This window comes from Podarcis filfolensis (genome assembly GCF_964270895.1).
Source record: "Podarcis filfolensis genome assembly, chromosome: 8".
Classification (NCBI taxonomy): Eukaryota; Metazoa; Chordata; class Lepidosauria; order Squamata; family Lacertidae; genus Podarcis; species Podarcis filfolensis.
The window spans coordinates 3,903,494-4,047,672 of record NC_139611.1 but is presented as its reverse complement, the minus strand read 5'-3'; the positions used below and the strand labels follow the sequence as shown (position 1 = coordinate 4,047,672).

General features: G+C 45.7%; 1 protein-coding gene across 3 annotated transcripts; it reads right to left on the bottom strand.

Annotated features, from left to right (window-relative positions):
- Positions 1-23,911: 23,911 nt before the first annotated feature.
- LOC310769830 (tetraspanin-15-like) lies at positions 23,912-122,784 on the bottom strand. 3 transcript variants are annotated; one of them, XM_083629639.1, is made up of 8 exons: positions 122,592-122,782; positions 101,805-101,990; positions 81,537-81,611; positions 76,491-76,586; positions 65,724-65,837; positions 46,029-46,082; positions 44,861-44,977; positions 23,912-24,441 (listed from the first exon to the last, which is right to left on the bottom strand). In XM_083629639.1, the coding sequence occupies exons 1-8, from the start codon at positions 122,673-122,675 to the stop codon at positions 24,211-24,213; spliced, it is 957 nt and encodes a 318-aa protein (XP_083485765.1). In that variant the 5' UTR covers positions 122,676-122,782; the 3' UTR covers positions 23,912-24,210. The 3 variants fall into 3 exon arrangements, with proteins under 3 accessions (XP_083485765.1, XP_083485767.1, XP_083485766.1); XM_083629641.1 differs by lacking the exon at positions 65,724-65,837 and having other exon boundaries at positions 122,592-122,784; XM_083629640.1 differs by lacking the exon at positions 81,537-81,611 and having other exon boundaries at positions 122,592-122,783.
- Positions 122,785-144,179: the final 21,395 nt, after the last annotated feature.

Genomic DNA, 144,179 nt, shown 5'->3' with positions numbered 1-144,179 from the left:
GTAAAAAAAAGAGTAGTAATTTATGCAAAGGAGAGCCTATCACCGAAATTTATATTTAAAGATGATCAAGGAAGATTTGTGGCAATTGAAATTCAACTACAAGGAGAGAAATTTTTGATAGTAGGCGTCTATGCACCGAATGAGGGAAAATCAGAATTTTTTAAAAAGTTGCATGAGACCTTGTTGGACTATTTGGATTATAATATGATCATGATGGGGGATATGAATGGAGTGGTATCTACAAATATGGACAAGGCACAGAGACAGGTAGTTACCAAGGACGGCAGACTACCAAAAACCTTTTTTGAGATGACTGACAACTTGGACTTAGTTGATATTTGGAGAATAAAGAACCCCTTGGGTAGAGAGGGAACTTTCTTCTCTGAAGCCAAAATGACATTGTAATGGTTATATGGTGTTGCTCGTGCGTAAGTTGCCGCCACTCCTGGCTAGGTAGCCTGGTTAAACCTTTCCTGGCTGGACAGCCCTTCACTTCGTGGCTGTTCAGTCGCTAGCAGAATCCGTCAGTGGGCGTTTCTTTAACTTCTTCCAGCAAAGAAGTTCTTTGACGCCAAGTCTACACCTACTTTCCCTGCGCGGAAGTCTTCTGCGCAGGGTGGATGTGGGTAGCGGAGGACCTGTGCTCTCCCCGCTGGTCTCCAGCGAAGAGTCCTGGAGCCCTCTCTCCGATTCCCCCCTCCGCCCCCCTTTATCCCTGGTGTTACGCTGATTTCCTTCCCCAGCTGATGAGTCCCCTCTCTCCCTGCTTGGCCCTTCTCCGGCATCGCTTGGGAGACCTGCCTCCACTTCTGGCTCCGATGTCAGTTCCCTGACAGACATGGACAAGAATTGACCAAATTTGGACTTCCGGTCGGCGCCAGCGTCTAATGGCTGCCTCCCGCTGAGCTCCGCTCAGGGAGGCTGCTCCGCGAGTTCGGGTCTGACCGCTATGGCGAAGCGGGGACCCCTAAAATCTCAGGCGCGGAAGCCTGAGAGCACGGAGGCTCGGTGGGCACCTTAAGCGCCCCCCCTCACTGCAAAGGAGCCTTTTTAAAGGCTCTGGAGCGGCATCGGGGAGCGCGGTGCTGAGAGCCGCTACCCAGCCCATGGAGTGAAGCCGCGTCGCCATTGACGGAGAGCGCCGATTCCTTCCTGACATTTGGAACTTAATTGGATTATCCGTGAGTAAGACTGAACAACAACTTTAAAAGAAAATACCTGGAAATTAGCTGAAAACGGAGAAGGTAAAAAGTAAGGAAGTCTGCCTTCCCCGGACTGCATGTTAACTAAAGCAACGAAATAGGAAGCTGCAATTTGACAGGAAGCAGCTTTAAAATTGACGGACTCAGACATCGGACTTTAAATCCCCCCCTTAGCAGGCAGGGGCAGGGGGGGGAGACTTTTGATTTGCAATACCTGCATGAAAGAAGTATAGAAGGGGAATTTTCTGCCGTTTTGAACCCTTGGGGAGGACTGCCTGGAAAGTGAGCCACCGGGACTGAGAACTGTCATTAGAGACTTGTTACAAAGTTGGTGCTTTGCCCTTTTACAACAAGTAAAGACCTTACTTGCTACAAGTCTGGCACTTTGGAAAGTTACAATTTGACAACATTTGGGAAATACTGGACAATCGGTTGTTACTTTTGTTACCTTTGAAGGGAACCCTTGTTTCTTTGTATTTGGAACTTCGGACTGCTCCCTCTAGAGGGTTGTAGGGAAATAGTTATTATTTTCACTGTAAGGAACAGACTTGTGGAACTTTCCATCTGAAAGTAATTCCCGTGGGAACGACCTTGGGACATGAGTGGCTCAGCAGAAGAGATAACAACAAGAGCTAAGAGTAAAGCTGCTCAGAAAAAAAGGGGTTCTATCTCAACTTCAGCTGCAGCAGGCGTGGCTACAACTTTATCTATGGATCCAGTGGCACAGGCATTAGTCAAAATAAATGAAGCTCTGGAAACGCTCACAAAGCAGAGTACGGAAAACTCTAAACAGTTGAAAGAATTGTCAACAAAATTGGATTTAAATACAGAGTCAATAAACAAATTGGTTCAAGAAAATGAGACAACTAGAAAGATCGCTGAAGAGGCAAAAACTTCTGCAGAAGAGGCAAAAACTTCTGCAGAAACTACACAGGAAAAGTTAGTACCAGTCTGCAAAAAGCTGGAAGAGCATGATGTGGCCCTGTCTTTGCTGGAACTACAGAGGAAAAATAGGAATTTGAGATTGAGGCTGATCCCAGAAAGTGAAAAGGACAATTTGATAGACTTTCTTACAAAAGAGTTTCTGGAATTTTGGCAGGACAATTTGAAAGAAGAGGATTTTAAGATAATAACTGCTTTTAGACTGGGCAGGAGACAAAACAGAAAGAGCCCAAGAGACTGTCTGATAACTTTGAGATCTCAGGAGGAGAGAGATAAGATATTAAATTTACATTTTCAAAGAGCTCTTGAGATTGAAGATTCCCGTGTGCAGATATTCAAAGATATTCCTAAATACATTTTGGAAGTGAGGACCCATTACAAGGATTTGGTCACTCTATTGAGAAAGAACAACATACTATTCAGATGGGAGTTTCCACAAGGCCTGTCTTTCAACTACAAAGGAAAGAAAATTAAAATAAAAACAGTGCAAGATAAAGAACAATTCTTGGAAAGGAACGAGGAGGACCTTTTGAAGGAAATGGCGGAACCTACAGACCTAACAGAATTACCAGACATTTCAAACTTATCTTTTGGGCTTAAAACATCAATAGAAGAAGACTTGCTTGGAGCAGTTGGAGGAATTAAGTAAACAACAAGATGTCTCTGCAATTTCTAAGCTGGAATTGTAATGGACTTAACCTTCCTAGGAAAAGACGTGAGGTTTTTCATATCCTAAAAAAAGAACAATTGGACTTGATTTGTTTACAAGAAACCCACGTGACTAGAGTACACCGAAAATTACTTATTAATAAAAGATTAGGACAGGAATTTATTTCATCGGACAAGGTGAAGAAAAGAGGAGTGGTGATTTATGCAAAGGAAAAGTTGGCCCCCAAATTAATTTTTAAAGATGAACAAGGAAGGTATTTGGCAATCGAAATTCAAGTTCAAGGAGAAAAATTACTGATAATAGGAATTTATGCACCGAATGAAGGGAAGTCAGAATTTTTCAAGAAATTGCATGAGACATTAATGGACTATTTGGACTATAACGTAATTTTGATGGGAGACATGAATGGAGTGGTCTCTACAAATATGGACAAAGCACAAAGACAGGTGGTCTCCAAGGATGGGAGACTACCAAAGACTTTTTTTGAAATGACTGACAATATGAACCTGATTGACATTTGGAGAACAAGGAACCCTCTTGAGAGGGAGGGAACTTTTTTCTCTGAGGCAAAAATGACTTGGACCAGAATTGACCAGATATGGGTAACTAGTGGGATGGCATCAAAGATCAAGAAAGTGGAAATCTGCCCAAAGACTTGCTCCGACCATAATGCTGTAAAGATGGAGATGAACCCAACAACAGCTGGCTCCTTTAGATGGAGGATGAATGACTCCCTGTTTAGAGATGAAGAGGTGTATAAAAAGGCCCAGAAAGTGGTAAAGGACTACTTTGAGATAAACCTGAGAACAGAAGTGGAAAAAAGAGTAATTTGGGACGCAAGCAAAGCCGTTATACGAGGATTTTTAATACAACAGAATGCCATAAAAAGGAAGAGACAGAATGAGAAGAAAGATAAGATTTTGGAAAAGATAAAAGAAGGAGAAAAAAAATTGAGATCTAAACCAAAGTCACATGAAATTTTGAGAGAAATTAAGTTTTATCAGAGCCAATATATGGAATTGATGAATCAAGAGATAGAATGGAAAATAAAACAAATGAGACAAAAGACATTTGAATCGGCAGATAAATGTGGGAAACTTCTGGCATGGCAACTGAAGAAGAGAAAAAAAGCAAAATACGGTTACAAATCTAGAAGTTGAAGGAAGGAACATTTATAAACCAAATGAGATTAGAAACTGTTTTCAGAGTTATTTCAGGAGACTTTATGCACAAGGGCCGGTGAATGAAAAAGAAATAGAAGAATTTCTTAAAAAATATGGATTACAAAAAAATTCTGAACAAAGTAAAGTGATTTTGAACCAGAAGATAACTGATCAAGAAATTGAGGGAGCCATTCAAAGTATGCAACTGGGAAAATCTCCAGGACCTGATGGACTAACCTCCAGATATTACAAAGCTTTGAAAGAATGGCTTATACAACCGTTGAAGGAGGTCTGTAACGAAATCTTAGAGGGGAAGAAGGCACCTGAATCGTGGAAAGAAGCTGTCAGGGAATCAGGAGCAGGAGCACTGGGGAGAGAGGATTGGGAGAGCGAAGGGGAAGAATCCGAGGGCAGCGTAGGGGAGTATGACAGTGGCCCGAGAGATTCCATGAGCTTCTCCAGCGAATCAGAAGATTCCCAGAAGGGGGCGCCGATGGTCAGGGCAAGGGGGGTCCCAGGGGGGACGCACCAGAAACAAGGAGCCAGAGGGGAACCCCAAAGCAGCAGTGGAGGATCAGGACCAGTTTCCCCACCAGAGCGTAGTGGGGGGGAGGAGTCACATGTGTCAGGAGCAGTGTCTCCTCCAGAGAGGGAGTCAGGGCTGACCACGCCTCCAACGGAGGGGAGGTCAGTTGCAGCTAGCCCCCCCGATGGGGGAAGCAGTGACAGCAGCAGTGGAACGGTCAGGAGGAAAGTTGCTGGCTGGGCGCGCGCGCCAAGTTCAAATGTGCAGGCGCGCGGAACAGCAGGAGACCCGGATGGGGAACCAGCTCCTAAAGCCCGCCGGAGGGAGGGAGAAGGCTCAGGGGAATCAGCGGGAGAAGAGGCTAGAAAGGGCGGAACCCCGGCGGGCAGGCGGACCCAGAGGAGGAAGGAGCAGCGGAGAAGGTGGAGCAAGGCTAGACTCTTAAATTGGTGTCAAGGGGGAGGAGACTCAGACGGAGCATCAGTGGTCTGACACTTTAGACGTGGGGCTGCGCGCTGCGGCTCTGGAAGTGAAACTGAACTTCAATAAAGGCTTTTATACTTAACAACGAAGCAGCGTTGGTCCTTTGTGAGCTGGGACCTAGGGTAGCCCTGACAGTATGCTCCGTCACCATAAAAACCTCGCAGCGTGAGTTGGTGCAGCGAGGGGCAAGACTTGGTGTTTTGCGAGCTCACGAAGATAGGCAAAGATGACTACAGAGAGCCAGGTGAAAGAACTGCAAGAAGCAGTCACGACGCTTTACGCGGAAGTAGCAGCATCCAGGAAAAGAGAAGAAGAAGCAGTAGCGCTCTGCCGGGATCTGCAAGCCAGGTGGGACCGTTGGGGGAAAGAGGGGCTGCCAGGACCCAAACCGGAGGGAGTTGGCCTCGGGAAGAGGGGGGGCAGCCTGGTGGCGCACTTTGATGGGAACCTGCAGCAATACCCTAACTTCAGAGCTGACGTGGTTTACGCGCTCAATTTGCTTCGGAAAGACTTTAGAGATGAGGAAGAGAAGGTGGGCTTCATAATCACTCATTTGCATGGGGAAGCAAAAGCGTGGCTGCGGAATTTGTGGCGCGAAAAAGACCCTGCCCTCAAAGATTCCGATGCATTTATCAAAGCTATGGACGCTTGCTTTAAATCTACGGTAGATGTAGATATTGCTCGGAGGGAAATGCATGGACTACAGCAAGGGAAAGCGACGGTGAGGCAGTATCACTCGCGCTTTTTTGCCTTACTGAACGTGCTGGGCTGGGAGAAGGACTCCATTGCTGTCAGAGACCTGTTCTGGGAGGGGCTAAGTGGAGAGGTGAAAGATGAACTGGCAAGAGGAGAAAGACCCCAAAATACCCAAGAAGTTGCCCAAAGAGCGTTGGCAATTGGTGTGCGCCTGGAAGGACGTAAGGGAAGCACCCCAGCCAGGACAACCCCTTTCTTTCCCAGAGAGGCGGGGCGGGCGTTGTCCATGCCTCCTTTGGGAAGGGGAGAAGAGCCGATGGAGATTGGTGGTGCAAGGGCTCAGACTGCCAGCAGAGCCCAAACACCGGGAGCAGTCAAGGGGAAGGCTCCTAGAGGGACCAGGAAGTGTTACATCTGCGACAGTGCACAGCACATGGCCAAAGAGTGTCCCCAGAGGCTCCAGAAGCACACTGCAGCCTCAGCAACAGTAAAGGGAACAGGTGAGCAGCTGAAACAGCTGCAGGGGGAAGAAGAAGCCTGGTTGGAAACAGAGCCACTGGGGCCCAACCAGGCAAGTCAGTGAAGCAGTCCCCAGAGATTTTACAGCCCACAGACCCCCTCCCACCCAAACCAGTGGTGCAACTCACCGCATCGCTCCAGTTGCCCAATGGGCACACCATGCAAGTACCAATAACCATTGACTCTGGGAGCAACGCAGACTTTATTGGAGTGGACTTTATCAAGCAACATCGCATAGCACTCATGCCAGCCACGATGCCCCTAAACGTCGTCACGGTCGATGGCAGGAAGCTACTGGGAGGAGAGGTGGTACAGCAAACACCACCGATGGTGATGCAAATTGGAAACCACCGCGAAGTCATCAGCTTCAACGTCACCCACCTGTCGGACACGCCCATAGTGTTGGGTATGAGTTGGCTGGATAGGCACAGCCCGGCATTGGCATGGTACCAGCGGCAGTTGACCTTCTGTTCCTCCTACTGCGCAGAACACTGCATCCAGACCCGCCAGGAGGAGGAGGGGCAAGAGGATGAACCGCAGCTACACCTAGGCATGGTGCAAGCGGTACCCAACAAGTACAAGGAGTTTTTGGAGGTCTTCTGCGAGAGGGAAGCGGATAAGCTGCCTCCCCACAGGCCTTACGACTGCAAGATTGACCTCCTGCCGGGAGCGACGCTGCCGACTGGGAAACTGTATTCCATGTCTGAAGATGAACTGCAAGAACTCAGGGAGTTCATAGATCACAACTTGAAGCGGGGGTTCATCCAAGAATCTAAAGCAGTGGGGGGCAGTCCCGTGTTTTTCGTGAAGAAGAAGGACACGCCCCAACGGAGACTCATAGTTGATTTTAGGACCATAAATTCCAAAACAAAGCCCGCAGCATTCCCCATGCCCAAGATCGACGACCTGCTCGCGACGGTGAGGAAGGGACGGATCTTCACCAAGTTGGATCTACGAGGGGCGTACAACCTTATACGCATGCGGGAGGGCGATGAGTGGAAGACAGCCATGTTTACACCTTTAGGCACCTATGAATATCGCGTAATGCCTTTTGGTCTGCAAAATGGCTCCCATACCTTCCAAGCTTTCATGCATCACGTGTTAGCGGGACTCCTCTACAAGAAGTGCGTCTGCTTCCTGGACGATATCCTGATCTTCTCGGAATCGCAGGAGGCTCACGAGAGGGACGTCAAGGAGGTCCTGCAGAGGCTACGGGAGCACAGACTTTACGCCAAATTAGAGAAGTGCCAGTTCGACATGACGGAGGTGGATTTTCTGGGCTACAAGCTGTCCGACAAGGGACTCGCCATGGACAGCGCCAAGGTCCGCGCGGTGTTGGACTGGAAGAGCCCGCGCAATCGGAAGGAGGTCCAGAGGTTCGTCGGCTTCGCCAACTTTTATCGCAAGTTCATCAAAGGGTTCGCGAAGGAGACGGCGGCCATCACGGACACCCTCAGCTCCAAGAAGAAGAAGTTCACCTGGACGGACCAGGCGGAGCAGTCCTTTCGGAGACTCAAGCGTCTCTTCGCGTCCGAAGAACAGCTGCTACATGTAAACCCCAGCAGACCAATGAGGGTTGAGACGGACGCCTCAGACAGAGCAGTGGGGGCCGTCCTGTTGCAGCAAGATCCGCAAGGGGAATGGAGGCCGTGCGCATTCTACTCCAGGAAACTCAGCAAGGCGGAACAGAACTACACCATCTGGGACAGGGAGTTGCTGGCCATTCATGCAGCTTTCAGGGCGTGGCGGCACTTCCTCGTTGGAGCCAGACACACAGTGCAAGTCCGCACGGACCATAAGAACCTGGAGTACTGGCGCACGGCGCGGTTCCTGAACCAGAGACACATCCGCTGGGCGGAGTTCTTTGCGGATTTCGATTTCCGGATAGAATACATCCCGGGAGACAACAACGTCATGGCGGATGCACTATCCAGGAAGCCGCAGTATCTCGAGGAAGCGGCGCCGGTGGCGGCCAAGCACATTTTCGCACCGAAAGCGTGGGCGTGCGCTTCAGCTGCCGTGGACCTGGACGCGGTGCGTCGAGCGCTGCAGACGGATTCGTTCGCACAATCCAAGATGGAGGAGGTGCGAAGAGGCACAGCGAAGGACGACGAGTTCCAGATACGAGACGGACTGCTCATCCGCAAAGGGGCTCTCTACGTGCCCGGAGACGACCTCCGCGCGAAAGTCTTGCAGCAGCTACACGACGCGCCCAGCGCTGGGCACTTCGGCAAGGACAAAACGGCGGAATTAGTAACCAGAGACTTTTGGTGGCCCAAGGTGAGGGGAGAAGTCGCGGATTACGTCTCCAGGTGTGACACCTGCCAAAGGGCCAAGCCAGTACACAGGAAGCCAGCGGGTCTACTAGAACCCCTACAGACGCCGCTCGAACCGTGGGAGAGAGTGGCCCTGGACTTTGTCACAGATCTGCCCAGCTCGCGAGGCAAAACAGCGGTGCTCGTGGTCGTAGACATGTTCACCAAGATGGCACACTTTATTCCGTGCGCGAAGGTGGCCACAGCGGAACAGACCGCCAAGCTGTTCATAGACCACGTGTTCAAAGCTCACGGCTTGCCGCGGTCCATCCTGTCCGACCGGGGTCGCCAATTCGTCTCGAGCTTCTGGCAGAAGCTGCTGGGCATCCTGAACGTCAAGATCAACTTAGCGTCGGCACGACACCCGCAGACCAACGGACAAGCGGAGAGGGTCAACGCCATCATGCAGCAGTACCTGCGATGCTACGCCAATCAACAACCCTCGACCTGGGTGGACTACCTACCGCTGGCCGAGTTTGCCTACAACAACACGAAGCACGGGTCTACGGGAGTGACACCGTTCTTCGCCAATAATGGGCGGCATCCCAGAACTTTCCCAGGGTTAGAGACGAAGGGGGAGGGGGAGCCAAGGGGAGCAGAGCACTTAGCAGCAGAGTTACAGGAGGTCCACGAGCAACTCCGCAGGCAATTGGAACTGGCGAAACACGCCTACAAAATGCAGGCAGACAAGCACAGGAGGGTCGGGGAGGACATCCAGGTGGGGGACTGGGTCTGGTTAGCAGCCCAGGCAGTGCCGGCCAGGACGCTAGCTAAGAGGAAGCTCAAGCACAAGCAGCTGGGACCTTACCAGGTCGCGGCGCAAATCAATCCAGTGGCCTTCCGGTTGACACTCCCGGAGGGCTCCAGAATGCACCCAGTCTTTCATAGGTCAGTGCTCACACCCTACAGGGAACCCCACAGGTTTCAGGCGACAGGGAACGCGCCAGACACACTTAGTGAATCTCCGAAGAGGGAGGGGTCACGGAGGGCGACGCCACTCAACGAGGTCACGGAGATTTTGGACTCGAGGTGGGGGGAAGAGGGGGTGGAATACCTCCTCGCCAGGGAAGGTACCCCAGCCAGTGCCAACAGGTGGGTACCGTGCTATGCCGTGGAGGAGCACTATCTTAAAGACGAGTTCCATGCACTCTTCCCACACAGACCTATGCCGGCAGAGTATTTCGACGACTGGCTCTTCACGCCCACACTGTCAGCCAGTACGTTCCAGGGTTTTTCATCAGCTGAAGAGACGACGCCAGACACTAGCTCCTCGGAGGGGTCTCTCTCGGGGTTTGCCACAGACCGCTCCTATTGGTGGGACACTCAACCGGAGGTGGGGTGGCGCAGGGAGCTGCTGCGGGGACCTTTGCAAGCTGTCTCACCAGAGGTACCCGGGGGAGGGGAGGACATGGACGTGTTGGGGGAGGATCCTGGATTCGAGCACATCAGCAGAGAGATGGAAGCAGAGGAAATCGACGTCGACGAGCCCGTTGCGGTTGGGCCGGATCCAGTGGACCGGCTACACACCAGGGGGGAAGAATGGTATCCCGCACTCACACCCACTGGACTGGAGCACCCGGAACCCACACCCGAAGAGGGGGAGGGGGGAAGGGGGGGCTTCGAGGGGGGGATGGATGTCAGGGAATCAGGAGCAGGAGCACTGGGGAGAGAGGATTGGGAGAGCGAAGGGGAAGAATCCGAGGGCAGCGTAGGGGAGTATGACAGTGGCCCGAGAGATTCCATGAGCTTCTCCAGCGAATCAGAAGATTCCCAGAAGGGGGCGCCGATGGTCAGGGCAAGGGGGGTCCCAGGGGGGACGCACCAGAAACAAGGAGCCAGAGGGGAACCCCAAAGCAGCAGTGGAGGATCAGGACCAGTTTCCCCACCAGAGCGTAGTGGGGGGGAGGAGTCACATGTGTCAGGAGCAGTGTCTCCTCCAGAGAGGGAGTCAGGGCTGACCACGCCTCCAACGGAGGGGAGGTCAGTTGCAGCTAGCCCCCCCGATGGGGGAAGCAGTGACAGCAGCAGTGGAACGGTCAGGAGGAAAGTTGCTGGCTGGGCGCGCGCGCCAAGTTCAAATGTGCAGGCGCGCGGAACAGCAGGAGACCCGGATGGGGAACCAGCTCCTAAAGCCCGCCGGAGGGAGGGAGAAGGCTCAGGGGAATCAGCGGGAGAAGAGGCTAGAAAGGGCGGAACCCCGGCGGGCAGGCGGACCCAGAGGAGGAAGGAGCAGCGGAGAAGGTGGAGCAAGGCTAGACTCTTAAATTGGTGTCAAGGGGGAGGAGACTCAGACGGAGCATCAGTGGTCTGACACTTTAGACGTGGGGCTGCGCGCTGCGGCTCTGGAAGTGAAACTGAACTTCAATAAAGGCTTTTATACTTAACAACGAAGCAGCGTTGGTCCTTTGTGAGCTGGGACCTAGGGTAGCCCTGACAGAAGCGTATATTACATTTATACCAAAATCAGAGACTGAGAAGAACCAGATTAAGAACTACCGCCCTATATCACTACTCAATGTGGATTACAAAATTTTTGCAGACATTTTGGCAAAAAGACTGAAAAGAGTTTTGGTGGGGGAGATTCACAAAGACCAAGCGGGCTTTCTTCCAGGAAGACATCTGTCAGACAATGTGAGAAATATAATAGACATTATGGAGTTATTAGAAGTTAATATTAATACCAAGGCAGTATTAATATTTGTGGACGCGGAGAAAGCCTTTGACAATATTTCTTGGAGCTTTATGAAAAAGAATCTCCAAGGGATGGGGGTAGGCCAAGGTTTTGAGAATGGTATAGGTGCAATTTATTCTGAACAAAAAGCAAAATTGATTGTAAATAATGTGGTTACTGAAGAATTTGCTATTGAAAAAGGGACACGACAGGGGTGCCCAATATCCCCATTACTTTTTATATCTGTCCTGGAGGTTTTATTAAACATGATCAGAGGGGACCAGCTGGTTAAAGGGATTCAGGTCGGAGCTAAACAATATAAATTGAGAGCGTTTGCAGATGACCTAGTATAAACTTTACAAGAGCCAGACACTAGTACGAGAAGAGTTTTAGAGTTAATACAAGTGTTTGGTCAAGTAGCAGGTTTTAAGTTGAACAAACAAAAAACGAAAGTATTGGATAAAAATCTAACAGTTGCTGAAAGAGAGAAGTTCCAGAGTGAAACTGGTTTTATGGTAGCAAAGAAGGTGAAATACCTGGGGATTAATTTGACATCTAAGAATGTGAATCTATTCAAAGATAATTATGAGAAATGTTGGACAGAAGTGAAGAAAGATCTAGAAATATGGTCAAATTTGAGACTTTCCTTGTTAGGCCGAATTGCTGTTATTAAGATGAATGTTTTGCCGAGAATGTTGTTTTTGTTTCAAACATTGCAAATTGTGGATAAAATGGATTGTTTCAAGAGGTGGCAAAAAGACATATCTAGATTTGTCTGGCAGGGCAAAAAGCCCAGAATAAAATTTAAGATACTAACTGATGCAAAAGAAAGAGGGGGGTTTGCCCTGCCGGACTTAAAATTGTATTATGAATCAGCGGCTTTCTGCTGGCTGAAAAACTGGCTGCTTCTTGAAAACACAGACATTTTGGATTTGGAAGGGTTCAATAACAGATTTGGCTGGCATGCATATATATGGTATGACAAGGTTAAAATCCATCAAGGTTTCAAAAACCATATTGTTAGGAAAGCACTATATAATGTTTGGATTCGGTATAAAGACTTGTTGGAAAATAAAACCCCTAGGTGGTTGTCACCAATGGAAGCTAAGGAAGTGAAAAAACTTAATATGGAATCCAAATGGCCAAAATATTGGGAAATTATAGAACATGAGGAGGGAAGAGTGAAATTGCAGAGTTATGAGAAATTAAAGTCTAAAGTAAGAGACTGGCTTCATTACTACCAGATAAATGAAGTCTTTAAACAGGACAGGAAAATTGGCTTCCAGGTGGAGAGGTCAAAATTAGAAACAGAGCTTTTGGAACCCAATACTAAGAATCTGTCAAGAATGTATAACTTGCTGTTGAAATGGAATACACAGGATGAGACGGTCAAATCAGCTATGATTAAATGGGCACAAGACATTGGTCATAACATTATGTTTGCTGACTGGGAACAGTTATGGACCACCGGTATAAAGTTTACGGCATGTAATGCCTTAAGAGAGAACATTATGAAAATGATCTACAGGTGGTACATGACCCCAGACAAGCTTGCAAAAATCTACCATATGCCCAATAATAAATGTTGGAAATGTAAGGAAACGGAAGGTACTTTCTACCACCTTTGGTGGACGTGCCCAAGGATCAAGGTTTTCTGGGAAATGATTTACAATGAAATGAAAAAGGTGCTTAAATGCACTTTCGTGAAGAAACCAGAGGCCTTTCTCCTGGGCATGGTAGGCCAATTGGTGTCAAGGAAAGATAGGATGTTTTTTATGTATGCGACAACAGCAGCAAGAGTTCTTTTAGCAAAGTATTGGAAGACACAAGAGCTACCCACGCTGGAAGAATGGCAGACAAAGGTGATTGACTATATGGGACTGGCTGAGATGACTGGCAGAATCCGTGACCAAGGGAAAGAGACGGTGGAAGAAGATTGGAAGAAATTTAAAGTGTATCTTTTTTTTTTTTTTTTAAATAATATTTATTAAAATTTTTCAAAAATACAAAAAATATCACTTTACGGGACTCCCCCCTTCCCCCACCCCTACCATATTCCCCTTTCATATTGTTGGCCAAACAAGTTCCCCATTCAAATTGAAACTTAATTTGTTTTACAGTAAAAAAAAAGAAAAAAAAAAAAAACCCAGTGTTCTTTCCCCAAGACCCACCCCATGTCATTCCACAATTTCCATTTTTTAATAAAAGAAGCACCCCAGATAATAGAAACAGAAAAGGTAGAGAATAAAAAAAAATATAATGAATAATAGACCAATTCAGCAAAAAATAACCAAGTTGGTAAGCCTTTGGAGTTTTAGTTCTCCCCCCCCTGTCCCCGGTTTAATTTCCCCCTGACCATCAACCCCTGGTGTCTGCCTGGAATTCTTAAGACCATAAATCACAACTTTTCCCCAACTCCTTGCTGGCTTTTTCTTTTTTAAAATTAAAAATAAATTTTTTTGAAAATCAAAATTATTATTATTATCATTATTTTTCAAAACTTTAACTTCAGTCTTTAATAAAACTGTAATAGAACTCCCTCCATTGTTCTTTCCAGGTTGTAGTCTGATTTCCCTTTGTTCCGCTGCTAAAACGTTGTAGTTCGAAAGTTTGGTAAGTCTGCAGGGATGGTTGTTATTCAGGGGCAAAACCTTACGTTCAGTCCCTTCCTTTCTTCAATAGAAAAATCTATTGTCTCCTTTAAAAAAACAAAAAAGAAAACACCCTGAAGACGAGATGTTATTTCCGTTTTGCAGCTTTCCCAGAAGATAACCAGTCCTGTAAAGTTCCATTGGTGTTTTTCCACTTTCCCAATCCTTGTAATGTCCCGAAACTCCTCAAGGGGGATTGTTGTATCTTTGTTTCCTCTAATCCAAAAGTCAATTTGTTATCCATATTCGCCATTTTGTATCCAAATTTTAACAAGTTGTAGCAAATTGTATCAAATTTAACCAGCCAAGTTCTCATAATAAAATCCACTCCGCTTTTCGACTTTGACAGCTATTTTGACAGCTGTCAAGATCTCCGACTCCTTTCACCAGGCTCTCTCTTCAGTCACCCCGGTTCCCAGGGGGGGGGGTTGCGTTTCCCTTCTCCAGTTCCTCCTCCAGCACAGTTCTTGTAGTTCCCCATCGTGAAATTTTGGATTTTTATCAGCAATGCAAGCCTTTTTGGGTCTTGGTTTCCCCATCCTTGTTTTGGAAAGTTTACAATAGGGAGGGGACTGACTTCCTTTTTGGATCCCCCCCGCTCGTATCCAATTCGAAAAAAAAATTTTTTTTCCTCCTTTTGAACCCGATTTCCAAATTTACTCACGGGTTGTTGTTGAAAAGTCCGAATTTTCAATGGAAGAAGTCAGCGCTCTCCGCCGAATGGCATGCGGCTTCGCTCAGCAGGGGAAGCAGAGAACTCAAGGCACCACGCTTCTCCCCGGCACCCGATCCGTAGCCTTTAAAAAGGCTCCTTCACGAGTCGGGAGGGCGCTAACGGTGCAAGCCGAGTCTCCATGTCCACGGCCTCCGTGGCCGTGGTTTCTAAGGGTCCCCGCATCGCCGGTGCGGTAGAACCCAGCCCCTGCCGAGCAGACTCCCTCCGGAGCTCGGAGGGAGTCCGCCATTCGGCGATGGCGCCAACCCGGAAGTCCGAAATTTAAAGTGTATCTTAAGAACTGTTGTAAAATTAATGAGTGCTAAAATGTCATGGGTAAGGCAAAACAGAATTGCAGTGACAAATAATTGGGTAAGAGAAAAAGGATTAAATAATTGGGTAAGAGAAAAAGGATTAAAGAAAGTGAATTATAAGTAAGTAAAGTGACAAGTAATTGGATAAGAGGAAGAGATCAGAAATTGTATTATAAGTATTGAAATTAGGGGTTGCTGGGAAAATTTAAAACAGGGATGCAGAAAAGGGAGGTATGGGGAAGTCGTTGAAACAAGGTTTAAGAAAAAGAGGTTAAGAAATTATACGTGTTTATATGTTTGTTTGTCTATGTACTGTCTTGTATTGTTTTTTTTTAATATGTGTTGGAAAATCAATAAAAAATTTATATATATATATAAAAAAGAATTGACCAAATTTGGATAACTAGAGGACTGGCTCCAAAGACTAGTAAAGTAGAAATTTGTCCTAAAATCTGCTCCGACCATAATGCTGTGAAAATGGGGATGAAACTAACACCAATCGGCTCCTTCAGATGGAGGATGAATGACACCTTGTTTAGAGATGAAGAAGTGACCAAGAAGGCCCAAAAAACTTTGAGAGATTATTTTGAGATAAATATGAATACTAGTGTTGAAAAAAGAGTAATCTGGGACGCAAGCAAAGCGGTTATGAGAGGGTTTCTGATACAACAGAATGCAATAAAGAAGAGAACTCAAAATGAGAAAAAAGATAAAATTTTGGAGAAAATAAAAGAAGGTGAGAAGAAATTGAGAGCGAAACCAAAGTCGCAAGAGATTCTGAGAGAAATAAAGTTACATCAAGTACAATATATGAAAATGATGAATCAGGAAATAAAGTGGAAAATCAAACAGATGAGACAAAAAACATTTGAATCAGCTAATAAATGTGGGAAATTGCTAGCTTGGCAAATGAAAAAAAGACAAAAACTTAACACTATTACAAATTTGGAAGTGGAAGGAAAGAATATACAGAATCCAGTGGAGATTAGAAAATGTTTCCAGAGGTATTTTAAACAATTATATACACAAGGGCCACAGAAAGAAATTGATATAGATCAATTTTTGAAAATTAATGCTGAATTACAAAATAACTGAACAGGAGGTAGAAGGTGCCATCCAGAATATGCAATTGGGTAAATCTCCAGGACCGGACGGCTTAACTTCAGGGTATTATAGATCCTTGAAAGACAGGATAATACAACCATTAAAGGAAGTTTGTAATGGAATTTTGGAAGGGAAAAAAGCACCGGAGTCGTGGAAGGAAGCTTACATTACACTTATACTGAAAACTGAGTTTGAGAAGACACAACTTAAGAATTACCGCCCTATATCTCTGCTTAATGTGGATTACAAAATTTTTGCAGATATTTTGGCTAAAAGATTAAAAAAAGTACTAGTGGAAGAGATACATAAAGACCAAGCAGGCTTTCTCCCGGGCAGACATCTGTCTGACAATACGAGAAATATAATTAATATCTTAGAAAAACTACAAGTTAATATTAACACTAAAGCAGTTTTGATATTTGTAGACGCGGAAAAAGCCTTTGACAACATTTATTGGAGTTTTATGGAGAAGAACCTACAGGGGATGGGGGTTGGTCAAGGTTTCGGAAATGGTATAGGTGCAATATATTCAGAAGAAAAGGCCAAATTAATTGTTAATAATGTGGTGATGGAGGAGTTTATGATAGAGAAAGGGACACAACAAGGTTGCCCAATTTCCCCATTGCTTTTTATTTCGGTTCTGGAGGTTCTCCTAAATATGATTAGAAGGGACCAATTGGTTAAAGGTATACAAGTCGGAGCCAGACAGTACAAATTGAAAGCATTTGCAGATGACTTAGTATTGACATTACAGGAGCCTGAATCTAGTACTAAAAGAGTACTGGAACTGATTCAAGAATTTGGTCAGGTCGCAGGATTTAAGTTGAATAAGTTAAAAACTAAGGTTCTGGAGAAAAATCTAACAGCGATTGAGAAAGAGAGATTTCAGAAAGAGACAGGTTTAACATTGGTGAAGAAAGTAAAATACCTGGGAGTTAATATGACTGCTAAGAATGTGAATTTATTTAAAGATAATTATGAAAAATGCTGGACAGAAGTGAAAAAAGATTTAGAAATATGGTCAAACCTGAAGCTTTCTTTGCTAGGCCGTATTGCTGCTATAAAGATGAATGTATTGCCAAGAATGTTGTTTTTGTTTCAATCATTGCAAATTTTGGACAAAATGGACTGTTTCAAGAAGTGGCAGAAAGATATTTCCAGATTTGTCTGGCAGGGCAAGAAGCCCAGAATAAAATTTTAAATACTAACCGATGCAAAAGAAAGAGGCGGATTTGCCCTGCCAGACCTCAAAACTTATTATGAATCAGCTGCATTTTGCTGGCTGAAAGAATGGCTGCTTCTTGAAAACACTGACATTTTGGATCTAGAAGGTTTCAATAACGTATTTGGGTGGCATGCATATCTGTGGTATGATAAGGTCAAAGCACATAAAGCGTTTAAAAACCATATTGTCAGGAAAGCACTGTTTAATGTTTGGATAAGATATAAGGACCTATTGGAAAATAAAACCCCAAGGTGGTTGTCACCGATGGAAGCGAAGGCTCAGAAAAAACTTAACGGGAAACCTATCCAACGAGGTCCCAATAAATAGAGGTGTGCGCCAAGGCTGCATTTTGGCCCCACTCCTCTTCAACCTGTTTATTAGCGATATGAAGCTCTTTCTGAACGAGTCTCAAGCCAACATTCATGCCCCCCGCCTAGCTGATTTTCGCTGCCCTTTGCTCCTATATGCCGACAATGCAGCGATCCTTTCCTACTCTAGAGTTGGTTTATGCAGAGCTCTAAAGATTTTTGCGGCTTATTGCAAACTTAACCATCTGACAATTAATCATGGGAAATCTAAAGTCCTGGTCTTTACCAGGTCTCGGAAAACTTACAGCTGGAAGTTAGATGGAGTCCAATTAGAACAGGTTTTCAAATTTAAATACCTGGGAGTCTTTTTTCATTACAATCTAAGCTGGAAGCCACAGATACAGTATTTACTAAACAAAGGGAAAACAATACTTTATACTCTACTCCAATTTTTTGCAGCCGACGGAGCCTCTCACATCCCTTCTGCATTGAAGGTATACCACGCAAAAGTGGTTTCCACCCTCTGTTATGCTGCCCCGCTCTGGGCCCCAGGGTCCAATTTAACATCACTGGGGACATTGCAGAATCAGTTTCTCCGTCGCCTTCTGAAACTCCCCATGTGTGTGAGCAACGCAGCCATACGTCTGGAGTTAAGGATTGCATCATTGGAGACTGTCATCTGGAAGCGAGTCTTTGGCTATTGGCTGTCCAGCTGGCATAGGCTTCCCGACCATTATCTTTTTCAGTGCCTCTGGCGGGACGTCTTTGTCAATCCGTGGGTAGGAAAAATCCATGCCAAACTTCTGAGCATCGGAATTTCCCCAGCGGACTCCTTAAAGATGAACTTACGCTCAGCCAAAAGCCTTATTGAGCAAAGATTAGCGGACATTGAAAATCAACACAACCTCGCCAGGGGTGGGGGTGTCTGCTCCCCCAGGTATCACGGAATAACCCCACCACTTGGCCTTCCATCATACATGTCATCTCTTTCATCAGTACCACACCGACTTGCATTTATTCGTGCAAGGTTCAATGTCTTTCCATCGAACCTGCTGAACCACAGATTTTCCAAGGGTTTGGTGTCTCCGCTATGCGTGTGTGACGGGGAAACTGTTGAATCTCTTTCACATATAATGTTCAACTGTCCCCTACATAGCATAGCCAGGGCTAAATTCCTGGGTCCTGCTTTACTGCGCTTGGTTGGCAGGCCTGTTGAGTCTCACGCCGCACTGCTTTTGCAGGATACAGATCCTTCTGTAACTCTGCAGGTGGCGAGATTTCTGAATGCGGTTATCTCACACTCAAAAACCACCAAAAAACAACAACATCAAAACTAATCGGACTGTTATGATGAGAGTGCATGTCGGAGTTCGTCTTCAGTTTTCCTTTTCTGTGATCCGCCCCTTGGAGCTCTCCTGGCCCCAAGCTGTCACTTGGCTCTGCTCAATGACCCACCCTTGCATCGTGGTGTTCACCTTCTGTTGTCGGATATATCCGTTTTTATGTCTCTGTGTTTTTATGTTTGTACATATTTTATGGGCTAATAGCCGTAAATAAATAATAATAATAATAATAAAAAACTTAATATGGAGGCTAAATGGCTGAAATATTGGGAAATTTTGGAACAAGAGGGAGATAAATTAAAATTGCAGAGCTTTGAAAAACTAAAAAACAAAGTGCGAGATTGGCTTCATTATTATCAAATAATGGAGGCATACAATTTGGACAAGAAAATTGGTTTCCAGGTGGAAAAATCAAAATTGGAAACAGAACTGTTAGACCCCAAAACTAAGATTCTGTCAAGAATGTATAACTTGCTGTTGAAATAGAATACTCAGGATGAAACGGTGAAATCTGCTATGATTAAATGGGCTCAAGATGTTGGACATAACATTATGTTGGCTGACTGGGAACAGTTATGGACCACAGGTATGAAGTTCACGGCATGTAATGCCTTAAGAGAGAATATTATGAAAATGATATACAGGTGGTACATGACACCAGTCAAGCTAGCAAAAATCTATCATTTGCTCGATAATAAATGTTGGAAATGTAAAGAGACTGAAGGTACATTCTTTCACCTTTGGTGGACGTGCCCAAGGATTAAGGCTTTCTGGGAGATGATTTATAATGAAATGAAAAAGGTATTTAAATATACCTTCCTGAAGAAACCAGAGGCCTTTCTCCTGGGCATGGTTGGCCAATTGGTGCCAAAGAAGGATAGAACTTTTTTTATGTATGCAACAACAGCAGCAAGAATACTTATAGCGAAGTATTGGAAGACACAAGAGCTACCCACCTGGGAAGAATGGCAGATGAAAGTGATGGACTATATGGAACTGGCGGAAATGACTGGCAGAATCCGAGACCAGGGAGAAGAGTCGGTAGAAGAAGATTGGAAGAAATTTAAAGACTATCTTCAGAAACATTGTAAAATTAAGGAATGTTAAAAGGATGTTGGAATGAAGTAATGTGGTTTTCACAGTAATGCTATACAGGGTTAAGGAAGAATGGATTGTTAACAGGTCAGAATGTAAAGTTACAATATATTAAGATAAATTAATAAGATAAATACAAGAATGGAAAGGACTTGCTGAAACAATCAATCTAACTAGAATACAAAAAAGGGAGGTGTGAGGAGGTCAAGGAAATAAGTAAATGAAAGATAAGTTATGGAAAGATGGATTTCTTTTTAACTGTTTTTACTTTTTCTGTATTTTGTGTTTTTTGTTTTTCCTTATTTTTGTAACTTTTTTGAAACTTTAATAAATATTATTTTTTAAAAAAAGGAAGGTCAGTGGTTCGAATCCCCACGACGGGGTGAGCTCCCGTTGCTCTGTCCCAGCTTCTGCCAACCTAGCAGTTTGAATCCATACCAACACAAGTAGATAAATGGGTACCACTGTGGCAGGGAGGTGAACGGCATTTCTGTACCGTCTTGTTTTCTGTAACGGTGTTCTGTTGCGCCAGAAGCGGTTTATTCATGCTGGCCACATGAACTGGAAAGCGGTCTGTGGACAAACGCCAGTTCCCTCAGCCTGAAGTGAGATGAGCGCCACACCCCATAGTCACCTTTGACTGGACTTAACTGTCCAGGGGTCCTTTACCTTTTTTTACTACTACTATTATTAATAATACGTTGTTTTTTCTTTTTGTTTGTTTGTTTCCCACCCATCTGGCTGGGTTTCCCCACCCTCTCTGGGCAGCTTACAGCACATATAAAAGCATAGTAAAATGACAAACATTAAAAAATTCCTGATACAGGACTGCTTTCAGATGTCTGTTGTTGTTGTTGTTGTTTGAATTTATATACTGCCCTATACCCAGAGGTCTCAGGGTGATTCACAGAACAAAATCAAAATATAAAACAAGATATATAATCAAAATAAAAACAACCCAATAAGACCCCTCTTATATCCTTGGCATATGATGGTGGGTGCGTGCCACTGCCAAGAAGGCCCTCTGCCTGGTTCCCTGGAACCTCACATCTTTCAGTGAGGGAACCACCAGGAGGCCCTTGGAGCTGGACCTCAGTGTCTGGGCTGAATGATGGGGCTGGAAACACTCCTTCAGGTATACTGGGCCTCTGTTGTAGAGCATCTGTTGTACATGCACAGGATCCCATGTTTAGTTGCTGGCACCTGTAGGTTAAGGGGTGGCCTTACCCCTCTGAAACAATGGAGAGCTGTTGCCAGTCTTAATATAATAATAATTTATTATTTATAATCAACCCATCTGGCTGGGTTTTCCCAGTCACTCTGGGCTGCTCCCAACAGAATATTAAAAATGTGATAAAACATCAAACATTAAAAAATTCCCTAAACAGGGCTGCCTTCAGATGTCTTCTAAAAGTTAGACAGCTGTTTATTTCCTTGACATCTGATGGGTGGGCATTCCACAGGGAGGGCACCACTACCAAGAAGGCCCTCTGCCTGGTTCCCTGTAACCTCACTTCTCGCAGTGAGTGAACTGCCAGAAGGCCCTCAGTGCTGGACCTCAGTGTGTAGACTATGCTGAGCTAAATGGACCAATGGCCTGATTTAATATGACCAGTGAGTGCCACTGCAGAGGTAGGATGAATCCAGAATTCCCCAGTCTGTGTTCAACTACTTACTCACTTGACCAGCATATAGCATCTGTTTAAAAGGGCCTATTTGCTTTATTGGGCGCTGATCAAATAACACCAGAGTGTTTGTTTAGCAGTGCTATGTATGTTAGAACGTACCAGATGTTTTCTATAACTACAATAATTTGTTACTACAACTCACTGGGAAAGCCCAACGCAAAGCACTTAGATCTGGGCAGGGATCCAAGATCTGGATCCAAGTGCAATTTAAATTAGCATTCCTGGTCTATTTAGACCCAGGGTTGTACCAGCCACCACTGCCCAGCCACTCAGGGAGCTCCTGCTGCAACAAGTGAAGCTCCTTCTTTCTGTTCAGTCCCATAGCCTGGTGGTGCTGAGGACTTCTAAGAATGTCAGGAGAACCCTGCTAGATTAGACCAAAGGTCTAATCCTCCAGCCATTTCCGCAGATAATGGCCAACTAGACGCCTCAATGGGGAGCCCACAGGCAGGGTGTGAGTGCAACTCTTGTGATTTCCAGAAACTGGTATTCAGAGGCATACGGTTTCAAAATATGGCTGTAGAACATAGACCTATTTTCCAGGGTTAGTCCCAGATTTATAGAAGCCATCCCATTTCTGATTTGATCCCAGAATGTCCCACTTTTCCTTAGGACGTCCCTATTTTCATCAGAGAAATGTTGGAGGGTGTGGAGTTATGCAAACCCCGAACCAAGGAGATAAATAACTATACAACCAGGGCTTTTTTCAGCTGGAACTCACTGGAACTCAGTTCTGACATCACTCAGGTGGGCTCCATTGTCATTATAAGAGGATGAAGGAAGTGTTCATGGTGAGTTCCGGCACCTTTTTTTCTAGAAAAATAGCACTGAAGGTGGTCCTGTAAAGGGAGGTGTTTTGTTTTTTTAATGTTTAATGTTTTTATATATGTTGGAAGCCAGAATGGCTGGGGCAACATTTTATCAGATAAATATTGGAGGGTGCGCTGGTAGTCATTGCAGACCTAATCCTCTTGTAAAGCCATCAAAGTCTGTGACCATCACTACACCTTGTGGGAGCAAACTCCATCATTTAACTATGTGCTGTGTGAAGAAGTAGCTCCTTTATGTCTGTTCTGAAGGTCCAACCGTGAAGGCAAACTCTTCCATTGCCTCCCAAGACAGATGGATGCCAACCAATGTGAATGTTCCAATAGTCAGCATCATTAGATAGCTCCGAATTCTAGTAATATGAGAAAATGAGAAAACTGATTTCTACCCACTTCCCCCAGACCATGCATGTATTATGTGTCAAAGATGTTACAGTTAGAGCTCCACAGCAGCCCACATCAATGCTAAACACAGATACACATTTGCTAACAATATTGCTGGTGGATGGCGATATCCCTGGAAGGTGTACATCAGTGGTGGACTGGTTGTGGGTGAACAAATTTCAACTTAGTGCAGATGAGATGGAGCTGTTGGTGCAAGGGGTCTCCCCACTCCACCGGTAAGCTGGATTCATTCCTGCTCTGAATGAGGACACAATCTCCTGTAAGGATGAGGTTTATAGTTCTGTTAGGTCTCGCCTTATATTATTATCAGGATATCTCTCTCTCATAAAATTGTAGAGTTGGAAGAGACCCCAAGGATCATCATGTCCAACCCCTGCAATGCAGGAATCCCTGACAGATGGCCACCAAGCCTCTGCTTAGAAACCTCCAGTGAAGGAGAGGTCACCACCTTCTGAGGTAGCTCATTCCACTGTCAAACAGCTCCTACCCTTGGAAAGTTCTTTTAATTTAAACCCATTGGTTTGGGTCCTGCCTATATATATAATATTAGATACACACAAAGACCAGGTCAGATCTGTGCTTAATAGATAACTACTTTGCACCCATTTGGTGGTTTGGGAGTGTGCAGCGTGTGATTATTGCTGGGCTGAAACAGGGTCTTCGTTGCCAAGGCTGACACCCACTTTTTTGCAACACTTTGTTGTAGTGAAATTGCCAGAGTGCCACGAGGAAATGCCCTTGATGTTTTGGCAGGACAGTGACATCAATTTACATGAAGACATGCTTGTTCCTCAATGATGCCCACAAAGGCAGATCTGATGACTATACAGCTATGACACCATCATTATCCCTGGTTGACTGGGTTTATGTAGCCTTTAAAATGGTGTGAAGTCAGGGCTGCAGATAAATATAGGGGATTTCAGGGGACCAGATGCATCCGGGTGAGAAAAGAGGAGCATTTTGGAATTTTACACGGGATGCCAACATGTGCAACTTTCATGTTGTACCTGCTCCTACATTCTAGGATGCTTTCAGTGGAAGATATTGGATAAAGGCAAGACCATATTTTATTTCCAAAAAAGACATACAAAAAAAGTGTGGAATCATAAAATAATAAAAAATGCTATCTCAGGACACTCACCAAACCCAAATTAACCCACATTAACACCAACCAACCACACCCTTCTGAAGACTGTGTGGGATTTTAAAGACATAGCACCCTTTGTCATACCTACTTCTTGCTTTGCTAAATGAAACAAATCACAATGCTACCCTGCATCTACGGATGCACTAAGCCTTGACCAGACTCTCTCAGAAAGCCGGTCTTGCAGACAGTCCCAAAATACAATCAAACTTTACTCTGGAAGATGTCATCATTTACTGTGTCATCCTCTTTGTCAAGGACTGGTAAGTAGCCACCTTCACGGGGCAAACACCAGCACCAACCAGCACCAGTGAGGTCCAGAGAGGCAAAGTCGAAGTCAGTCATGTCCAGTGCCTTGAAATCCACAGTGTCCAGCCTGTAATGAATCTTGTTGAGCTTTTGCCAGTATAACCAGGCCATCACCAAACCTACTGCCTGCAAGAAAAGATGGAGACAAAATTACTTGTTAACATGTGTGCTTTAAAATGCAATTATGACAGGGTATGTATGTGTATAGCCAGGGTTTCCCTAACACAGCAGTGTGAGTATGCATAACCCAAGCAAAGCTGCTTTGATAGAAGAACCTGCAGGGAAAGTTCACAGCAAGTAAGAACCCTCCATGGTCCAGCACAGCAGCCAACGTGCAAAAGGCAATGGGCACTGCATCTGGGCACTCTTGGAAGCTAACCTTATTAGCAGCAGAGGCACCTTTAGTCGGTCCTTGCAAAAAAGCTAATGCAATTCTAAGGCTGCATCAGCAGAAGTCAAGTGTCCAGGTCAAGGGAAGTCATAAAGGTAAAAGTAAAGGACCCCTGACAGTTAAGTCCAGTCACAAACGACTGGGGTTGTGGAGCTCATCTTGCTTTACTGGCCGAGGGAGCCGACGTTTGTCCACAGACAGTTTTTCCAGGTCATGTGGCCAGCATGACTAAGCTGCTTCTGGTGAAACCAGAGCAGCGCACGGAAACAGCGTTTACCTTCCCACTGGAGTGGTACCTATTTTTCTACTTGCATTCTGATGTGCTTTCGAACTGCTAGGTTGGCAGGAGCACGGACCGAGCAACGGGAGCTCACCCCATCGCGGGGATTTGAACCGCCGACCTTCTGATCAGCAAGCCCTAGGCTCAGTGGTTTAGACCACAGTGCCACCTGTGTCCCTAGGGAAGTCATAGTCCCACTCTATTCTGCCTTGGTCAGACCACACCTGGAATACTGTGTCCAATTCTGGGCTCCACAATCTAAGAAGGATGTTGACAAGCTGGAACGTGTGCAGAGGAGGGCAACCAAGATGAGGAGGAACAGCTAAGGACTTTAAAAGTACAAACTTGAAGGCCTGGTACAAGGGAGTGTGGTGTGATGCCCTTACAGAAAAAACGACTCTCAAATTAAGAATGGCAAGAAGAACAAAGGAAGATACCTTTGTGGGAGAATTTGGATCTTCATTTCGTTCACCATTTCTCCAGAAAACCAGAGATCAGTTTTGTTTATACTAGCTTGTAGGTCCCTTAATACCATGTTTTATAGATGTGTAGTGTTATTAGTTGTGATGTATGTGTGGGAATGTAGGTTTTCATAATGTATTTTTTGGGGGGGTCTTTGGTTTATTTTATTTCAATAAGGATCCTGCGCAGTGGAAGCTCGTTTTCAAAAAGATTGCTCATATTGCTTAATCACTCTAAAACTTACAGAAGCCCGATATATAATATTAGATTGAAAAAGAACTCCCTTTATTGCCTCTGCCAAGAACAGCCCAGTTTATGACTCAGTCTGTTAACCGTCCCTCTGACGTGGTAGTGCACACATCCCAGCTCCCTGAGCAGTGAGAGGTCCAAAGGCTGCCCCATGAAGGCTGTGCAGCACAAGCCTGCTTATATTTACTCAGCAGTAAGTCCCAATGCATTTAATGTAAAACTAGGGGTTTGTGCAACTAGCACAAGCTGGAATGAGCCTGGTGGGTGGGATTCTGGCTCACACGTCAACTTTAAACCATGGGGTTATGAAGCTGGCTTGTTCAACTAAGTGCAGCTAGTAATAAATGACAATCTCTGGTTTGTATGAAGTAACAAGCCCGATTCCATGAAAGCAAAACTAACTTCTGTTGAACACTTTCCCCAAGGAATAGGGGCGTGGAAGCTCAAGACTTGCTTGGGTTTGTAACAGCTAACAGACGTAGCATTTAACCATGGTTTACTATTACAGTGGTACCTCGGGATGCGAACGGGATCCGTTCTGGAGCCCCGTTCGCATCCTGAAGCGAACGCAACCCGCATCCGCATGTTGCTGTTTCCGCGTGATGTCATTTTGACTGTCTGCGCATACGCGCACAGCGAAACCCGGAAGTAACGCGCTCCATTACTTCTGGGTCTCTGTAGAGCGCAACCTGAAAATACTTAACTTGAAGCACATTTATCCCCAGGTATGACTGTACATGCGAATGCAACTACTTGCTTCACTGGGATTTATTTCTATGACATCACATCAATGGACTGCTGACATCACTTTGGTGGACAGTTCTGCATGCACAGTGGATCCCTGCACTCAGCAGAATTCAACACCCTCGCTTCCCATCAGCTAATGAGCAGGGAGAGCACAAATTCTGCTTGCTTCAGATGTGCACACAGTCACTCCTGTGGGGAACTAGTGCATATGGTCTATTCCTGCAGAAAGCTGTTCAAATCTGCTTGGTTTGGCTGTGGGCATCTGGCTGGACTGATCCCACCCGCCCATCAGCTGATCGATGAGGAGTTCAATCCTGCTCGGTCACTAGCTCCCTTATGAGGCTTACCCCTCATGTTATGCATGTATAAAAAGGTAAAGGGACCCCTGACCATTAGGTCCAGTCGTGGCCAACTCTGGGGTTGCAGTGCTCATCTCGCTTTATTGGCCGAGGGAGCTGGCGTACAGCTTCCGGGTCATGTGGCCAGCAGGACTAAGCCACTTCTGGCGAACCAGAGCAGCACACGGAAACGCCATTTATCTTCCCGCCAGAGTGGTACCTATTTATCTACTTGCACTTTGACACTTTGACAGCAGTGCTTTCGAGCTGCTAGGTTGGCAGGAGCAGGGACTGAGCAACGGGAGCTCACCCCACTGCAGGGATTCGAACCGCCGACCTTCTGATCAGCAAGTCCTAGGCTCAGTGGTTTAACCCACCGCGTCACCCGTGTCCCCTATGTATGTATACTCTGATGTAAACCTCCTTCAGCAGGGCTTACTCACTGGTGTGCTTAGGATTGCAGTCTTTGGTGTAATGCTTGGGGTTGGACTATGGCCTGCTCAGCCACGAAGCTCACTTCACAGGGTGAGGATAAAATGGGGAGGAGAACCATGTGACCACCTTGAGGAAAAGGCGGTATATAATTGTAATATTTATTTTTTTAAAATGTAACAAAAGCTTTGCTTCAGTGTATAATATGCCAAACATAAAGAGCTGAGGCAGTGTTGGGTACCAGCACCTAACTTATGACAGTAAAGAAGGATTAGACAAATTCATGGAGGATATGTTATATATATTTGTGTGTAAACACATGAAAGCTCATACCTAGAAAGCTTATACTTAGTTGGTCTTTAAGGTGCTACTGGAAATGACACCAAACTGGGAGGGGTGGCTAACACCCCAGAGGACAGGATCACACTTCAAAACGACCTTGACAGATTAGAGAACTGGGCCAAAACAAACAAGATGAATTTTAACAGGGAGAAATGTAAAGTATTGCACTTGGGCAAAAAAAAGCAAAAAAAAAATGAGAGGCACAAATACAAGATGGGTGACACCTGGCTTGAGAGCACTACATGTGAAAAGGATCTAGGAGTCTTGGTTGACCACAAACTTGACATGAGCCAACAGTGTGACGCGGCAGCTAAAAAAGCCAATGCAATTCTGGGCTGCATCAATAGGAGTATAGCATCTAGATCAAGGGAAGTAATAGTGCCACTGTATTCTGCTCTGGTCAGACCTCACCTGGAGTACTGTGTCCAGCTCTGGGCACCACAGTTCAAGAAGGACACTGACAAACTGGAACGTGTCCAGAGGAGGGCAACCAAAATGGTCAAAGGCCTGGAAACGATGCCTTATGAGGAACGGCTAAGGGAGCTGGGCATGTTTAGCCTGGAGAAGAGGAGGTTAAGGGGTGATATGATAGCCATGTTCAAATACATAAAAGGATGTCACATAGAGGAGGGAGAAAGGTTGTTTTCTGCTGCTCCAGAGAAGCGGACACGGAGCAATGGATCCAAACTACAAGAAAGAAGATTCCACCTAAACATTAGGAAGAACTTCCTGACAGTAAGAGCTGTTCGACAGTGGAATTTGCTGCCAAGGAGTGTGGTGGAGTCTCCTTCTTTGGAGGTCTTTAAGCAGAGGCTTGACAACCATATGTCAGGAGTGCTCTGATGGTGTTTCCTGCTTGGCAGGGGGTTGGACTCAATGGCCCTTGTGGTCTCTTCCAACTCTATGATTCTATGATTCTATGAAATATAACACACACACACACACACACACACACACACACACAGTGGTACCTCGGGTTAAGTACTTAATTCGTTCCGGAGGTCCGTTCTTAACCTGAAACTGTTCTTAACCTGAAGCACCACTTTAGCTTATGAGGCCTCCTGCTGCTGCCGCGCCACCCGAGCACGATTTCTGTTCTCATCCTGAAGCAAAGTTCTTAACCCGAGGTAGTATTTCTGGGTTAGCAGAGTCTGTAACCTGAAGCGTATGTAACCTGAAGCGTATGTAACCTGAGGTACCACTGTAAATATATGGAAAGATTCTTCCAAAGACTGTTTTAAGACAAAAAGACTTGATTCTCTTAAGGGAGTTCTTTTTGGATCATCTTTTAATAATTTTTTAAAAAATCTTTCTTCTTGTTATTTAATATTACTATGACAGACCAACACGGCTACCTACTTGAATCATGGAGGATAAGTTTGCTAGCAACTACTAGCCATGATAGCTATGCTCCAGTTCTACTGCTGGAGGCATTACGTCTTCAAAGACAGCATCTGTTTCTAGGGATCACAAGTGGGGTAAGAACAGTTGTAGTCAGGTCTTGCCGGTGGGCTTCCCATGAGCATATGAGCACAGGATGCTGCGTGAAATGGACCTTTGCCCAGATCCGTCAGCCAGTCTCTTCTCGTGTTCCTGCGTTCCAAGCATAATAGGAGGACGCAGACTCCTGAAAACAGGTAGCTTCCTATTATGTGGGCTGCTATTCATAACGCAGATAACCGTCTGGAGAAGCACTGACAAAGCCTGAGATTCCAGCAACTGCCAGATCACCCTAAAAAGCTATAAACTGGGCCTTTGTTATTTCAGATCAAGAGAGAGCTCAATATGGTATATTGTGAGTAGGAAAATGTATTCATTAGTGACAAGCGCTACTTCTTCATTCGCAAAGTGGGCTTATTTATAACTTTCCACCTGATATCTCCCTTGATAACGGTCCCAATGCAGCAATTGCAAGCAATATACTATAACAGAGAATGTGTTCTGTTCTTCAAAAAATAATCAGGTAGAAGCTGTTAGCTAGGAAACAGATGCTGATGATAAATAATGATTGTAAGAGCATTAATCAGCACCATCCTGTGTGCACTAGGAACAGCAGGCATTCAGGAAAAATCAGAGAAGTTGCTTGATTTGCATTAACTCCTTGATCACTCCAGTGACAGCTTATTTGCAGGAAAACAGCTTGAACCAAATTCAATGAAACTATGGCATACAGCAGACACGTCTCTCCTCCCTCCCCCAGATATATTGTTTAAGAGTCACTGCCACCCATTATATGTGTGCTCATAATTTTAGCCCATAAAATTTTAGCTCATAATTTTATGGTTCTGAGATCAGACAGGTTGTGTGCATGTCTGCATGTGTGTGCTTTAAAAATCTGCAGTGCCCCTTTGATTGGACAATCTTAGCCAGGGAAAAAATCAGTAAGTGTTCGCATCAGTCTATCATACTGCCCTCAAGTCTCTTAAAAGTTGTCCTGTATCTCCAGGTAATGACGGTTTTTTGATGCCACCAGCTGTGATGAAGAGCAGCTGTGATGAAGTTGTTTGGCTCAACTTCATTCAGCTTTTCAACCTAGTGAGGTTCACATAAAAGGCACCAACTATTTCTACTTGCAAAGGGTAGTTGGGGATTTTCTGGTAATTGTCCCTGGAAAATCACCCTGCCTGGTTTTCTTTTCTTTTTTTGCCTTAAAAACCTTTGAAAATTGCAGTAAGTTGCACTGCTGCCATAATAAACACGCCCCAAACTAAAACCAATCCCTGCAGCCTCTCCTTCTTATAACATACTGCTATACTTATAAGCCATTCCAACTCTAAACCTCCGTGGGTAGCAGCAGCAATCTGGATATTATGGTTGGTTGTACTCTGTGTATGTTGCCTTGGCAGGATCTTTGTTTTGAAAGATGGGATATAAAGAAACAAGCATCTGCATGAAAACCTCTACTTGCAACATAATTTTGCAGTCATAGATGATGACATTGTATTGCTAGCACGTCTATTTGCATACCTGCTGTTCTCCTAAGAAATTATTTCTGGTGTGGTAGGTCTTTGGAATCAGTAAGTTTGGTGCTGTGCTGAATTACCCAACAGGCAGACCACACATATATTTAGGGATCCAGCAAAGCAAAAAAATGAGAAAATTTTGAAAGAATTTGACATATTACAAATAAAGCGGCTAAGTATGAAGTAATCACCATGGGGGAAATCAGAACTCTGATTTCCTTATACTTCACACTCCTCCCACATTTTTGGTCCTCTTTTTATTACTAATATCCACCTAAACCAGGGAGGCATTAACAAAATAATGCAAGGAAAATGGATCCTGTCATGTGCTGCACATGACATGCATGAATGCACATTTCAGCACACATGTAAACTTTTCATTTGAAAAAAAAATTATTATTTTTTTGTTTACTATTGGTTTTATTTTGAATTACATACAGGGGTTGGGCACCACAATCTTTTCTGTGCTTAGGACCTCTAAAGGTCTTTATAGAGATTCAGGGCAGATAAAACAAAGTCTTCATGAAGTGCATAGCTAAATGATGGAACTTGCTCCCACAGAGAGCCGTGATGGCCACCAACCTCAATGTCTTTAAAAGATGATTAGACAAATCGGAGGAGGAGAGAATGCTCTCGATGGCTAATAGCAATGATGGCTCTGCTCTGCCTTCATAGCTGGAGGCAGCAATGCTTCTGAATATCAGCTGATTGAAACTGCAGGTGGGGAAAGAGAGAGTGCTCTTGCCTTCCCATCCTGCTTGCAGGTTTCTCATTGGGGCATCTGGTTGGCTACTCTTGAGAACAGGATGTTGGTCTAGGTGGGCCTGATCCAGCAGGTCCTTCTTAAGTTCTTATTTCTCAATTTGGCCCTGGCTTGGTGAGACGCTTTCATGCAACAGGTCAGTTTTCAGATTAATACCATAGACGGCTCCGAGACAGGATGGTCACTGGTGAAGATAGATTTGTGCAATGCATACAAGCTCAATTTGCTAGCTCAGAAGTACAGTGGTACCTTGGGTTACAGACGCTTCAGGTTACAGACTCCGCTAACCCAGAAATAGTACCTCGGGTTAAGAACTTTGCTTCAGGATGAGAACAGAAATCACGCAGCGGCAGCAGGAGGCCCCATTAGCTAAAGTGGTACCTCAGGTTAAGAACAGTTTTAGGTTAAGAAGAGACCTCCAGAACAAATTAAGTTCTTAACCCCAGGTACCACTGTATCTGCGTGTAACAGTGTTGGGTTTTTTGTTTTTTTAGCATAGCAATTCTCAAGGGTTTGAGTTGCCTAACTTTAGATTGAATAAAATAATTTGAATTAAATCGAATGAAGCTGTGACTGATGGACACACACCAACTACTAATTTGCTCCAGGTGCTGTAAGTACAGCTAGAAATTAGCATTTGGCTATAAAACACAACTGTGTCTATAATGTGACCACCCATCTATGTGGAGATGTCACAGCAGAGGAGAAACACCCACAGCGTGGTCTAAACAGGTGCATGCAAAATTGTAGTTTCTGCTTGAGGCATGTTATGTGCTCTCCATGAACAGCGAGAAAATGCAGTTTCCCTACTCAGGCTCTTCTTAAGTCTTAATCTGGCCCTGGGCTGGTGGGATACTTTCAAGCAACAGCCTGTTGGCAGATTAATGCCATTGACTCTCATGGCTCAATTTAGCTACATTTGATTTCTAAAGGGCTCTCACTGCTGTTTCTTCAGAGCTACTGAGCTGTCACTTTCTTGAAAATTAGATTTATACCAATGGCGATTAGTGTCAATATGAAGAGAACTAAGTGAGAAGCGCAATATTTATTAAGTTAAGCTGAACAATTTCTGTTTCGTGTTGGCTTTGTTGTGTATAAACAATACTAATGACTTTCTTTAGTGCTAATCGATCTGGTAAACAGCCTTGTAAACTGAAATGGGTGAAGAGAAGAGTTTATATGAAGTGCTCTATCAATTAGACAACACTGTCTCTGTTAATTGCAAGGGAACATACAGAAGTCAGGAGATGGGCTGAACAATTAGCTGCTGACAGCCATATCCACTTAACAGGTGAATGTTTTCACTGACAAATCCATTTACACCTGGGAGAAGCTAGGATGCACTCTTATGATAGTCACTGAATTCTCTGTGATAGTTCAAGTAAAAAAAATGGCATCTGGTTTTACATTACCCAGTTAAAAATAAACAATGGTGTGTCGAGATGAGAGCTCTTAAAGGTACCATGTGCTCCTCTGGTCCCATTTTGTAAAGTATATGTGTGAGACAACTGCAGTAGTGCTGTGAACTGGGCTTGTGTATTGCAGGACATAGCCATAAGGACAGAAGAGCCTGCGGGATCAGGCCAAGGGCCCATCTAGTCCAGCATCCTGTCCTCACAGGGGTCAACCAGATGCCTGTGGAAGACCAGGGAGCAGAACATGAGCAGAAGACCACTCTCCTCTCCTGCGGTTTCCAGCAACTGGCATTTGGAATCATTGCTGCCTCCAACTGTGAAGGCAGAGCAGAGCCATTGTGGCTGAATTGAAGCCATCCAAGTTGGTGGTCATCCCTGTGTCCTTGGGGAGCAAGTTTCATAGTTTGACTAAGTGCTGCGTGAAGAAGTCCTTTTTTTATATATGTCCCAAATCTTCCAATTGTCCTAAATCTTCCAACATTCAGCTACACTGGATGTCCATGAGTTCGAGTGTTATGAGAGGGAGAAATAACTTTTATCTGTCTACTTTCTCCATGCCAGACACCATTTTATAAACTTCTATCCTGTTGTATCCCTTCTATCAAAACGATACAAGGGAGCCATTATTGCCTGTGGTGCTGTCTCAGGTCAAACACTGGTGACATGGTGAGAAGAAAGGCGGCTTGGTGGGCCTAATCTAGCCCATTGGCTGTAGGTTCACCACCACTATTTTAAGCTGTATGCAGTTGTGCACAGCATCTACCGAAGACATAAAACTGAAAATAAGGCAAGCTGCTGGGTTGTTTTTTTGAAATATAACTGTCTCCCCTTCATCCCTCTGCCCCACTGGTGGTAGCACCATGGGAAGTGCAGGGACTGGGGAAGGTTAGGGGGAAACTCGTAGGCAAGCTGTTTCTCTTCTCTCTCCTACACTGCCCCCCATGATGGGGAAGCTCCAGGGGCCATCATAAGGCCCAACTGCTGGCTTGTAGCTGTGGATTCTTACCAAAAGAGAACCATCTCCCTTGCAAAAAAGTTATGAAGGATGCCAGCATAATGGATGGGATCAGTCTGAGAGCAACAGACAGCTTGCAATTCAACAGACCGCTGTGGGGAACAGACACTGTCCCCCTGGTTTTCACCTCCCTAACCACCTACCCAGTCTGCCCAGTTTGCATGAGTGTTACCCAGCAAGATGAACACTCTCCTTCACTTCCTCTAATTTTAGGGATGGACATTGATGACTTGGAGAGAACACAGAGAAAAGCTTTTAAAACATTTTCTTCATTTTTTTTGTTTTGTTAACAGTTATACAGTCAAAGTGCACCGAGTCTTGTGATGTGTGAAGACCAAAAGGCCAGAAATTGTTTTTACTGTCCTATAATATTAATAAAGCATCCAGAATATGCTTTTCTCTAAAGCCATGCAGATTCTGGCTAATGCAGTGAAGGTTATTATTACTGCATCTGAATCATCTACTTAACAAAACTATATTGACATTTGAAAGAAGAGAGCTCAAGTTTGTTTATCTTGGCAAAACCATCACTAACAATTTTTTTGCTTAGTGTGAATAATGTGTTTATTGAAGCAATGGACAGTTTTCGGTTTTATGGGGTGCTAAAGAGCATTCATTTCCTTCTTTTAAAACACTTTTGTTTTTGTAAATGATATGCTAAGTGCCTCCCTGTCACTTAGCAACCTTCCCTGATTTTCAGAAAGTCTTCTTTGAGGATTATAAATGGATGTTAATCAGCTGGGGGGTTGGAGGGTTGCTATGGCTGGAGAGGACTTTGTGTGCTTCGAGGAAGAGAGACATTTCACCTGCTTACGTTAAAGGGAACAGAAGCAGTGAATGGGAGGAGGATGGCATTCCCCTGCTTGATCACAGCAGCCATTGCAAAGGGAGAGGGCAGCCCCGCCAGCTCTGCCGAAAGACCCCCAACTCCTCCTCTCATTGAAACCTTTCTGCTCCAGCTGGTCTTTGAAATAATTCTGTTACTATGAATCAGTGCCTGGGTTTTCTTTTTTCCTCTGCTCTCGCAGTCCCTTTTCCTTTCGTTGAAATCCGAGCAGGGACTGTCCAGCACTGGTATATATGTACCCTGTCGTGAAGACTCTTTCTGGCTGAAGAGTGGGATAGAAATAATTCAAAAAGTAGTAATGAAGGAACTTGTGTGGTCCTGCCCTGCACTCCACCAACTGGTTATGCTATCCAATGCGGCCAGGGAGTGGCCTCACTGATTAGCTTCCAGAAAAACGCCAGCTAGCATAATTTTTTTACAATTTATTTATTTACAGCTATTAGCCCATAAAATATGTACAAACATAAAAACACAGGGACATAAAAACAGATATATCCGACAACAGGAGGTGAACACCACGATGCAAGGGTGGGTCATTGAGCAGAGCCAAGTGACAGCTTGGGGCCAGGAGAGCTCCAAGGGACAGATCACAGAAGGAAAACTGAAGACGAACTCCGACATGCACTCTCATCATAACAGTCCGATTAGTTTTGATGTTGTTGTTGGTTTTTGGTGGTTTTTGAGTGTGAGATAACCGCATTCAGAAATCTCGCCACCTGCAGAGTTACAGAAGGATCTGTATCCTGCAAAAGCAGTGCGGCGTGTGACTCAACAGGCCTGCCAACCAAGCGCAGTAAAGCAGGACCCAGGAATTTAGCCCTGGCTACGCTATGTAGGGGACAGTTGAACATTATATGTGAAAGAGATTCAACAGTTTCCCCGTCACACACACATAGCGGAGACACCAAACCCTTAGAAAATCTGTGGTTCAGCAGGTTCGATGGAAAGACATTGAACCTTGCACGAATAAATGCACGTCGGTGTGGTACTGATGAAAGAGATGACATATATGATGGAAGGCCAAGTGGTGGGGTTATTCCGTGATACCTGGGGGAGCAGACACCCCCACCCCTGGCGAGGTTGTGTTGATTTTCAATGTCCGCTAATCTTTGCTCAATAAGGCTTTTGGCTGAGCGTAAGTTCATCTTTAAGGAGTCCGCTGGGGAAATTCCGATGCTCAGAAGTTTGGCATGGATTTTCCCTACCCACGGATTGACAAAGACGTCCCGCCAGAGGCACTGAAAAAGGTAATGGTCGGGAAGCCTATGCCAGCTGGACAGCCAATAGCCAAAGACTCGCTTCCAGATGACAGTCTCCAATGATGCAATCCTTAACTCCAGACGTATGGCTGCGTTGCTCACACACATGGGGAGTTTCAGAAGGCGACGGAGAAACTGATTCTGCAATGTCCCCAGTGATGTTAAATTGGACCCTGGGGCCCAGAGCGGGGCAGCATAACAAAGGGTGGAAACCACTTTTGCGTGGTATACCTTGCGTCCTGCCCTGCACTCCACCAACTGGTTATGCTATCCAATGCGGCCAGGGAGTGGCCTCACTGATTAGCTTCCAGAAAAACGCCAGCTAGCATTATAGCTTCCGTTTCAAACCAGAGCTCAACGCCAGTGCAGTCCATGGCTCTGTTCCCGAACTGCTCAGTGCTTGGAGTTCCCCAGCTAGGCTGGAGCCCTGGCTTTCCTCCGCACTCTAGTTAGCCAACCTGCAAGCGCCAATCCTGGTGCACCCAGCTGTGCCTTTTACCAGCTGCAACTGGTTTGACAGCTATGGCCATTCCTGGACTGGGAAAGCCTGGCCACAGTAGTTCACTGGTTACTTCAAGCTCGGATTACTGCAATGCACTCTGTGGGGCTTCCCTTGTGCTTGGTTCGGAAGTTGCAGTTAGTGCAAAATGCTACAGCATGATTGCAGCCCTGTTTAGGGAAGCTTTTAATGTTTAATAGGTTAATGTTTAATGTTTAATAGGAAGCCGCCCAGAGTGGCTGGGGAAACCCAGCCAGATGGGCAGGGTATAAATAATTTATCATTATCATCATCATCATAATTATTATTATTATTATTACCGACAGGAGTGAGGACTTGTCAGCATAGAACAACTGTGCTCAGAAATCTCGGCTGGTTTCTAATTTGCTACCGGGCCAAATTCAGGTCGTTACTATTAGTATAAAGCCTTTAACAACTTGGGACCAGTTTACCTGCAAGTTCACCTTACTTCATATGCACCCATTCACTGCTTTGATCAGCAGAAATGGCTCTGTTCCTGGTGTCAATTTGTAAGAACTCCCTTCCTGCTTATGTCAGCCAGGCACTTCACTGTACTGCCAAAAACATTTTTGTTTAGACAAGCCTACCCAGAAGCTTAGAAAGTTCATGCGAGTGTTAGTAATTTTAACTTTTTGAAAATTTTTAATTATTGTTGTTACCGTATTCTTCGCTCTATAACACACACCCAACCATAATACATACATACCGTATTTTTCGCTCTATAACACGCACCCGACCATAACACGCACGTAGTTTTTAGAGGAGGAAAATCCGTAGGCATGCCACCCATAGGCATTCCCTCCATAACACGCACAGACATTTCCCCTTACTTTTTAGGAGGAAAAAAGTGAGTGTTATGGTGCAAAAAATACAGTAGTTTTTAGAGGAGGAAAACGAGAAAAAAAATATTCTAAACGAAACAGTGGATGTATGATTTTTGTGGTTCATGCTGTGGCCACAGACATGTGATCTGACAGTGAGTTTGGAGTAGCCCAATGCAAAAATCCTGAGGATCCATGTGGATCCATGTTTGTAACCACGTTTTTGCACCACTGCGGCCCCAGGCAACAGTGGGTGCGTGATTTTTTTGGTGCAAACTGTAGGCGTGGACATGCTATGTGATCTGATGGTGAATTTGGGGTGACCCAGTGCAAAAATCCTGAGAATCCATGTGGATCTGTGCTTTGTAACCATGTTTTAAGTGGGGAGGGAAGGAAAAGCACTCAAGGGACAAGGAGCACGCGTGGGGTGGGTGGAGAAGGATGCTGCTAATAATGCAGAAGAGGGGTTTAAGGGGAGAAGAAGCACGTGTGGGGTGGGTGGAGAAGGATGCTGCTAATAATGAAGAAGAGGGGTTTAAGGGGAGAAGGAACACGCGTGGGGTGGGTGGAGAAGGATGCTGCTAACAATGCAGAAGAGGGGTATAAGGGGAGAAGGCTCCTCTCCTCTCCCGCTTTGCTCCTTTAAAGCAAGCAGGCTCTGCTTCTCTCCCTCCTCCCCCCCCCCCCCGGCTAAGCGAGCTGAAAACCTTTCCTGCTATTTAGCAAGCTGAGTGGGGAGGAGAGAGGGACAGAGAGCCTACTTGCTTTAAAAGAGCCAACCGGACAGGAGCTGCTTACACTCGTGTAAGCGGCTCCTCTCCTCTCCCGCTTTGCTCCTTTAAAGAAGCAGGCTCTCTGTCCCTCTCTCCTCCCCACTCAGCGGCTCTTCTCCCACTTTGCTGTTTCAAAGCGAGCCACGGAGGAGAGAAGCATTCGCTCCGTAACACGCACAGACATTTCCCCTTACTTTCTAGGAGGAAAAAAATGCGTGTTATGGAGCGAAAACTACGGTAATTTTTCTTATTGATAATTTTATTGTTTTATCATTTTTTGTAAACTGCTTTGTGGTTGTGGTTGTTTTTAGTCATCAAGCGGCGTATAAATGGAGACCACTCCCCATGCTTGCTCTTCAACTTTTGCATGTGGAAACAGCCTAGGCTTCCACTCCCCTCTGATCCAACAATCTGCCTTGGATCCTGATCGCTGCCTGGCTTGGATTGTGCATCCCTGATGTGAGTTTCTGAATCTTCTCTCCTGCTAGAAACCGAACCTGCTTTTGGCTCTGTTAGCATGAGGTTGACTCTGGCTATTCAGCCTAAGTCTCCAACCAGACTACCTGAAGACTGAGCCCTTGGCAAGGCTGGCATCCAAAGAATTCACAACTGTAGATGCTCAAAATCAGCCTTCCTCAAGCTGGTGCCCACCAGATTAGGCTGCATCTCCCATCAGATCTACTCAGCATGGTGTGGACTGATGAGAGTTGCCATTCAAGACAACTGAAGAGGCTGGAGAAAGCTGCTCAACAAACTCACTGAAATATACTCAGAGTCGCAAAGTGATTTCATGCTCTTTATTCAGCTCATAGTGGTGAGGAGGAATGAATGAAAGTCCCCTCAAGGTATCTGCTTTATATACATTATTTACACAATGGGCTGCACATGATTGGCTAATTCCGGAATTCTACTGTAAGCCAATCAGGTTGTGGATTCACTTCTATCTGGAGCATGATTGGGTGGTTCCTGCCAACCAATCATATTGCTGCATTGTTCTAGGACCAATCTGACTGCTGCATTCTGAATCCTATTGTTCTAGGACCAATCAGACTGCTGCAGTTTGGATCCTATTCAACTCAGTACATAACACCCCTCCCCTCTAAGTTCCAGTCCTGCCCGGGAGGTCGCATTCATAGTCCTCGAGGTACGCCGGTGGCCTACGTGTGCGTTGCGGCCTGGGGTGTTCCCTGGTCCGGGGTTCAGGTTCTGGCTCATGTTCCAAGGATGCTGGCTGTGATGGGCCTGTCTGGTCTGGTGCAACCGGCTCGCTCAGTCGTGGTTCTGGTTCCGGTGTCCTTTTGGCTTCGCGGGTCCTCTCTGTATTTACTGATTCTGCCTCTCCTGCTGGCCCCTCCTGCTCTATGGGCCTCACTGCCCCTCTGTTCCCTTGGGACTCCTCTGACCTTTCCTCCTCCTGGTTTTCTCCCGGGAATCGTCGCCGTATCTGGTCGCACTGGCGGCGCCAGCATTGCCCCCCATCCGTTAGCACCTCGTACGACACGGGACCAGTGACCCTGGTGACTGTGGCGGGTACCCATGCTGGGCCTGCCCCAAAATTCTTTGCGTACACTGGGTCCTGGGCCTCGAAGGTCCGGGGGTTCCTGCCTTCCCCCACCACTACCTCATCCTGAGCTCTATCGGGGTGAAGGCGGTCCAATCTGATTGCAAGGCGCCGACCCATTAGTAGTTCAGCGGGGCTCCGGCCAGTCGTTGAGCTGGGGGTGCTGTGTTGTGCTAGGAGGAATGTGGCAAGGCGGTACTCCCAATCCCCTTGCGTCATGCGGCGAAGGGTGTCCTTGGTGGTCCGCACCATGCGTTCTGCTTGGCCATTGGTGGCAGGGTGGAATGGCGCCGAACGGATGTGGCGGATGGCGTTCTGCGCTGTGAAGGTTTGGAATTCTCCTGACGTAAATGCAGTCCCGTTGTCTGAGACGAGAGTGTCAGGGAGCCCGTGGGTTGCAAACAGCCTGCGTAGTACCCGGATGGCTGCGGACGTAGAAGTGGACGGTACCAGTGCGACTTCCAGCCATTTGGTGTAGGAGTCCACCACTATGAAGAATGTTTTCCCCTGAAAGGGGCCAGCGAAGTCCACATGCAGGCGTGACCATGGTGCTCGGGCGGACTCCCAGGACTGGACTGGGGCCCTTGGGGGATCTGGGCGGGATTCTTGGCAGGCCTGGCAGTGTTTGACCCAGGCCTCTATCTCTCCGTCGATCCCCGGCCACCACACATAACTCCTGGCAAGGGCCTTCATTCTTACTACCCCTGGGTGTGTCTCGTGTAGGGCTGTGAGGACCCTTTTGCGGAGGGGCTGGGGAACAACGACCCTGCTTCCCCATAACAGGCACCCCTTGTGGGCTGACAGTTCATGTTTGCGGGTTGTGTAGCCGGCGAATTCTGGCCCGGGGCTGCTGCTGGGCCATCCCCTCCACACCCAGTCCAGGACGCGGGAGATGACCCTATCTTTCTTGGAATGGTGTGCAACTTCTTGTGCCTGAATGGGGCGGTCGGGAAGCAGCTCCAGGCTCATAACCTCTTGTGCAGGTGCTGGGTCGGGGCCTGTTTCCGGTAGTGGTAGCCTGCTGAGGGCGTCCGCATGGCCCATCGCCTTCCCAGGGCGGTGAATCAGTGCATACTGGTAGCTGGCAAGGAAAATTGACCACCTGAGGACACGAGGAGACAGCACTTGGGGGGTCTGCTTTTCGGAGGCAAACAAGCCAAGCAAGGGCTTGTGGTCAGTCACCACGGTGAAGGGCCGCCCGTACAAGAAATCATGGAATTTTTTTACTCCCTTCACGATTGCCAGACCCTCCTTGTCGATTTGCGAGTAGTTCCGCTCGGTTGCGTTGAGTGTCTGGGAAAAGTATGCCACCGGTACCTCTCTTCCATCCGGGAGTTGGTGTCCCAGGACAGCGCCAATGCCATAGGGTGAGGCGTCGCATGCTAGCACCACCGGCAGCCTCTCGTCGAAGTGTGCCAAGACCGAGTTTGAGACAAGCAAGTCCTTGACTGCCTGGAATGCGGCCTCCTGGCGCTGGCCCCACACCCAAGGGGCCCGCTTGTCCAGGAGTCTGTGTAGGGGCTCCGCTACCGCCGCCTTGTGGGGAAGGAAGGAATGGTAAAAGTTCAATAGTCCCAAGAAGGCCTGAAGTTCAGTCTTGTTCTTGGGCGCTGGGGCATCACAAATGGCCCGTACCTTGTCCCCAGTCGGGTGGACCCCTTCTGCGTCCACCATAAATCCCAGAAAGTCCACCTGAGGCACTCCTAGTAGACATTTTTCCCGCTTCACCTTGAGACCCGCCGTCTGGAAACGGTGCAGAACGGTGCGGAGGCGGTCCTCAAACTCCTCTGGTGTGGGCCCGGCAATCAACACATCATCGAAGAAGGGGGTGACGCCAGGAATCCCTTTAAGGAGAGAGTCCATTAGATTCTGGAATATGCCTGGTGCCACGCTGACACCGAATTGCAGCCGCTTTACCCTGAACGCTCCTCTGTGCGTCACAATCGTCTGTGCCTCTGCTGTGGCCTCATCTACTGGCAGTTGTTGATATGCTTGGGCCAAGTCCAGCTTGCCAAAAATTTTCGACCCAGCCAGGGTGGCAAGGACATGGCTGACCACTGGCACTGGGTATGCATGGGCCGTGAGGGCCTTGTTTATGGTACATTTGTAGTCTGCGCAGATGCGGACCGAACCATTCGGCTTGACGGGTGTGACGATTGGGGTTTCCCAGGGGGCATTAGGCACCGGCTCCAGCACGCCTTGCTCCACGAGTCGGTCCAATTCCTCGTCTATACGGGGTTTCAGGGCGAACGGGACCCGGCGGGCCTTGAGCCTGACTGGTCGTACTGCGGGGTCAAGCTGTAAAGCAATGGGGGGGCCCGTATACTGTCCCAATTTCCCATCAAAAACCCCCGGAAATTCCTTGCATATGGCGTCCACGTCCACTTGTAAGCTCGTGTGGTTCACCCCGGTGACGGCTAGCCCCAGTGGTCCAAACCATGCCAATCCCAGTAAGCTAATGTAGGGGCCCTTGACCACAAGCAAGTCCAGTTGCCGCGTCCGCCCTCGGTATTGCACCCTGAAGGTCCCCACCCCCATTGTGGGGACCTTACGTTTCTGGAAGTCCCGGAGGGTGAATGGGGCCGGCCTGAGTTTGGGACCCCCAGTAGGACACAGTTTCCTTAAGGTCCTTGCCGAGATTATGGATAGAGTTGAACCCGTGTCAAGCTCCATGCGGCATGGGGCCCCCTCTATGTGTACCTCTACATAAATTTTCTCTACGTTGGGGTGGGGCAACTGGTATACCTGGAAGTCCGTGAGCTCCGTCGAGTTGCCTTGGTGTGTTGGGCCCCGGGACCTGGGGCTCTTGGATTGGTCATCTGATGCCTGGCGTCGGGTGGGCCGAGCTCGACACACCCGGGCGATGTGTCCCAATTTTCTGCACTGCCTGCACTCTGCGTTGCGGAAACGGCAGGTCCTCCTCTCGTGACTGTCTCCACAGCTTGCGCAGTTCCCTGCTTCTCGTCGAGGCAGCTGTGGTATGTGGGCTGCTTGAGTGCGCTGCTGTACTCGGTGCACCTCCTCCCTGTTGGATCCTGAGTCGTCGGTGAGGTCTTCGTGGTGGACCCTCGATTGGGACGGCTGGCTCGGCCGTGCCTCTTGCGTCGACCTCTCGGCAGCTTCCGTTGCCAGGGCCTCCTCCAGAGCGACCTGGAACGTTAGGTCCTTCTTAGCGTAGAGGCGTCGTTGCAGCTTCTCATCCTTCAGGCCACCGATGAGGCGGTCACGAAGCATGTTCTCCAGCTCTGAGAAGTTGCAGAACCGGGCAGCTTGGCGGAGAGAGGTCACAAACCCAGTTATGGTTTCCCCAGGGGCTTGCCGCTTTGCATAGAAGGCATTTCGACGAGCCACCACAGAGGGCTGTGGCGAAAAGTGCCCCTTCAGCTGTTCCATTATTGTTTTGTATGGAACAGTAGCGACGTCTTCGGGTGCAAGGAGAGCCCGGGCGATTTCAAACGTCTCCTCTCCGCAGACGCTGAAGAATATCGCCCTCTTCTTGGCGTCTTCTTCATCGGTGACCCCTTTGGCTTCTAGGAGGAAGGTGAAACGGGAGGCATACGCTTCCCAGTCTCCAGATGCTGGGTTGAACGGCGAGAAGCTGCTGTTGGTTGCCATTCTGAGTTCCTTGTGTCCCGGAGCTGAAGCCTGGATACACGGTGCGAGGCAGCGGTGCGGCAGGTGGCGGTGCTGCGGTGCTGTGTGTGGCAGTCAGCTCAGCGGGATCCCACCTTCGTCGCCAGTGAAATATACTCAGAGTCGCAAAGTGATTTCATGCTCTTTATTCAGCTCATAGTGGTGAGGAGGAATGAATGAAAGTCCCCTCAAGGTATCTGCTTTATATACATTATTTACACAATGGGCTGCACATGATTGGCTAATTCCGGAATTCTACTGTAAGCCAATCAGGTTGTGGATTCACTTCTATCTGGAGCATGATTGGGTGGTTCCTGCCAACCAATCATATTGCTGCATTGTTCTAGGACCAATCTGACTGCTGCATTCTGAATCCTATTGTTCTAGGACCAATCAGACTGCTGCAGTTTGGATCCTATTCAACTCAGTACATAACACTCACGGAGCATTTGCAACCCTCAGAAACACAATACAAACCTCTGCTCAACTGGGTTAATATTTATTCATCACACTTATACCCCACTTATACCCCACTCAAGGAGCTCAAGATGGTGCACACACTTCCCCCCTCTCAATTTTATCCTCATAACAACCCTGTGAGGTAGGTCAGGCTGAGAGACAGTGACTAGCTCAAGGTCATCCGGTGAACTTCATGGCCGAGCAGGGATTTGAACCCTGGTCTCCCAGGTTCTATTCTGACACTCTAACCACTATGCCACAACTGGCTCTTTAGGATAGTTAACGACACACATGATGTGCGTGCTTGTCACCAACATCATCTTTCTTCATCAGTGTGAAGAGCCTGCAGCCTCTGACTCTCGTGTCCCAGTCCCTGTTGGATACAAAGGTCGTGGCACTAGTTGACTGGAAGGAGTCTGTGGACACATTAAAAAAGGCTGTAGGGCTCCAACCACATACAGGATTTCCCAAGGCAGAATAAAGCAGTATTATGACTTCCCTTATGTTAGTTTCCTAGAGATGAAGAGACAGAGCGGTTTTCTGATATGTGTAACAGATTGGAAACACAACTGAAAGCTAATGAAATATGCCGTGGCTGTTACAAATGAAGAATTAATCATAAGTGGCTGTTAAACAGTAACAAGAGCATTTTTGAGTACATGACTGAATAATTTTATGATATATGAACCAGAAGTATGATAAATTATCTGCACTGATCAATTATCTATGTATCTGAATATGCCTTTAAAAGAGGTTTTACTAGATATGAAGGTTAGAATCTAGGAAACTTGATGTCCATGAGCAATAAAACAGAAAGCAACAGCAGGAAGCTTTTGATTAAAGGTACAGGAGACCTGCAAAACCTCAGCTGTGCTTTGCCTACCCACTCTGGATAGATTGGAGTGTAATTGGGGTTTATTGCAACCCATTTTCAGTGGCACAAATCAAGTTGAAAAAACATGGAAGCAAACTCTGGCAATTTTTCCATGTTGCTATCTGGAGTCTCTGAAAAAATGAGGTAAGGATCAGAATTCCAGAGGAAGAAACCAGGGTCTGTCAGTTAATGGAAATAGCCATACTGAATAATTTTTGACAATAATTTTATCAATACCCCAACCATCTGGCTTAATTAATGCAGAATTTTGTCTCTAAAAAAAGTGTGTGTAATGTAGTTTCATGGTGATCTATAGTAAAGAAGTAATGTCTTCACCTCTGTTTTGGGGGGAAACACACACCTCTGAATAGCCATCCAGGAGCAACACATTGTTTACATACCTGTGGAAACAGCAGAGAGCAAACAATTCCAAAAGTGGCTTCAAAATTGTCTTTAAGCCACAAGCCGACCGCATGGATGCAGCCGCGTACGTGGATAGTGGCCACCAGCTCCAGGCGCTACAAAGAGAACAAATCACATTAAAGGCAATATTTTGAGTCTGAGTAACTCCCTCAGCTCTCCTTGTAAATTACATGAGACTAACAGGGATCTCATGGGTCTACCAAAAACCAATTGGAATTATGAGATTTGATTCCAACATAGCTAGTCAAAAACAGCGTGCCTTGGAATCCCAGTTGCTGGGAACTGCAGGTGGGGAGAGAGCTGTGGTTGAGCTCCGTTCCCGTTTGTGGGCTTCCCCTGGGGGCACCTGGTTGGTCACCATGAGAAGAGGAGGCTGGACCAGGAGGGACTTGGGCCTGATCCAGCAGGCTCTTCTTGCATTTTATTTTATTATAATTTTTAAACAATCCATCCATCCATGGTTCCCTCAAAATTTCAATTTATGTTGCATATTATAGTTACTCTATACCTTCACCTTATCTCACAATAAAAACAAAAAGTTCGCCCCCACTGCTCTTCTTATTCAAATCCTATTTGCGTTCTAACTTTTTTACACTGCGTTTTTAAGTATTCTGCAAACATTTTCCACGGCTCTTCTTACACTCTTATTCCAGAAGCCAGCCAGATGCCGCAATGGGAAGCTCACAAGTAAGACACGAGTTCCAGCTTATGATCCTGGCCCCTGGGACTCAGGACCTCCCACTGGAGGTAGCCCACAGCCATCAGTAGCCTTGTTCCCCATGAATTTGTCTAGCTTGCATTTAATGCCAACCAAGATAGCTGCCCATCTTGTGGAACCAAATTCCATACCTGAACTATGTGCTGTGTGAGGAAGCCTTGCCTGTCACCTGTCCTTAACCTCTCACTAGTTGGCTTCATTGGGTGAGGACCTCAGTTGGTTCTACTATTACACAAGCAAGGAACAAAATGCCTCTTTATCTGCTTTGCTCCATGTGTATGTTTATAGCCTCCATGATGTCCTCTTCCCTTACTAAGTATCCCTTACTCCCCCCTCGTCTGCCTCACAAAGCACAACCTCCTCCCTCCACAAATGTCTGCTACCTAATGCCTGGCTCAGCCCTCAGGTACCTTAAAAATGTTTGTTACCTCTTTATTTAGTGTCTTGTATCCACACAGTGTGTTAATGACTTCTCCTGGGGCCTATTAAGAGAGGAGGAAGAAGATCCAAGCTCAATAACAGTGCAGGTGGATGGTGGGAATTTGTTGTTTTTAAAAGTCACAAGAAAGGTAAAAGAGGGTAGGATTCTCTCTCTTTCTCTTAAGACTTTTCACCAGACCACAAAAACTGTTGACAAACCAAGCCACAAAGGAGTTTAATAAAGACCACTCTCTGACCTTTTGAACACTTGCATTTGGAGAGTCAAAACTTTGCACTGAAAGCATCTCAGACTCTGCAGCAGCTTTTAAGATGGCTGGAAGTCTCCTTTAGATACTGTATTTTTCGCTCTATATGACGCACCAGACCACAAGACGCACCTAGTTTTTGGAGGAGGAAAACAAGGAAAAAAATATTCTGAATCTCAGAAGCCAGAACAACAAGAGGGATTGCTGCGCAGCGAAAGCAGTGATCCCTCTTGCTGTTCTGGCTTCTGGGATAGCTGCACAGCCTGCATTCGCTCCATAAGACGCACACACATTTCCCCTTACTTTTTAGGAGGGAAAAAGTGAGTCTTATAGAGCAAAAAATACGATATATTTGGGTCTTCCCTCTGGCACGTCAATCCCCTGACCCTCGGTTGTCACAGCGGTGGGGAAATAGGTATAATGCCAAACATTTTGCAAAATTCCAAGCAGTGATGAGGGTGATGGAAGGGGGGTGGGGACAGCCTCAAGGCACATCAAGAGTACATGTGGAAAGGTGTCTTTTTTCAGCCTTTGCTCCATTTGCTAAGATAGATATATTCACTTCCAGTATGCCACCTCCATTCACAGAATCATCAAACTCCATCTACTCCAAACTCCTCCTATTCATTCAAGGAGAAGGCTGTCCTATGGCCCCGTCTGCATTAGAAATTTGAACTATTATAACAAAGAATCCTGGGAGCTGTAGTTTGTTAAGAGGGCTAGGAGCAGTTATTAGAGGTCTCCTAACAACTAACGGACACGGGTGGCGCTGTGGGTTAAACCACAGAGCCTAGGACTTGCTGATCAGAAGGTCGGCGGTTCGAATCTCTGTGACAGGGTGAGCTCCCATTGCTCAGTCCCTGCTCCTGCCAACCTAGCAGTTCAAAAGCACATCAAAGTGCAAGTAGATAAATAGGTACCGCTCTGGCGGGAAGGTAAACGGCGTTTCCGTGCGCTGCTCTGGTTTGCCAGAAGCAGCTTGGTCATGCTTTTTTTTTTTTTTTTTAATAATTTTTATTAACTGGCCAATCACATCAAATTAAATCACATCACATAAATTCCAAATTACAAAGCCAAATTTTTTAAATTTTGTTAAATTTTGTTGGGGGAACCCATACTTCAAGATCCAAAGGGGGATTCAAATCATCTTCTTATTACTGCGTTAGTGTCCAAATCAGTCCCAATCAGTCCAGACAAAGCTCATAATTCTATCCAGTCTTATCTTGGTGTTTCCACATCATATCTTGTTCATATAATTTCTCTTTTTCTTTTACGATCTCTTCTGTTAGTCTCCTTAAGCCGATAAGCAAGTATAATAATCCTGTGTGAATTTCCCGTTCTTCCAATTTAAGTCCAGATGGTTTCCATATATCTCCTTCGTAGATAACATCACTCTTTCCATCATAAATCAGGCATTTTTTCGCTCTTAAGTCCCACAGAGAAGTTAATCCACGATATGTAAACAACTCTATTTCTCTCTTTCTCCTCCCAGACCCAAGAGCTCCAACAATGCCTCCCAAGATGGCGACGGCATTTTTAACTGCGTCATTCCAAAGCTCTTAACTTTCCAGCTTCGTCTTGAAACATTGCTTTGGTTCGAAAGTTTATCTCCACACAGCCTTAAATCACAGCTTAAGTCCTTAAAGTTCTAACTCATTAGGGGAGAGGATTCTTGTTAATCACATAAAGAGGATAGGAAAGTTTTTATTTCCCCCTCCCCCCTCAGTCATTTGCAATACCGTATCTTGACGTATCTTCTCATATTTTGTTCTTGCCTTGTTATCAGAGATCTCTTCTGTCAGCAGTCTTTACTCCCCCTTTTTCCTTGAAGTATGTGCAATTTATCTCGTCCAAATTGTTTCTTTTGAAGATTCTTGCAAACTAGAGGCGCGAATCAGGGACGGCGTCCAGGAGTGCCGGAGTCCCACAGGAGGGCTTTGTGCCTAGTGCCCCCACCCCCACAAATTCGGGGGTGGTATAGGGCACAGCAGGCAAAGGCCGTCCCCCCCATAATCCTGGGGGGGTTAAGGAGGCTAATAACCCCCATCATAGCCTCCAAATTACCTTGTGTGGGTCGGAGAGATGTTATTGTCAGCCATCTTCCGATGCGCCACCTAGTGGCCCCCCCAGCAGCTTGGTCATGCTGGCCACATGACCCGGAAGCTGTCTGCGGACAAACGCCGGCTCCCTCGGCCAATAAAGCGAGATGAGCGCCGCAACCCCAGAGTCGGTCACGACTGGACCTAATGGTCAGGGGTCCCTTTACCTTTACCTTTAACAACTATTAACAACTTTACCTTTAACAACTTGACAAACAACAGCTCCCAGGATTCTCTGGGGGAAGCCCTTTAAATGTGTAGTGTGGGCCTAAGTAGCTGGGTAGGTGGTGAGTTGTGATTATCTCTTTTTTATTTAAACAATTTATATGCCACTTAACTACAATAGTATCTAAGTGGGTTACAAAGATACTATACAAAAATATAAAGATCAGTTAAAAATACAAATTCCAACTTCAATTAAAATGCCTGCTGGAATAAAAACAGTCTTCAGTAGGTGTCAGAAATTCTGTAGGGAGGGTCCTGCTGAACCTCAGCTCAAAAGGAGAGCCATAAACTTGGGCCCACAATGCTAAACACACAGCTACTAGTGGATATGAGCCACACATCTGATCATCTAATTCCTTATATCCCAGCCCAAAGAAATGCAAATTGCATCTTTTGATCATTTTCTTTCTCCTCCATGCCTTCAAGGCAGACTTAATTTTCATTTTCAGACATTGTCATTCTGACAGAAAAGGTTTTCCATAAATAATGATGTGTGACGTCTTTGCATAATCCTGTATTCCTTTTGACTCTTGCGGAACACAAGGCCCAGGAACTGAACACGCAAGTCATGGGCCTCCAGAAAGCAAAGGAATCCCTTTCCATTGATTTCCTTTGTCAGCCAAACACATTTGTAGTAGAGCCAAACAGAGCAGTAATATCAGTCCTCCTCATAGTAAAACTGAGGAGTTCTGAAGAACAAAGAAGTCTAGAAGTGATTTTTTCCCTTTTCCTTTTTACTAACCACCACAGAACATGATTGAAATGCTCTTGGGCCTAGTGCATAAACGTGAAGTAACTGCAAATTCCTATCTGGGTTACATTTCAGGCAATTGCACCTTGTCAGTGGCATTTAATTTAGAGGCAAAGAAGGGAGGTGTGGATCCCAAGGCCAAAATGAAAGCAATTTCATTAAGGTTGTATCCTAGCAGGGGAAAGTTCAGGCATTGGTTCAGGGTAATTGTTACCCTGGCAGTTGCAGTAATGGAAATGCTTTATTTACCACAGGCCACGGGTGATATTAAATATGAAAGGTAGCATTTGGTTGACTAAGAAGGTGGGAGACAGCAACACAACAGAGGTTTATACAATTATCAAATGTGTGGAGAGATAAATAAATTATTTCCTCATGCGACAATTTGCCACAGATGAGAAGTGAGTGATGGGGGGCAGCCAGAGGGGCATAAGGAGGAGCTGAGCAAGCATTTAGGGCAGCAGTTCTCAACCTGTGGGTCCCCAGATGTTGTTGGACTACAACTCCCATCATCCCTGAGCTCTGGCTTTGCTAGCTAGGGGTGATGGGAGTTGTAGTTCAACAACATCTGGGGACCCCACAGGTTGAGAAAGGCTGATTTTGGGTTTAAGAGCTGTGTAAGGAGTATGGTGTCCCACACAGCTGGCTGTGCTGTCATGATGTTGCCCTTGTGGCAAGATGGTGAGGGAGGCACTCAAAACCAATGACTCGTCTGGTGGGAAGCTTGGAGAAGCAGACTGAAACCCTACAAACCACAATGGCTTCTCCTCTGCAACCCCCGAGTCTACGTCGGTGCCATACGAGATACCCTGTGAGAAAACAACTCTGGGTTCATCACCCTCCAGAGTTAATGCAGACCAGCTCAGACTCCCTCACTCATAATCAAATTGTGGATGACTTGATTTCTGAGGCAAAGGACAAAATTCTCCACCCTCATTCAATGTACAAAAGCTGAGTAGACAGGCAACTGAACCTTGGTGACAGGCACAAGGCAGGGCCTCCAAACAGGCCACATGCAGCTCTCTTCTCCAACATCTTGCTGTTCTCCACACACCCTGCCAGCACCTGGCAACTGAGGTGCCCCCCCGACTAGTGGTAGGTCCTGAAAACTGATGCCTTGATATATACTGACCAGCGCCAAGTGTGGTGTAGTGGGTAGAGTGTTGGGCCAGGACCTGGGAGCCTGATGGTCAAATTCCTACTTGGCCAGTCTAACATACCTTGCAGGGATGTTGTGAGGATAAAATGGAGGGGGAGGAGAACCATACACTCCACTGTCTGTTCCGTGGAGGAAAGGTGGGATATAAATGTAAAACAATAATAATATAGCACCTTAAGACCTGAGGGTAGGTTGGTGTGACTGTTGAGAACACTGCGGTTGAGCAAGGGACTGAAAGGTGGCACAGGCCACCACACCCAGATGCTTATAGCCACTATAGGGGTGGCCCTCCACGCTCCCTGCTGCATTTTCCACATAGGATCTCAGGCACATAGTGCAAAACTAATCAAGCAGTTTGATTATATATTTTTCTCTGTGTAATGTGGTCTCCTCCCTAGGTCTCATATGTCAACATGGTGACTTGCTGTCTCCTTCGGCCTCCACACTGCACTCTCAAATATGTTGCAGTGCATGCAATGAATTGTTCAGAAAGTGCTCTAAGGAGTTTCTTGTCTGACATGACCAGCACGTATACTTCTCCAACAATACACCCGCCCCAGGTTTTTCTGGTTTCATGCCAGATGCCAGACCTTCCAACTCCATTATTTTAAGTATAGTCAAGATGGAGTGAGAATCAAACTTGCTTTTCAATTCTATAGAAACCAGATGTCACACCTCAACCCAGCTCAGAATAGCATGAATGGACCAAATGGTTTTTCTGCCAGACTTTTAACCAGTGCTATTTTTCTAGAAAAAGAAGTGCTGGAACTCACAATGAACACCTTCCTCATTCTCTTAGAATGGCAATGGTGTCCATCTGAAAGGTGTCAGAACTGAGTTCTGGCGAGTTCCAGCTGAAAAAAAAGCTCTGATTTGAACAATAGAGTCCTTGGGCCTTAGCACTGCCAGGTAGCAATAGGGAGACCAGCAAGCCTGTACTGTTCCCCCATAATGCATATCACCAGATATCATTTCCTTAGACACTAAGATTAGTTCCATTCTAACAGCAGAAATGATGCTTCTTTGTTCTTTGGATTCCAAATGAGCATGTCCTTTTTCTTAATGAATCTCATTGCTCCAGAAAATTCAATAGTTCCAAACCTTTAGGCGAACCAGAGTTATAGCCTCTGAAAACAAAAACCAAATCAAACTGCTTGTATATGCATCACATAAGGAGTTGTATACCAAATTTGCATATCATGTTTTCTTTTGCAGAAGCCAACCACCATCAGTCATGTATATGCATGAATGCAGGCTGTGCTTAATGGTTGTTGGATCAGTAATCTTCTAAATTGCATCTTCTAATGATGCTTTGCTCACCTGGTGAAACACTTGGACTGGAACAAAGCTAGGCAACTAACTCATACGCCACAATTTATTTGATCTCTGTGTGGGCATTCATTGCTGGTGATCACTGCCAAGTGCTGGAACAGATCTTGGACAACATGTACTTCCTTGCCATTGATTTTCACTGCTTTCTCTGATCCCAGAGTCACAGCTCTATTCTTCTTTAAAAAGACACAAATACAGGCTAATTTCCCAGTCATGTTCCTCAGTATTCATGAATCAGTATCCTGGCTATATTCACACTGATGCCACCCAGCACTTACTCTCACTCAAGTTACAATGTTGTTCTGGTTTTAGCATTGCAAGGATGGTCTGTGTAGATGATACATCTTTGTCCATGCACAAACATGAGGTCTCAACCTGCAGTTCCCTTGTGGAGGCGATTTCATCTACAAGGGGGCTTGCCAGCAGCCACACCACACCCAAAGCAGGGCTGGCCCAAGATCAGAGTCCAAGCAAGTGGAGCACACAACAAAGAGTCAGGTGAGAGGCAAAGTCAGGGCAGTTCCGTGGTCATTTTTCACACAGGCAAGAGATTCAAAAGCAGACAGAAGCACAGAGCCGGTAAATATGCATTGTTCCAGAAGTTCTTCAAGCTCAGCACTGGGTTTTTTTAAGCTGGAGCTGCTTGACTGAGTCATGACAGTAGGGGAGGCCACTAAGATTTTGCATGGACTCACTTAGGCACTGTCAATGACTAGATCAACCATAGAACCTTCTTCATACCACATCCTTATGCTAAGGCCCAGCTGTTCATCTCATGTTCCTCATGAGCCTGTGTTGGACTCCCAAGATTCTCCCCAAAGTGATAATTTATTCTGTCTACAAAGGGCCCTCCTGAAACATTGAGTAGAGTTCAGGATTCTTTTTTGGAGGTCAGTCATATTCCGGAGATGAACACATAACTGCTTTGGTGAATAGAGTTTCATTTGCTACTGCTATGTGTAAATATAGTTTAAGACCTTTAGGTGTGTTTTTCTGCCCTGGAATGCAGAATTTGCAAAATTCAGCACTGTAAAGGACATCTTTCTCTTTCTCTTAGCCTCTTTCCTATCCAGGGGATCCACTGGTCACCAACGGAGGTGGAAGCCAGACCGAAGTTGGGGAGACTCTTCACTAAGCAGCTGCAGTTGCATATATCACCACATGGGGCAACAGTTAACAATTCCTGATACCTGCTTCTTAATGGTACCACTTGCAAAGCAGTAAATTGGTGCAGTGGTACCTCTAGTTACAAACTTAATTCGTTCTGGAGGTCCATTCTTGTATATGATACACTTCAATTAATAACTGAATTATTTGCACACCCATTTTAAAATGGAACAACAAAATCCAAATTAACCAGAAGTGTACTTTTGGATTTTATTACTCCCCCCCAAATAGCTGTATTCATATTCCAAAATTAGCACCTTGGTATAATAATAATAATAATAATAATAATAATAATAACAATAACAACAACAACAACAACAACAACAACAACAACAATAATATTTATACCCTGCCCATCTGGCTGGGTTTCCCCAGCCACTCTGGGCGGCTTCCAACAAAAGATTAAAAATACATTAAAACACCAGTCATCAGTATTAAAAAATAAAACCAAAATATTATTATAAAAATATATATAAACCAAGGTTAGAGTTTCTCATTTGATATTACCCAAGTATCTATATTTCAAAAAAAAAACGAGGCATAACATGCAGGCATAACAAATTAACCCCCAAAGCCTCATTTGACCCCATAACTTGGTGTTCAGGAGGTCAATGTTGAACAGCTCATTTTTCTGAACATTTTTGTACAAGACACATTTGCACTGTCATTTTGTCTTTTCTGCCGTGGACTATTGTGTTAAGGGATAGTTCTGCTGTTGGGGTCTGATCTAGAGACAACACACTTCCCAGCCAGCTGTTATTGCAAGCCCATCAATTTGTTGGAGATCTCAGAAGACAGACGGAAAAAATGTTTGAATGCACTACTGGTCTCAGGTGTTCTATTTCCTCCAAAAAGATATTGCCTCTTATCGCCATTGTTAGAATGATGCCTTTAGGTGTGAGAGTCACATTAAGCAATGAAGTCCTTTACCAATAATTCTCCCTTCCTAAGTGCTTAGAGAAGAACACTCCAGAAAATAAGACTGAGCAGAACTAACACAGTTACAAATCCCCTCAGTGGTACTCTGCTGCCATTCAGAACATCAATGGGCACAGCTGAAAAACTCAGATTTGCCTTCCATGAACAGTTTCAATGCCTTTAAATATATATCAATGAGTTTTAGATGTTTTAATCTATGTGTTTAATAATAATGTGCAATGCAAAAAATTCTTAAAGGGCTGGCAGCAAGGTGGCAGGCAGAATATTTTTATTCACTGATTTTCCAAGTGTGTGATTCCAGACAGCTAGCCTTGGAGAAAGGCATATTTCATTTTAGGGGGTGGGGGTTGGTAGAAAGAATACTGGATTGTCAAACTGATTGTATTGGATACCTAAGACTTGTGGACAAATTATTCATTTAAAAAACCCCAATTAGTTGAGGTCCTCCAGATTATATATTTCCCATGTGACCAATGGCTTTGAACGTAATCCATCCCTTTTTTTTTATAAATATTTTTATTCGAGAATTTTTTCCATATAAACATAACATACATAAACATACAAAGACAAAAACAAAACAAAAAACATGTACCATTTCATATCCTAATTTCTTGTACCTTTCTTCCCCGACTTCCTCATGCCTCTCTTTTCTGTATTCCAAATTCTTATCAATTACTCAGCAAATCTTCCCTTATTTTAATTTAGATTTAAACTAATCTTCCTTATTCTCCTTGTCTTAACCATTGCTAATAGTAACCATTTACTTTCCAGTCCAACATCATTCTAACTTTCATTAACTTTGTAATATTTCTTTAAATAGTCCTTGAATTTTTTCCATTCTTCTTGCGCTGCTTCTCTTCCCTGGTTTTGGATTCTGCTCGTCATTTCTGCCAAGCCCATGTAGTCTATCACCTTCATCTGCCATTCTTCCAGTGTGGGTAGCTCTTGCGTCTTCCAGTACTTCGCAATGAGTATTCTAGCTGCTGTTGTAGCATACATAAAGAAAGTTATATCCGTCTTTAACACCCCTTGGCCGACAATACCCAAGAGAAAGGCCTCTGGTTTCTTGGAGAAAGTATATTTAAATACCTTTTTAAGTTCATTATAGATCATTTCCCAGAATGCCTTAATCTTCGGGCAAGTCCACCAAAGATGAAAAAATGTACCTTCAGTTTCTTTACATTTCCAACATTTATTGTCAGGCAAATGGTAAATCTTTGCAAGCTTGACTGGGGTTATGTACCACCTATATATCATTTTCATAATATTTTCTCTTAAGGCATTACATGCCGTAAATTTCATCCCGGTGGTCCACAACTTTTCCCAATCAGCAAACAAAATATTATGACCAATGTCCTGAGCCCATTTAATCATGGCTGATTTAACCGTTTCATCTTGTGTATTCCATTTCAGCAGCAAATTGTACATCTTTGACAAGTTCTTAGTACTGGGTTCTAACAGTTCTGTCTCCAATTTTGATTTTTCCACCTGGAAGCCAATTTTACTGTCCAGTTTAAACGCTTCATTTATTTGATGATAGTGCAACCAATCTCTCACCTTCCCTTTTAATTTCTCAAAGCTCTGCAATCTCAGTTTGTCCCCTTCCTTTTCCAAAATTTCCCAGTATCTTGGCCACTTGGACTCCATATTTAACTTTTTAACTGCCTTAGCTTCCATTGGCGACAGCCACCTTGGAGTTTTATTTTCCAGCAAGTCTTTATATCTAACCCAGACATTTAATAGTGCTTTTCTGACAATATGATTTTTAAAACTTTTGTGTGCTTTAACCCTGTCATACCACAAATATGCATGCCACCCAAAAATATTGTTAAAACCTTCCAAATCCAAAATGTCTGTGTTTTCAAGAAGCAGCCATTCTTTCAACCAGCAGAAAGCTGCCGCTTCATAGTACAATTTAAAGTCTGGCAGGGCAAACCCCCCTCTTTCCTTTGAATCCGTTAATATCTTAAATTTAATTCTGGGCTTTTTGCCCTGCCAGACAAATTTAGATATGTCTTTTTGCCACTTCTTGAAACAATCCATTTTATCCATTATTTGCAATGCTTGGAACAAAAACAACATTCTTGGCAATACATTCATTTTTATAACTGCAATTCGGCCTAACAAGGAAAGCTTTAAATTGGACCAAATCTCCAAATCTTTTTTCACTTCTCTCCAAGTTTTTTCATAATTATCTTTAAACAGATTCACATTTTTAGCTGTCATATTTATACCCAAATATTTCACTTTTTTAACCACAGTCAACCCTGTCTCGTTCTGAAACCTTTCTTTTTCTACCTGTGTCAAGTTTTTCTCCAAACCCTTTGTCTTTGACTTATTCAATTTAAATCCTGCCATTTGACCAAACTCTTGGATTATTTCCAAAACTCTTTTCGTGCTAGCTTCTGGCTCTTGCAATGTAAGTACTAAATCATCTGCAAATGCTCTCAATTTATATTGTTTAGCTCCGACCTGAATCCCTTTAACCAACTGGTCCCTCCTAATCATATTAAGCAAAACCTCCAGGACCGATATAAAAAGTAGTGGGGAGATAGGGCACCCCTGACGTGTCCCTTTTTCAATCTTGAACTCTTCTGTAACCACATTATTTACAATTAATTTTGCTTTCTGTTCAGAGTATATTGCACCTATACCATTCTCAAACCCTTGGCCTACCCCCATCCCCCGGAGGTTCTTCAACATAAAACTCCAAGAAATGTTATCAAAGGCTTTCTCGGCGTCCACAAAAATCAAAACCGCCTTAGTGTTTATATTCACTTCCAACTTTTCCAAAATGTCAATTATATTCCTTACATTGTCCGACAAATGCCTTTTCGGGAGAAAGCCCGCTTGGTCCCCATGAATCTCCTCCATCAAAACTCTTTTCAGTCTCTTTGCTAAAATATCAGCAAAGATTTTATAATCCACATTCAATAACGAGATGGGTCGGTAGTTTTTAAGTTGAGTCTTTTCAGTCTCTGTCTTTGGTATAAGTGTGATATAGGCCTCACTCCACGTATCAGGTGCCCTTCTCCCCTCCATAATCTCATTACAGACTTCCTTCAAAGGTTGTATCAGTCCTTCCTTCAAAACTTTATAATATTTGGAAGTCAGTCCATCCGGCCCGGGGGATTTGCCCAGCGTCATGCCTTGAATGGCATCTTCTATTTCTTGTGCTGATATCTCCTGGTTCAAAATTGTTTTACTTTCCTGCGAAACCTTTTTCAGCCCATTTTTCTCGAGGAATTGTTGTATATCCATTTCTTTCTGCGGCCCTTGTGTGTAGAGTTGTCTAAAGTAGTTCTGAAAACAGTTCCTAATTTCCGCTGGGTTGCTTGAACGTAATCCATCCCAGATCTCGTGAATACATTTCTGTTCCTAGGAAGTGACTATTGAATGTGCTCAAAATATATCATACTTCCTCACCTGACTAAAACCAGATATCATAATCGTCTCCTGATTCTTTTGGGTGATTATTTATTCATGCACACCTCTGATCTTTTATGCACATTGATCTGCATGCAAAGGAGTTAGAAGGACTTGAGTTCCAGCACCTCCATTAAGAAATACTCAAGGATGGTTTGGCGCGGAGGGGGTGGGGAGCCTTCTGCCATGTAAGCAACATTTACTTGTATGCCAAACACAGGCTGAACATCATTTCAGGGAGAGAGAAAACGGAATGCTTAAACTCTCTCTCCCCCGCCCTCTGCAAAGAGGAATCTGGGTACCTTCTGGCTGCAAAGTAGATGGTGGCTCACAGACACACACACACACACACACACACACACACACACACCCAAGAGAAATCCCAGCTGTTTTGTGATTACTTCTGAGGCAAGAGAATGGGATCGAGCCGCCGTAAACAATCCAGCAGGAGCAAGGCACTTCTAGAACTGGAGAACTGAAGCAAATCATGCTGGCATTATTCTCCTCACTTGCTCTTCCTTGGTGGAGAAGGGATCCATGTTGTCGCACAGAAAACAATTCAGGTGTCCAGGATTTTAGTGCACTGTGACTATGAATTAGTGGGACATCCCAGGAACAAGAAAAGTAGCAGCAAAGACTGGCGTTTATGAACTCTATAGATGAAGTCATGTTTCAGCTAAAAAATGTGACCTCCCCTTTCTTAGTTTGGAAGCTTCCTGAAATTTGTTCTGCCTGTGCCGTTGCAGATATAGGTAATAATTACCATACCCATATTTCAGAGACCAGGGCTGGTGTTTGTTTTATTTCTTTATTAGACTTATATACCACCTTTACCTTCCAAGTTGCTCACTGTGGAGCATGTAGTCCTCCTCCTCCTCCCCATTTCACCCTCACAACTGTTCTGTGAGTTAGGTTAGGCTAAGAGATCACACTGACTGGCCCAAGGTCACCCAGCGAGTGCCATGGCTAAGTAGGGATTCAAACCCTGGTCTCTCAGATCACGGTCCAACACCCTAACCATTATGCAACACTGTCTCTCTGGATTTGAGAGGGTGTGGGTAATGCCAGCCTCCCTGAAGTAGCCCAATGCTGTTACACCAGATGGGTGGGAGCTTAGAGTAGAATGAGGGGGGGGGCATACTGTGAAGCTGAATTGTCCTCTATATTCTGCCCCCTTCCAATATTGGGATAGACTAAATCACTGCACGAAACACAGAGAGCACCAGAGGCAGTTAGTAAAGATGGTACTGAATCCTGCATTGCAGGGGCTTGGACTAAAACTCCCGGGGTCCCTCCCAACTCTAGTTCTATGATTCTGTTTTTCTTTTTTAAAATGGCTATATTTATCTGGAAGCATTGGAAAGAAAACCATCCAGGCCAGGTGAAGAAAATCAATTTCCAGCCCAATTCACAAGCCATTTAAACTAATGTGATTCAGTTTAAGTGCTATTTTTTGAATCAAATAAAAATAAGCACTCATTGCGCTTGCCATCTTGCAAGTTTCCAAGAATGAGGAGGCAGAAGCTCTGCCCCTGGCGATAATGACAAGTTAAATATGACCCTGGTGGGATGCAATGCTTGTCATAATGAAAAAGCTTGTTCAATTCTTTCTGGCACATCTAGTGGATCTCAGTGTGGAAATTACCGTATTTTTCGCTCTATAGGACACACTTTTTCCCCTCCAAAAATGAAGGGGAAATGTGTGTGCGTCCTATAGGGCGAATGCAGGCTTTCGCTGAAGCCTGCAGAGTGAGAGGGGAGACCCCGCCGCCAGCCCCGCAAGCTCCGGGGACAGTGGGGAGGCGCGCTGCGTCTCCCTGCTGTCCCCGGACCTGGTCTGAGGGCGGGCGGCAGGGAGAAGAGCGCTTCTCCCCGCTGCCTGCCCCGCAAGCTCCGGGGACAGCGGGGAGGCGCAGCGCGTCTTCCCGCTGTCCCCGGACCTGATCTCAAGGCGGGTGGCGGGGAGAAGAGCGCTTCTCCCCGCTGCCTGCCCCGCAAGCTCCGGTGACAGCGGGGAGGCGCAGCGCGTCTCCCCGCTTTCCCCGGACCTGGTCTGAGGGCGGGCGGCAGGGAGAAGAGCGCTTCTCCCCGCTGCCTGCCCCGCAAGCTCCGGGGACAGCTGGGAGGCGCAGCGCGTCTCCCCGCTGTCCCCGCACCTGGTGTGAAGGCGGGCGGCGGGGAGAAGAGCGCTTCTCCCCGCTGCCTGCCCCGCAAGCTCCGGGGACAGCTGGGAGGCGCAGCGCGTCTCCCCGCTGTCCCCGGACCTGGTCTGAGGGCGGGCGGCAGGGAGAAGAGCGCTTCTCCCCGCTGCCTGCCCCACAAGCTCCGGGGACAGCTGGGAGGCGCAGCGCGTCTTCCTGCTGTCCCCTGACCTGATCTCAAGGCGGGAGGCGGGGAGAAGAGTGCGTCTTCCCGCTGCCTGCCTCGCAAGCTCCGGGGACAGTGGGGAGGCGCAGCGCGTCTCCCCGCTGTCCCCAGACCTGGTCTGAAGGCGGGCGGCAGGGAGAAGAGCGCTTCTCCCCGCTGCCTGCCCCACAAGCTCCGGGGACAGCTGGGAGGTGCAGCGCGTCTTCCCGCTGTCCCCGGACCTGGTCTGAAGGCGGGCTGCCGGCACCACAAGCGCCTGGGGGGAAATAATTTTTTTCCCTTTATTTCCCCCCCAAAAAACTTGATGCGTCCTATGGGCCGGTGCGTCCTATGGAGCGAAAAATACGGTAGTTCACTCACCTTTGCAGTAAAGGCCAAGGCAGGATGCAGCGTAAAAGGTAAGTCCTCTCCTGCTCTGACAAGCCACTGGCTTTGAAAAGTCACCAGTAAAAACAGCTGGTCGTGTTCTGAGAATGGTCGCATAAATTATCTTTGGGATGTGAATTAATTGCTTCTATTTCAAGGGAGATAGAATGCCATGCAGAATTTAGTTCACAGTGTCAATGGAGCATGTTATTTTGATTGCCCCATTTCTTTTATGGATGCCATGAAGCTTGGCCATCAGTCCTGAGCTGAATCGGGAGCCGCTCTTAAATCTATAAGAAAACTGCAAGTCTGGCTCAGCTGCCCCTTCCTGAAACACAGAGTGGAGTGAAAATGCAACATAGGAACGCTTGGTGTTCCAGGAAGGGGCAGCTGAGCCACACTTTTGCCATTTCCCATCTAGCACAATACAGTGGTTACAGATGCTTCAGGTTACATACGCTTCAGGTTACAGACTCTGCTAACCCAGAAATACCATTTTTTTGCTCTATAAGACTCACTTTTTCCCTCCTAAAAAGTAAGGGGAAATGTGTGTGGGTCTTATGGAGCGAATGCAGGCTGCGCAGCTATCCCAGAAGCCAGAACAGCAAGAGGGATTGCTGCTTTCACTGCGCAGCGATCCCTCTTGCTGTTCTGGCTTCTGAGATTCAGAATATTTTTTTTCTTGTTTTCCTCCTCCAAAAACTAGGTGCATCTTGTGGTTTGGTGCGTCTTATAGAGCGAAAAATACGATAGTACCTCGGGTTAAGAACTTTGCTTCAGGATGAGAACAGAAATCGTGCTCCGGCGGCGTGGCAGCAGCGTGAGGCCCCATTAGCTAAAGTGGTGCTTCAGGTTAAGAACAGTTTCAGGTTATGAACGGACCTCTGGAACGAATTAAATACTTAACCTGAGGTACCACTGTATGGTAGTATTGTCAACACTGGCTGGCAATAGCTTCCCAGGATTTCAGACCCAAAAATCTTTTCCCAGCCCTACCTTGAGATGCCAGGGATTGAATCCAATATCTTCTGCAAGCAAAGCGCTTGCTCTATTTTATTCATTTTTTATATTTATTCTTGCATATACACCCCACCTTTTTCTTCAAGGATCTCAAGGTGACATTATTATTGGTACCCCATGCATCTGATTGGGCTGCCCCAGCCACTCTGGGCAGCTTTCAGCATATGTAAAAACATAGTAAAACATTAAATCTTAAAAAGATTCCCTGCCTTCAGATGCCTCCTAAAAGTGATATAATTACTTTTCTCCTTGACATTTGATGGGACGTCATTCTACAAGGTGGGTGCCACTACTGAGAAGGTCCTCTGTCTGGTTCCCTGTAGCTTCACATTTCGCCGGGTGGGAACCACCAAAAAGCCCTCAGTGCTGGTTCTCAGTGTCCAGGCTGGAGACATGGTTTGCCCCCTCTTCCGTTAATCCCCAGAACAACCCTATGAGGCAGGCTGAGGCTAGGCTGAGAGGCAGCAACAGGCCCAAGGTCACCCAGGGAGCTTCATGGCTGAGTGGGGGATATGAACCCTGGTCTCCCAGGTCTGGGTTTGACACTCTAACCATCACAGCAGGCAGGCTCTCGGAAGGGAGCTTCCAAGTTCTTCTGAGGCACATCTAAAAAAATCCACTCCCCACCATCGTGAATGGAGAAAGCTGCCTGTGGTCTCCCTTAGTACTGCATGCACTGACTGGCAGCAGCTCTCCAGGGTATCAGGCAGGGAATCTCTTCCAGGCATATCTGAAGGTGCCAGGGATTGAACTTGAGGCCTTCTGTGTGCAAAGCAGATGGCTTGCCACTGAGCTACAGTCCCTCTTCTTAAATGAACGGGAGCAAGAGTGCCATTCACTGCCCACAAGGGTGGTCCAGTCCTGCAACTGTGATGAAGCTCAGTTTGGAAGCAGGATCCCACCCCCAAACCGAGAAGGAAGAGGCTCCCTCTGTCTTCCACGCTGTTACACCTCTCCCACCACTAGACTGCCGAATGTTTGCAAAGCACGTGGATCCTTGGACAAAAGGTCTCACTGAACTGTACACAGCAATTGTGTAGCAGAGATCACGTGCACCCAGAGAACTGCACATGGAGGGGACTGACAATGGGATTTAAAACCCCAGGAATACCTCCCCTCATGTGCCTTTCATGTACCAGCTTAGCACCCCGCAGCACTCTGAATCACAGAAGCTAAAACCCAAGGAAACTCAAAAGCAATGGCAGAGCTGTGCCGGCTCCCACAGAGAGGTGACAAACACAGCACTTTTTCAGTCAGCCACATATTCAGAGCTCTTGCTACTGCTAACCTCCATGGGACTTGATCTTCATTAATGTTGTTAGCCGCTCTGAGCCTGGCTTTGGCTGGGGAGGGCGGGATATAAATTATTATTATTATTATTATTATTATTATTATTATTATTATTAAACCCATAGCGTTCTAGCCTGCACCAAAAATAACTATCTTGGAGGCAGAGTGACCAAGTGATTTACCGATCACTTCAACTAGGCTGCGCTGGGTCACAGAATCATAGGCTTGGAGGGTACCCCAAAGGTCATCTAGTCCAACCCCCTGCAATGCTCAAGAATCCCTGACAGGTGGCCATCCAACCTCTGGTTAAAATCTTCCAATGAAGGGGAGTCCACCACCTTCCCAGATAATCCATTCCACCGTCTAACAGCTCTTGCTCTCAAAAAGTTCTTCCGAATGCTTAGGTGGAATCTCCTTTCTTGTCATTTAAATCCATTGGTTCACTTCAAGCTTGCTCCATCCTCCATGTGGCAGCCTTCCAGTATTTTAAGATGGCTCTCAGTCTTCTCTTCTCTGGGTTAAACATACCCAACTCTCTCCAGCACTCCATGTAAGACATGGTTCTCAGACCCTTTATCATCTTGGTTGCCCACCTCTGAACACATTGCAGCTCATCATTGGACGCAATGAAGTTTACGTATTTTGGAGCATGGGGGTGGGGTGGGGGGACATATTTGCAGCCACATAGAAGTGCCAAAAATAAATAAGCAGTTTTCCTAATACGTACAAAGAATTAAGGAATAGAAAAAACCCACCAATAGAACATTATAGGGAGGGAAGTACAATGGTCCTGTGCTTTGAAAAACAACTTAAATCTATTTATGATGGGACTATAAACAGTCATTGATAGGTTTCCCCCGTGTAGTTCTGGGCTGCTTCATCACCATTCTCCTGATCATTGCAACTCCACGAGATGCAATCTTGCATGGAGCCCCAGACCGAGGGAGGTTGACAGTTCTTTTGTGTTTCTTCCATTTGCGAATTATTGCACCAACTGTTGTCACTGTCTCACCAAGCTACTTGGCAATAGTCTTGTAGCCCAGTCCAGCCTTGGCAGGTCTACAATCTTGTCCCTGACATCCTTGGACAGCTCTTTGGTCTTGGTGGCTACTTTGGAATCTGCTGGATTGATTGCTTCTGTCGACAGGTGTCTTTTGTACAGGTACTGCAATGAGCTGGGATTACAGGTAAGACCTCTCCCTAGAAGCAGGTGCTTCTAATCTCAGCTCCTTACATACAGTGAAGATACCAGGTAACCTGACATCTGGCTGGTTGATAGGGGATCAAATACTTATTTCACTCATTATAATGCACATCACTCTCTGACTTTTGTCTTCTGGGTTTCTGGGGGTTTCCCTGTTGTTATTCTGTCTCTCACAGCTACAATAAACCTACCATTAAAATTACGGACTGGTCATTTCTTCGTCAGAGGGCAAACGGGCAAATTTAACAGGGGATCAAATACTTCCGCCCCCTCACTGTACAATACTGAGTGGATTTCAGAAAGTCAGTGGGGAACGAGTACCACGTGGTCCAGAGGGCGCAATCTTAACTGGTTAATTTTGAAGGCATTTCTTGAAACAAAAACAAACCACTGAACTCTCTGTGGCTGGAAGTTTTGTTTTGTTTTGTTTTTTAAGACCCAACCAATTCATGAAAGGTAACGATATCTGCAGATATCTGGCAGGATGGTCTGAACTCCAATAACCCCTTTGGTAGTAACTGCAGCAACCCTCCCCTCCTCCAAGTATATCTTGCCTTGCCCTCAGGCGCCTAAGATCAGTCATTATATTAAAAACACAGTCTTATAAACAGCAGATAAAAGCAGCCAAGAATCAATAGTCATTCAAGGGGAAAGACTAAAACTATTAAAACAATGAAATGTCATTAAAAGCTTATGTGGATTGCATCAAGTTCATATATATCAGCTTAAAGTGCTTTGTCCCCGCTTTGTCCCCAAAAGCCATCAGACGAAGGATTTGGAATTGTTTTCAGGAGGGTTTGGTGGCATGGTGTGACACAGAAGAAGGAAGCCTCAGACAATGTGAGCTAGGCTGAGAACGTGGGGATCTTGGAGTTACTGGTTTCAGCATTCAGAGCTGGGCAGTACTAGGAGCAGCAGGGCCCGTCCCTTGTAAAAACCTATTTCATTCTGGAAGATCGATGTCACAGTTCATGGGGACAAATAAGTTATAAATACAGGTGAAGAGGGAAGAGAGGGGGAAGAAAATACACCTGAACTGTAAAAATCTATCTAGATGCTAGTCTTTTGGGGACAACTCACATTCACCAAACATGCTAAAACTTGACAAAGTTGAAGCATGTGATAATCACAGTCACTATGCCTGTTTAACTTCTCTCTCTCATGCATATATATTCTATGTACTGTATATGCATTCTATATACATAGAAATAAGGCTATTGTCATGCTGCAGTTCACGTGGCTGCCAACAGGTGGCCACACCAACTGCAGCATGACAAATGGCAAGCAGACAAGCAAGGAAGCAGCATGGGGGGGGGGGCCCAGGAGGCTCAGGCGAGCTGTTTAACGGAGGAGGGGGTGCCCTTTGCACAGTGGTTTAGCAATCTGCTATGTGAAGCCCATCTTCCCTCCATTAAATGCAGGTGCAGCAAGGTTTAATGAAGAGGGTGGAGGCATCACATAAGGGCTAAGCAATTATGTGAAATGCCTCCTCTCTCCTTTAAAAGAATTGGGGTGAGCTGTGAGGAGAGGAGCAGGGAATAGGCAAGAAGGTGGCTGGGGTGTAAAGGGAAAAGGGTTCAGCCAGTTGTGTGGGAAGGGCAAATGGCAAAGCTGCAGGCAGAGTTGGAAAGTGGAGCAAGACACTGTAGTGTATCTGTAGTACAATAATATACAGGCAACTCCCCATCTGTGTGCGATCAACATGTGTGCGCCATTTTTGGCACTGCAAGGGGGCGGGGCTGGCGCACATGGTGCCTTGGAATGCAACCTCTGCACAAATGAGGAGTTGCCTGTATTTATTAACCAACTGCCTCTCTCATCCCCCCTATCAGATTGGCGATGCTTCAGGGGGCTCTGTGGTTAGATGTGTATTGCTGGGCTGTAACAGAACCTAGGGCTTCTGTCTGAAGTGAAGCAATGCAAGAAAGCCACTCAGCCACACCACCACCACCAGGAGTCTTCAGCAGGAGTGCTTGCCAGTGACCCAGAAAAGACTGTACCACTGCAGAAAGCCCATGACGTTGGAGAGAGGTCCACCTAACAACTTCCTTTTTCTTTTAGAAACTCACAGTTTGCACTTCTTTCATCTCACCTTCTTGATACAGCATGTGTAGGGCACCCCACAGGAGAGAGGGCCGCTGCTGTTGCAGGAATGGTATGGATTCACATGCCAGTCTCTGAATTCATCGCCTCCGCAGCAGGAAAACTGGGGGGGGGGGGGGGAGAGAGAAAGGAGATAATTGATAAGAACTTGTGAAGAGCTCTGGGTGGATCAGACCAAAGGCCCATCCTGCCCTTACAGTGGCCAATCAGGTGCCCACTTTCAGAAGCCCACAAGCAGGGTATGAACACAATGCTCTCTTGACTCACAGAATTTTAGAACTGTGGAGTTGGAAGGGACACCAAGGGTCATCTAGTCCAACCCCCTGCAATGCAGGAACGAAAGCTAAAGAATCCCTGACAGGTCGCTATCCAACCTTTGTTTAAAAACCTCCAATGAAGGAGAGCCCACCACCTCCTGAGGCAGCCTGTTCCACTGTCATGCTGTTAGAAAGTTATTTCTAATGTTTAATTGGAACTCCCTTCTTGCAATTTGAATCCATTGGTTTGGATCCTACCTTCCAGAGCAGCAGAAAACTAGCTGGCTCTTTCCCCCCAAGTAACAGCCCTTTAGATATTTGAAGAAGGCTATCACATTACCTCTCAGCCTCCTCTTTTCCAGGCTAAACATCCTCAAATCCCTCAACCTTGTGAGGCCTGGTTTGTTTGCCTGCTTGTTTTACATCTCAGGAACAGGAAGACCCAACAAGAAGCTTGGAGCCAGTGCTACTCCCTTGTATTCTACACCCATGTTCAGAGGCAGCTGGGGATTCTGAGGAGAGCTTTGTTGCCCTCACCCCCTGCTTGTAGGCTTCCCACCTGCATCTGGTGAGCAACTGTGGGAATCAGGATGCTGCACTAGGTAAGCCTTTTCATCCTCAAGCATCCCATCTCAGCTAACCTTTGCCACTGCTTATTTTATCATCATGGAGACCATAGTGGAATGAAGGAGGCTTTCTTTCTCTTTAGCAAATAGCTGCAAAAATGTGCAGAACTGAATTTAAAATGGGGGAAAATGAGAAACTGAGAGAACTAAAACTACAAAATCCTTCTTTCCATGGTCTCCAGTGAGCTCTTCTCCAAAAGAAGTCTTCTCACCTGCCAAAAGAAGTGGGAAACACCTAACAGTATAATATATTTCAAGTACCATGGGCATGAATGGTTACTTGACTTGGCACTTTATCTGTGCTTCAATGAGTGTGGTTTAGATCAATTATATTCTGTACTGACTGTTTTTCCCTCCTTCCAGTCTTCATATGGCCTATCCCTTGATCTGGGACCCAGTTAAAGCCATTATCTCCTTGCCATGTTCAAAAACTTTGCAATGAGGTATAAGGGACCCAGAACTAGGGTTGCCACCCTTGTTCTGGCAAAATATAGGGCAGGACAGGAGTTGGGGGCGATTTTTTTAAAAAAATCTGATGCTGAAATTACTTCAAAGCAATCTGTTACAATCTATTGCTGCCTAACAGGATGGCCTCTCTAGAATTTGTCACATGAACACACAAATTTTTAAATCTCTTTGTGCTTCACCACCCAGAGCTTAAATGCACAATCTTTCACACACATACAGTGTTACCTCTGGTTACGAACGCTTCAGGTTACGAGCTCCACTAACCCAGAAGTAGCTGCTCCTGGTTGCGAACTTTGCCCCAGGATGCAAACGGAAATCGCACAGCGGGAGGCCCCATTAGCGAAAGCGCGCCTCATGTTAAGCATGGTTTCAGCTTAAGAACAGACCCCCAGAACGAATTAAGTTCGTAACCAGAGGTACCACTGTACATTTGGAGAGGATCCCTAACTTGGCCTAGAAAGTGGGGTGTGTGTGTGAAGAAGAAATACAGGACAAACTACATCCTTTATTGAATCAATACAGGATGTAGCGTTTTACATTGAAACCCGGACGATTGATCCTCTATTATACAGGACAGGTGGCAAGCCTAAATGGGCGATCATCATCTGAGGCCGTTCTCCGTGTTCCTGCTCCACATGAGGTTCAGAGGGTGGCAACACAGGAACAGGCATTTTCTGTGGTGCTTTAGACTGATTAAACAAACAATCTATGGCCTTTTAAATGTGTTTGTGGGAGACAGCTTATTGGTTTGTTTTTGTATTTTGCAATGTATTTTGTGTTCTCATTTTGTATTTGTAAACTGCCTTGTGATCTTTGGATGAAGGGTGGTATACGAATAATAACCCCAACTTGGTCCCCTCCAGACGGCTTGGACTACAACCTCCTTCAGTCTCAAGATCATATAGCTGTGCTGCTTGGGGCTGATGGGAGTCACAGTCCAAAGTAATCTGGAGAGCACCAGGTTGGGGAAGGTTGCCTTGCGTCCTAATTTCCTCCTGCCACTCATCATTATGTCTTCACATCTGCAAAAAGAGGGAAATGTTTGCCTTCTCTCCTTTCCCCTCTCACCCCATGAAAATCCACACAAGCTAATAGCATGCAAAATCATTCACACTATATTGGTTCTCCAATTCACAGGGCTGAAATTCAATCTGCTTCATTTGCTTTGAGAATACATTATTTCTGCAGGCAATCAAGATATTTCAATGCTGGATGCAGAGACTTATCGCCTTCCACCTGTCTCTGTTCTCATTGGCCGGCGCTTGGGTACATCCATCCTCCTTGTAACTCACCTGCTGGGCTGCATTTAAACACCAGCAGTTTTATGGAGCTGGTGTAGTTGGGAAATTAGACTGAATCAGAGGCCTCTAGGGAGTATGTGGGAAATCAGCCACAGCGGTCACAGCAAATGAACAAAATGAGCATCCCTTTCTCCAGAAATGGTTTGTGGCAGGTAGATCCAGTTACCTGTTTCAATTCTGAAAGATAAACAGCTCACAACAGGCAGCAGACATTGGTGGAGACCAGCCAGTCTCCAAGGCATGTTTCCATGAGTGCATGAAGAAGTGAACCTATGGGACTCTGTTTGCAGGTGGTGAATTGGGGCAGCTGCTTCAGCTCCATTTGGGGGGGAAAGGTTCAACAGCTCTTGGGAAAGGACTGGCAGCTGTGGGCAGGTCTTCTCTATCCTCTTAAAAAAACAACAACAGCTGTGAAAGCTGCTACCTTCAGTGGTGCAACAGCATGAACAGTGCTATGGCCACAGCCTGCCTGCCTGCCTTCCTTCCTGAGCAGCTAAAGCTTTGCTGCCACCGCCACCCTATCTCTGTGGCCAGTAAGCCCTGTCCTGTCTCCACTGACATTGTTCCAAGGATGGAATTGCAACCCCTGAAACAGTCACCCCAATAGGAAAAATAGGGCAGCAAATTGGGAAATGGCTTTCTCAGTCCACTCCATCCTTGGACTTAATTCAAGGTGCCAGTACTGACCATTTCAAGCCCTTCACAGCCTGGGTCCCACTTAGAGGCTGCCTTTCCCTTTGCTCCGATGCTCTTTTAACTTTGTGCAAGGTGGAAATTGTCCCAGGGAGAAGCTGGACCTTCATGCCAATTGCCCCAAGGCAGTGAACTGCTTCCTGGAGCACATAATTCTACTCTTTCTCATTGGGCTTCCACAGGTCTCTGTGTGCAAAGCACATCTCTTCTGCTTGGTTTTTGGTTTGACTGGATGGTTTGCTTAGGTTTTTGTTGGCGGCGGTGCTGCTGCTGTTTTTTTTGCTCCTTTTCACTAGTCTGTTGAATTTATTAAAAAAAACATTTTTATTTATTATGGTACCCCAGCATCAGTGCTGAAAAAGTGGTTGATAAATGTTTTAAATAAATAAAATGGCTGCAGGCTGGTCATCAGGGGTCTGTTATATTGTCCTCTCCCTCAGACCGCACAGCCAAGGAGACATCCCCACAGCGCTCTGAAAGGGAGAATTATCGAGCACAAACCAGAAGAGTGTCACAAGATGGATTTGGGGGTGGAATGAGGAGGGATGCGTTTGACACCACAATCCTTGCCTCTCAATAAGAAAAGACATTTCAAATTCAGCCTGCTATGGACATGCACTGTGGAGTCTGCTTGATATGCAGATAATAAGTCAGTCATCAAGGGAGACATCTCCCAAAATTGTAGCCATTAAGCTGTCTGGATAAAATAAGCAGAAATCAAGAAGATTTATGGACTCAAGACAACCACTCTCTCATTGGACTATAATTTGTACTATTTATTGCTTTTGAAATTGGTCTTTTCCTTTCATACTTGGCTCCTCAGTCAAAGGAACTGGAGATGGCCAAGATCCTTTGCAAAAGAATGATCTTAAGAACTGCAAGAACCTGAGAATTTTGGTTTCAGATCTGCACTTTATCTTCTTGGTTTTTCAAACACGCAAATAAACTTTGATCCCTGACCAGTTTTTCTCAATATTAAGTCTCAACAGGAAAGCAAATACCATTTTGTTGACATAAATCTGCTCACCCCAACCTGTAGCCTTTCAGATATTTTCAGCTACAACTCTCATCTTGGTATATTATTTGCACAAAGTCCTGCAAAAATTGATTGTATACCTATGAGACTTAGCTCCTGCATCTTGTGTTTCAAATCAGGGTATGTTTTCCCATTGATATAAGAAGAATAATAATCTTGATTTATCTTACAAGTAAGCTTGTAAAATGATCTCTCTTCCATAGATGAAAGGATCTATTTAAGCAGAGTAAGCTGAAATGAATAGCAATTGTAAAGGTATTAGCCATTTAACAGAAAACTAATCAAAGGCTTAAGCTGTTCCATATGCAATAAGCACAATTAAAAAGTCCCCAAATCTCCAGTTCTCCCAAATGTTCATTTTCTAAGCTTGAATTAGGAAGCCTGCTCTGCCCCCGAGTTTCTGCAGTACTCCAGTGATCCACACATATCTGGTACCAAAACCAATCTGGTGCCCTGTGATTAATTCCCAGTGTTCCCGGCTGTGCTGAGTGAGTGCTGCTAAACAACAGGAGGTCATCTTTTAAAAAGCATATCACCCAGACCCAACTTGCAGCATTTCTAGCCAACAGCAACTCACACACCTCTGAGAAGTAGCTGCCACCATGGAACTTTCTCACAATCTCCGAAAGATAAGAAGTGGTCTGGACAATATCCCAGAAAAACCAGCTAGATGGGAAACCAAGAACATAAGAGCTATCCTGCTGGATAAGACTGGGTGGGTATCCTTCATGTCCAACAAGGGCCTGCCAGATTCCTCTAGGGAGATTATAATATGGACGTAAAGGCAAGTACCCTTCCTGTTAGTTCTCTACAGCATCTAATGCTCACTGCCTCTGAATGTGGAAGGCTGCCCATGCTTACAGCCTTAAGAAAAGTCCTCCTTTTCTTCCATGTGGAAGGCTGCCTATGAAGCCCATGAATTGTAGGGACCAAGGGAGAAAGACGCCCAAAGTAAATGAGACAGCTAGAGGCAACTTCTAGCCCAGTTCTCCAAGTCATCTCTCAGCAAGGAGATTCCCATGATGAACAATGCTATTCCAATATCTGGAGCAGTCTTGGGGCAACAGCAGGGTCTTCTCCAGCCAGGAGCAGCCGGGATTCATGGCAGTGGCATTGCTGCTGCTTCTAACCTGGATGGGGCAGGGCTGGGGTTGGGCGCCTCTGTGGGAGCACCAGATTGTCTCCCCCATTGCTCCCACACAGTGTCCTGTCTCCCAGTTGCCGAAGAACAAAGACTAGACAAAAAGTTCTTTCCAAAAGCCTAAATGCTTATATTACTGTGGTACATGGGAACGGTTGGTTTAAAGCCCTTCAGAGGTAATCCTAAATACAGCTACAACAAAGGCAAGTTCTCTAGCTGGCAAGCTCTGAAAGTTGATATGACACTATCACAATCCTTGGCTTTCCTATGGATAGGAACAAGGAGGACTTTTCTTAAGGCTGTAAGCATTTCTGCAATCTCCTGCTACATTTGTGTTCCCTTCTCTTTTGACTCCTTCTCGACCTAGGTGACAGGACAAGTGTCTCTCCCCCCCTCCCCAGAGGTGGCTGGGACCATTGAAACATCCCCCTCTGGGCAGGCAGAGCTACTCCCAGGATAGGATGGTGCTGGAGCGGGCATGCCAGAGAGAGGCTCTGCCAAGGTTGGAGAGGGTGGCAGGAACACAGAGGGAGGTGACACTCATGGCTACCATTGTGGGGATGTTGGAGGCAAGAGAGCAGTTGAGGAAGGCTGCTCTCTGCCGCAGAATCCTAGCAGATTCTACACTTGGCCAAACCTCCCTACTCTTGGCCAAACTTCCCTCCGCAGTATTCTGACTTGGCTAGCCCCTGTCGCGACTGCCAAGGTAAATACTGATGGTGCTGCTGTCACCAGCCCATCCCCCACTCCAGGCTGCCTCCAGCTCCTGTCTCCATTTACATGTGCATGTCCTGTTAAAATATCAAACTCTGCTCACTTCTGGATTCTGTCCCTTGGACATGCCAGAATATGATGGGATGCTGGAGTTGGCTTTTATAAATAGGTTGTCACTGTCAAATTCCTGCATTGAGTTTTTAATGGCTGCCATGGCCATGACCAGCTGTTTGGAAGATGGAGATGAAACAGAACGAGCCACAAAAGGAGACAGAGGGAGACATGCATCCTGCTAGCTGGACCGTAAGAGAATCATCTGGGATGTGTGTTAAGGATGCATTTCAATTATATTCTCGAGGAAAATTCTCCTGTAAAATGCAGAGCTCCTATTATCAAAGCAGTTTATATTTTTGAGATACAGCAAAATAGTTTACTCAATTCAAAGGGTAGAACTGAATGCCGTTCTATTACTATTGTTCCATTACTGATAGAATGTCAGTTTGCCAGACTGAAACATCTCATTGCACTGGTTCCTGCTAGCACAACAGTTTACTTGAATCTGACCCAAAGTTTTTAAAATAATGGGTGGTATTCAATAGGTTTTACTCCAGGTAGACCCACTGAAATGAATATGACTAAATTAGGTCCATTCATTTCAATGAGTCTACTCTGAGTAAATCTTAGTTGACTACCACTCATTATTTATTTATTTTTTTGCAATGAGGCACTCCCACTCCTTTGATTTGTTAAGAAATGAGTTTTGGAATGCAAAGTAATGAATAAGCATCATAAAGGGAAAATGTGTGTGTGAAATAAAATTTATTTCATTTTATTTATGAATCTCTTCCCATTAAATATCCTGAACTGATTTAACAGTAACAACCATCAAAACAAAAATGATTTCAAATCCAATACAGATACAAACGGGAATAATAAAATCTCCCCTTAAAAAAAAAACACACAACAAAAGTCTTCAAGAGAGTCTGAAAAGAAAACAGAGACAGCACGCTAAGGAAGTTTCAAGATGGTGTATACATCCATTCAAGGAGCAACCTGGCATGTCTTCACACCAAGACAAAACTGTGGCAGATCCTTATCTAAGAGATATCATTTGCAGATGACACAGCCGTAACAGCGCACTCCGAGGAAGCTGTACAGAGACTCATCGACCATTTTGCCCAAGCCTGCATGGAGTTCAGCCTTACAATCTGCCTTACGTAGAGCAACATCCTGGGTCAGAACAGCGCCAGCACTCCATGCATCAGCACTGATGACCACATGCTTGAGGTGGTAGCTCCACTATAAACAGCAACTCCTCCATCGATACTGAGCTGGGCAAGCATATTAGCAAGGCTGCTATGGCAATGGCTTGCCTCTCCAAAAGGGAGAATCTGATGCTAATATCCCATACCAAGATGAAGGTCTTGCAGGCATATCTGATGAGCATGCTGCTTTATGGAAGCGAGTCCTGGGCAACTTCCAAACCTTAGGAGTGACACCTCAATGCCTTCTACATGCGCTGTGTCAGGAAGAATTTGGGTATCACATGGCAGGACAGAGGTTCAAACAAAGATGTGCTCTCCCAAGCCCACATTCCCAGCACGTTCACACTCTTGTCTCAGTGATGTCTATTCTGGCTTGGTCATGTCTACAGAATGGAAGATGGCAGGGTCCCCGAGGATGTGCTTTACAGGGAGATGGTTTCAGGCACGGACCAGCTCTGAGTTATAAAGACGTCTGCAAATGTGACATGAAGGCTGGCAACATTAACCCCTTGCAGACAACTGCAGCACCTGGAGACAATCAGGTTGTGTATCCACAGCAGTGACCAGAGAAGGAATGACTGTTGGGAGGAGTGCGGAAAGAAGAAACGCCATGGTGCATCCGTAACAGCAAAACTGGATCCCTTCACCTACCCCAGGTGTGACAAAACACATCTCTCTCATATCAGTCTTTACAGCCAGAGCAGGCGCTGTTAACTCTCCAATGGTTTGACTTCACCCCCTAAGGCACATCCATAATATAACATGATGGACTTCTTGATGAGATGTTATTTGCAGGACCTTTTCTTCTGCAGAGTACAGTGACCAGTTGGGTATATAAGGGGTTATTCCCGCCAGGGGTCAGCAAACTTTTCCAGCAGGGGGCCCGTCCACTGTCCCTCAGACCTTGTGGGGGGCCGGACTATATTTTGGAGAGAAAAAATGAACGAATGCCTAGGCCCCACAATTTAGAAGGCAATTGGGCCGGATCCGGCCCCCAGGCCTTAGTTTGCCTACCCATGCACTAGACGACCCTTTGGGTCTCTTCCAACTCTGCAATCCTATTATTCCATGAGAATATTCTAGGTATCCTGGTAACAAGCTGGTAACAAGCTTTGTACACCAGCACCTTGAACTTAAGCCCAGTAGCTAACAGGTAGCCTGTGCAAATCTTTCAGTAGTGGTGTGACACTTAAAGGGTTACTGAGAAGCAAATTGAGATTTCTAGTAAACGGCCTTGTTTTAGGAAGGCAGATTACCTCACCATCATCATCACTTTTAATTTGTATACCATCTTTCTATTTCACAATACCCAAGGCGGTTTACAAGCTGAAGAAATGAAGAATGTACACCTTATAACAATCTAATCCAATACAAAAAGGTGATAATAAAACATACCTTTAAAATAAGCAACTTATATCAAATAAAGAAATATTCAACAATCCATTAGAATAGTATAGAATAATATTAAATATCAGCATATAAAAAATTAAACAGAAATCCACTCTTAACAATTATAATAAATAATTTCTAAACTATAATCAATAAAACAACGGCAAGTCACAGTGCATAAAATATACAATACAAATTGAGAAGCAGAGACTGGAGGGTGGGGCAAGGCAGGTGGAAGAATTCAAATTCTGCTCATTTGAAAAGAAGAAACTCCTCACACTGGAAGAAGATCAAACCTCTCCATTCTGAAGGAAATTGGCCTTGAGTGCTCACTGGAGCACTCAAGGCCTCTTCATGAGAAGAGAAGACTCCCTGGAAAAAGACCCTGATGCTGGGAAAGATGGAGGGCACAAGGAGAAGGGGATGACAGAGGACGAGATGGTGGGACAGTGTTCTCGAAGCTACAAACATGAGTCTGACCAAACTGCGGAAGGTAGTGGAAGATAGGAGTGCCTGGCGTGCTCTGGTCCAGGGGGTCACGAAGAAGCGGACACGACTAAACGACTAAACAACAACAACAACAACAACAACAACAACACACACACACACACACACACACTTGCATTGGCAATCACAGGACTTTGTTTTTCCACAATATTTGCTCTACTGATGAAAGATGAAGATGTCAAACTTTATCATGTACTCAAGTGGTAATTAATGATATACACAAGAGCAAAACAAAGCATAATGTTTGCTTAGTTTTGTTGGCCAGTTCTGAACACAGAAGCAATTTGCAGCTGCAAAAAACATTGTTGGAGTAATCTGGAACATTTCCTCCCAAAATGCTTGATTGCCTGATCTCTTTGTAAAAGAGTGAAGGAATAGTCACTGGGAGTTGGGATGGAGAAATCGATCAATTTCAGTTTCTCTTGGTTTCTACTTTCCCCAGTTTTTATGTCTGCTCCCTGAATTTCCATGTCAGCTTTCAATTTATGCTTTTGGAAATACCTGTCAGCATTCTAGTGCGCATCTTTCCTACTGTACACATTTTTGTGCACAATCTTGCAAGCAATTCCCCTTAACATAATGTTTTGTATGTTATTTGGATGCGGAGTGTAAGGCAAGGCTTAGTGTGGGCCAGGAGAAGTCTCCAGTTCACCTAATACACCCCTGGTGTATGCACAGTTGACTACAACAACCTGGCACTGGGCTCAGAGGCCTCTAAGCATGAGTGGCACATCCCTGCCTCACCACACAACATTTGACGCCGCCTCTGTTATACCTGTGCTGGATACTCTACATGTGCAGAAACCATTTCAGAGCCCAGAATGGACATCAGAATCCATCCTAGATTGTACAGTCCACTCTAGAGGAACCGGCACTCTCCATTTGTTCTGAGGTCAGTCAAAAAACCTTGTACACAGCCTGATAATAACAGAATTGTTATTAGTTATCTATTCTAACCTCCTGTGATGCCGGAATCATAGCTAAGGTTGGTAGATGGCCTTCCAACCTCTGTTTAAAAACTTCTAATGAAGGACAGTCCACCACCTTCGCAGGTCATCTGTTCCACTGTTGAACAGTTATTGCCGTCAGAAAGTTTCTCCTAATGTTTATTTGGAATCTCCTTTCTTGCAACTTAAATCCAGTTGTTCAGGTCCTACCCTCTGGGGAGCAGCAGAAAACAAGCTTGCTCCTTCAATGTGACAGCCCTTTAGAAATCAGAGGATGGCTCTCCTATCACCTCCCAGTCTCCTCTTTCCCAGCTAAACATACCCAACTCCCTCATCAGCCTTGGTTCCCAGACCCCACCCTACCCAGACCCACCAATACTTTATGCTCATACTGAGAAAAACAAAAACTTACCTTTTGCTGGACAAAGTCCAAAATATTCTTGAAGTCCAAATCATCATAGTAGTGTCTTATCCCATCCTGCACAGTGGAATGGAAAACTACATTCATCTGGAAAGAAGCAGAGTCCCAAATGTGAGAGAAATGCTCTCCAGCAGCAGATAGGAGGTTAGCAAGGAAAGGCCTTTACACAACATTGCAAGGCTTGGTGCAATCTCCCTTGCAGGGACACCAAATGATGTGCTGTCAGAGCATCAGTTGCTAAACAACTCCCACCCTCAGAAAGCAACAGTACAGTGGTACCTTGGTTTAAGAACAGCCCCGTTTATGAACGATTTGGTATATGAACTCCAAAAAAACGGAAGTAGTGTTCTGGTTAGCAAACTCTATCTCGGTCTACGAACGGAAGCTGTTGGGAGGCCTCATTAGGGAAAGCGCACCTCAGTTTAAGAATGGCTTTGGTTTAAGAGCAGACTTCTGGAACAGATTACGCTCGTAAACCGTGGTACCACTGTACTGGCTATAGAAAGGCAGTGCTTTGAAATAATCACGGTCCATTTCTCTTTGACCTTTTAGACAACAAGCATTTTCGTAAACACAACAGGAAGAGACGTGGCACTTTCTACAGAGATGGGATGCAGGTGACACTGTGGGTTAAACCACAGAGCCTAGGGCTTGCCAATCAGAAGGTCAGCGGTTTGAATCCCCGCGACGGGGTGAGCTCCCGTGGCTCGGTCCCTGCTCCTGCCAACCTAGAAGTTCGAAAGCACCTCAAAGTGCAAGTAGATCAATAGGTACCGCTCTGGCGGGAAGGTAAACGGCGTTTCTGTGCGCTCCTCTGGTTCGCCAGAAGCGGCTTAGTCATGCTGGCCACATGACCTGGAAGCTGTACGCCGGCTCCCTCGGCCAATAAAGCGAGATGAGCGCCGCAACCCCAGAGTCAGCCACAACTGGACCTAATAGTCAGGGGTCCCTTTACCTTTACCTTTACAGAGATGGTGCCCTGAAGCCATTGGGGTGTATTCTTGGTGCAATGGACAAGTGCTGGAGTTGCAAGTCTCAGCACAGCTCCTCTTCTGACCAGGCAGAGACTTTGTTATGTGCCCAGTGAGATTTGTGGGGAACAGAGCCTGGAACCGAGGACAGACAACTAGAGGCAGGTAGCCTGCTGCCATTCTGCCACTGACCAGGGCCAGCATTAGAGGACCTGGGAAAGCTCTCAGTACAGAGAGCTGGACTTGTTCCCATGAAGCCCAAAGCCCAGCTGAGCTCTTATATTCCAAAACATGCCAGACCCCCACCCAAAGAGCAGGGAAAGCGCTTTGGCCTGGAGCAATATATTTGTGGTGCTGTCCCCTTCAAAAACGGAAAGACCTGAAAGCTTTTCCTTTGTGAAGGGGTCTCCTTTGTGTTTGAAAAATGGGTCACAGGACACAGTGCCTCTGAAGAAAGCAAAGGGTCTCTCCTGTAACTGGGCACAACTAAGCAACTAAAACTCAGTCCCTCTGAATACAAAGTTCTCATGTGAAGGGCACCATCTTTTTTTTAAAAAAAGACACCCCCATTCTTTCAACAGCCTTGATTCTGCAAAAGAGCCTCCCCTTTCCATGACATCCATGAATACATTTCTAAGAATCCACACACTGTAGATCCTGTGATGCATTTTGTGTCCTGAATCCAACCATGGAAATTAAGAAAAATATGCAAATGAATAAGCAAAGTGATGGTTGGGGGGAAGGCTGCTCTGCATGGGGCACTGACATTGCTTTTCAATTTTTAAGCAGTTGCTTTTGATAAATTTAATTATGCACACAGAAAAAATTACTAAAAAAGATACATATATAGGGAAAAACCCAAGATGGGTGCAATCAAAGATTCTTCCCATATATTCCTAGAGAACATACCCTTGGGGTTATTTTGACACGGCAGATGCTTCAAATTAAGCAGTAATTGAATCTAAAATGCATTTCACAAATACTTCAGAAGGTTCCTGCATCCCTCAAAGCTGAGCCCCTAATGCCTGAGGAGGTACCTTCTGAAGGAACATTTGCCATCTGACTTCTGACAAAGCCCCACCAGACACAAACCCTGAGAAATATTAATGAAAAGAAGCTGTTTGGGGTTTTTTTGCTTAAACACACAAACTCACCAACTTACTTGGCCTAATTAATTCTGACATTAAAATTACAGAGGTTGGGTGAGCTGGAGAATGAATGTGAATACAAAGAAGAGGAATCTGACAGAGCAAAGAAGGCAGAGCCAGGGAGAAGTGAAGGCATGTCAAGGTGGAAAACACAGAGAATATTTTTTTTATGAACCCCCCCCCAAAAAAAAACCCTGTATCCCAAACACAAAACGTCAGTTTCAACACTTCCATACTTCAGATGAGGCTGACAGGTATTCCCCCCCCCCTAAAGCCCCAACATTAACTTAAAGGAAAACCACATACAAAAAAATCCAATTGTCTCATAGCTGACAACCTTGTCAACCTTCTAAAAAGACAGTCAATCTCCTGCCCAAGCAGTTGACTCCCCCAGGGCAGTTCCTACATTCATCTGGAGAACAGAGCCATCACACATTTTGTTTCCTAGTCAGGCATGAACAGTGGGCAGCACAAAAGCTCAGTTGCAAATACAGGCTAGAAATCTGGATGGATGAGATTTAAAAACACAAGAACCTAAGTTGAGTCTGCTGAATCAGGACAGTGGCCAGTCTAGTCCAGCATCTTTTTCTCACAGCAGCCAACCAGATCTGAGCGCAAGAGGCCTCTCACTTGCTGTGGCTTCCAGCAACTGGTATTCAGAAGCATGGCTGCCTCCAGCCATAGAGGCAGATCACAGTCCTTGTGGCCAGTAGCTATCTGCATGGGGAAAACCCTGAAACCCTCCTTGCTGCCTTTCTAGATGTGTATTCCCAACATGCTGGGGCTTCCGAACATGGGAAGAGGAGCTGGTGGGTGGGTGGGTGTCTGCGCATGCACATGAGCAGAGGAGAGAGCTGGCACCCTCCCACACTGCTTGCCTCACCTGAAGCAGAGCAGCTAGACTCTGGACTCCTGGAACTGTCTGCCACAAAATATGTCAGCTACCTAGAGCTATGAGGGGCTGGGTCTTAGTGCTGCTGCTTCCCCTCTCTGAGACTGTGTTGGTCATTAAAAATAAATACATGCTGGTTAGGTAAAGGTAAGGGACCCCTGACCATTAGGTCCAGTCGTGACTGACTGGGGTTGTGGCGCTCATCTCACTTTACTGGCTGAGGGAGCCGGTGTACAGCTTCCGAGTCATGTGGCCAGCATGACTAAGCTGCTTCTGGCGAACCAGAGCAGCGCACGGAAACGCCGTTTACCTTTCTGCCAGAGCGGTACCTATTTATCTACTTGCACTTGATGTGCTTTCGAACTGCTAGGTTGGCAGGAGCAAGGACCGAGCAACAGGAGCTCACCCCGTCGCAGGGATTCGAACCGCCGACCTTCTGATCGGCAAGCCCTAGGCTCAGTGGTTTAACCCACAGCACCACCCGTGTCCCAAATGCTGGTTAGATTTACATTATTTAATTCAGTTAGAAAGCTAGGGTCTGAAAGGCAAATTAAAAGGTGGGGGGAGAAGTACCACCTTTAAATAAATGTTATTAATTGGAGAGAAAGTGTCAATGGGATGCTAACCAGTCAGACTGGTCTACCTGACAAAATAGTGTGCGCCTTGCACTTCTGTTTCTACAAAGGCAAGATGCTTCTAAAAACAACGAAAACCATCTAACGCCCTAAATAGGCACCAGAGAGCGTGTCCAGAATCTGACCAAATTAATCTAACAACCCTAACCTGCAGATTCTGCTATTCAGTGCTCACCTCTGCTCTAGGCAAATAGATATAAAACAAGCCATGCAATTTACAGAATTATTAAGGACTTGAGAGTGAAAAGCAGCCTGTGATTGTTGCAGTCTCAGAATTTGTTACACATCCATGAGAACCTGAAGCTCCTTGAGAAGAACATAAGCAGAGTCTGGTGGATCAGGCCATGGCTCATCTAGTCCAGCATCCGCTTCTCACAGTGGCTGACCAGATGCCTGTGGGAAACCAGCAAGAAGAATTGGAGCGCAAGAGCCCTCTCCCCTCCTGTGGTTTCCGGCAACTGGGGTCCAGAAGCATCGCTGCCTCTGAATGTGGAGGGCAGAGCGTAGCCATCATGGCTAGTAGCTACCAGTAGCCCTCTCCTCCATGAATTTGTCTTATCCTCTTTTAAAGTCATTCAGATTGATGGCTCTCACTGTCTCCTGGGGAAGCCAGTTCCATGGCCTAACTCTGCATTGCATGAAGATGGAAAACAATGAGTGCAACTTATGGAGTCATTTTGAGCTTGGGAGTGATTTTGGGAGTCACGGCATTTGTGACACACTTTGCATCCATGAGGACTTGGGGCTCCTTGTCGGTAGTGGCGCCCGCCCTGTGGAACGCCCTTCCAGCAGATGTCAAAGCGATAAACAACTACCTGACATTCAGAAGACATCTTAAGGCAGCCCTGTTCAGGGAAGTTTTTAACGTGTGATATTTTACTGTATTTTTGGTTTTTATGGAAGCCGCCCAGAGTGGCTGGGGAGGCCCAGCCAGATGGGCAGGGTATAAATAATAAATTATTATTATTATTATTATTATTGTTGTTGTTGTTGCTTTTAAGAAGGAAGATGGGTTTGCATCTGCAGGGCAGGTGCTGTGCTATGGAGCAGGATCTGTGCACCCCTGGTTGTGCAACACCTGCTGCTCCTGTCTATAGCCTGAAACAATGCAGAAATGATTTCTCCAAAGTTCTGCAGTTTCATCGGGCAGAGATAAATTTCAGTCCGAAAGAAGAGGAGAACAAAGTGTGGAGAAAAGAGCTCAGCATTCAATCATACACCTAATTGCTCTGGCATGGCTGTTAAGTTATGCACACACAGAAAAATTACTTGGGTAAAAAAACAAACCTGCCAGTCCTTCTGAACATTCACAGTCCACTGAACAAGATGATCTCCAGTCTCTCCCAAAGGGGTCAAAACACACATTGCAATTACTCATGTGGGAGGCTCACCTGCTTTTCAAAGATTATTTCGATACACAGCAGCAGCAGCTCAGTAATAAAGATGGCCAGCAGGACCCAGAAGAACTAGGCAGAAAAGAGAGAAGGGTGGGGAAGAGAAGGGGATTTTGTATTTATTTAAAGGTAAAGGTAAAGGTACCCCTGACCGTTAGTCCAGTCACAGACGCTTTAAGAGGTCACAAAAAACCATGAATAACTCCCCACCCCCCCTGATTCTGTAAGTCAGGCCAACACCAAACTGGATGTCCATCAGTCCTAGCTGGCATGGCTGTGCTCTCCCACCTGGCATCCTATGGCTGTGCTGAAACATGAACTAGACACAGAACGTTCTCCCCATCCCCCCTCCACCCTGGGCAGTTCCGCTCCACACATTTCCCTTCCTACCCACCCTTGGCATTTAAATCAGGTGACAGCAGAATAAGATAATTCAGCACGCAGTGTCAAGCCTTCATCAATGTGAAATAGGAGAGAGAGGGACTCAGGCAGTGATGCCTGGTATGAAAACTGGGGTGAAGGTAGGTCCACTTTCACCTGTGCAATGTTGGAGGACAGGGTTGTATCATCATCGTCACCCACCCAACCTGTACCAGCAGGTACAAGGGCATCTTACAACAATTTAAAATTCAGGATTAAAAACCGTTAAAACAGATTACAGTCATGGGAATATGATGGGCTGCAAAAGCTCTCATCATGGGAGTCAAAGGCCAGGGAAAAGAGGTTCAGCACCTCTAAACTCCTCAAGAAGGAACTGGTTCCACCTTCTTATTGCATCTTTGTCAACCCATCCCAAACATGTTGCTTCCCTGCCCCCCCAATCCTTCCTGGGCACAGGGGGGGGACATCATTTTATTTGTGTCTTGGGCAAAGCTTGGGGCTTCTATCCTCCCACCAGCAGAGGATTTAGGGGGGTGCAACCATTTTGGTTCACTGGGCACAGAGCCTCAGGGGCACTGCAATTATGATGCAGATTGAAAGCCAAGAGGTGGAGGGGGCAAATTTTGGCACTGCACAGGGTGCCACTGAAATTTAAGACCCCCAAGGACTGCCACTGCCATCAGCCCCAGCATTCTATGGCCATGCTGGTTGGGGTTGCTGGGATTTGCAGTGCAAAGGATCCAGCAGGGATCCGGGATGGGTATAAACTGGATATAAACAGATTAAGACAAACCAAATTGGTCACATTTTTCTTCTGCTTACATCAGACTAACATTCCTAAGACAATGCAAACATTAGCAAAAGCCAAAACACATAAATTAGGGCACTCCCAAGTTACCTTCCCATTACTGCAAATTCAGCATGCTGTGGAATGAAAAGAAGCCTCCTGCATAAAACCACAAAATGAGATGTTGAAGCACCAAATTGCCAGATGACACCAAACTGGGAGGGGCAGCTAATGCTGCTTAAGAAAGAATCAGGATTCAAAATCACACTAACAGATTGGAGAACTGGACCAAAACTAACAACATGAATGTTAATAGGGGCAAATGTAAGGTTCTTAGGAAGGAAGAAACAGCTGCGCAAATAAAAAATGGGGGACACCTGTATTGCCAGTAGTACATGTGAAAAAGATCTAAGGGTCTTAGTAGACTACAGGCTTAACATGAATCAACAGTGTGATGCAGCAGCAAAAACAAACAAACAAAAAAGAGATCAAGGGAAGTAATAGTACTGTTCTGTTCTGGTCAGACCACAGATGAAGTCCTATGTCCAGTTCTGGGCACCACAATTTTAAAAGGATATTGACAAGCTGGAAGGGCGACCAAGATGGCCAGGGGTCTAGAAACCAAGCCTCATGAGGAATGCATAAGGGAAATGGGTGTATTTAACCTGGATAAGAGGAGAATGAGAGGAGTTATGGTAGCCATCTTCAAATATCTTAAAGGCTGTCACATCGAAGGTGGAGCAAGCTTGTTTTCTCCTGCTCTGGAGGGCGGGACCAAAACCAACGCATTCAAGTTACAAGAAAGGAGATTCTGACTAAGCATCAGGAAATACTTTCTGACAGTGAGAGCTGATCGACAGTGGAACAGTTTCCCGCAGAAGGTGGTGGCCTCTCCTTTGGAGGTTTTTAAGCAGAGGTTGGATGGCTATCTGTCATGGATGCTTTAGTTGAGATTCCTCCCTTGCAGGGGGTTAGACTAGATCATGGGTAGGCAAACTAAGGCCCGGGGGGTGGATCTGGCCCAATCGCCTTCTAAATCTGGCCCACGGATGGTCCGGGAATCAGCATGTTTTTACATGAGTAGAATATGTCCTTTTATTTTAAATGCATCTCTGGGTTATTTGTGGGGCCTGCCTGGTGATTTTACATAAGTAGAATGTGTGCTTTTATTTAGAATGCATCTCTGGATTATTTGCGGGGCACAGGAATTCATTCTCCCCCCCCCCAAAAAAAAATATAGTCCAGCTCCCACAAGGTCTGAGGGACAGTGGACCGGCCCCCTGCTGAAAAAGTTTGCTGACCCCTGGACTAGATGATCATCAGGGTTCCTTCCAACTCTACAATTCTATGGTTCAAATGTTGTTTTAAACTGCATTGACTTTGCCTGAGGAAACCTTTTACTCTTCACTAGCTGAATTCTAGCATTATCATGGTCGGAACAGGGAGAGCTGAAAATATTCTTGCCTTCATAAGGCCATAGCCATAACTTGGACTCCAGCTTCTTCCTGGACTTGACATAGTTTACAAACTGAGACTTAGTCTTGAAAGCAGACTCCCTCATCCTTTTCCTTCCCCTCCTCCGGCATTGAGTCACATTACATGATGTGCACCAGTCACAAATCACAGCTCCCCTCAAAGCCACAGATCCGAACCATGTTTTGAAGAGAGTTTGCAAACTATGGTTATGAGGAAACAAGGTATCTGTAGCAAAATAGCTTGCTAACATGTACAGTCATACCTTGGTTTTTGAACAGCTTAGCTCTCGAACATTTTGGCTCCTGAACACCACAAACCTGGAAGTGACTGTTCCGGTCTGCGAACTATTCTTGGAAGCTGAATGTCCGACAGGGCTTCCGCGGCTTCCGATAGGCTGCAGGAGCTTCCTGCAGCCAATCAGAAGCCACACTCTGGTTTCCAAATGTTTTGGAAGTCGAACAGACTTCTGGAAGGGATTCCGTTCAACTTCCAAGGTATGATTGTACTGGAAAGCTGTACTTAACGTTGGACCAAGAAAGAGGGTAAAGAGAGTACATGTTCATTAGGCTGATTTTTAATTGTTGTTTGCTTCAACCCCACTTGACAGTGATCCTGCACGACCTTCATATTTGGCTGGAACCCTCTAATCTTTGCATTATTTTGTGACAAGAGACATCATCTTCTATTTGCTAAGGGGGCCAAATTTAACAGAGCTTCTTGGAGGATTAATTTGGCTCAGGTGCCTGGCAATAACGTCACCTGCTAAGTAAGGAAAAGAAATTTGGCTCAAGTTCAAAACAGACGAGATAGTTAATAAAGGGTTCAGCTACCAATTTATCACATTCTCAATGGGACAGGAGAACAGGAACAAATCCCTCATTCCATTAAACACAAACTGCCATCAGCCATCCTTAAGAAGCTCATCAGTTCCAGATTCGACAATAAATTACTGTTCCAGCACCGAGTTCAGGGCCAAAATTAATCACTTTGTAGTGCCTGCTTCCACAATAACCCAGAGAGTATTTAACTGCTTGCTTTTAATTTCATTTAACTTGGATGGGTTTACCACAGGAGAAAAGAATTCAGCAACAGGGAGAGAAGCTTGTTGTCAGTCAGAGATGCAACTGAACATGGCTCAAGTAACATTTTTATATGAGAGTAGAAGCTGTTGCTTAGCCTTGGAAAAGCATTTGTGTAAAGAACAGCTGGGGATGGTCCCTTTACAGAACCTTCAGCTAGAAGCAAACTGGATGAAGGGCCTTGGAAGTCCCCAGTTCACCTCCAGCCTCCATTGGAGCAAGTTGCTGTGGAGCTGGAAGCACCAGCCTATCTTGCTGTGTAGGCACGTGCAAAAGCCAAATCAGAACAGCACATTCCTTTGTGGGTGAAGTTTGATACCATGGAAGCAAAGGTGGTTGGGGGACACAGAGACATACAGGGGACTTCAAAGTCTTTCTGAAGATACATTTTATTAAAACAAGGAATACAGATGCGAGTCTGGAGGAGGGTTTAGCTGTTGGCAACTCAATGCCTTTAGTGATGTTGCATACAAGGTGCTCTACATCCAGCAGACACAATGTCACACTGTGTTGCAGCTGTTGGTGCTTGATTAGACTGGTGTTCTTTTAAAGTAAATATTGTAAGTTTTCTAGTTCAGTTTGTCCCAGTAAATAGGCTGTGCTATTTTGTTCTTTTTGGATCTTCATGAAGGCTTCTGACACTATCATTTAAAGTGGTCTTTTCAACTTATTAAATGGATTCTGTAAATTTTTTACAGTGTCCCTGCAGAGTCTTCGACTCAGAATGTGTGCATCTGGGACCATTAAAAGCATCTTCAGAATCAAGACCAAACTCCTCTCCCTATTTAAAACCCATTGCACCCTTGGACTTTTTCCTTGCACCCATTCCACAGCCTTCCCCAAACCTGAAGTCCTTCGGCTGTTTTGTGCTATGACTGCCATTATCAGCACCAGCCAGCTAGAGATCTGCAGAGCAAACAGAAGGCAATAAGGGGAGGGCAGCCAATGCAATGCTTTGGGATGCATTTTCTAGCCCTCTCAAGTCAAGTCACAGGCAACAAGGGCTCTGCGCCAGCAAAGCAAACCCACATCCTCTTCAGTTCCACCCACTGCTTTCAAGAGGAGAGCTGGCCTGCTCAGTCTTCATTCAGCTGGAGGGAATCAGACATGCTGCTGCCACTTTGACTGTGGGAATTCACATACGAAGCTGCCATTGGTCCATCTTGCTGAGCACGGCCTCTACTGATGGAAAGGAATTCTCCAGAGTCTCAGGAAGGGATCACAGATACATAAACAAAGGGCAGCCTAACTCACGGGTCACCCACGTGGCCCCTGCACGCACAAATGTGCCCTCAGAGACCTGCACTGGTGTAATTGATATACAGCTTTTTTCAAGTCTGACGGGTGTGTGAGAGATTGAGTGTGTGTGTGTGTGTGTGTGAGAGAGAGAGGGGGGGATTGGGGGTGGGAGAGAGAGACTCTCTGTGCTTGTTGGTTATTCCTGTGTGTACGGCACCCACAACAGCTCCTTCAGTTTGCAAATGTGCCCCAGAAGGTTGACCTCTGAGATTGCAAGCCTCACTCTGCACTGACTTCAGGCCCTTAACCTTGGCACTTCTCACTTATTATTTGCCCCCTGCAACCACTTGTATGTTACATGATTATATGTGTACTCAATTTGCATTGCTTTATTCTAGCTTCTTTGCTAAACAGATACAGATCCCATCTTTTTTCAAAAGTGGTGGAGTACTTGTTTTGTACACAAAGGTGCCAAGCTCCAAAATCTCCAGATATGGGTCAAAATCAAGGGCAGGCTGTTTCACCCTGCTGAAAATTGGGGCATAATTTCAGGAGGGTTGACTCCATGGACTATTTCATGATGCCTCCTTGGAAAGAAGTGCTTACGGCAGTGACAGGGGCCACTCTTTCCCCACCTGGCATGTTCTCTGGCCTCAGAAGTTCGGGGGGCAGGTTTTGCCTGGTGAGCCACCATCCCTCATCCCTGGACCATCCAGGTCAGAAGTTGGGCCAGGGCGATACCTGGTTTTCAACATAATGATTTTTCACCAGCTAACCATCATGATATACGAGCAGTATATCTTGATGTCTGAAATATGGAGGGGTGGCTGGGCTGTCCTTCCCAGCAATGTGCAGGATTGCGGTGCCTCAGCTGAGAAGGGAGGGTGGGAAGGAGCAACCAGGAGAAGGAAGGAAGGAAGGAAGGAAGGAAGGAAGGAAGGAAGGAAGGCAGGCACAGACAGAGGGGCAGCACTCTTTCTTAAAGCACCAATACTGTGGTTAAGGGGAGGTGCTGAGGCTGGCACTGTTCCGCCATAGGAGGGATTGGGGAGGGGAAATGCAGCTGAAAGGGAAGGCAGCCAGCCAGCCAGAGGGAGCCAGCTGTGACAGAGCATGGTCCATCTCAGCACTTCCCGCTCTCCTCTCCTTCCTGCCGCTTGGAAGGAAGCAGCCAGCCAATCACACTTTGGGAGAGGCAAAATGGCTTTTGGAAGGCGGCAGCCAGCAATCAGCCCACACAGGGACAGGACTTCTCAAATTGCTTGCAATTATACCACCCTGTGGCGTTTTGAAGGCTGTTCACAATTCATTGCCGGTTAAATATAATGAAACGGTTATCATGATGTGGACTTCAAACTGGTTTTGAATGATGCCTGCACAGGCCTAGCTGGGGCTTTGCTCAAGTCCTCTGACCATGCACTCCTCACCGCCCCCCCTCCTGCCACAAGAATGAATGGCTGCAGAACTGAGCAATGTCCCTTGAAAAAACAGGCAGTTTCTCCCCAGGGACAGGTGTAACAACAGGTCCAGACCAGCTAGCCTTCAGAAGGCCTCAGGATGCTTCACGGTGCCCCTTGGGTGAGTACCAACAGCATCTGCCAGAGTGCCCAATGCCTGCTGTTATCTGGCATGACCTACACTGACTTAACGTATTAGGCTCAAGCTGAATTAAGGCCACATTCACACCATACATATATGGTGCCACTTTAAATAGTCATGGCTTCACCCAAAGAATTATGGGAGCTGTAGTTTAAAGGTGCTGAGAGTCATCAGGAGACCCCTAGTTCCCTCCCAGAGCCATGGTTCCCAGAGTTTCCTTTGATGTACGGTTAGTTGTCAGACGCTGGGAACTGTAGCTCAGGGAGCAGAATTAGGAGTTTCCAAATAACTCTCAGCATTCTTAGCACACTACAGCTCCCAGATACCGCTATTTAAAGCGGTATCATAGCAGGAGTGCTGGAATGGCTCCGCTGGTGTGTTTGCACAGAGCCAGCCTCACCCTGCCTTAAGCAGGAGTTGCATTTCTTGTGGGAGACTAGTGATGTGGCTCCATCACACCATTTCTGCCATTTCCACCAGCAACATGGTAAGCACATCCTTACAGTTTGGGGCCAAAACAGTGGGCTAACTTGAAACACGCATACACACTTTCTCAATTCACCACTGAAGAACTGGGTAGCAATTTGGGCAGGTTCTTCTCTCAAACACACATCCCTTTCATGCCCTCTGTAGGAGCACATGGCAGCACTCACTTCATGAAAAAACAACTTCAATCCAAGGAAACTGAAGCTGAGTAAATTTCTGTAACCCCTGGAGTCTCTCACTGCTTGGAGGTTGGGGTGATGTGTGACAACACTAATATAAGAAGTCCAAGAGACATCATCTGAGACTGATGACAATAAGGTACAAATTCAAATGTGGATGTGGAAAGGGCAGTAAGATCTTTCCACAACCAAGCAGAGAACGATGGGTGTTTATACTTTCAGCTGCCTTGAAGGATCAGAATCCTGTCTCCAAGATGTGCTTTAGGTTTGAAAAGGTGCCTATCACTAGCTCGTTTCTGTCAGGCTTGTCTGTTGCTACACTTGACTGGGCTGTTGCAGCCTTTAGAAGGAATATTTGAGAGTGAAGGGAGGGAGGCAGGCTGCTGCCCATTTGCATCTCACAGATCTCCACACAGAAATAACGAGTGAGGAACACTTTTCTCCTTCATTACACATTTGCAGCTGGAGGCCAACTAGAATGAAGGAGGCGGGCCACACCAGACTGACACCAAGGACAAGCAATGGAACTCTAAAATCCATTATTTATGAACAAGACACTGTGCTGCTTGCAGAAGCCAGATTCTCACAAGGGAGGAGCAATCCCATGACTTTACAAAGATCAACCACCTCTGAGATTTAACTACAATATCAACTAAAAATCTAGAGACGCATCTTGTGCTTTTTCACACTGTCCTCCCGTATGTTGGAAAGGATTGCTTCACACAAAGTAAGAGCCAACTCTAAAGGAGGAGTGGGAATACTAGGGGCCCTCTGGGTATCGCTGGACTACAATTCCCATCATCTCTGAGCACAGGCCATGCTGGCTGGGGCTGGTGGGAGCTGGAGTCAAAATAATCTGAAGGGCACCGACCTGGTTGGTGAAGGCTGAGGCCCTGCATCATAAATCAAGAGACCCAAGGAAGCTGAGGCCGCCTTGACACGTACCCAGAGATGGAAGTTACTTAAGAACATAAGAAGAGCTTGTTGGTTTTGGCCATCTTGTTCAGCACCTTGTTCTCTCAGTAGCCAGTCAGATGCCTGTGGGAAACTCCCAAGCAGAACCTGAGAAACAGAGTGCTTTCCCCTCTTGTGGCTTCCAGTTACTGGTATTCAGACACATTATGCCTCTAACTGCAGGGGCAGAGTACAATGGTACCTTGGGTTAAGAACTTAATTCATTTTGGAGGTCTGTTCTTAACCTGAAACTGTTCTTAACCTGAAGCACCACTTTAGCTAATGGGGCCTCCTGCTGCTGCCGCGCCGCCAGAGCACAATATCTGTTCTCATCCTGAAGCAAAGTTCTTAACCCGAGGTACTGGTAATATTTCTGGCTTAGCGGAGTCTGTAACCTGAAGCGTATGTAACCCAAGGTACTACTGTATAATCATCCTGGTTAGCAGCCACCAATAGCCCTCTCCTCCATGAATTTGTCTAATCCTCGTTTAATTCCAAGCTAAAGGCCATCAGTGCCTCCTGTGGAAGTAGCACCTTAGAGACCAACTAAGTTTGTTCTTGGTATAAGCTTTCGTGTGCATGCACACTTCTTCAGATAAACTGAAACTGATTGGCCACATGAAGAAGTACTTTATTTTATCTGTCCAGAATCTTCCAACATTCAGTTTCATTGCATGTCCACGAGTTCTAGCATTATGAGAGAGGCAGAACAGCTACAGTGGTACCTCGGGTTATATACACTTCAGGTTACAGACGCTTCAGGTTACAGACTCCACTAACCCAGAAATAGTACCTCGGGTTAAGAACTTTGCTTCAGGATGAGAACAGAAATCACGTGGCGGCAGCAGGAGGCCCCATTAGCTAAAGTGGTGCTTCAGGTTAAGAACAGTTTCAGGTTAAGAACGGACCTCCAAAACGAATTAAGTTCTTAACCCAAGGTACAGTGGTACCTCGGGTTACATATGCTTCAGGTTACAGACTCCGCTAACCCAGAAATAGTGCTTCAGGTTAAGAACTTTGCTTCAGGATGAGAACAGAGATCGTGCTCCGGCGGCGCAGCGGCAGCAGCAGGAGGCCCCCATTAGCTCAAGTGGTGCTTCAGGTTAAGAACAGTTTCAGGTTAAGAACGGACCTCCGGAACGAATTAAGTATTTAACCTGAGGTACCACTGTACCACTGTGTTCTCTATCCACTTTTCTCATGTCACTGATAATTATCTAAACTTCTATCATGTCAGCTCTTACTCACCTTTCCTCTAAACTAACAAGTCTCAAACGCTGCACCCTTTCTTCGCAGGGGAGTTGCTCCACCCCCTTTATCATTTTGGTTGCCCTTTTCTGAACACTTCCCCAACTCTGCAACAGTGAGGTGACCAGAACTGTCCTCCAAATGCAGCTCCAGCATGGATTTGTATAATGGCATTATGATACTGGCAGCACCTTTCCTAATGATCCCTAGCACAGAATTTGCTCCCCTCAATTCTTCTCACTGACAAGATTTCCACCCAATCCCAAAGTGTCATCCTTTGTTACATTAAACTGCCCCTCCTGCTTGGCACACACCTCCTTCCTCCCAAATCTGGCTCACTCCAACTGGACTGCAAGGGGCACAAGAGAAAGCTCACCTGGAGGCAAGCAAGGCAAACACAAGGCAGCTCCTGAAGCCTGCCGGCTGCTAAACAGCAAGAGCATCTTCCATCTCATCAGTTCTCCAGAAGAACACAGTGACAAAACATGTCACACACAGCTCTCCTGCGGCTGCCGGGAGATGCAGTCACATCATCTCCACAGCATGTCAACAAAACCAACTCAAGGAACCCAGTCCCCCCACCCAACACAACGGAAAGCAGAGATTTGCAGTGTATACAAACACAGCTCAGCTTGCAGTGGAGCCGGGATGCTAGCAGACAGGAGGTGAAACAACTTCTTAGTATCGCTTACAAAAAAAGGAAAAGCAACAGCACAGAAATTGAAAAGCACAAAACACATTTTCAGCATTTTTTAAACCTGGGTTCTGGTGCTGGTCACTTTTCACTAGCATTGCTGAAAATTTCTCCTGTGTTTCCTCCTCCCACCCCTGACCATTCGCCATCATTTAATGAGAACATAAATTTAATTCAAAAATAATCAAAGGGGAGAGAGCTAATTAATTCATGTTCTCCTGGGTAGGTTGCAGTGTTTTTGTTTTGAGGTGGCCAAGAACTGTAGAGTTGGAAGGGACCCCCAAGGGTCATCTAGTCCAACCCCCTGCAATGCAGAAATCACAGCTAGATGTTTTTCTAGAAGTGAAGCAAGTCCCCAAAGTGTTATGTCTCCAATATTCTCCCCACCACCACCCCACGCCTTCTCAAACCGGTCCATTTCAATGCTGCAGCTTTTAATTATTGTTGGCTTCACGTTTTTAACACTGTTTATTATTTGTAGCATGATTTATATCCCTTTTTTGTACACTCAGTAGGTATTCTTTAAATGCAAAGTGAGTCATAAATTCTGAAATAAACGGACTCTCTCACACACTGACTTTTTTTGCTGCTGCAGAGACTGGGCAGTCTGGAGGACTTCCTAAGGCAGAGTAAGGGTGTTGCAAGTGGAGACAGACAGCAGCTGTTTCCCAAATAATGCAAAATACTTCACCTAATTACAAGTAGGTGGTGCTGCTGGGGTTGGCGGGGGAGGGGAACTGCTGGTTATCACCAGAGGTTGTTAATGATGTTTGTCTTAGACATGACAAAAATTCCAGGAGCTGGTCCTTGTTCAGCAGTGTTAGTCATATTCAACTGCTCAGCTGCGTGGGTACCAAACAAGATCTACATCAGTCATATACTGGCTGTGGAGATGATTGTGGTGATCTAGGGAGCAGGGCTATCTGGAAGCGTTCTAGAGAGCCCACTCATGCATTTGGTATCCATGGTACTGAGTGGCCAAACAAGGCAATCATGTTCTCTGGATCCTAAAAATAAATGGAATGGACAACCTCAGCAGGTGGTGGACTCTCTTTCACTGGAGGTTTTCAAAGAGAGACTGGATAGCCATTTGTCGGGGCTTCTTTAGCTGTGATTTCTGCATTGCAGGGGGTTGGACTAGATGACCCTTGAGGTACCTTCCAAGTCTACAATTCTATGAAACTATCAGCATCAATATGTCACAAGGACTGATGTGGCTACTTGCATTTCGTTCTTCACTGTATGCATATGTTTGCTTTCTATAATATTGCTTTAAAAAAAACCCAAGTCCAAAAATTGAAATACCAGACATGGCAATCTTAAGAGTTTTGTCAGATAGGCACAGAATATAATATTAAAGAGAACATGACAAATGCCAGTGTCATTCATAGAATTGCTCAGGCTGTTCCAGCAGCGCTGACAAAAGGAGAAACAGCAATACCCTAAAAAAAAAATTCAGTTTGGAAGTTCAATCTTATTTTGTAATGTCAGAACAGATCTTGTAAAAACACTGGACAAAATGGAAAGTCTCCCCTGGGAGACTGCATTCCAGCATTTCATTTGCAAGGTTTGGAACTGAGAGTGGATTTAGCCTAATCCCAAAACAGCCCACGTTTGAGATGTGGCAGGTGTGGATCTAGCCTTAACCAAACACAACCTAGGTGTGAGGGATGCCAGGTGTAACTTCACTCACCACTAATGGATCACTCGCCTCTCTCACGCAGCCACAGTATGGCTCACCAGTTTCAAAACTGCCGGAGGTGTGTGTGGACACAAGCAAGAGGATATCACACATTTGTCATTGAACTGACAAAAGCTTTCAAGTCTTTCTGACATGTTAGAAGATGTGACTCGGAACAGCCAAGGAAGATCACCATAAGAACATAAGGTGAGCCACCTGGATGAGGCCAATGACCCATCTAGTTCAGCATCCTGTTCTCAATGGCCAACCAGATGTCTGTGTGAAACCCTCAGGCAGGACCCAAGCCCAAGAGCGCTCTCCCTTCCTGTGGTTTCCAGCAACTGGAATCCAGAAGCGCTGCTACCTCTGACACTGGTGGCAGAGTACACCTGTAGTGGCTAGTATCCCTCAATAGCCCTCTCCTTCATGAATTTGTCCCATCGCCTTTTTAAGCCACCCAAGTTGGTGGCCATCACTGCCTCCTGTTGGAGCAAGTTCCATATTTTAACTACCTGCTGAGTGACAAGGGAAGCTTTCCAACTCTTTTCCACAGCAGCGTTTTCCGCTTCCTTCTTGCACCCTGTTTACTAAGTAGCACCCAGACAGTGCTCCGAATGCTGGAAACCCCAGAAGAGGAGAGGGCTGTTGCACTCAGGTCCTGCTTTCAGGCTTCCCATGGGCATCTGGTTGGCCACCATGACAACTGGATGCTGGACCTGACGGGCCACTGACCTGACCCAGCAGATACTTGTGGAGTAACTCTACATTATACCAGGAGTGGTGGGTATTAGACCCAGGGGCTGAAATCAGGGCAGGGTTTCAGAACTAGCCTGCTCCTCCGGTCAAATGGTCAAAATAGGGGACATGGAAGAAGTTTATAAAATTATGCATGGCATGGAAAAAGCGGACGCAGAAAAGCTTTTCTCCTTCTCTTGTAACATTAGAATTCGTGAACATGAAGCTGAAGGTTGGAAGATTCAGGAGACAGAGCTAATTTATGGAACTCACTCTCACAGGAGGCAGTGATGGCCACTAGCTCAGATGGCTTTAAAAGAGGATTAGTCGAATTGATGGAGAAGGAGAGGGCTATTGATGAGTATTAGCCAGGATGGCTCTGCCTCCACGGCTGGTGGAAGCACTGCTTCTGAATCCCAGTTGCTGGAAACCACAGAGGGAAGAGGGATCATGAGCTCAAATCCTGCTTGCTGGTTTCTCACAGACATCTGGTCGTCCAGTGTGAGAGCAGGATGCTAGACTAGATGGACCACTGGCCAGATCCAGCAGGCTCTTCTTTTGTTCTTATGAGAAAGATACAGTGGTACCTCGGGTTGAGTACTTAATTCATTCCGGAGGTCCGTTCTTAACCTGAAACTGTTCTTAACCTGAAGCACCACTTTAGCTAATGGGGCCTCCTGCTGCTGCTGCGCCGCCGGAGCCCGATTTCTGTTCTTATCCTGAAGCAAAGTTCTTAACCTGAAGCACTATGTCTGGGTTAGCGGAGTCTGTAACCTGAAGTGCATGTAACCTGAAGCATATGTAACCCAAGGTACCACTGTACTGGGAAGAGAAGGACTCTGTTGTCCAAAGGAAGTTGTTCTAACTGGTGAAATCCACACCAACCACAGTAGCCAGAGCAAACAACTGGGGAAAGCCACCTCCCACTTGAGAAAGTCTTTAACCCCACAATTCCTGTGCGGCAAAAACAAAGGCCACCTATGGGGTCCCGAAGGATTTGCTGTTCCTGAATGAGTTCTGGACCTTGCCTCCTCTCAATAAACCTAAAATACAGAGGTGCTGAATATCTATTGGAGAATGCCCTTTGCCTCTCTGCTCCGGGTTCACCTTCTTCTAGTCATAACATACGGGAGGGCAAGAGCTGAGGTCTCCATGACATGGCAAAAGAATCCTGATCAGCAGAAGAACAATCAGACTTGTGTAATGAAGACAATAAATTGAGAACAGAAGGAGTTTGAGAGGAGCACATCAAGGGTTGAGCATCATCCACTGATGCCCCCATGAGATTTCATTCTTGAAAATACAAGGCCTTGCCATTCCCTAAACATATCCATTTCATAACCTGGAACTATGAATACCCTGGTTCCCCACCTGCACCTAACCAAAGCATCCTGGAATTATAATTTGCCAGAGAGCCCCCAGAACAGCAGAGTAACAGTTTCAAGGGTTGGGGGGAGGAAGAGGAGGGGAATGGCTATTAAAGTTTTCATTCAGGCTTATAGGAAATGACAGAAAGGAAGCACTTCCTTTTCTCACATCTATTGTAACATGTGTGTGTGTGGGGGGGATCTGCACCTGCCTACAAAAGAACATCAGGCTGCATCTATCTGTCTGATTTCGCTCACCAGTTCCCAAACTGTGTCAAAACAGCCCCGAATTCTGCCACTTAGCCCTGGAGCGGTATTTGTCATCACCCGCTATCTTGGTTATGAAACAGTTTTATTAAACCTAAGACTTCCCGCAAAGGCCACTGAGAAATGCTACCCTTCCATCCTCAGCCAGAAAAATGCTTTTGTCCCTGTTGTTTAACTACGAAGCATCTGCCAGCTGTTTCATTCAACATCCTATTACACAGAGCAGACAGGAGCCAAACCAAAGGGTGTGTGTGTGTGTGTGTGCCAGTTGTTCTGAAATGCCTGCATGCAGAAGAAAGACACCATAAGAATGGGAAGAGGGAGGAAGCATCTTACTCCAGCTGCAATCTGAAGAAAGGCCAGCAAGAAGACTCCATTGCCTGGGCTTGTACTTCTAGGGCTGAGGAAACAAGGCCCTCTCACCTCGTCTGCTGGTGGCAAAATGGAAGGAATTTGGGGGCAACTTTTTCACTGGTGGTGATGGAGTGGGGGGACAGGAAGAAGTCAATGTTTGGGGGTTGGGTGCTTCCTGGTAAACATGGGGGCACCCTCCCACTTCTCACTTTAAAGCAAAATTCCCACCCCTCCCCAGCTCAAGTGGGCAGGAGCCTCCAAGTTCCCTCACAATGTCTCACCTGAACAGCACTGCAACATGGAACAGCCATGCTCCAGCCAAGACTTTGCAGGGGGAATATGGCAGCCTGCCTGGTTTCCAGTTGCAGTAGCTCCCAACCCCTTGAAGGGGTGGGGGTGGGGACTTTGTTGCAAAGCAAACAGGGCCAGAAAAGAGTTTGTAGGATGAGGGAGAAGATGGAGCTACTCCAGACTGGGTTTTTTTTTCTTTGTGGGAGTATTCTGCAACTTTTTATTGATGCAGTTATTGATGCAGTGCAATAGAGCTGGATGTATCCTGAACAGTTCAGACATTATTCCACTGACTAATTGTTTTGTCCCTAATGCATTATTATTGCATCAACAAGAAGTTGCAGAATATACCCGCAAAAAACCTCCCAACACTCTGGAGGGGGTTCTTCTTCTTCCTGAAAAATCATAAGAATAGAGTAGTTGGAAGGGACTATGAGGGTCATCTAGTCTAACCCCATGCAATGCAGGAATTTTTTTACCCAAAGTGGGGCTTGAACCCACATCCTGAGAGTAAGTTTCTTGTTTTATCAACTTCAGTCTCTCTCTCTTCTCCACTTCAGACCACCCCTATCTTCCCGAGGAGTCAGAAAAAAGTTCTGAAGGACGAGAAGGGAGAAGATGGAGAAAGAAGCCCCCATTCTGTCCAATTCTTGAAATTAAATTTCTTTAAAATTAAAATATTTTTCTCTGCACTTCATATGCAAAAATCATTTAAGAAACCCCACAGATGTTTATCCAAGAGTCATCCCTTGCACCCAAAAAGCAATTTGGAGTGAAAATAAATTAAGATTCACATCAAATGATGTTTACGTGGGCAATGAAGCAACCCCTGTAGATGCTTCCCATCTTTTAGAGGTGCTCCTGTTGTGAGGCAATTTGGCAGCACATTTGGGGCTCTCAAAATAACTATCTGAACCAAACAGAATAGGGTGGCATGCATATTCCACAGCAACTGGGGCTGCTTAGAGGTCCGCCATATTGAATCAATCACACAAGTTACTTAAATCCACCCATTTCAGTGGATCTACTTGGAGTATGACATGTCATCCCAAATCTCCCCATGTATAAAACCATATAAAATATCAACCAACACAATAATAATAAAATAGCAACAGTAAAACATTTCACTTCCAAAACCCAGTTCTGTCTTTTCCCACACATTTGCTAAAAGCAGTAATGAATAGAAACATTGTTAGAGCCCACCTAGGCAAGGAGCTCCACAGCCATGGGGCCACTACAGAAAAGGCTGAATCTCTTGTGCCCATCAGCCTGACTTCTCCCTCCCCTCCTCACTGTTACGAAAAAGGAGCAATGCTGCTGAGTGCTCCAGATGGCTGGAAAGCCAAACAGGATGTTGATGTTATGGGACTGTACCGTGGGAACAAGGAACAGTCTATTATGTGCTCTGAGCACCGGATGTTAGCTCAGAGTGGCACATGACCCTGTACTGGAAGTACATGGGTGGAGTTATTCTCTCTCTGCTGTGGCTGCTGAGGAGTGCAGACATGTTCTTTTCTGCACTGCTGGAAAGACAGAAATAAAGGCATGTAAAGACATTTCTGTCTGTCTCTTTCCCCTCCCTGGGGATGGCAGGGAAGAGGGGAGGAGTGGTTGTGTTCTTCTCACGTTTGAAGAAGGATTGGCCGATAGAGATCTGGCCTTGTCTTGCCGGGAGCCTAGACGGGGGAGATCAACAGGGAATCAAGCCGGGCACCTGGAGAGTGGCCAATTCCTCTGATGATATGGCTTTGAAGATTACGACATATGGTAGCAGGTGCTGCTGGTTATCTGATCCATGAGAATCAGCATGATAGGTGAGAGGTTGATGGATCGTGTGCCATCCTCTGCACCAAGGAAAGAAGATAACGTCTGCATTGCAGCCAGAAGCTGAACAGACGGCTGGACACCAAGAGAGGGTGTTTTCCAAGCATCGGAGCCCCAAAAAGGTATGCTGAGATATCGGGCAGAAAGTGTGAACGCAGAAGTGGTTCACAGGAGAGCTGCGTTTGGAAAGACAGCTCTGAGAGCCTAGGCTTGCATACCAGAGATTCTTGTGGTGAGATAACGAAGAAGAGGTATGCACAGTTGCTAGGCAACGACCGTCAGTCGACTTGGACAGTTACTGACACCTGGGGCTGGCTCAGTCAGAGCCTGGGAAGCGAAAGAAGTTGTTATGTCTTCGCTTCTTTGCAAGGACAGTGAGACAGCTTGCTGATTGCCTGCCTGAGAGAGGCAGAAAAACAGCTCAAAAGAGCTTTTGGATTTTACTAGCTCGAGAGTGAAAGAGCTGAGACTTGGATTCAAAATGGATGCCAAGGACAGGGGGAGGGAAGAACGGAGTTCTAATTCCCCCACTGATGTTGCTACTGGAGAGAATGCTGTAGCTTTGAACGTTGTTCGATGTTACAATTGTGGACAGGCTGGGCATCTTCAGCGGAACTGCAAGAAGCCACGCCAGCCGAAAGGAGCTGAGGGCCGCTCAGCAAAGCCTGAGGCAGCAGGCAAAGGTCATACCAAGTCTTCGGTGAAACCTGCAAAGGCCCTGATGGCGAAAGGAACCACGCCAGATGTTGGACACTCTTTTATCATAGATACGGGCTGTAATTTTCATATGTCCCCGCACAGAGGGCTCTTTTCAACGTTTAAGAAGCAAAGCTTCGCTGTGGAACAAGCCAACGGTCAGAAGCTGGAAGCGACCGGGATTGGAACTGTGTATCTCAAGAGTCTGAACCTGACTATACACAATGTTTACTTGGTTCCTGAGTTGAAGTTCAATCTGCTGAGTGTTTCGCAGATTGCAAAGAAAGGACTGAAACTGTCCTATGATGCTGAGAGCTGCAAGATCTTCAAAGATGGAGAGCTGTATCTTTCTGCCAGAGAGAAAGATGGACTGTATTTGTTGGACTTTGAGCAAAGTGATTACATGGAATGTAATTCTGAGTCTAACTTGATTTCTCTTGCAGGTGTGACCAAAACGAGCACCAAGAAGGTGGCCAGGGTCGACAGAGCATTTCAGCGGGTATATGCTGATGTGATTGGTCCTCTAGAACCATCTAGAGGCAATGCAAGATTTTATCTTGTGTGTGTGGATCATTTATCTAACTTTGTCTGGATTTATGTGTTAAAGAGGCCACAGGAAGCCTTGGAAAGGTTTCAGGAGTTTTGTGACAAGGTTAAAAATGTGCATGATGCTAACATTGATTGTCTTTTGACAGATGAGAAGCAGATTTTTCTTTTACAGGATTTCCAGAGGTTCCTGCAGAAGAAAGGTATAAGACACAAGGTTGCTGTTTCAGCAGAAGCGTGGAACAGGGGTGTTTGTGTACGGGTGAACAAAGAATTGCAAAAGGGGATGAATGCGCAATTGCTTAGTTCACATCTGCCACATGAGTTCTGGGCGGAGTCACTCATGTCGTTTTGTCATGCGTGGGTGAGAAAGGTTTCAAGAGAGTTGGGAAGTTCTCCTTTTGAGAAACTGTTCCAGAGAAAACCTTCTGTTGCCCATTTCAGGGTTTTTGGGTCTCATGTGAGGACAGAAGCTCCAGGTGGAGTAAAGAATGCCAGAGGCATTTTTGTGGGATATGAAAAGGGTCTCTACAGAGTAATTTTGTCTGAATCTGGTCAGGTGATTCTCACAAAATTTCTAGAGAGTGCTCCTGAACAGGAGAGAGTGATAGCACACACATTTCCCACAGAGGACGATTCAGATGATGATGATGATTTTACAGATTACAGTGGTACTGAGAGTGACAGTGATAGCTCACAGAGCTCTGTTGTCACAGTCATTGAGAGGAAATCTCACACAATGGATAGACCTTCACAGGTGAAGGATGAGCCACTGTTTACTGTTGGAACTGGTTCTCCTAAGAGTCCTGAGACTGAACCAGTGAGCAGAGAGGATCAGCACCTTTTACGCAGGTCTGAGAGAGTCACAAAGGGTGAACCACCCAAAAGGTACTCAGAAGAGTTTGCTAACTTAGCTGTTGCATGTGTTGCTGTTGTACACAACCGAGGACAGGTTGGAGCTGTGTCTAAGTCAGAGACAAAGACACAACAGAGAGTTGCTAGCCAAGGGAATGCAGATGCACTCATTCCTTGGAAGCCAGACAACCAGAGAGGTACACTGGGGAAACCAGTGGCGGGTAGTTCCAAGGGTGGAACTGAAACAACAGGGGAGTGTTATGTGTATAACAACTGTTTGTTTTCTTCTCTGGATCACGCTTTGCTTGCCGCAACATGCATTGATTCTTTTGGGGGAGGTTGTTACGAAAAAGGAGCAATGCTGCTGAGTGCTCCAGATGGCTGGAAAGCCAAACAGGATGTTGATGTTTTGGGACTGTACCGTGGGAACAAGGAACAGTCTATTATGTGCTCTGAGCACCGGATGTTAGCTCAGAGTGGCACATGACCCTGTACTGGAAGTACATGGGAGGAGTTATTCTCTCTCTGCTGTGGCTGCTGAGGAGTGCAGACATGTTCTTTTCTGCACTGCTGGAAAGACAGAAATAAAGGCATGTAAAGACATTTCTGTCTGTCTCTTTCCCCTCCCTGGGGATGGCAGGGAAGAGGGGAGGAGTGGTTGTGTTCTTCTCACGTTTGAAGAAGGATCGGCCGATAGAGATCTCGCCTTGTCTTGCCGGGAGTCGCTGACGGGGGGGGGGATCAACAGGGAATCAAGCCGGGCACCTGGAGAGTGGCCAATTCCTCTGATGATATGGCTTTGAAGATTACGACACTCACATCACCCATCTTGGCAGGTTTAACATGGGTGAAGGTGGTCCTTCAAGTAACTTGACTCCAAACTGTTAGGGGCCATAAATGTAACCAGCAGAACTATGAATTGAACCTGGAAGGATACAGATAGCCTCTTATACAAACGGAATTGGTGCAATATTGTCTGAGCATTTGGCGCCTGTCAACACCTGGCCCATGCAGACCCTCTCTGTGCCCACAGAACTGTCATATATCAGAGGGAAGGAGCAGTAGTAAATTCTCAACACCTCGAGAACTACTAACTGTTGAGGGAATTGGATATGTTTAGTCTGGAGAAGAGAAGACTGGGATGACAGCCACCGTGAAATATCTAAAGGGCTGTTACTTGGGAGAGAGCACCAGCAAGTTTTCTGCTGCTCCAGAGGGGAGGACCCAAACCAATGGATTCAAATGACAGAGGGGAGATTCTGACTGAACCTTAGGAAGAAGTTTCTGATGGCAAGAGCTGTTTGGCAGTGGAACAGAATCCCATGGAAAGTGGTGGACTCCCCTTCACTGGAGGTTTTTAAGCAGAGGTTGGATGGCCATCAGGAATTATTTAGCTGTGACTCCTGCACTGCAGTGGGTTGGACTGGATGACCCTCGGGGTCCCTTCCACCTCTGCACTTCTATGATTCTATGAATTTTGGAGCTGGAAGAGTTCTAGGAGTGGAGGAAGGGGGGAAGCAGCCTTACTGTTTTCAGCAGCGTCCGGTTGTCTCGGAGGGAGCCCACCATCCCAATGAAGGAAACAGCAAACATTGTTATGCCGAGGAGGAGGAGAATCAGTGCTGGTGCAAGGAAGATCCCTTCCAGGGTCCGGTGCTTCTGCCTTTCCACTTCGGCATAGATGCCAATGCACAATATCACGAGGCCAATGATCTGCAAAGAGGAAGGAAGGGGAAACATTGGTCACAAGGTTGCAGGCCACTCAAAATTGGGCAGGGCTTCGGGAGTGAATGCCATTAAGAACAGCAGAAGAGTCTGCAGGATCAGGCCATCGCTGCGTCTGACTGTGGAGGCAGAGCAGAGCCACTGTGGCTCGTAGCCATCGATAGCTTTGCCCTCCATAGGCTTGTCTAATCCTCTTTTAAAGTCATCTAAGTTGGTGGTCATCACTGCCTCCTGTGGAAGTGAGTTCCATAGTTCCATAGGGTCTATTTTATCTGTCCCAAATCTTCCAACATTCACCTTCATTGGATTTCTAGCATTATGAGAGAGGAGGAAGACCTTTGCTCTGTCTGCATCATTTTATAAACTTCTATCATGCTGCCTTATTCACCTTGGCTTTAAACCTAAAAACCAAAAACGCTACAACCCTTCCTCATAGGGGAGTCTTTCCACCTTCTTGATCATTTGGTTGCTCTTTTCCAAACCTTTTCCAACTCAGTGGCAGACCTTGGGGTCTCAGGTTTCAGCGCCCCCTGTGTGATGCCATAATTAGGTCTCCCTGCATCTCACGCTCCATTCTAAATCATTGTTGTGACCAAACCAGTCATGGTCCCCTAAATCTGCCTCTGTCCAACTCTACAATATCCATTTTGAGGTGAGGAACCCATAACTGTACATGTTCTGGAGCCAAGACAAAATCGCCAAGTTCGCTGTTCTTGCTGCCCAGCGCAGTTCCACATCCTCTTACATCCTGACCTGCCTAAACAGAGCAAGAGAGGGAGGCAGAGAAAGGGTTCAGAACAGGGTGGATTTGATTTAAATCACTAGTCAGTAAGACTTGATTTAAATCTTTTTCTTTTCTTTTTTTTACAGAAAGACTCGTTCTTGTTGGTATAATCTTAATATTTACAACAGATCAAGGTTTCATTTTTGAAATAATATATTTTCAGAGTAGTTTTTACAGTTATATCAAAAATTACTGATTTGGTTATACTATTAGAAATACAGACAGATAATTATGAAATTACTGTAAGGTTTAATAAGTTAACTGTTTGTATTTGGACAACTTTTCTGCTGTACTTTATTGAAGGAGAAAAATAATTATTCCCTTAATAACAATTTAAACAATTTATTTAACTAAAACAATAACATTATAGCATATGTATCCATGTTTGTTAACTGATGTGGTTAAACGGTTTTTAAACAACAAAAAACTTTGAGTTTTAGCACACATGAAAAACGTAAAACAAATCCTTATTTCCCGATGAATAGCCTTTGGACTATAATGTAACTTAAATAGAAAACTATCTTTAGAAAGATTTTCCCTCCAAAAGCATTTTATTTTAAAAATCCAATTTAAATAAAAGAAATCTGATTTAAATTAAAAAATCTGATTTTTTAATATACTTTTTTAAATCATTGATTTTTATCCACCCTGGTTCAGAAACATCATGAAGAGAGGAGTAAGCAGGTGCCCATGTGACCCACTAGGCATGCTGAACCCTGGTCCCACTGCGGAGACGATGCAGGTTCCCTTGTACCCACCTGCCAGCATGGCTGCTACAGGGGTACAAGATGGCAGCTGCTTTGCCCTTTGCCTCAGCACCACAAGCAGCTGGTGTTGCAGAAAAGGCCTGAAGTGTCACTGAGTTGCCTCGGCACTCTCAGTCTGTTTGGGAATCTCGGGGAGATGTTGGAAAGCTTCCCCCCCCCCCCCAGGTTGCATGAATTAATATTTTAAATGCTAGAGACTGTGTGGCTGAAACTCGAAGCTACAGGGGCTGACAATGGAGATTTGGCTGGGATGGGCTACCGGGAACTATCTGGAATCAAAGTCATTTTTAGCTTGGCCACCTGGAAAACAAAATGGAGGGGCACAGGAGGAGGAAAGTGCCTCACTCGGGAATTTCTAGGTACCAAAGCATCTTTTGGGTCAAGCTGGATGCACAGTTCCATTAAATGCCTCTAGGCTTTGCCCCACTTCTAAACAGGGATACCCAATTAGGGCTGATGCCATTATGCATGGGAAAGGGGGTGTTAATCCTTTCCCCCACAGTACTGATGAAGCCCCCTTCCCAATGGTATCAGCCCAGCAAGGGAGGCTCCAGAAAGCGGCTGTTTAAGGCAAGCAGCTGCAGGAGTAGAGGAGGCAGCAGAGAGAGAGAGACCTCATTCAACGTAATTTGCACTGGGACTTTCTCCTGTAAAACCTGAGTCACACTGCACAGCAAGAACCTGCCCACCCGCCCAAACAACCCTGCAGCCTTAATGTGCATCTGTACTAGCTTTTTGTTCAACACTTTGCGTGACCTACTGGAGCTGCAACATTGAGCATGGAAGAGTTCCAGCAATGCTGGAAACAAAATATTTTAAAAGGATGAACCAGAAGGTTAATGAAGCAATTGTGTTAATAATAAAAATGAGATGAACAAAGAACAGTTAATTAGCTACCAAAAGGCTACAGACATTACTCTTATTCATGGCATATTCACAGCTCGCCTGCTGCCCAGTTCTCAAAAGCAAAGCAAAAATTGTTGCCCAGTTTAAGAGATGGCAGGACATCCCCAGCTCCTGGATATTGCAACTGGCACTCAGGACAGACACCCGCTTCATCAGCAATGTGTGACACATTTTTCATTCCGTCCCTTTTTCTGGCTTATTCTGTCTCCCTTGCCGAAACCCTCAAATTTGTAATGGCTTGAAGCCTGGAGTGCCAGAGTTGCAAAGGTAGTGCTGGAACACCCTCAGTCACTTACAGCAATGAGAGAACTTTTTGAATTTGGGAAATATTAAGTGGAGTGCAAACAATGTGAGGTGCTTGCAAAACACTCACACGGCCTGCTTGGGGATGGGCACCTTGGAGAGAGCTCTATGATAAGCTCTGCATTGGGAGCACCAACATTATCCCATTTCAGTTAAAGGCATGGAACTACAATTGTTCATTAGCAAGAATACAAAAGGAAGATTGTCTGAAAACTTGGAATGGATGGAATTGACTCCTCTGAGATCATACACATCAAGCTGGTCTTTGATAAAATGTTCTTTACAAGAATAATTCTACCATAGCCACCATTATAGGAATAACAGGCCTCTCTTGACTTGAATAAGGCATATTTTGAAGCAATTTGTTACAATCTGATGTGTTGCCTGCACATCTGTCAAGTCTGCTTAAATCTACCCCTGTATGTTGGCACCAACTGAAGGTGGAAAAATTGTCTCTCACATGCCTTACCCATTTGTCCTAGCCTGAATTATCAGGAAGATGCTCTAATGCAGCCTTCCCTGGTGCCCTCCAGATGCTGGCTGGGGCAGATGGGAAGAGAGAGTCCAAAACTTCTGGAGGACACCAGGTTGGGGAAGGCTGTTCTAAAGCCTGGCACAGTCACCCTCAAGGATGCATTTGATCCAACACTCTGCTTCCCACAGCAGTGAATCAGATGCACACTCAGGGAGTAGATGATGGCTTGCCTGGTTTGTACCCATCACCTGGCTCCCAGATGTTAGGGAAGTTGCATGTCATAGCTGCCAAGATGATTTTTTTGGCTTCATCATACCCCATGTTGAGTAGGATCTGCAAGGTGAAGCCTAGGGTTGTCATAATCTTTATCACTGTGCATTTACATGTCACTTGGAAACCGTCCTTAATATTTAAGGGAGCAAGGCCACACGGGACGAAGCATAGTCTTAGCCAGTAATTTAGTGTGGTGATCCATACTCTGGCCTCAATTCTTACAAATCCAGTTTTGAGACGCATGGTAGCATTGGAGACGTGTTTAGGAACTTCAGATATTTGTCCACTTTTCTCAAAGGCATAGTAGATGGAAAGAATGCAAGTTCCACAAATTTCTGTTCAAGAAGTAGTTCTCAAAGAAGTTCACATAGGAAAACTGAGCAACAATTAAAACCTCCTTAACAATCACAGTTCTAAGTTTCCACCTCAGTGATCTCTGAACTCTTCCTTGAGTGTTTAGCACTGGAACTAGCAACTGCTCCACAGAACTTGGCTTTTGGATCTTTTTGTGGCTGGCTGTGGAAGCCCTGGGAGGAATGCTGGGATGCACAATACCCCACCACCACCCTCTAGTTGCCCTGCTAGGCTCATAGTGCTCACAGAGGAGTAGCTCTGTAGGTACACTCATGAGCACCAAGCCCGTATAAGAAGACTATGGTGCCATAAGGGGGCAAAGGGATTTTCTTCTGGTGGGCAGATACTATCAATTGATTTTGGCTCTCAGAAGGCAACATGTGGGGTGTTCTTGAGATGGCCAGGAAGCTAGAAGAGCAACTGGGCTGGGGGTGTCTGGGGTGAATACCAGACCTTCATGGATAAGCTAGAACTCTCTTCCCAGTGCACCTGGATTGCACCACCTCTCTCTTCCTCATTGCACCTTCTGAAATGTCACTACTTCCTTGCTTTCTTTAGCTCAACCTTAACTACACTTTTCTTCTCATCTTCAATTGAAATGAAGCTCAAGTAGGTACAAATTGATTAATTCATCACATCCACACACACACACAGAGAGAGAGAGAGAGAGAGAGAGAGAGAGAGAGAGAGAGAGAGAGAGAGAAGTTTGGATAAAAAGATTCTCAAGGCAGGAGCATTGGAGGAAGACTTTTCTCCATTTGCTACATCTACAGCATTTGCTCTCGACTCTCATCCCAATAGCGATTAAGTTGATGGACGACAATTGGCCTCCTTCACTTGCATACATCTGACTGAAACTGGCAATTTGCTCTGAAGTGCCGTGCACTGTCAAAAAACCATGTACTTTGTGTCTATCATCTCTGAACTGTGGTAATGAAGAAGGGCAAATGGGTTGCCTTTCAGCCATCTAAATCCAGCAAAGAAACAAACAAAGCAAGAAAGAACCTCAAAGTAAATTCCAACATTCCCTCAGCATCTTGTATACAATTTGGCTAGTATTTCTAACAAACCTGTTCAATTTCACAAGGCCTGGAACATCATCTGCTCCAGGAAGGTCAACACCAATAAAGGCTTTGTGAACATGTGTCTGTCACCAGATTAGCTATCAGAGGCTCACAGGACACTTGTAGGCTGTCAGTATTTGCAGAGGGGACCCACAAATGCACATTGTGCAATTGAAGTGGATTTGATCTTGCACAACCAACCTGCTTCCAAAAGCAAACAAAACAAAACATTTTGCAGGAAGGAGAGTGACAGAAAAGTGCACTGGAAAGTGTGGGGTGATAATGGCTGGACACGAAGCTCACCATAAAACAAACCAGGATGTATACTCAATAAAACAGTGGGTGTATTTTAACCTCTTCAGACATTTTGTGCAAACAAAAGTGGATGAATCAGTTGTCTGGATGCAACCACAGAGGCAAGTAGCCAAGTAGGACTAGTCCCACCTCACTATCAGTTCAGCCTTTCAAGAAGAAACAGTTTGACAATGGAGTTCTGGCCAGTGAAGAAATAAGAGGGGTTTTTTTTACAAGCTGTGTCTGCAGTGAGAGAGAATCTGTTCTGTCTACGAAAGGCCCTAGATTTAACCCCCAGCATCTTCAGGTGGGGCTGGGAGAAACCAGGAGAACTCCAGCTAGCCAGTACAGACCCTCCAGGTGTCCCTAACTTCCAGGAACAGTCCCAGATTTACAGAAGCCACCCCGGAATGTCCCGCTTTTCCTTCGGACGTCCCTATTTTCATTGGAGAAATGTTGGAAGCTTTGTGCTGTGTAGACAATACTGAGATTGACTAAGGCAACTTCCTGTATTCCTGAGAATAAGGGTGGGAGGCTTACTCAACACCTCTGCTGGTAAATGAAAACACCACAAATCTCTGGTATTCTCTGTTCACAAGAAACTGAACCAGCAGAGCAGCCTTTGCCAATGTGGTGCCCTCTAGACGTTGTTGGACTACAACTCCCATCAGGCCCAGCCAGCACATAGCCCAGGCCGACTCCTAGCACCCCCCTAGGCAATCCCAATGCTCCCCAGAGGGCGCTACAGCCCACTTTCAGAACCACTGCAATAAAGGCAAACAGGATGTTTACCATAGGCGTAGCCAGGATTTTTGTTGGAGGGGACAGAACCTCAGTTTTGTATTGATTTTGATTTATTTAGGGTGGCAACTGCTCCCTGCCCCCCCCCCGGCTACACCCATGACGTTTACCCGCCTGGCTAGAAATGGCTTGCAAGGGGTGTAGAAAGACAGATAAGCTGGAATTCTGTAGAAGAATCTTTCAGAGACATTAGGTGCCAGAAAATGAAGGCATTCACTGCCATGATTGTACTCTAAGTCAGCCTTGCCAAGGGAAGTAATAGTGCCACTGTATTCTGCTCTGGTCAGACCTCACCTGGAGTACTGTGTCCAGTTCTGGGCACCACAGTTCAAGAAGGACACTGACAAACTGGAACGTGTCCAGAGGAGGGCAACCAAAATGGTCAAAGGCCTGGAAATGATGCCTTTTGAGGAACGGCTAAGGGAGCTGGGCATGTTTAGCCTGGAGAAGAGGAGGTTAAGGGGTGATATGATAGCCATGTTCAAATATATAAAAGCATGTCACATAGAGGAGGGAGAAAGGTTGTTTTCTGCTGCTCCAGAGAAGCGGACACGGAGCAATGGTTCCAAACTACAAGAAAGAAGATTCCACCTAAACATTAGGAAGAACTTCCTGACAGTAAGAGCTGTTCGACAGTGGAATTTGCTGCCAAGGAGTGTGGTGGAGTCTCCTTCTTTGGAGGTCTTTAAGCAGAGGCTTGACAACCATATGTCAGGAGTGCTCTGATGGTGTTTCCTGCTTGGCAGGGGGTTGGACTCGATGGCCCTTGTGGTCTCTTCCAACTCTATGATTCTATTCTATGATTCTATAATACAGGAGCACAAGAACATCCCTGCGTGGCGCATTCTGAAGAGAAATGTGCCTTACTCTGCTGCACTGCACACATCTGCTGTGTTTTAATTCAAGTACAAGCCAGCTAAGTAAATCATAGTTAGCAATTAGCGACATAACATACCACAGGGAAGGATGAAATGGTCTTCGGCCCAGCAGATGCCAGATTAATTCCATTTTTTAAAGGTCAGTTATTTTGACCAAGCAGCAGCAATTAACTGGCCATGCCTAATTAAATGGGCAGCTTTCGCTTTCTTTCTTTCTTTCTCTCTCTCTCTCTCATTTTGGCTACCAGACACCATGCTCTGCATCTCGATGTTTTCTCTAGACTAAAACACCTTGGGATGTGGTATGTGACTCTTGTCTCTGCAATGACTGTGGCTGCGCAGAAACTCCATCCCATTTCAGCCTTGCTGGTGCTCTGCCTTACATCTGTTCTGTGCAAGTTTTATTTTAAAGGACAAGAAAGAAAGAAAGAAAGAAAGAAAGAAAGAAAGAAAGAAAGAAAGAAAGAAAGTCTACATCTAACTTGTATGCATTTTGAATACACATACACCCAGCCCATTTCACATTTCACATACAAGTGTATGTGAAATATACATTTGTGTGCATCCTTTTTGCACACCAAAAGTGCACGGCAAATCCAGGTAAGTGCAAAATCTGGCTGGGAGCTGCATTCTAATCTGCAGGCAAGTTCAGAAGCATTGGATCAGCCTGATCTGCTGAAAGAAGTAGGCCCAAAAATGCCTCCTTCAGAACTCTGAGCCCTCATCTATATAAACTGCAGCACAATATATTCTAAAAAGTTGCACCAATTAAATCTGAAGGTGGAAGATGGGCAAAGTTACATTTTTTTTACATTCCCCTTAAGAAGAACAAGATATGAACTACCTGCAAGTGGAGATCTAACACAGAATGGAAGAGGCTGGGTTAAAAACTACCTTTCTACCTGCAAGGCTTAAAACCCCCCCAAAAAAAACCATGTATGGCAAAAGTTTATTCTCCCTTCTCACCTGACACAGACCACCCTAGCACCCTAGTCTGCTGCATGTGTAAACCAGTTCTAAGCTCCTACAGAGGTTTTAGTTAGACCCGGAGCAGTTGCCAGGGCATTACCACATTCACCTCTACATAGTTCCAGCCTTATTTCAAACCTCATGATATATCGAAATATTGTGACGTTTATCTGGTGATATATCGTGATACTGAAAACCAGGTATCGCCCAGCCCAATAACGCAACCAAGTTGATAAAGGGTATGGAAACCAAGCCTCATGAGGAGCGCCTGAGGGAGTTAGGGATGTTTAGCCTGGAGAAGATGGAGTATGATAGCCCTCTTCAAATATCTAAAGGGCTGTCCCATGGAAGATGGAGCATGCTTGTTCTCTGATGCTGCAGATGGTAGGACCCAAACCAATGTGTCAGGGAACTGACATCGGAGCCAAGAGTGGGGGTAGGGCTCTCCAACGATGCAGGAGAAGGGACCAGCAGGGAGAGAGAGAACACTTCCCTTGGGGAAGGAAATCGGCGTGACACCAGGAAGGAAGGGGAGCAGGGAAGGTCTTCGGAGAGAGGGCTCCAAGACTCTTCCACAGGGACCAGCGGGGAGAGCCCAGGACCTCCGCTGGCCACGCCCACTCTGCGCAGGAGACTTCTGCGCAGGGAGGCTAGGCGGAGACTTGGCGTCAAACAGCTTTTATGTTGGAAGAAGTTCAGGGAACGCCCACTGACGGATTCTGCCAGTGACTGAGACAGTCGCCTTGTAAGGGCTGTCAAATCAGGGAAAGGTTTAGCTACACCAACAGCTGGGAGCAGTTTGGAATTTATGCACAAGCAACCCCAATTCCCATTACACAATGGATTCAAATTACAAGAAAGGAAATTCCTACCAAACATTAGGAAGAACTTTCTGATCGTAAAAGCTGTTTGACAGTGGAACAAGCTTCCTTGGAAGGTGGTGGATTTTTCTTCATTGGAAGTTTTTAAGCAGAAATTGGATGGCCATCTGCCTGCAGGAGGTGGGACTAAATGGCCCTTGTGGTCTCCACAATTCTATGATTCAAATTCCCTTGTGCATGGAAATATCTCTTTACCTGTTCAGCACAAAATGAACCATGAAGCCTCCTCAACGTCAGGAACCACAGGGAAGCTTCTACATGCCAAATGTGCCTAGAAGCCCCTGCAGACTTCTGTGCTAAATATGCAAAGGTCTGAAGATGACTCTTGACATGCAGACGTGTTGGGGAGACATGGCCCCAAACCGCCACCCACTTTAAGCTGCCGGGTGTTCAGGCAAACACAATGGCTGTAACTCGGACCCATGCTAGGCTTGAGGGTGGGTGCTGCTGCCAGGATGGAGAGGCCACCTATCTGCCACATATCCACTAGGCGTCCAATCTGGTGGCTGCTTTGGGTTGGAGGAGGAAATTACTAGGAGTTTAGCTCAGTGAAGACCTTACTTGGAAAATAAATACAACCCAGGTAGTTAAGAAAGCCCAACAGAGACTCCATCTCCTCAGAGTATTGCGGAAGAATGATGTCAATCAACATTTGATGGTCTCCTTCTACCGGTCCACAATAGAAGGTGTCCTTTCATACTGCATCACAGTGTGGTATGCTGGTTTGACACCAACTGATAGGAAGTGCTTACAGAGGGTGATGAATACAGCACAGGATATTATGGGCTGTCCCGTGAATCCGCTGGATGAAATAGCGGAAGAACGTTGCCTCAGGAGAGTGAGGAAAATTCTCAGGGATGATTCACACCCTGGCCGGCACTTTCTTGATCTCCTGCCCTCAGGCAGAAGATATAGAAGCAGGATTAGTCGCACCAACAGGGTAAAGAACAGCTTCTCTCCGTGGGCTGCTAGGCTGCTAAATGAAAAGATAACAATAGGGCAACTGACTTTCGGGTTTGGTGGGTGCGTAAATGAGGGGAATTAAGACTAAGAGAGCTGAGTGGGGGGTGCTTGTGTAATCTCACTGTATACAAGTTGTACAAGTGACAATAAAGTATTTCAATTTCAATTTCAATCTCCACTAAGCATTCAATCTGGTGGCTGCTTTGGGTTGGACGAGGAAAAGCAAATGAGTTAGTTCTTGGTATGAGCTTTCGTGTGCATGCACACTTCTTAAGAAGTGTGCATGCACACGAAAGCTCATACCAAGAACTAACTTAGTTGGTCTTTAAGGTGCTACTGGAAGGAAAAAAAAAATTTTTTTTTGTTTTGACTATGGCAGACCAACACGGCTACCTATCTGTAACTGAAAAGCAAATGGAAAGACTTAATGGCTCAGTCCAGACCAAATGGCATGGGGCTCTGGTGACCTTGGGGCAAGGCAGCCTCCACTTCCGATTGTGGATGTCTAGGCTGGGGTATTCAACGTGGGCCAGGGGGTCCCAGGATCATATCTCACCTCAGCCACGAAGCTCACTATGTGGCCTTGGGACAGACAGGCCCACTCAGCCACATTTCCTGTGCAGGGTCATTGTGAAGGCAAGACTGACTGGGAGCCCCAACCCATCCACTCTGAAGCACCTTGGAGGGAGGGCCAAATGAAAACACAATGAGAAGAAAATGACTCTGAAGCTCATAGCTGGGGCTGGCTTGCTTCGTTTCCCACAAACCTCCTCCCTGCCTTAGATTTTCTACAGCGGAACTTTTCTACGATGTGAATTTAATTAGTGCTCGGCTGTCAGAAGAACGATTTGGAAGATGTTGCTTCTCCCGGCACACACTCCATTATACTACTCCTCATAAAAGTTTGCCAGTAAACCCTCCATAATTGCACAGCAGTTGCACAGAGATCTTCTTTTATGTATTGCGAACAGAAGTTGCAGCAGCCTTCCAAGGCAGGAGATATATCACATTCATGACAAGATGCAGGCCTGCAGCAGGTTTCAATTTCCCTTGTCGCAAAATGGCAACGTCTATGGAATTAACCAATCAACATCTACCTGGTTCTGGAAAGCCATCCTGTTTAGCAACCTGAGCTGTTGATGTTGCTGCTTGTCGTTCTCAAGTTTTGATTGTATCTGTTGTGTTTCTATGATATTGACAGCCATCTTAGGAGCCTATGCCCACCCAACGCTGGCACATAAATAATTTTATAAATAAAAATAAAACACAACTGTAAGGCTTATCCAAAAGCCCAGAATTCAGAATCATACGAACATTTTTTAAAAAACACTGTTAAAGTCACTAAAAAGTTGACTAACCCAAACTTCACAGTTGCTATTGAAAATCACTCAAGAAAAATTAAACTGTACATACCATTTTAAATGCATGATAACCAAGCATTGTGTGCCAGGGATGGAGAAGAGGAGTAAAGAAGAGAAGATAAGATGGATTTTTTTTTGCTGTCGGGGTCCTTGCTCTTAGTTAGCTGCATGGCAAGCAGCTGATTCAGCAGGTGAAGCTTTTCTGCCTCAAGGTCAGAAACAAGAGCTGTATCTGCTGAATTTCTGCCTGCCTCATAGGTCAGTGGGGAAACAACAGCTTGATGGCTTCCGACCATTAATATCAATAGAGCTAACACAATGCAGTAGCTCATATGTAGCTGATACAGCTGTTAAGAGTAGAATTATGTTCAAATGCCTTTTGCTCCAGTTACCTTCCATTCCAAGCAACTTCCTGGTTCACAGTTCAGTCTCTAGGCCACAACACAACACATATGCAGCCACTACAGATACTTTGCTGCATTCCTGAAGGAAATGCAAACCAACCTTGCAGAGCTCTGTACAGATGGGACCAGGGCTGGGGGTAGTGAAGTGAGCTATCCACGTTCTCAGCTTCCCAGTTTGATGGATTGCCTCTATTTCTTTCTGAATACACATGTGCACACATGCATTCTCCCTCACCCTCAGTATTTAACTCTGGCAATCTCAAATGGTTTTTTAAAAGCCTTTCCTGACAACCGCTCACAAGCTCTTTAGCCACCTTCCTTGCTTTCAAGCAGCAGCAATTAAGACAAGGGGCAGGAGGGTTTGCTCTCCAGGCATCTCCACTCATTGGAAATGCTGCAGCTTAAAGTTGCCCGCAAGCACAAGTGGATCCATTGCCTCACAGGAAAGTCCTCTTCTTGAACGCTACAGGCCTGCCCAAAGTTTTCCTAACCCTAACCCAAGAATTAAGCAGCATTATATAATAATCAGCAACAGTCATCTGTGAAGAGGAGAAAGCAAGCAAGTTCCTTCCCACAGCGCCTGCATGGGGTCATTCCTCTCCTCCTTAATAATAATAATAAAACCAGGGTGGATTTGATTTAAATCAAATCAATTTAAATCACAATTTAAATCACTAGTCAGTAAGACTTGATTTAAATCTTTGTCTTTCTTTTTTTACAGAAAGACTCATTCTTGTTGGTGTAATCTTAATATTTACAACCAGATCAAGGTTTCATTTTTGGAATAATGAATTTTCAGAGTAGTTTCTACAGTTATATCAAAAATTACTGATTTGGCTATACTGTTAGAAATACATAGACAGATAATTATGAAATTATTGTAAGGTTTAATAAGTTAACTCTTTGTATTTGGACAACTTTTCTGCTGTACTTTGTTGGCAGGAGAAAAATAATCACTTCCTTAATAACAATATAAACAATTTATTTAACAAAAACAAAAACATTATAGCATATGTATCCATATTTGTTAACTGATGTGGTTAAACGTTTTTTTAAAAAAAAACAAACAAACCTTAGACCGAGTTTTAGCACACATGAAAAACGTAAAAGAAATCCTTTTTTCCTGATGAATAGCCTTTGGAGTATAATGTAACTTTAATAGAAAACTATCTTTAGAAAGATTTTCCCTCCAAAAGCATTTTATTTTAAAAATCCAATTTAAATTTTAAAAAATCTGATTTAAATAAAAAAATCCGATTTTTTTTATTTTATTTTTTCTAAAAAATCATTGATTTTTATCCACCCTGAATAAAACCTTACCCCTTCTTAGGGATGAGCAAATATGTAATTTTCAATTTCTCATTCTTCCAGTCTTAAGTCCAGCCTTCCACATTGCCACACCAGTTAGCAATCGTACAGCACAGTCACATCTTAGGCAACGGTTCTGTCCAAGAACCATATATGCCATATATGCAGAAACGCATATACATATACACAAACTGCCCCTTTGGAACTGCCCCTGCACGAGCATCCCCAGCCTTACAGAGCCAGCGTGCTGACACACACACACACCCCAGCAAGGCAGACAGCTTTAAAGCATTTTTCATGCTGGGTTTGCTGGGATAGAGAATCAATATGAATCTGCTTGGGCACTAGCCAGCGTTGCCTCTGGCACATCTGAACAGACACCAGCTGTAGTAGATAGCGGAACATTGACTGCTGGCTTCTTCACAGGTGCACCTCCATGAACAAGCTGTGTGGGTTTTAGGTAATATCGCAGCTACAGAGACTTGTTTGTTAAATATGGTGCACTTGACCAACATTTGACTCTGCTTGATGTTCCCGATCCCTATCTGTGGCTCCTGGTTACCTCCACAATGTAACCTGGACCCTGACAAACCACTTGTTGTAACCAGAATCCTGCACCACCCACAGAAGCTGCTGAGCAGATCTTGCCCACCTTGGTTTGCCTATTGCACAACCATGGCCGTGAAGTTTTGGCTAACACACACTTGGCTATTTCTTGACTGGTGGTTTGAATGACAAACGTGAAACAGAGGTAAAAACAGAGCTGGTGCCACAGCTAGGAAAGCTCCTGAGCCAGTGTGGTGCAGCCAGTGTGGAGAGCCAGTGTGGTGTAGTGGTTAAGAGCGGTAGACTCGTAATCTGGGGAACCGGGTTCGCGTCTCCGCTCCTCCACATGCAGCTGCTGGGTGACCTTGGGTCAGTCACACTTCTCTGAAGTCTCTCAGCCCCACTCACCTCACAGAGTGTTTGTTGTGGGGGACGAAGGGAAAGGAGAATGTTAGCCACTTTGAGACTCCTTAAAGGGAGTGAAAGGCGGGATATCAAATCCAAACTCTTCTTCTTCTTCTTCTGAGCTGTTGGGAAATTCCAATGGGGAGTTATAGAAAACAAATGGACTTACACACAAGTCCATTCACTGGTGGCCTCAAGCACTGCAAACCATCTCGGCCTCAACTCTACAGAGGGTGATGACGACGCTGACCTACAGGTTTGCTGGATGGATAAGCATCTTAAGTACATAGAGCTTTTAGGGAAGAAAGCCATTACTGAAAGTACCTATGATAATTAGGGTGATTCTATGAGATGTAAACAATGTTAATGTCCATTGGGATCGCTGGTCCACTTATAGGCATTATGGATTGAAAGTTTCAGAATGCTAAATTATATTTTGCCTAATATTCACACTATAGATGCTTACTAATTGATTAAATTTATATAGTGTAGAATTTCACTTTCTGCTGGTTGTGTTTATTATATTTAAACAGAAGAGGGAAGCAAAAAACCCATCGCATCCTCCGAAAAGATCCTTTTCACTGTCCTGTCAACTGCACACACACACACACACACACACAACAATCACCAGGAAAATGAAATTCCAAGGTAACAGAATGCAAATGAAGTTCTCTGTGCAACAGTGCCCCACTGACCATGCTGAACTGCTCAAAACCACTGTGCAAACCACCTGCGGAACAGAGAGCATGTTTACATGATCAGAGGCTTATGTGGAACTTTCTTCCCTTAATGCTATTCCATGCCAGTGTTTGATAATCTGCAGTAAAACAGATGTTTGTTCAATTGGCATCTCTGTTTTCTGTGAGAGCTAATACAGCATTCTGCCATTATGTGGTGAGCATGTGTACACACACGTGTGGGGTTTGTGCCTACATGTGTGGATGCTAGAGACAGTGGACACAGGGTGGACAAAGACACTTTGGTGATGCCCACTTTTAGATTGTTGCTTTTTGAACAGTGGCCAGCAGCAGTATGGAACAACTGATTGGTTCAAAATTGGGAAAGGAGTACGACAAGGCTGTATATTGTCTCCCTGCTTATTTAACTTATATGCAGAATTCATCATGCGAAAGGCTGGGCTGGATGAATCCCTAGCCGGAATTAAGATTGCTGGAAGAAATATCAACAACCTCAGATATGCAGATGACACAACCTTGATGGCAGAAAGTGAGGAGGAATTAAAGAACATTTTAATGAGGGTGAAAGAGGAGAGCGCAAAATATGGTCTGAAGCTCAACATCAAAAAAACGAAGATCATGGCCACTGGGCCCATCACCTCCTGGCAAACAGAAGGGGAAGAAATGGAGGCAGTGAGAGATTTTACTTTCTTGGGCTCCACGATCACTGCAGATGGTGACAGCAGTCATGAAATTAAAAGACGCCTGCTTCTTGGGAGAAAAGCAATGACAAACCTAGACAGCATCTTAAAAAGCAGAGACATCACCTTGCCGACAAAGGTCCGTATAGTTAAAGCTATGGTTTTCCCAGTAGTTATGTATGGAAGTGAGAGCTGGACCATAAAGAAGGCCGATCGCCGAAGAATTGATGCCTTTGAATTATGGTGCTGGAGGAGACTCTTGAGAGTCGCATGGATGGCAAGAAGATCAAACCTATCCATTCTTAGGGAAACCAGCACTGAGTTCTCACTGGAAGGACAGATCCTGAAGCTGAGGCTCCAATACTTTGGCTACCTCATGAGAAGACTCCCTGAAAAAGACCCTGATGTTGGGAAAGATGGAGGGCACAAGGAGAAGGGGACGACAGAGGATGAGATGGTTGGATGGTGTTCTTGAAGCTACCAGCATGAGTTTGACCAAACTGCGGGAGGCAGTGGAAGACAGGAGTGCCTGGCGTGCTCTGGTCCAGGGGTCACGAAGAGACGGACACGACTAAACGACTAAACAGCAGCAGCTGTAGTTAGCCACCTAGGTTCTAAATACTTCTCTGCTGCAGTTTCTCACCACATTGAATCCTCAGAATCACTTTGTCCAATAAAGCAGATCCATGCCATTATTCACGAAGTCACAGAATGTGAATGTTACAAAGCCAGCTGAGAGAGAAAAGGCACCTTGACACGTTCCAAAGTACAGATAGCTTCTGCAGGTAACCAATCAGGCAGTGAAACAGGCCCATGTATCCGTGGTACAACATCATTCTCATTTACTTCTACTAAAGGATTCAATAAGACTGAATGGGACCTGACTAGAATTTTCTCTTGAGGCAATACATTCCTCATGGAGCAGATTTCAACATTCAACTAAAGCTCAAGGTACAAGTAGAATTATTAGGAGCGATCACAAAGAAGTACAGCATTTACTCAAAGGCTTCTGTTCCACTCCTTACCCGCATCCTTTCATGAAGTTCATGCAGACAAGCCTGTCATACTATTAAGCTTTGTACTATTAACAAAAGCTTCTTTGTCACCCATCCATATCAAGCAGTGACATGAATAACGGCATACAGCTGGTTTTACTGAACAGCGAGCTTCCGAAGAATACCTCACTCTTGCAAGAAACAAGAGACTTGCAATTTACAGAGAAATGTTCAGAGGCGGCCTTCTTGACAAGGAGGGCACGACACCAGTTACTCTACATACCACTACCAGCTCACCTCCAAAGTTTTTACAGTCTCAACCAGCAGTGGACTGATTTATAACTGAAGTGATCAGCCGGCAGGCGTGAAGCCGCCTCTGTGCCTGGACTGAACCACTTCAGTTTGCAGGGGAACAAATGCGTGTTTGGATACACTCTACTTGTGGGCATCCCATGGGCATCTGGTTGACTGTGGGAACAGAGCACTGGCCTGAGTGGGCTCTTCTAGTGCTCTTATGCTCATCTGCATGAGACAAGCAGGTCAGGGAGAAAGACTAGCCTATCCGCCTTCCAAAATGCTCACTTCCTCAATTTGTACCCATGGTGGCTGGAGTTAATGGGAGTCGTAATCCAAAGCATCTGGGGGGCACCAGGCTGCCTGAATTACACCAACCTTGCAAAGGTGGGGCAGTTAAACTAGCAGGAAAAAAGCAGGGAGGGCAGGTCCACCTTCCAGTCCAGAAGCCAAGGAGGTGATGAGCCTCAACAGCTTCTGAAGGAAACAAGCTTGCTCAGCACCTCTTGATAGAGTCACCTCCCTGCCTCTTCAGCCCTACCAGACCCATCAGACAAAGGAAGATGTGATGTCCCCACTGTGGAAGGACGTGTGGATCCAGAACTGGGCTCCACAGTCACTTACAGACTCATTGTTAAAACCGTGTTTATGGAAGACAATCTTACTCGGCTACGAGTGATCGCCAAAGAAGGAGAAGGAGAGGCCAAGTGCTTTAGCCCAGTGCTCCCTTGTTAATTTATGGAATAGTCCAGATTACTTCTTGATTTATGGAGGAACAGCTGGAGGGGCTCAAACCTATGGGGAGCCATGACCCTTCTCCATCTGGAATCCCTGATGTGCAGCCCTCATCCGTAGGGCCATCAGCAAAGGGCAACCAAAGGGCAACCAAAAGGAGGAAGAGGATGGAAAGACTCCCCAATGAAGAAAGGTTGAAGCATTTGGGACACTTTAGAGAAAAGGTGAGTAAGAGGTGACATGAAATAAGTTTTTAAAACTATGCATGGCATGGAGAAAGTGGAGAGAGCAAAGTTCTGCTCCCACTCTTGCAACATTAGAAATTGGGGACATCCAACAAAGCTGAACGTTGGGAAGTTCAGGGCAGATACAACCAAGTTCTCCTTCATGCAGCACAGAGTTAAACTATAGACCTCACTCCCTCAGGATGGCCACCAACTTAAATGGCTTTAAGGGCTATCCGTGGCTGAAGCCGGGATGACTATGCTCTGTTCCCACAGATGGAGGAAGTAATGCTTCCAAAACCACAAGAGGGGACAGTGCTTGGGTCCTGCTTGTGGGTTTCCACAGGTACCTGGTTAGCCACCACGAGAACAGGGTGCTGGACTAGATGGGCTCTTGGCTTGATTACTTTCTTATGTTCAGTGAGGAGGAAAATGCACTCCACACCTGATCAGAGGCCCTTTATCCTTTGCCCTGGCATTGAAACTGACACCGGGGGCAGAGGCAGAGAAAGGTGGGTGCAGTGGGTGTGGTCCACCCCAGGTGCCATCCCCGAGGTGGGGTGACATCACCACCCCGCCCCCAACACTTGCCGCTGTTGGCGCACCCCCAGGAGGCTCACAGCGGTCGGCGTACCCCGCGGGATGCGCCCCCCGCATCCCTGGGACGCTTGCCCCACCTCCACAGGCAGCTAGCCCCGCCCCCGGGTGCATGCTGCTCCAGGTGTGGGAGCAGCTAGCTCCACCTCTGACCGGGGATAAACCTTGGTAAAATTCGAGTGCAAATTAGATCCTGGACTTTCTTTACCAAAATCTTTGGCAAAGAAAATTCCCTTCTTTTGATAGCTCCAGTTGCCAGAAGGAGGTGTACAAGACACCATCCAACCACCTTAGGGACTCCACTCTGATTTGCATTACGTGAAGCAAAACTCAATGTTGCAGTATGGTCTGAACATACACAAAGTTAGGCATGATTTTCTCAGCCAGTCTGTCGTTCTTCCCCAACAACTGGTACTCAGGATACTGCCCCTGTACACAGTTCCTTTTAGCAAAAAGCCCCATGAATTTTAAAACTTTTTCAAGCTCTCTAAGCCAGTGGCCATCAACACAGCTTAAGGCGGCAAATTCCACAAGTTATTTATGTATTGTCTGAAGAGGGACTGGTAGTTACACCATTGCGTTAATCACAGTTCCCTAGGCAAGGTGTGGCTGTTCTCCCACAAGTGCACACATGTTCAGTCAGAGGCTCAACTGCCTAAGAATCAGTCTAAGCTTTTTCCTGCCAGCCTTGACTGGGGTTTTTTGTTTACCTGTGTGGGGACCTGGAGATCTGAGTCATGACCAAACTGCATTTTTACTGGAGATTACATTGGTGCATTTTATTATGGTACCCTCTCTGATATCACATGGTGATGAAAGGCGAATTAGAAAATACATTAAATAAATAAAAATAAAAATGAGCAGCTTTCCTTATAATGAGCTGGGAAAATGTGTTAGTGGAGGGGGTGAATCTGTGGCCAGCAGATCAAAGAGTAACTCATTTATTACAAAATACATTTTTTGTGGACGTGCAGGGTTATCCTGAGTTGCAGGAATATATGCACACACCAGTACAGTGGTACCTCTGGATGTGAATGGGATCCATTCCGGAGCCCCGTTTGCATCCTGAAGCGAACGTAACACACAACTGTGCGTCTGCGTGTGCGGCATTTCGCCGCTTCCGCGCATGACATCATTTTGAGCGTCTGCGCATGCACAAGCAGAGAAACCCGGAAGTAACGCACTCCGTTACTTCCTGGTCACCGCGGAGCACAACCCGAAAATGCTTAACTTGAAGCGTATTCAGAATGCAGAGGTAGAGCATGCAGAAGGTGCCTACACTTCACAGGGAGGGCTGGAATAGAAGTAGCGCCACTTCAGGCGAGCGTGGACAGTGCTGTGCTAAACACACCCAGTGGTCCACTTTGGGGTGTTCACATCAGCATCTTGAAATGCAGGGAGGTTATTTCCTCCTGCTGTGTTTCAAGCCACATCTGCATGGCACTGTTCACATCAGAGAAGGGGTGGGCAAGTATTCACTGGGTGCACATGAGCTTTTTTGTTCCCCTGGCCTTGCAACGCCCGCCCCCCCAATCCTATTCAATAAGCTATCATCTGCATAAGCAGGACAGCTGTTAGGGTATGTTCAGATTACAGTGGTACCTCAGGTTACATACGCTTCAGGTTACAGACTCCGCTAACCCAGAAATATTACTTCGGGTTAAGAACTTTGCTTCAGGATGAGAACAGAAATCGCGCGGCGGCAGCTGGAGGCCCCATTAGCTAAAGTGGTGCTTCAGGTTAAGAACAGTTTCAGGTTAAGAACGGACCTCCGGAACAAATTAAGTACTTAACCTGAGGTACCACTGTACTGCTTATTCCACATACAGTTTTCTAGTTAGATTGCACCTGGGGTTTTTTTTTGGGGGGGGGGGTTTGAGGAGAAACCACATCAGGCAGCCGTATTTTCCAAGAAGCAACAGGATCCTTCTGGATTGTGGCTAATGTCGTGTAAATGCAGCCGCCCAAAACATTCCTGTTTATATCTTTCTCATAAAGAGCTCAAACTGGTGATACTTAATTCTCCTCCTCCCCATTTTATCCTCACAACAACCCTGTGAGGTGGGCAGGGAGTGACTGGCCCAAAGGGAGCTTCATGCCAGGAGGGGAATTCGCCAATAACACAGAACGTGGACATATTTCTGCTTCAGTTTATTGCTGATTTTGATCTTTTAAAAATGTTTCCAATGGCTGCTAACCGTTTCTACCAATCATGTTATCGTTTTATTCTTGTCTGCAAAACAACCCAACAGTATATAATTCTAAATAACAGAGAAAATCAACGCGGCTTCCAAGCCTGCCGTGGGAACGCACTGGCTGCGGGCGGTCCGAGGCCGCTTCTTTTCCTCCGTTCCCACACGGCGGGGGCCGAGGGGGGAGCAGCGGCGCCGGAGGCCCGCAAAGACGATGCTCGGAGATGCAGAGTCCAGAAACCAAACCCCCGGGGGCTGAGAGGCGGCGGCGGCGGCGGGGGGCGCCTATACAGCTGCAGGCTGCAATGGAGGAGCGGGCTGCCCGAGACAAAGGGCTGGGTTTGGTCCCCGCCCGGCCCTGGGGAGCCACGAGGCGGCGGAGGAGGAGGAGGAGGAGGAGGGCGAGAGCCGCCCGGAGCCCGGCGCCGAGTCACCTACCGAGAAGAGGGTGGCGTAGGCCGAGAGCGCGAACTTGAGGCAGTAGTAGCAGACCAGCGAGTCTCGCCAGCCCTCGCCGCCCATGGCTCCGCCGGCGCGCCTTTCCGGGGGAGGCCGGCCAGCGGCGCGCCTCCATCCAGCCGGGAAAGGGACCTGGGTCGCCGCCGCCTCGCCCCCTCGCCCCCTCCCGCACCTGCCGCTCCACTTTCTCTTTCGGCTCGGCAGCGGCGCGCCCCGCCCACTTCCGCCCCGCAAAAGTGAAAGCAGTGAAAGGGCCCGGCGCGGCGGGTCCCTGGGCTCCCTTGCGCCCTTAAGGCGCTGCGTCGGCGCTGCCCGGCAAAATAGGCGCAGAGGGAGAAGGACCGGCAGCTTCTCTCCCCGTGAAGCGCACACAAAAATCAAGTTGTGTTTTGTGCCCTCTGGAACTTTCCCGGGTTGCCTGCGTTTAGCATTTCAATGTTGACACCACCACAACAGTGTTTCAGCTACACTTTTATGCAGGTTCTGCTGGCAGGCGCAAATTTGTGACGCGCTCTGCACTTCACGTGTAGATGTCCAGAGAAAAATGTCTGAATGTGAATGGCTCCATAGAGCAAAGGGCTTTACGTTGGAGGCTGTCTGGGATGGTATTAGCTATGTTCCTTCCTGATGGGAAAATTCCCACTAGAAGGCCACAGAATTATCTTCAAGCAGCAGGTGAATACAATGTATCAGTTGAAGATGGTTGCAAAAAGTCTGTGTTAGAACAGCCACATCTTCCTATTTGCACTTTTGTCTCTCGCGTTTTGCATACGCTCTGGAATGAGATTGGCCTTCCAATAAATTGAATCTGATGTCTTTCATTTACTTCTATCCGTGCAACGTTTTTCTTTGCCTTGCTCAATCTGTTTCAACGACCAGCACATATTTCCTGGGTTCATAGTTACATAAGAAGCTGCCTTCTAGCAAGTCAGACCATGATCCTTAAAGCTCAGTGTCATTTGCTGAGTGGCTAAATCAGCAAAATGCTAAAGCCCTGAGCTATGTCAGCTTTAAGGGGCCCCATAGCACTGCCCTCCCTAAAATGTGCAAGAAAGGACAATGAAAATAGCAACTGAATGGCAAGAATGATCTAGCTGTGGGAGATAGATAGATAGAGGGAGGGAGAGATTTAAAAATGCAATATGACAAATGATTGTGAAGCCATTAGATATTTATTTCTCCTATCAGAGCAATAATGCCTGTTTTAGAGCCTATTTTCCCTGTTTTTTACTTTTTATTTTTTAAATGAATCATGGTAAGGCTTTCAGGGAGGAGGTGTATTTAGATGCCTTTCATAGTCTGATGGCCTAAACAATAGATTATTTAGCTTTCCCATAACTGGCAGTAACTGCAGAGGGTCCTGGGACAGAGGTCCTTCCGAGCCCAACTTGGAGATTCTACAGCTAGCCTGGCACCTTCTGCATGCCAAGCAAGGCACCCTCCACCAAGATTTGCCCCTGGACTTTTCCACTGCAGGAAACAAGGCATTGGTAGTACTGAGTATGCTGCAAAGGCATGAGAAACTCAGATTCCATTTTTTATGTATATGTCAGGTTCTCTAACAAATCAGAACTGGTTAAAGAACACGAAGCAGAAAGCAGTAATAAACAAACATTTCTCATAATGCAGGTGTGTACCTTCAGCAGTCAGTATTGCAACCTGGGCTTTTCAACATAGAATCATAGAATCACAGAGTTGGAAGGGACTCCAAGGGTCATCTAGTCCAACCTCCTGAAATGCAGGAAACTCAGCTAAAGGATCCATGGCAGATGGCCATCCAACCTCTGCTTAAAAACCTCCAAGGAAGGATAGTCTACAACCTCCCGAGGGAGACCATTTCACTCTCAACAGCTCTTGCTGTCAGAAAGTTTTTCTAAATGTTTAGTCAGAACCTCCTTTCTTGGAGCTTGAACCCATTGGTTTGAGTCCTACCTCCCAGAGCAGGAGAAAACTAGCTTGCTCCATCTTCCATGTAACAGCCCTTAAGATCAGGCTTCCTCAAACTCGGCCCTCCAGGTGTTTTGGGGCTACAACTCCCATCATCCTAGCTAGCAGGACCAGTGGTCAGGGTTGATGGGAATTGTAGTCTCAAAACATCTGGAGGGCCTTGAGGAAGCCTGCTTTAGATATTTGAAGATGGCTATTATATCTCCTCTCAGTCTCCTCTTTTCTAGGCTAAACATACACAGCTGCTTCAAGTGCTCCTCATAAGGCTTGGCTTCAAGACCCTTGATCATCCTAGTTGCCCTCTCCTGCAGACATTCCAGTTTGTCAACATCCTTCTTAAATTGTGGTGGCCAGAACTGGACACAGTATTCCAGGTGTGGTTTGACCCAGGCAGAATACAGTGGTACTATTACTTCCCTTGATATGGGCACTAGACTTCTGTTGATGCAGCCTAGGATAGCATTCACTTTTTTTCCTGCTGTTGAATTACACTGTTGACTCATGTTAAGCTTGTGGTCCACCATGACCCCTAGATCCTTTTCACATGTACTCTTAGTAAGCCTGGTGTCCCCCATTCTATATTTGTGCATCTGGTTTTTCCTGCCTAAGTGCAGAAACTTACATTTGTCCCTGTTGAAATTCATTTTGTTAACTTGCACCCAGTTCTCCAATCTTCAAGTTCTCCAAGTTCATAAATGTACAGAAAAGGAAAGGTTGAACCCATGGGGCCCCTCCAGGTAGGGTATATATATATATATATATATATATATATATATATATATATATGGGTGGCAGGTGTATTCTGCAACATGGCATTGATACAACACACTAGAGCTAGGTTTACACTGGACCATTTGTTCTGCAATGCTTTCCTACTGTTATTACATTACTGCTTTCTGAAGGGGCACAACAAATGTGAGGCAAAAAAGAAGTAAACTGGAAGATTTGTGATGTAAAAGGATTTTAGCAGGAAGTTACAGGACGTACATTGATTAGAAACAAAGCAGTGAATCGGGCTAGGGAAGAGGCATAGGTGTCTCCCCTCCTCCATGGTCTCTCAGAACCAGAATAGGCATGAAGCAGGAGGAGCAAAGACAGACATGCAGGCACAGTCTCCAATTGCTCAGAAAAAAACCCTGGGGAGGAGGAGACATAGGGGAGGAGGGGAACATTAGGCTTGGCAACTGATCAATAAGGCAAGACCCACCAGGGATGAGTTCCTGTGTTCGTTAGGCCTGTGCATACCCTGTTCTTGCTAATAAAGAGTTAACTCCAAAGTGTGTAGTGTGATTTACTGCTGGCTTGCTCCTGCTGCAGGAGGTGTGGAGGAGGTCTATTCCTATTGGAATCTGCAAAGAACAAATGCCTCAAGCAGGGGTGCCAACTTGAATAAAATATGGGGTGGGCAGGTAATCCCTGCCCTGTGTAATCAATCCCAAGATGTGGTGTGCACACACCATTTGAATGGCAATGCCCATAAACTTGGGGGGGAGCCCCCTCAAATATTTTATTGGGGAGGCAAAGGGACCTTGACCCCTGTGAGTTGGCTCCTATGGCCTCAATCATTCTCACCTGGAGCAAATGGATTTGTATGGACTATGCATCTCTCTTTTTCAGGAGACAAAATTCACTCACATTACCTCCTCTTAGGCAACTAGGACTTCACCTGAGAGGGAAAAGGCAATTTTCATCAAAATGAATTTGGACTGGATGAGCATATTAAGGGAATAACACCCACCTAGAAGATTTCACTGGAAATAGCAAGTTTGCCTTTTCCCCTTGTTGTCTAAGAGGAAGCTGGCATCATTGCAATGACGCAAGGATTATTTAGGGCTAGTTTCTTCTACTTAAATGCTACCTTTGGGGAGGGGACAGGAGGGAGAAAAACAAGCTCAGCTAGATTTCCTTTAATCAAAATGTAATTGTAGCTTTCGGTCATGATTGGAGCAGGCACAAGACTGTCCCTGGCATTCACAGGCAGAGTCTCAGGCATTTGATCAGTAAGTGCCACCAAGCCTGGTATAGTATATGGAACAGGAGCTGTAAAGTGGTGGTTTGCTATCTGCACCTGGCATCCAGGTGTAAAGGAGGAAACAATGGGGGACTGTGTTGCATTTGAAGGAAATGCTGCATGTGTGATGCCACCTGAATATGGATGTAGACAGTGATTCCTAACAGAAAAAACAATGGTTGAAATGGGCAGCGGGTGGCACCTTGTCAGATCTGAATTCTGCTGAACTGTGAATGAACACACAGCCTTTGTCCCTCCTGGCTCAGCACATGTGGAGGGAATGTCCTGTACAGTTTTGCTGAGATTTCTCTCTTCCCTCTCTCTCCTGTGCAAGGTCCCAGAGCCTTGGGAGGGACCAACAGCACCATCTCCTAGCAAGCTGGAATTGAGAAGCAACAGTGACCACGGCGGCCAGTGGAAATCAGACTGCCTGGCACACTTGGGGAGGATGCATCCCCTTTCCCTCAGCCTCGGTCCTGTATACCTGAAGGAGCGTCTCCACCACCACCACCATTCAGCCCGGACACTGAGGTCCAGCGCCGAGGGCCTTCTGGCGGTTCCCTCGCTGCGAGAAGCCAAGTTACAGGGAACCAGGCAGAGGGCCTTCTCAGTAGTGGCACCCTCCCTGTGGAACACCCTCCCATCAGATGTCAAGGCAATAAGCAACTATCTTATCTTTAAAAGACATCTGACGGCAGCCCTGTTTAGGGAAGTTTTTAATATTTAATGCTGTATTGTTTTTAACACTTGATTGGAAGCCGCCCACAGTGGCTGGGGAAACTCAGCCAGATGGGCGGGGTATAAATAATAAAATAATAATAATAATAATAATAATAATAATAATAGTAATAATAATAATAATTCCCTCTGTCACACTCTGCCACGTCACCCAGAGGGGTGTAGTGGTTTGAGTGCTGGGCCAGTGCAGCTGGGAGATCAGGGTTCCAGTCCCCACTGAGCCAGGCACAGCCTCGGCCTACCTCACAGGGTTGTTGTGGGGATTAAATGAGGGGGGATAGAACCATGTACACCACCTTGAATGGCTTGGAGAAAAGGTGGGCTATAAATTGCAATAATAAATAAGGTGGGTGGGTGAATGACTTGAGCTTGCTTCTTGCCCCATCACTCACCTGCTAGCTTGGCAGGCATGGGAGAGGTGTGGGTGGGCCTGGACTCTGAGTAGTAGGGGGGTCCCACCAAGGGCATGTCCCCAAAGAATCCTGGAAGCGAAGCGGTAATTTGTTAAGGGCCTCCCAACAGCTTGGTGTAAGTCAAGGTGTGAATGTGACCCTAGAAAAAGCAGCTCCCCTGACTTTCTAAATGGTTAAATGCCATGCCAAAATTCAAAATGAGAGGATTCCTGCCCACTCCAATGATTAAAAGTGCTCCCCTTACCTTAGTCTTCATTGCAGAAAGCAGAAAGAGAAGAACTTCAAATTTATTTTTAAATGACTTCCCATTAATTCCACTTTTATTGCTTTTAAACCTCAGATGGCAGAAACACAACCACTTTTGTTCTAACTGAGTTTGGTAAAGTTATTTCCAATCCAATGATCTTAAAAAATTAGTCATTCTAGGTATTTTTTTTAATAAAAAAATATTGTTGGAGTCTGAGCTTTATTGGCTTGCACATTTTGGTCAGAGTAATATGAAGCTTTGGTAGATAAAATCTGAATACTTCTGATCCATTAAAGCTCAGTTATTATATTAAACTGTGAGACAGAGTAACTGTTGTCTGACTTGAATGGTGCATATTGAGTTTTCGTAAGCTCTCTAGTGGAATACAAACGCAAAACAGCTTCAAAGGTGTAATTCTATGCAAGTTTCCTCTTGTGTTCAGGCAGTGAGCCGTGTTCCAAGCATCTTCTTTGGACTTGCAAAAGGTTGAAGGTGCTTCTTGCTCAATGGTTGAGCTTCACCTATTAAAAAGGATGCCTGGTGATGAGTCATTGATAGGGAAACAAGGTGGACTTCCCTGGGGAGAAAGTTTCAGAGCCTCAGTGTGGCCATGAAGAATGGCTTCTCCAGAAAGGACTGGAGACACTCATCATGCCATGCCCCCCCCAAGACCCATTTCCCTACAAGATGCTTCAAAAGGACACCGTGGTTTATGTATTGAAGCTGCTCAGAAATCCAGATGTTCCTGGCCTAGATCATCTACCAGAGTGACTAAGGTGCTATTTCATAACTGGGCCTGGAGCCAGATTAAAATGGATATAATTTTAATTCATGGAGGAGAAGGCTATCAATGGCTACTAGTCATGATGGTGATATTCTGCCTCCACAGTTGGAGGCAGCAATGCTTCCTAATACCAATTGCTGGAAACCTCAGGAGGGGGGAGGGCTATTGTACCAAGTTCCTGCTTGCAAGTGTCTCTTCAGGGCCCCTGGTTGGCCACTCTGAGAACAGCATGCTGAACTAGATGGGGCACAGGCCTGACTGAGCAGAGTTCTTCTTATGTTATGAACCACTGATTCCTAGCACGCACCTTTCCCATTCTCTTCTCTAACACTCTTATGTGCATGTGCCCGCCCACCATCTCTCACAGTCTTCCAGTCACTGTCCCATCCACTCTATGACTTTTCTCCATCTCTCCTCCCTACTGGCTTGCTCTCTCCACAGCTTCCTTACCTGCATTCCATCTTGATTTCTGACTCCTTGGCTTTCAAGTCTGGGATGGGTCACATGCTGCTGTCAGGTCTCCCAAAGGCATCTGATTGGCTGCTATGAAAATAGCATGCTGGATGAGAATGGGCCTCTGGTCTGACCCAGAAGGCTTTTCCTACATTAATATGTTCAGTGATGAATAGGCACCACCACCATTACAGCCTCACCCCAGCTCCCCAGAAGGCTCCTAGTGCTTTCTCATTACAAGGAAAAATAAAACCCTGTAGTAGCTGTGCATTAGACCATTGCTGAAAAGAACATGAAACATGATGTTCCTATGGGTGAGAGGAGATATTTGCTCTCCTAGGTTCCTGAAGGGGGGGAAAGTGAGATGAGAAAAAGGGGTGTTTTGGATCTAGGCAGGTTTGCTACTCTAATTAACAAGAGTGCTGAGCTAAAAGCATTTAGTGTTTCTAGCTGTCATCAGGAAGTATTTATGAGTAGGAAATATGAGGTTGCTTTTTTTCCAGAAGATGCAAGTTACTAAAACCTAATGGCTCCTGCTGATACAGAGTGAACAATTGCAGAGAACAGAAGAAGAAGAAGAAGAAGAAGAGTTTGGATTTGATATCCCGCCTTTCACTCCCTTTAAGGAGTCTCAAAGCGGCTAACATTCTCCTTTCCCTTCCTCCCCCACAACAAACACTCTGTGAGGTGAGTGGGGCTGAGAGACTTCAGAGAAGTGTGACTGGCCCAAGGTCACCCAGCAGCTGCAGGTGGAGGAGCGGAGACGCGAACCCAGTTCACCAGATTACAAGACTACCGCTCTTAACCACTACACCAACCTGGCTCTACACCAAACAGGTAACTAATCACTCCATTCCCTTGACCATTTTGGTTGCTCTTTCTGAGATCTTGCATATACGATAGTGTTATGCTTTTCCTAATTCTCTGAGTGGTGAAACAATCCAACAACCCTTACCCAGGTTTGGTTTCCTGTGGAATGGGGTATCTGGAGGTTTAGTGGCATTTTATAACAATGTATATGCAGATGGGAGGCACACAGCTTCATCAGGCCTCCAAAATCCTTTGTCTCAGCATTAGGATGAGACCCTGGGGTTGTAAAGGACAGCTCAGTGAAGATGTTGACCTACTGGGTAGCAGCTATGAAAAAGGCAGATTCCATGCCACGGATTATTAGGAAAGGAATTATAAAACTGCCTTCCAACTTTTGCAGAGTAAGTTGCTTGCTAGGTGCTGTCCATGGTGCTGCAATGACCAACATGAACTTGCTGCCTTGCTCTGTGGATTCCTGTGCAGATCAGAGCAGCACAAACCCTAAGGCCCCTCAGCTGATATAACTTCATTAGAGGTTTTCACCCAAAACAACTTAAAATGCATTGATTCAGCTGGCAGCATTCTGAATCCCTATCCATTTAGCACAACATTTCTCAAGATGAGTCTCTGATTGGCTCAGCCCCTTCCTGCAAAGATCCCAGAGGTCCTTGCTACATGGACATAAAGATGGGTGCTCTACTACTAGAATGGAATGTTTAGAAGATATTAAACATCAAAAGTAAAACCACAGAGGACAACTTTAAGGATATAAATTATTGGCCACACTTTGTTAATTCGTCATTTGGCTAACAGCTATCAGTCATTCCCATAATTTCTGTGTCCCTTTATCTCAAAAGTGACATTTTACCTCTGGGCTGCCACCTAAACCAAGCACATGCCACCAGCATCTGTAAGTGGTTTCCCCCCTCACACCACTTACAACAGAGCAGTCACGAAGCCCAAATGTCCTCAGTATATTCTCTTTCCTGCAGCATATTTTCTTCCATAACAAATATTGCTTTGACATGAGTGGTTGAGCTATCAAGAGGCCTCGGCAAAGTCTTCCTGACATTCTAATTTAATTTCTAAAATTAAGAGTAACAATGTAACTGGTAAGCCATCAGCTAAGACAGCAGCTCAGGGATATATATACTGCTGCCAGACCTCTTTGTATGGATTTTGTTTCCAAATAACTAATTTGCCTTCCATTACATTTTTGGCACTTGATTGCTATATTAGAAGAGGCAGTGGGTGTTAGTAGTACATGCAAATACAACAGACAATTTGCTAGTAATTTCAACACCCTGGTCAGGCTACTGAGTCTACTCCTCCCTTTCCCTCCCCAGGGGAAAACAAAAATCACTGAAATATGAAATAAGCAAAGGAATTTAAAACAAAAAACAAAAACCCAAGTTAAAAACCCCATGTATTGCTGGTGGAGAAATTTGGTTCAGGTTGGATTTTAATGCAAACCCTTCAGATGACATCAAAACTATCTCCCCCAACTTGCAACAATGCATAATATTATGCCAATTTTTAACCCCTGCCCAGGTAGCTGCTGGGCAGATGCCCCCACTATCCCATTCTTGTTACTGCTTGGCCAAGCTCAACCCCGGATGGGCAATATTAGAAGATATTTATTGAGATTTTACAAAAACATAAGTTTACAAAATAGAAAAAGTCACATAGAAAGAAAAAGATACAAAAAAAAAGACATAGAAAAATACATAAAAAAGAAAAAAGAAGAATAAAAATACAAAATACAAAAAACAAATAGATAACAAAGAATTAAAAACAAATCCGTTTTTAGTAACTTTAAACTCATTAGCTTGTTTCCTTGACCTCCTCACACCTCCCCTTTTTGTATTCCCATTTAAATAGTCAAATCAGCAAATCCTTACCCTCTTTCGTTTATCTTAACTCTATATCTTAACATATTATAACTCTATATTTCATCCATTTATCAATTCATTTTTGCATATTCTTATTAACTTTGTTGCTAATGCCACTTATTTTCAATCCAACATCATTTTAACATTCATTAATTTTACAGTGTTTCTGAAGATAGTCTTTAAATTTCTTCCAGTCTTCTTCCACCAACTCTTCTCCCAGGTCTCGGATTCTGCCAGTCATTTCCGCCAATTCCATATAATCCATCACCTTCATCTGCCACTCTTCCAGGGTGGGTAACTCTTGTGTCTTCCACTACTTTGCAATAAGTATTCTTGCTGCTGTTGTTGCATACATAAAGAAAGTTCTATCCTTCTTTGGCACCAATTGGCCGACTATGCCCAGGAGAAAGGCCTCTGGTTTCTTCAGGAAGGTATATTTAAATACCTTTTTCATTTCATTATAGATCATCTCCCAGAAAGCCTTAATCTTTGGGCACGTCCACCAAAGGTGAAAGAATGTACCTTCATTTTCTTTGCATTTCCAACATTTATTATCGGGCAAATGATAGATTTTTGCAAGCTTGACTGGTGTCATGTACCACCTGTATATCATTTTCATAATATTCTCTCTTAAGGCATTACATGCCGTAAATTTCATACCGGTGGTCCACAACTGTTCCCAGTCAGCAAACATAATGTTGTGACCAATATCTTGTACCCATTTGATCATAGCAGATTTAACCGTTTCATCCTGCGTATTCCATTTTAACAGCAAGTTATACATTCTTGAAAGTATCCCGGATGGGCAATATTAGGATGGCAAGGGCGATAACCTCTTGTCCATCATGTCAAGGCAGCAATGTAACAAATGTGCTATGAGCCCACTGTACTATCTGGCCTGGAGGTTGGATTGAAATAGATCGAATAATTTTTTTTATTATTCCTTTCCAAAACATGATGTAAATAACAATTCTTTTAGAGGTCTGTACAATGAGGTGGACCTGAACTGGAGACACACAGTGAAAATGGTTTTTCTGTGTATCAAAGGAGCCTGTCCAGGGCCTGAGCAGAAGCTGGCCAGCTCCCACCCCAAGACAGGAGGCCTCTGTGAAGAAAACCCCAGCCCGCTGTAGAAACATGTTCTGCCCAATGCCTTCGATCATTTAGCTTTTATACACAATGGGGCAGGCTAGACATAAATCCTTTCAAGGAGCCGGAGGTCCTGGCTTCTCTTATCCACAGATCAATCTGGCCCAGTGTGGGGCCCTGCCTGTGTACTGACAACAGATGAGTTAAATGAAGTAATTAGGAAGAAGGAAGAGGCCCATCGGCCAGGCGGTTCTTCAGGCTGAATTTGAAAGATTTCCACCTCCCTCTTGGATTATTTTCTGAGTGCTTTGCAGGCAGAATGAGTCACTTCAGGAGGGCTCCCCGCACGCTGTGCTCAGGAAAGCATTAATACCAGTCATTCAGATGCTTAGAAGAGATGCCACAGTGCCAAAAAGCTCTGTTATCTTGCAGAGGAAAATCAGTGGCATTACTGTGCAATGATCAGAGACAAGGGTGCCAACATGAATAAAATTTGTGGGGGGGGGGCACAGATAAGCTCTGCCCTGCATAATTGATCACATGATGTGATGCACACATAATATTTGAATGGCAATACCCATCAAATTGGGGGGCTGGCCCCCCTCAAATATTTTATGGGGGGCTGGAGACCCCTCTGCCCTAGGAGTGGGGCACACCAAGGAAGGCTCCCTGCTGGAGGCCACCCCCTCCTTCCACAATGATCACACATTGCAGAAAGCACTTCATAGGCCACAATCACACCATACATTTAAAGCACTATCATACCACTTTAAACAGCCTTGGCTTTTCCCAGTGAATTCTGGGAACTGTAGTTTGTTTAGGGTGCTGAGAGTTATATGGAAACCCCTGTTCCCTTCACAGAGCTGCAATTCCCAGAATTCCCTGGGAAGAGGGATTGCTTATTAAACCATTCTGTAATGGTTACACCAGAAGGGACAGGGGCTCCACTGGCTTTCACACCATCCAGGTCAAGTAACAACCGGTCCTTTGTGAATCATTTTCCTATACCTTGAACTTAATTACCAGGATAGTTATTTCATTACCAGGAGAGGTATTTTCTCTGCTCACCAAAGGAGCAGAAAAAGATGTGCATATATACACAAAATTTATATACCTTTATCCCACCCTTCCTCCAAGGAACTCAGGGCACCAGCTAGTGCCCTAACCCATTTGCCCTCACAACAACCTTGTGAGGTTGGCTATGCTGAGAGACAATGACTGGCCCAAGGCCACCTGGTGGGCTTCATGGCTGAAGAACTTGCCCTTTGGGGGATTACTCTAGGGGCATCAAAGTTGGACATCAAGGACCTGAATGCAAACCAGATGTAAATTGACTCAGTGGGGCTGGGGACTGCTGCCCTGGACCTAAACAATGCAGAAAAACACAATGATCTGTGATGGTTGGTTTCACCGGGCACTACATGGGAATGCATACTTCTGAACTCATCTGCCAGAAATGGGAAATTTTAGTTACAGATAGGTAGCCGTGTTGGTCTGCCATAGTCAAAACAAAAAAATTTTTTTCCTTCCAGTAGCACCTTAAAGACCAACTAAGTTAGTTCTTGGTATGAGCTTTCGTGTGCATGCACGTGCATGTATCTGAAGAAGTGTGCATGCACACAAAAGCTCATACCAAGAACTAACTTAGTTGGTCTTTAAGGTGCTACTGGAAGGAATTTTTTTTTTTTGTTTTGGGGAATTTTAGTAATTTCTGTAGGCACACAGAAAGCCACCAGTTCCTGCTTCTGCTTCCCTTACACCAAATTAACTTTTGGGTGGCAGAAGAGATGGAGGACTGGAATGAAGGCAAGAGAGGCTTCCAGAAGCATCAGAACCAGGCTGAGTTAATAGAAGTCAGCCAAATGCGAGTGTAAGGTGACCAAAAGAATCTCTCTCAGCTGTGTGGGGGGGCAATAAAATGGCAAATGGAATTCAATGCAAACAAGTTATGCTCGTTGGGGCAAAAATATACCCCAATTTCACATATACGCTCATGAGGTCTGAAGTGAAAGGAGTGATGGCCCCCAACTCAGATGGCTTTGAAGCAGGATTTGACTAATTCATGGAGGAAAAATATATCCAGCAGCCTCTAGTCCTAATGGCTGTGTACCATCTCCAGCATCAAAGGCAGTAGACCTCTGAATGCCAGTCGCTGGGGTCTCAAGTGGGAAGAGGGCTGTGGCACTTCTGTGTTGCTTATGGGCTTCCCATAAGTATCTAGCTAGCCACTGATTCAAAGATCCCTTTGGATAAAGAATGGCTTTGCTCACGTCTTGCTCACAAAACCACACTGAACATTTTCATAAAATTAATTTAGAATTCACAGCAGCGTGTGTGCCTTGGCTCTGCAGGGGGTGTAACAAAAAATGATTAGTGGTGGGGTTGTATTAAGGTAACACAATTGTAGGACAGTTTTTTCAGAGATTGCTAAAATCATGGGTCAAAAATTGGCCAGGTCAGAGCAACTGGTGTTACTAAATTTATTTTGTAGAGAGAAAAAAGAGACTTATACGTTAAATCTTTAATTGGACTTTTATTGGTGCCAGTGAGGTTGCTAATTGCTAGATTTCGGAGGGGGTTTGTCATTGATGGTGTAGGGCTGGAAAATCTGGCTAATTGCCCTAAATTAAAAGCTTAATGAAAACTGTGAAAGGGTGTGTGTGTGAGATGTAAGGACACATTTGCTATGAATAGCTTTACATTATTGCTTACATGATATCTACAGTAAATGAAGCAGGGAACCCCACCGCTTGCAGGATTTTTTTGTTGGTTCAGATTTGATATTGTAATGTCTCCTTTTTCTTGTTTTTGTATAATCTGGAAAGGAATTTAAGACATATATATTATTGTTTGCACCCTGTTGCATCCTGGGTTTTGTAGTGGAGGTGGGCTATTTGGTTGTAAATATTTAAAACTTCAATAAAAAGACACATATTTTTTAAAAAAAGAATTCATAGATGTGTGGGTGTGTATCGTCATTCAACTGTAAAATGTTGCCTGATTTATTATACCATTTCATTAGCCCTGCTTGAAATGCAGCGCTGGGACTTGGAAGTCAGTATATGGACTTAAAAGTTTCATTTTATTAAAAGGGTTCAAAAACAAAATTGAAGTGACTTCTGCTGTTACGTTCACAAGGCACTAAATTTTCTTTCAAAGAAAAGACTTAACTGCTGTGTCAGAGTATTGTGTTAAGCTAAGCAGTAACACAGCATACTGGTATATATTCATTTGCTCCATATCATTTTTAGCAAAGGAGAAGTTATGCCCACATTCAGACAAAGAGCTGAAACTGAGACCCAACCTGCTCAGAGGTGCATTCTGCCCATATAGCTAACACGCCTTCCAAGGCAAAGGTCTTTGGGGGGGGGGTAGGTTGTCCAAGTGGAATGTTTGACTTGCTTCCCCTTGAACAGTAGACCCTCCACTACCACTCCACAAACTGCTCTGGAAAATCTCTAGAGAACCATGTGGTGATCTACAAGGGATTGCTGCTGAAAATGGCAACCGTGTTGAGGCTATCCCTCCTCTCCCTTCTGAGCACTGGCGCCAACTCCAGGGGGCCCTGGGGGTATGGGTACCCACAAAAAATTGTTGTGGGTGCTCAGCGCCCATACCACAAGGCCTCCGATGTGACCTCCGGGGCTTCCAGGCGCCGCTGAGGCATGTGCGTTGTAATGTCACGTCATGACATCACATTATGTTGCGCATGCCGCTGGGCACCCATAATCTGGGTCGGCTCTGCTGCTTCTGAATGCCAATTGTTGGGGGTCACTAGTGAGGAGAGGGTTGTTGTGCTCAGGTCCTGCTTGCATCTGGTTGGCCACTATGAGAACAGGATGCTGGACTAGATGGTTTGATCCAACAGCGTCCTTCCTATTTTCTTAACCCCTTGATGTGAAGGGTTTCCTCAGTAGCTCTATATTAATGCATGTGAGAACTATTTGGTTTAAAAAGTAAAAATTGGTCTATAGCAGAGTTAAAAGTGCTTGGAATCTGGAGCTACCCAGTCTCACTACCACTCATTCTGTCTCATTTGCACACCACTAGCATTGCTTAAGGGCGGGTGGTGCTGTGGTCTAAACCACAGAGCCTAGGGCTTGCTGATCAGAAGGTCGGCGGTTCGAATCCCCGTGACGGGGTGAGCTCCCGTTGCTCGGTCCCTGCTCCTGCCAACCTAGCAGTTCAAAAGCACATAAAAGTGCACTTAGAGAAGGTAAACGGTGTTTCCATGCGCTGCTCTGGTTGGCCAGAAGCGGCTTAGTTATGCTGGCCACATGACCCGGAAGCTGTATGCCGGCTCCCTCGGCCAATAAAGCAAGATGAGCGCTGCAACCCCAGAGTTATCCACGACTGGACCTAACGGTCAGGGGTCCCTTTACCTTTACCTAGCATTGCTTAAAAGAATAAATAAAATGCACAGAGGTCCCATTTGTTCTTACAGTTTCTTCATATTTCTAAGGATGACTTCAGACTCTAAGACTACATAGTACAAGCTAGTTTCATGGTTGCTTCATGCAGGAATAGAGGCATGGGGGGGGCAAGATAAAGTGCTGGAGCTTGGGATTTTGGAGGGAAACCACAAAGTGCCCCCCCGACTATCTTTTAGTCCCAACACTGATGACTGCTCACTGGAGGCGTGCAAAGCTGCTTATACCCTAAAGAACCTGGGGAGAAATTTTTGCCAGTCCCACTGAAACTGTTTTTGATTAAATTCTTCAGATGTTCTGTTGAGGGATGGGCCTCCGAATTCCCTCAGTATTTCATTTAAGGTGAAAGGTGATAGCAGCTCTAATAAAAACAGAATAGCAAAGAATTTCAAACAGTGAGTAGATGGCTAGAGGATGAAATGGAAACTAGGAAGATGAAATATTGATGTCTTCTCCACTCAGTCCTACTAACATTCATCTAATTACAATACTACAACCCATCCTCCCCAAATCTTTGAGGTTGGCTTCTATTAAGATCTGTAGCTTTTTGAAGCCAGTGCAAATATTAGCAGAAATAGCAATCTTCTCCTCTGTGTTGTTCAGCTTGCTTTCCCACTTGCTCTGGATATTTAATAATCTTGATTGCTTCCTTCTAAATAGATTTGGTGCATTTAAACCTTGCCTCTTTAACCATTGCCCTGCTAAAATGATTAAGCAAAGTTAGTTAAAGATGATCTACCGGTAATTAATGTGGGCAAATTAATGAGAAGAGGAAATGGCAAAGGTCAGAGAGAAGGATTTATTATTATTGTTGTTGTTGTTGTTTAAAGACCAGGCAGTGCCATTTTGACAGTCCAGTGTGGTCAAATTAGGAATGGGGAGAAATTAGCTTCAGTTCAATTTAGATGTGATTCTAACTCCTTTACACAATACATGAACCCAAACACATCTGTCTTTCAAAACACACATTTGTTCAAATTTTGAAGTGCAGTTCTTCCACCAAATAACACATTCAAAAATGCATACTTTAGGAGAAAGTAAGGTAACGCTTCAGAAGGCAGTATGAGACTAGGACATGAACCACACCCTCCTCATCTGGATTTGGGCCTGAAAGGTCAAGGAAAAATGTGGGTGCAAAGAGGGTAAGTCCTTAGCAAGTACAATTAGTGACATTGCGCAAGATCAGCAATGGTTCTTGCTTACAATCAGCCTTAACCTCCAGTTGCCAAATTTGTGGAATGCAAGTCAATGTGAGATAGCCTTAACTCTTATCTTGAACTAGGTTATTGAATAATAGTGAGGAGCGCCTAGGGCTGTCCAGGAATTTGTGGAAACCAAAAACTATTGCGATTTTTAAATGGATGCAATTTGTGAGTTTGCACCTGTCACACTAAAAATCAGGCGAAGTCAAACCAAGTCAGGTTTCAGCCTGCTATTTTGATTCAAGATGATGCCCTGCATCCCACTGTTGCCAAAGACTGCTTTCCCCACCTTGGGAACCTCTGTGCTGAGTTTGAAATTGATGCAGGTTGGAGATGTCACGCCCAAAATCAGGTGAAGTTATACCAAATTCACATTTGGGTCTGCCATATTCAAAATGGGAGCCAGCCTCCCAACATTAACCAAAACAGCCCATCCCAGCTCAGGAACCCTCGTGCCAAGCTTAGTGTTCCTGGTTTGAGAGGCAGTCAAGCTTTTCAAGTCCAAAGGGAGAGACTAATCACTTTCCAAAATGTACTGTAATAGATATGTGGGTTTTAAATGTCTGGGTTCAGTAAACATTAGAATTTAATTGGAGCTTGTGCATTATATACACCTGAGTCTAGTTATTTCCCAGTTCTAAGAGAGATCCAGGTGTGTATTTAAGTTGTTGGAGCATAATTCTCATGTGTGAAGGCTAATTAAGTCAGACCCGTGTGCTGGACTGTGTGCCAGATGTCCTTAATCCTGTGAAATCAACATGGGTTCAAAGGTAATGGAGTCAGCCTAATTTCCTTTGAGATGAAAGCCTGGGGGTAATGAGCCATTAGCACAACAAAACATCAAAGAACTAGATGTGAGGATGCAGTTGAATGAGGTCTCTCTCTGTGTTAGAAAAGGGCTTAGGTTAGCAAGGCTAGAACAGGTGGTATGTGACTGTGCTTGGGGAAAGGCAAGCTGCAGGGGAAGGATGCTACTGTCTTTGAAAGAAGCTGGCATTGCTTTGGATGTAATACTTGGAAGCCCCTCCTCAGCAGGCTCAGGCTGTAAATGTGTGTAAATAAACCATATATCATATATCATAGAAATATACCACATATCATAACCAGCCCTGAGTGCTCACTGGAAGGACAGATCCTGAAGTTGATGCTCTAATACTCTGGCCACCTCATGAGAAGAGAAGACTCCCTGGAAAAAGACTCCCTGGAAAAGACCCTGATGTTGGGAAAGATGGAGGGCCCAAGGAGAAGGGGACGACAGAGGACGAGATGGTGGGACAGTGTTCTTGAAGCTACCAGCATGAGTTTGACCAAACTGTGGGAGGCAGTGGAAGACAGGAGTGCCTGGCGTGCTCTGGTCCATGGGGTCACGAAGAGTCGGACATGACTCAGCGACTAAACAACAATCATAGAGACACCACAGTCTTTGCTGTGCCTCATTTGTCCAAAAGGCATGCCGGCAACTGCTGGCATCTCACACCACTCATGGAGATTGGAGAGGTGTGGAAGGGCTTTGTGTGCAACAAGATAGCAGGCTAATACTGATTTGAGACTTACCACCTGCCCAGTTCCATGGGAACTTGAAACTCATAGGGGAACAGGGTTGTGTGTAAGTCTAGGACCTTAGACAGTTCCAAGAGGGCCCTGTGGACTGAGGCATTCTCCTCCTAAGGCAGCTGCAGAATATGTTGTCTCCGGAGGGAACCAGAGTCAAGTGAAGCCTTAGTTAGGTGGACAAGACCTGGAGTAGGGTAGGCTCCACCATCCTGGGAGGCCGGCTCACAGGCTAGTTCAAGGTCCTCACCTTCTTTTCTAGTCTTTTTGTTCTGCAATGCTAGGGAAATCATTATTTCAGGGACACATCCTCTGGTGGCAAAGCTGTATCTTCTGGCTGGGAGGAGCGCAAATAAAATACAAATGGTTCTCCCCCTGAGGAAGCATCGGAGTCCTCATGGTATCACCTATGCCAACAAGAGAGGGGTACACTCAAGTGCAGAAATGTGAGAAGGAAAAGCCTATGGAGAGGAACTCTAAAATGGCCCCATAATATTTCAATAGCATGGAGTGTTAAATGAGTAAATGGGGAGTGTTTGTGACCCTGACAACTGGGTTGTGGAGGGGAATAGGATTGAGTGGTTGGAACTGGAGGACATGTGAATACATTTCAAAAGCAGAAAGAGCCATATGATTGTCTGGATACATGAATTTATGGTTCATACCAAGAAACTATTTTTTAATGTTCCCACAGATGGAAGAGAGAGTTGTTCCTAGACATATGTATCAAATTAAAGAATTTTAAGCTAGCTGGGAATGGGCACAGGTAGATCCACCCCATCCTCACCCCCACAAAAAACCCAACAACCCCAAAATGAGAGAGGGAAAGCACTACAGCCAATGGAGGACTGAGCATGCTCATGCATGCCACATGGAAGAATGTTTCAGGTACTACTTGCAAGTCTTTATTTTCAGGTTATTCCCCTACACTGAGGTTGAAATGATGATAAAATGTGGGAGGTGTGGGAGCAATCTTCTGATATCCCCCCCCTGAAAAACAGAACACAGAGAGCTGTGAATAGGACTGAAGAAGTGGCAATGCTGTGGCAAGCTTTACACATCAGTCTTCTGGCCTCTTATCCCCCTGCAGGGTTTAAATTCAAGAGTATCTCATTTATTTCCACCTCTGTGAAAGCTTGGGAAGTGGCTTTGATCCAAGAAAAACTGCAGGAAAAGGTCAAGCATCCTCTCCCTGCTGCTGCTGTTACTGTGCCAATGAAATTTTCATCTTCTCCCTCCTGCGTCTTCACTCCAATTAAAAGGGGGGGGGACTCCCCAGTGGAGATGGATTGTGGTTCTCCTGTGCTTAGTTTGGCCCTGCGTCACTTGCTTTCCCTGTTGGAGGCAAGCGGATCCCATTGTCGCTGATTTTTCACAAGAGACTCTAAGATTTCTGGCTCCCATCTTACCTTTGCATTCAATCTAATGAACTGAGGCACCAAGACGAACATTTCCTGAAGCTGAAAAGGAGCTGCAGGTGCTGCGCTCGTTTTGTGCCTTTTGAAGAAGTGACTACTCAGGTGTGTGTTACAATGTCACTTGATTGAAGTATGGCAGCTGAATGGCCAGAAATCAATGTCTTGATTGGGATATAACTGCTTTTCAAGAGCAAAAGCTTCCAAGCAACAGTGGAGGCAAAGTGTTCAAAATATATTGCGGGAGATGCCCTGCTCTGTGTGAGGCCCAGGTAGTTTTGTGGACCTTTGCAGGAATAAAGATGATTGCTACTCCATATGCTTGTGAGATGGGGGTGGCGGCTCATTCAGGTCTCATTGCCTGTGTAGCAAAGGCAGAGCAGAGGCAAAGGAAAGGAAAGGTGGAAGCATCCTAAACATTGTGACCTGCCATGTGATCTTCGGATGAAGGGTGGTATACAAATTTTAATCATTATCATCATCAACCCAGGCACATGTCTTTATGTAGGAGATGGATTGAGGATTAAATCTGTAGATTAAAATTTAAGCCTCCTATCCCATGTATCCGGATGCGGGTGGCGCTGTGGGTTAAACCACAGAGCCTAGGACTTGCTGATCAGAAGGTCGGCAGTTTGAATCCCCGTGACGGGGTGAGCTCCCGTTGCTCGGTCCCTGCTCCTGCCATCCTAGCAGTTCGAAAGCACGTCAAAGTGCAAGTAGATAAATAGGTACAGCTCCAGCGGGAAGGTAAACGTGTTTCCGTGCGCTGCTCTGGTTCGCCAGAACCAGTCATGCTGGCCACATGACCTGGAAGCTGTACGCCGGCTCCCTCGGCCAATAAAGTGAGATGAGCGCCACAACCCCAGAGTCGGTCATGACTAATGGTCAGGGGTCCCTTTACCTTTATCCCATGTATGTGGAAGAAATACAAAAAGTAGTGCCGGAGCTACGGCGGTGGGTGGTGGGTGGGTGGGGGGGGAGGACAGACTAGCCAGACCCAGAGGAAGCCTACAGAGGGGCACCATTGAGGCGCCCAGCCTCTCTCTCTCTGTGTATGCAAATGTGTGGGGGTCTTTATGTGCCAAACTGAGACTTTGACCCGGGTGAAATAAAACCTAGTTTCACCCCTGCGAAAAGGAAGTGGGCCGTAAGGCCTTTTTAGAAGAATATAACACTTATATGTTTTGCAGATTACTAAAGCTTAGGAATATGACAATTATACCTTTTTATCCCTTTTATTTGTGGTCTGCTGACTTCTCTTCACACCCATTGCAGAGAATAAACCAAAATTTTTAGTAAGATTAACAAAAATAGGTCTATTTACACTTCAATGCAGGCAGCAAATATACCGTATTTTTCGCCCTATAGGACGCACTTTTTCCCCTCCAAAAATGAAGGGGAAATCTGTGTGCATCCTATGGGACAAATACAGGCTTTCGCTGAAGCCTGGAGAGCGAGAGGCGTCAGTGTGCACCGACCCCTCTCGCTCTCCAGGCTTCAGGAAGCTATCAGCAAGCCTGGGGAGCCTGCGGGAGTTCCCGCAGGGCTCCCTAGGCTGCGGATAGCAGCCTGCCGCCCGGCATGCAAGGCGCCCTGAAACAGAGTGCCCCGTGCTCCGGGCAGACATCTGCCAGCCCCACAAGCTCGGGGGACAGCGGGGAGGCGCAGCGCCACCATCCCGCTGTTCCCCGACCTGGTTTTGGGGGGGAAATAAAGGGAAAAAAATTTCCTTTATTCCCCCCCCCCAAAAAAAAATTAGGTGCGTCCTATGGGACGGAGCGTCCTATGGGACGAAAAATACGGTAATACAGCTAAGAAAACTTCTGCGATACAAAATACAAAAGGTGGCTTCAGAGCAGGCTGCATGTGCCTGGAGAGGCAAGGTTCTGAGAGAGCTGGATTTCACGCCCCTGTCCTGTGCTTGCCTGCTTTTTCTTTAGGGGGATTGCTGTGGGATTGTAGAATCCACATAGACCATGCCCAGCCTAGCATTTGAACAGTCCTACTTCCTATACTGTGGGACACGGGTGGCGCTGTGGGTTAAACCACAGAGCCTAGGACTTGCTGATCAGAAGGTTGACGGTTCGAATCCCTGCAACAGGGTGAGCTCCCGTTCCTCAGTCCCTGCTCCTGCCAATTTAGCAGTTCGAAAGCACGTCAAAGTGCAAGTAGATAAATAGGTACTGCTCTGGCGGGAAGGTAAATGGCGTTTCTGTGTGCTGCTCTGGCTCGCCAGACGTGGCTTAGTCATGCTGGCCACATGACCTGGAAGCTGTACGCCAGCTCCCTCGGCCAATAAAGTGAGATGAGCGCTGCAACCCCAGAGTCGGTCACGACTGAACCTAATGGGCAGGGGTCCCTTTACCTTTACCTTTACTTCCTATACTGACCAGGTCTGAACCTGTAAAATAGCATGATGCAGTGCATTACTAAAGAAGAAACTCGTTCTAGCCTTTGATTCATTTACCTTCAGTTATTAAAATGTAATCTCCTATGGGTGGCCCTCAAACTTGAAAATTGCTCTCTTACCCACTGGCACTTTTAATCCCTGCTCATAGCTTCCCAAACCCCACCCTCCAGCAGTT

Coding starts and splice junctions, on each gene's coding strand:
- LOC310769830 (XM_083629639.1), bottom strand. CDS start 122,675: ATGGGCGGCGAGGGCTGGCGAGACTCGCTGGTCTGCTACTACTGCCTC. Junction 76,587..81,536: donor AAATAATCTTTGAAAAGCAG/GTGAGCCTCCCA, acceptor GCTTCTTTCCAG/ATGAATGTAGTTTTCCATTC. Junction 44,978..46,028: donor ACAAGACACTAAATAAAGAG/GTAACAAACATT, acceptor TTCTCTTTGTAG/CGCCTGGAGCTGGTGGCCAC.